At 32.8% G+C, this 116,872-nt stretch overlaps 2 protein-coding genes across 2 annotated transcripts; both read right to left on the bottom strand.

The window, feature by feature from the left end:
* Window positions 1–11,273: 11,273 nt before the first annotated feature.
* Window positions 11,274–19,360, bottom strand: LOC144858912 (neuromedin-B receptor-like). The gene is made up of 2 exons (XM_078715059.1): window positions 19,241–19,360; window positions 11,274–13,330 (listed from the first exon to the last, which is right to left on the bottom strand). Exons 1-2 carry the CDS (start codon window positions 19,270–19,272, stop codon window positions 12,295–12,297), a joined length of 1,068 nt encoding a protein of 355 aa, XP_078571185.1. The 5' UTR covers window positions 19,273–19,360; the 3' UTR covers window positions 11,274–12,294.
* A 12,139-nt stretch (window positions 19,361–31,499) lies between these two features.
* Window positions 31,500–98,523, bottom strand: LOC144858900 (nitric oxide synthase-like protein). The gene is made up of 24 exons (XM_078715040.1): window positions 96,740–98,523; window positions 84,101–84,243; window positions 83,650–83,812; window positions 76,875–76,966; window positions 72,806–72,947; window positions 61,944–62,083; window positions 57,905–58,079; window positions 57,176–57,277; window positions 53,385–53,579; window positions 49,314–49,399; window positions 48,538–48,682; window positions 47,942–48,046; window positions 47,432–47,481; window positions 46,729–46,842; window positions 43,007–43,181; window positions 42,527–42,750; window positions 41,916–42,109; window positions 41,543–41,712; window positions 40,818–41,028; window positions 40,187–40,265; window positions 39,362–39,641; window positions 38,159–38,350; window positions 35,532–35,681; window positions 31,500–34,955 (listed from the first exon to the last, which is right to left on the bottom strand). Exons 1-24 carry the CDS (start codon window positions 98,183–98,185, stop codon window positions 34,923–34,925), a joined length of 4,806 nt encoding a protein of 1,601 aa, XP_078571166.1. The 5' UTR covers window positions 98,186–98,523; the 3' UTR covers window positions 31,500–34,922.
* Window positions 98,524–116,872: the final 18,349 nt, after the last annotated feature.

Genomic DNA, 116,872 nt, shown 5'->3' with positions numbered 1-116,872 from the left:
TCAAATTGTAGTCGGTACAAAATCTTCAACTTCGTCGTTAACAGACGTCGTGCAATAGCCTTTATATCTTATAAGCTGAAAGGTCTATATAAACTTTCCATCTGCTCCGGGAATCGAATATCCGACCTATCGCGTCGATGCGTAAGAGCGTTATGATCGCATCTTCTGCTTTCGAGTCATATGTGAGCACATGGATTTTATTTTCATTTATACAAATACTTCCTGCCGGTAGATGGCATTCTCGCCGATAGATGGCATCATTGTATCAAACCGCTTCATTTTCAAATGAAAGGTGCAGTGAATAGAAACAAAAATACATGCAAGAGACGTGCATGCATATGCCATTAGACGTTGTTGTTGAAAACTTTAAGTACCCTCATGTCTACAGCTAATCACATTGCAAAGATAATGGTTTACTTTTCCTTCGATTATTTACCTGATGAACAAAGCAATGCTGGCAAATCATACCACATAAGTGGTTTACTTATTATATTGTTTGTTTTAAATGTATGTCATCACATACACCCAGCAGCAGCAGTGACCCATGACCATGCAGTATATCATGAAACAATTTGTATTCATAATTCATATTTCGTTTACTTAAAAGAATTATCAATATGGAAAGTATACAATATGGTTTAGCATTGATTGATACGATACGATAAATATGCATTTTCCCTACATATGACAAAAGAAATCCAAACAGTTTTCTAGAACTATCAGGATAATCAAGAAATTACATTTGCAATTTCACTCTTTCCTGAGATAACCATTTATGCTGCTCTTGCCCAATCAAATGATGCCATGATTAAAGCGCGCGAAATGTTAGTATCTGCGCTTGTACATGATATTATGCATAACACAGATTTTACATACAAACCAGTGTCGATTTTGCTTAATTCAACCAAGCTACATAACCAACTACATCAGAAAAATTAAGCATGCATCCTCGTGACATAATAGTTGGTTTCATTGGAGAGTTAGTACGTGACGACTACTGGAAAAAAATATTATATATTGGCCTACCACATCCGACATTGAACTAAAGACACCGACACGGATAGGGGCGTCAACTGAACTACGGTTTCATCGTGATGGCGCTTGCAACGTCATGTTAAGCATGATTAATTAAAGCTTGGTTCCCACTAGATACGCAACGCAAAGACGTCGGACGAAGCGCAAGCGAGTGACCAATATAACGAACGACAGTCCGAATAAAATCCATCGAGCGGGTCAATCACGTACAGTACTGGGTTGCGTCTTTTTTTTTTTATCTTTTGTGGTTAACTACCACCTTTATTCATTCAATGTTACATAAACAACAATTACAGAATCTCATATATATATTTACATTATTTTCTGCATATTTTTTGTTATGTTATCTATTACAAAATATATTGCATGTTTAATGAAAAAAGTTGTTTAGTTATGAAACGTTTGTTAACTGGGTTGCGTCTTTATGATAACATGGGCCTAGAAAAATTCAGTGAGTATTCGGTATATTTTTACTACTTTAATTCCCTTCTCAACAATCAGCTTTACAGAATTAACAATCATTACTAGGATAATCACCTACTAGTCTACTTATCACGAATATGAATATATTTACATATTTTTTATAATCCTCAACTCATACATCGACGGAATGTAATCATGATGACAAAAACAAATATGATTTTTTTTTATTGGATGTTTGTTATTCGTTGTGTGTGATATGGAAGGATTTTAGTACATGCAATATATTTCTAATGAATTCACTTGAATGCAATATTATGTCGTAAAATATTTTATCACTTTTTCAGGTATAGTATTTTCTATGATTCAAGTTTGGTTGGGACCTATAAAACACAAATCGATAAGCATCGTTTAATTATATATACTTCCCGTCCAATAATAATAATATAATTATTCATTTCTCAATAAGTAAAAAAAACATAATAATTATTTGACAACAAAATAAAATAGAAGAAAGAAGGGCAGACAACTGAATACTTGAACAAGTTTCTATTAGATTTTAGGCCTAAACGTTTTGGCTGTCCATGGTGATGTATTATATAGCCTAATTGTAATATTATTTTGTAATATATTACAAACAACGTTCTCACAATACCATAATAAATGAATAGATAATTGCAAAATGATGAAGTAAAACAGCCAGACAAATTTGTATTTTATATGTGTACTTTTATTTTATCTTATGTGGGTTCATCCCACTTTTATTTCCATACATATGTTCCTATCTCTTTACATATATTTTTCTCTAAACACATTTTCATTTCAATACACTTTACATATTATTATATTAACAATGTTTGTTTTCATCAAAATATATGTAAAGAGATCGGAACATATGTATGGAAATAAAAGTGGGATGAACCCACATAAGATAAAAAAAAAAAACAACGTTCTCACAATATCCAAAATCAAATAAGCACCCGATTCTCTGTTAGGCCTACTGTGTATCCACATGGTATTATCTGTCCAGTATTATAGCCAAAATTCTGTAATATAGTGCCAAATAGCCCAATTAATTACAAACCTAATAAATGCGTATAAATAGGTATAGATAATTCTTCTTTCGCAAACTTTCTCATAAATTCTTTCAAGAAGAAGTAGAATCGTCTGCCCTTCTTGAATGCGACGTTCTGTCGCCACAAAGGTGTAGGTCTGCCAAGCATGAACGCTCGACTATGAAAGATGTCAATTAAACAGCATAACGCTTGGCCAAGATGGATGTCTTTCTTAATTAAAAATGACTCTCCTATTTAAAATTCCAGAAAGACCCCCATTGACCATTATATTTGTATTATCCGTTTGTTTTACACGCTACTACAACTGTACTAATAATATTAAAGAGCTTTTGTATACTGTATGACCTCAACTCGGGCTAAATTTACTCAAATGACGTTTGGTATAATTAGGCCACGTAATTTCACTCGACGAAAACTAGGTAGGCAAAACAATTTAGGATAAATCAGCTACTATAACCATATCATTAGGAACTGTTCCCATCAACGTGGATAATTGGATTGTTTAATTGGTGTTCGTGCATTTACATAATTAGGTATTAATTAACATTCCGTGAAAATTCTGGCGATGAAAGCGTAATAGACAGTGCGTATGATGCGCTTACCGACAATGGGATCTGATTACCACACCGTAATATTTTGTAGTTTTTGCAGCGAAGAGCTTAGAATAAAAGGTGACGCGTTGGGAGTTCGAAATATTGCGTTGGGATTTCGAAATATTGCGTTGGGATTTAGAGATGACTTAATTTGAAAAACGGCAACTGTTTTTAATTGTGATTTAATTAAGCATGTACGTGTGTATCTGGTTACATCTGACTAGATATTTTATTTGAGTTTTCAAACTGCTCAAAGTTAACGAGACGTATTTAATTAGATAGATGAAACAATCCGCTTTTCATATAAATGCCTAGCCTAAAACTATGTTATGTTTTCTGTATTTCGAATTCATGCTATTTATGAGGGTATACACATTTGATGTTGTACGTTAGTTATTACATATTGTACATATTATATATCAACACATCAGAATGATCTGAGTATTGGTATTAGTTATATTGCACAGTATTAGTTCTATTGCACGATGGCATATAATTTCTATAACATGGTACGTTTTTATTTATTTTTGTTTAATTGTGTGCAGCGCGAGAGTTCGACATTAAAGATTGAATCGGCTAATTGAGAGTAGTTTATAGAACAATACCCGAGGTGGGTTTAAGTCGAGTCGAGTGGCCAAGCAGTTAAGACAGAGCCGCCACAAACAGAACAGGTTCAAATCATTACTCGACCATTGTTCTCATAGTAAAGCAAGATAAGTACTTCAAACTGGAGGTTTGACACAGTTTATCTTTCGGTGGTTACTGGTCCATTCAGTCCATGTCGTTGTGGACAGACGAACGGGAGCCGTTTGGTGGCAGCACTAGACACGAAGGGACCCTCAGGGGAGAAGAAAGTTAGTGTATGTGCCGTCTACGCCTGTGCGGAATTCAGCTCAGTTAGTCGCAGGTTATTCCCTCGCAAACATAATCAATATTTTGTATTTGGTTCGTATTATTATTTATTCGTCCAACTGACGGCCATTTAACCCCAAACTCAAATCATATACGTTTATCATTGCATAATAATATAAATTATACCTTTTCGACTGCATTGTTTATTATAATGATCATAATAATCTTCTTAAATAATGGAATATACAATATTACCATACGTCGAATGACTACATTTTACCGAAATGTATAAATAATTTGATAAAGAGGTTAATTAAATACATATGAAGCTAAATTATGGAATACTATTGATTATAACATTAAAATTGCATCCTCAATCGGGTTACTAATATTAAGTCTTATTATGAATAACTAGATGATTCTTACTATCTTGATTTATCTTTGATCTTTCATTTAAGATACTGATGATCAAGGAACTACTGTAATTGAATTGATTGGTCAGATGTTCTCCCAACTTTGATGTAACCCGAACGCTCGGTGGTACATTATTTTAAAATTAATAAAACGTATAAACAATCCAGTGATAACTGATCAGTTTCGGTGTGGATCTGTGTTTCAATATCGGTTGTATAATTAATTATGTGTGATTTTACAAGCACGACCTACGTAACGTGTACTGTTACCTTGTAACTTAATATAACAAGCAAGTAAGGAGGTGTGTGAAATGAATACATATCGGTAAAATAATCGTGGCCCATATTGAAAATGCCAAAACAAAAACAATCTAAAGTGTCATTTTTCGACCCCATGGGGTGGGGAAGAAGAAGAGGATATAATGAGAGTGTAACATTCTTTGCCATTTGAATACAGACCTTAAAATAACACGTTTTGAAATCCTAAAATTGACGAATACAAGTGAGCCATCATACGCTTATACAAAATATCTCAAAAACTTAATAGAGGGCAGTGCAGCAGAGTAAATTAGCAGAAACTAAATTGACAAAATACAAGTGAGCCATCATACGCTTATACAAAATATCTCAAACACTTAATAGAGGGCAGTGCAGCAGAGTAAATTAGCAGAAACTAAATTGACGAATACAAGTGAGCCATCATACGCTTATACAAAATATCTCAAACACTTAATAGAGGGCAGTGCAGCAGAGTAAATTAGCAGAAACTAAATTGACGAATACAAGTGAGCCATCATACGCTCATACAAAATATATCCAAACGAAATAGAGGGCAGTGCAGCAGAGTAAATTAGCAGAAACTAAATTGACGAATACAAGTGAGCCATCATACGCTCATACAAAATATATCCAAACGAAATAGAGGGCAGTGCAACAGAGTAAATTAGCTGAAACTAAATTAACGAATACAAGTCATATCATACGCTCATATAAAATACCTCAAAATAGAGGGCAGTGCAGCATAGTAAATTATTGGCAATAATGAAGACACACAATACTAGTGTATTCGTATTGTGGACTACAACAAAGTTAAAGCGTGTATCTCACAAAATGAAAGCGTGTAAAGTTTAAAATAGATTGAACATGTAAATACATGGTATTCAGTATAAGTATAACAACATTTAAGTCGAATAGATACAGAAAAAACAAACACTAAAATGTATGCATGAGACGTATCCTATACTGAAAGCACAAGCATGATATAGGCCTACATTTATATTTAAAACCAAACTTCGGATAGACGACAACGTAGGCTTACTTTAAGTAGTAGGCTTATACAAACTGTAACCTGTAGCTATAGAAGGATGGGGTTGTTGTAAGAATAGAAATCTTATCACAAGATAGAATACTTTAGAAACAGTGGTATAGCGCCACCACTTTACACAATGTATTTTCAGGCGGATATTACATAAATGCGTTGATCAAGTTAATATACTTTGATATATAGTATGGATGATATATTTATATCTATTGGGTTAATGTAGGACACACTTTATGTCCACAAACTTATATTTCACATGACTTGATTACTAAGATCCCAGGTTGAAAACATGGCATGATGTGACTTACTGAAACTAGATTCTCCTAAATTACAAGATTACTTTTCTACTTTATATTCAAATTTTGTTCAATAGAAATTTACTTACCTTGTTCAAGACATCCGGAATTGCTGTAATATATCCTTTTGAACACTTCATTGTTAAACTAACTATGCTGCGATAAAAGACTGTTTCAAACGATTGATTGCAAAGAAGCATGGGCCTAAAAATACACGTCGTTGAGAGGCCTGGTAAAATAGGCTTGGCTTCCACCAATAAACATCGTTATGCTGTAGTTTATTATACATTTATTTGTATAAGATCTACCTTTTTAAGATACTCCAACGATTTATGTTAGCACATCAATATGGCGTCCAGATTTAACAACGGTATGCAACCGTATAACGAGTAGTCCCTCCTTCATTAACGTAACTTCGATCGACGGAAGCCTAAAAATCGAGTCTTGAAAAACACATTTTAGCACAAAATAAAGTAGATTCTTGTTTATTTCTTTCAAATGTAATATATGGATTACAATATAAATCACATTAGCATTGCAAATCATTTAAAATGGTTCACATTTAGTATAACTTTCACTCATCTTCGAACATTACGTTTACCATTTTTGTAAAAGGTATTCAAGCACACCTGGTATCGTAATTCGTAACGTAACGCCCTCATCGAACAAGCTATTGGTACGTACATGAGCATTCTTAAGCTCTGTTTACACTATCAAACTAGCTGGAGTGTGATTTTCACAAATATGGTAGTGATATGATATCATTGCGTTCACATTATGGGCACATTACATTTTTTTGTCACATAGAGTTTGATAGTCTAGACAGAGCTTAAGGTATCATTTCAACATCTCAATTGTTTCTATCGGTTGTACAACCATGCACTGTTTGTCTTAGATTATTTACATTTGCGCAAGATGAGCATGGGGGACATTTTCACATCAATAATGTATACATCTAGATCGTGCACTATGTTAACATCTTACATAACTCAATCAATTATTAAATCAATGGTTAATTTAATATGTACATTTATCATAATCTATTTCTCGTTTACAACTTAATTGAGATATATTGTTATCAGTTCCACGAACGGTGAAACACACCGCGTTGTCCGCCTTATCATCAACATTGCTAGCTATATCACTTTAATCACCATCTCGTTTACATCGTCATCGTAAACTTTCCTAATCAGTAAATCATTACCTCTAGTCACCTAAACGTCTTAATAACAATCTCCATTTCCACTACATCATCGTCGTCGTCGTTTTTGCTATCGCCTTCGACGTAATTTGGTCATAAACCATTGGCCACCCAAAGAAATGCATGGCCTCTTCACTATAGCATTCGTGTTAAAGAGCAGATGATTCCGGGTTGGCACTCCGATTTGCCCTCCACGTAAATTTTGAAATATACAATGCAACTGATAAAACACGAGTTTAAGTTGAGCACTTCTTTTTACAATTTTCAGGCCATGGCCACGAGTTAAAAAAAAAATTGATACGTCACTGAACGAAAAAGAAACATTTCGACATGTTAAAACATAATTATGCCACCGGTAGAAATAATTCACGTTCCCGTAATGAATAATTCAACATTAAACTCTACAGGCAATTAATGACATTTAGTGCATTAATTACATTCAACATATTTAATATTTCCTGTGATTTTAATTCAGACCTAAAGTTAATTCGAATCATCTGTCCCCATCTGACACGGCTTCATAAAAAGTTGTTAACGGGTAGATGGTAATGGTTCTACTGCTTAGGCTTAATTCGGATAACATCGAATTTTGTCCGTATCTTCCACCAAAGATAATTCGTGTATTGTATTGTTACCCTTTAGCCATCAGCTGTGAGTACAGTTTGTTTATATGTGTATACATATACCTATTCTCATCTGACTCCCCAATAACATGTTTGATTTATGTTGATATAAAGTTTGCGGTACACCACGTATGACTATATTTACTTCTGAAAAGAACTGTTGAGTTTCTAGACGTCCTCATAAGTGAGAATGTTTGATGTACCCTAAATGTTTTGATATATAGGCCTATTGCACTTTTACGCCCCATATGACTGACATTGGCATCTTCTTCAATACATATCATGAAAATAAGATATACCGTTATTCTTTGTACCTTAATCGCTATATCTCATTGACTTACGTTCAGTTTCATAGGAAAATTATGTAATAAGTGTCATATTATTACAGTATGTACCACATATGTCTGCATTATGTGCTTATGGTTACGATACAGGCTTAGTGTGATACATGTGACATTGTATTATACAGTTTTCCGGCTATTCATTGAAAATTCATTGAATAATATAAACAAATAGGCCCATTGTGTAGCTCTGCCCCGTCATGAAAGAACGACTCAACTGCATAAACCAAAGTTTTGAGATAATCAACAAAACGTGTTATTGTTTTAGCCCTTCTTATGTGTAGATAATACTATTTTGATTTTCACACCTTTTAGTAGTACATATAAGTACTCTTTATTGTGTAGAAAGTTTTATTAAATTTACTGACTCTAATTTTAGATATGTCAGTTTTACTGTTTTTTCATAACATTCTTGGTCAATCATACACAAGAAAATCACGAAAGACTGACTCAACTGCATTTGTCATGAAAGAATCAACTCAACTACAAAATGTATTTTCAAGAAAGTACTAATTTAACGTAAAAATATATTAAAAACATTTTATATTATTTAATAATTTGATAATAAGACTTTAGTTCATATAATACTTAGTTATATAGTGATTTTTTAAATGATTTATGTTCCTAGGCCAATTTTGTCTACGTCATATAAGGCACCCAAAGCCCATTGTCTGCCTGTGCGTTTTTTGGCTTGTTATAAGCTAAGCCTAAGACTAATTGGGGTTTTTGCTTATAAAGAATGAATTTATATGTGATATTATTTCATTAGAGGAAAATGAACAAGAATATATGTTATTCAAAATAATGACACCTTTTAAGGCATGATATTTAATTCATTCATTTTTAAAATTATTTTTGTCTGGACACTACCGTCGTTATATTGCTAGCAATAAAATTTCCCACTTTTCTGTATATATAATAGTGTGTACATATATTTGTATCTAAAAATAAGTTTCAAATATTGTTTTTTATGTTTCTTGTATTTTTAATTTTTAGTTTTAAGTAATAATTTAAGAGGGAGAATATTCGCATAATGGTGTTCACATACAGTAGTCTCTCCGGGGTATTTAATTCTGAATATTCGAAAAATATAATTAATACTCTAATAGTAACTAAACAAGTTTAAGTAAGTATTGAATAAAATAAATATTGACAATTATTAGTAGGGCAGTACAAAATTATTTAATGTTTAAAACAACAACATTTGAGTACACAGCTTGCTGTGCAGTAAACACCATTGTTGTGCACTTGAATGGGTTTCCTATGACATAATAGGTGTTAATATGTCAATTGAGTGAGTCTTTCATGACATTTGCAGTTGAGTTAGTCTTTGATGACAATAGTAACACACACTTGCAATTGAGTGGTATTTTGAATTTTATATTTTATATTTCTAGTCAAAATTTTAAATATCTAAATATAGCACAAGGTGTATTATTCCCTAAATAGCCCAAAAAGCTAAAAAAGTGATTTTTGAAAAATGTGTCAGTTGAGTCGTTCTTTCATGACAGGGCAGAGCTAGTCTGGCATCTAACAGCCATTGACTCAAGCTGCATAGTGGTAAAATCTGGCATATGCTGTCTGGCATAATTTTGAACCATCTGGCATCTAGCATTTATGCTAGGCATAATTTTAGAAAATCTAGCATAATCTGGCATAATTTGAAAAACCCAATGATACAGCATATGGCAGACGATTCAACATATCTTGCATATTTTCTAAAAAAACTAGCATAGTTTTTAGCGAATGTAGCATAATTTGGCCGAAAACCTTTTTTTTTTTACTTTGTTGGTTAAAAAAAACATACACTTCCCTCTAATACATTGTTTTTGTGCTATTTTGGCCGTAAATGTGTCTGGCATAATCTGGCATAATTTTGTGCTGCCACCTAGCATGATTTCATTCCCATCGCTGGCCACACTCAACAGCTGTATTATACATACAATTTGCCGGCTATTCATTGAAACTAGTTTAGCTATATAATATCTTATTGCCCGTACGTCACCCGAACCCAATCAAGAATAAAATTATTGTAGGCCTACTGTAGGCCTATATAGATTACCCTTCTTATGGGGCACTACTATACAGATATTGCCTGCTTAGAGGTGAAATATAAGATTTGACATCCCCAAGGGAATGATATTATGTTCGAGGGAATATATATTTCCCTCAGCTGCGCTTCGGGAAATATATAATTCCCCGAGAACATAATATCATTCCGAGGGGATGTTAAATCTTATATTTCACCGATATAAAAGGCGATATCTGTTATATTACATAGCCAACAACAAGTAGAATATCTGCTGGGTTGGGTAGCTAGGCTAGGTCTCCTTTTTGTATTGTATGTAAACAAGCTGCCTAGACACCTTACCTTGCGAAGAATAATATACAGATAATTACTAATTAATGATTCCTTGGCAATAAATTATTCACTAGCCTAGTTCGTTTAAATAATAACAGAAGAATTTCCATCAATAAGCCCAAATTAATAATAATAATATTATCAGGTAGGCCGAATAAATAATAATTCGTCTTCTTTCGAGCCGAATCACCGGATGTTCAGTGCGTCGCGCGCGTAACGGTTACTACTGTGAGTATTAACCAATCACAAATGGTCTTTCATCACATCTAGGGAGGACTAATAACAAATAAGGGCGCTATATATGCATAGTTTAAATACTTAGATCATTAATTTCTTCAAGCAAGTTCCGTGGCGCAGCGTATGAAGCGTTGGAGTGACAATTTCATCGCAAGTTCAAGACCCAGTAGATGACTTTTGTTTATTTATCGGCAAACGCGAGTGTTGCCACACGAAAATTACACAGTCAATATCATCGTTCTCGAGAATTTGCTGGATTTTATATGTTTAATGACAGGGGACACGATAATTACGCGAAAATTACTCAGTCAATATCATCATTCTCGACGATATATACGATTTACGATCCTCGCTGCGGTAGTGATGCACTTTCAACCAATCACGTTCACGTATTTACATAGGCTATCTAATATAAACAAATAATGATTTACACCATAACATAATACTATTCAGTCAAGAGTCAAACAAGGCACATATATCAACTATGTGACTGTATGTAAGTAAAACAGATCGATAAAACATTTATTACGAATGTTGGACAACTTATGAACTACTTTCCTTATGGAATATTTCTGGTTCAAATCGCTATTCTCTTCTTTATTCTGTATATTTGATTTTTATTTGATTTTAGGTCGATGTTGTTGTTTTTATAGGTCTTCCTATCAATAATTAAACTCTTCTCTGGTCTCGCCTCTCACCATCGAATTTTTTTTTATAAAACTTCGCAAAACCTCACCTTTCAGTTGAAAGACAAGGAGTTAAATCATTTATATTCAATTTGAGTTTTAGAAAGATCCAAAAATATCACTCATAAGTCATCATGGTACCTATGTTGTAACAATACGGAATCTGAATCTGAATATTAGAAGACATGCAAAACAGTTGCTCTGTCGTATTAGAATGCTTGAAAAACAAGACTGCGGGAAACAGTTGTTTCTTTGCACATCAAAGACGTTTTAAAAGTTATTTTGTATGCAACAATTGTGATGCTACTCGAACATAACACTATCTTATAAAGATATATAGATGTTACGACATTTGCTGCGTAGATCTATTCATATTCTGCACAGCAATTTGACCTGCCGGCACGCTTCATTGCTTGTCAGATCCGAAAGTTCGTCGTTTGTCTACAAAACATTGGCCTAGGATGACATAGACAAATTTACGGCTTTCGCTTTCTGCGGGTGAAATAAATTATTACAGGCGACGATTGTACACTGCATGGCCTCACATGGAAGATCGAAAGATACACGTTTCAGTAAAGTAGGCCTATGCTGTGTAGGTCTGGAATCTAACAGCCGTTGACTCAAGTTGAATGAACAGCTCTAGCAAGACGACAACTACTCATGCGAGACGACAGCAGCTCTAGTTGGAAAATAACAGCTCTGGACCACAATAGTTCTAGACAACATTACAGCAGCGGGTCATGATATTACTTCACCATAACAGTCTAAATATATACTTCTCGTTAGTAGTCTACAGTTATAAGTTTCCTTTTTTTTACATTACAACGCTCGTTTCGTATTATTTTGACATTGTTTCTTTTATTGTCAAGAGTGCATATGATCTGTCTTGCCTGCTTACATAGTCAGTTGAAAAGTTAGTTTGGCTCGTGATTCGAAGATCTGGTGATGCTTTGACGAAGAAGCATGGTAAATGCATGAGTTCGTTTCGTACTGCCCTGTTGATAACAAGTACTACAACCGGGTGAGTACACGCGTTTATGTAGACTAAGGGCCGTCCGAAATCACAAAGACGTTTACCTAGCTCATGGTAGAAAAATTGTTCTTGCAAATACATGCCAAGATTTATAGGGAAATGGCAAACAGCAAACACGATAGTGATGAGTAGAACGGACAATGCAAGACGATTCCGCTGTCCTGTTCGCTCTTTACGATTTGTCGAGTTTTGTGATGCGGAGCTGCGTCGACTGCGGAATAAAATCACTGCCATCTCCACGTAGAATGTCGATATCACGCACAGTGGGATTACGTACATAACAATTCCGCGCGTGATCTCATATACTTTGGCTCCCTTTGAAAATCGCGGAATATATTCACATACATCGTGCATGTTTAGTTTCCCACAAACAAGTATAGGCACGCTGGATAATATTGATAACACAAGGATAAATAGTAGAATTATATAACGAAATCTAATAACAAGAGTTCTACCACGTCTTGGGTTCCGCACGACCATAGATCGATCAAGGCTCAGCGCTACTAAAGTAAAAATGGCGAACCCTTGTACAGTGACTTCAAACGCGCTGTACAGTTTACATTCTAGATCGGTAGAAATCTTAACTTGTTTGTGAAAAAACTGCCGAAACAAACTACGATACGCTAGAAAAACGAAGTTACACATACAGAGCCACATGATAAAGAAATAAGCGTTACCGCACACGAAACCACGAGTAGTTCCACACATGCATATTTTGATGCATACTGCAACTAATATGAGGTTGAGGATTATACCAATACAGCACACGGTCATATTTACATACACTAGCGACTTACTATCCAACCAGCTCGAGTACGTTGTCTCCGTTGTAAAATTATCACTGAAAAAACAAAAACATTATAAATCTATAGTAATATTTTATATGAATAATATTTACAAACTTTGGGCTCTAAATTACCTTAAACGTAAAGTTATATAAGCGTTATGTACATGTAAACATTCCAAATTGATATTAAATTAAAACTTGATGATGAGGCTGGTTTTATTCTTAAAGATAACCCTGTTCACACGACAAAATTGCGGTGGAGTTGTTTCGTCTTAACCACCAAAACATAATGGAATGGACTGTCAGATGGCCCAGTAAAAACTAGTTTTAAATTTGACTATAACACATGCATTCATGTTTTAGTTAAGCGTGGTTCACACTAGAACGCAACACAGAGACGTATTGACGCAAAGTGCTGTATTGCGTAATCACAAGTGAGAACCGACGACGCAACAGTACTGCAAACATCGCAGGTTTGATTTCACGCCGGCGGGAGAAAATAGAATTATTGGAAGGGCATTTTCTAACGTTTCGTTACGTTGTGTATCTAGTGGGAACCAAGCTTTAGATATGACGAAAACTGTGGCGACGTATAAACGGTACATTATGTAACAGTGTGTCGTAAAGCATAACTTAATAAATGTCATATGTCAAATACTATCATCTCTTTTGTTTTGATAGTTTATACTTAGTCTACTGAAAATGTTCTACAACGTTAAAGCTAGAATTGCATTTATTAGCAATACTTTATACCTTAACATCTATTTAAATTACGTGACATCTCTGTCAAAGGATAGAAACACTTAATAGTAGAATCACAAGAGATTGATTTAATGATGGTTTACGATGACTAAATAAACATTTTAATCCGTGTATTATGATTACAGAACGATACATATAGTGTAAAGATTATGGATTGAAGACACGATTCCATAACATCATTTATTTCACCATTGTTTTCTGCCTCGGGTTAAGTGATCTGATCGTCCAAGGAAATGTGTTTGTCTTCGCAATAATAATTATTTTGATTTACATGACCATAGCTAGTATAGATAGCATCCAATTGTGAAAGTGTTTATGGACGTGTATATATTATATATGTCATTCTTTTGAAAAAAAATCATCACAATAGTGTATAGAATATGACATTTTCTGTAATGTTACACATGTATTAATTTACACGTCACGTGGCGCAGTGTGTTAGACGTTGGGCTTCTGCGTATGGGTACTTAAGCGTGGTTCCCACTAGAACGCAACGCAGCGACGCAAAGTGATGTATTGTGTAATCACAATTGGGAACCGACGACGCAATAGTGCTGCAAACATCGCAGGTTTGATTTCACGCAGGCGAGGACAAACACAATTATTAGGAGGGCGTTTGCTTACGTTGCGTAGATTGCGTTGCGTACGCTTTAGTAAGGTGTAAACATACCTGAACTGATTACTCTCAACATTGCGGAAGTATGTTTCTATACGTGCTTGATCCAAAATTACCGGGGTAATAATGTGAAGCGCTTAGAGGCTTTGAGCATTATTGAAGTATAAATAATACAGGTAAATGATAGATTTTTTTGAACACATGGCGTTTCATACGTATAATACTCAATAAGCTAAAAAACACAGTTTCCAAAAAAAATCGAAATCCAACTGGTGGACTAACATAAAAAAGACATAACTAGACTGGGCGTTGTATCAGGTTTCTTTACTGGTGTTGGAACTATCGTTTGCCTTCTAATTGGATCCAAGATTTTAATTATAATATCATTATTCAACTTCACATACCATATTCAAAAGTTGCAATATTGTGTACATTATTAAATTATCCTGTACGTGTTTCGCATGGGAACACTTATCACTTATAGGTATATTGTTAAAAGCACTGTAGAGAATAAATCACGTGTTGTGTAACGCAATAATTCACCACAAACGTTCAGTTATCAGCTTGTACACGAATGTGGAACGCGTGCGTATTAAATCCATGGATTATTCAAGTAAAAATCCGTTTCTAAATAATTCCTTGTGCCAAAGTTAGTTTCATAATGATGTAAATACCTTAAGGGAAAAAATATCTTAATGGTTCGTGCTTTGTAGTATAATAATGCAATTCACTTGAATACTGCAGTATTTCCAATGAATAATAGAATTCTTGTACAATACTAATGGAATTATTATGTAGCAAATGCAGTCATGCCTAACAACTGAATTGTTTATCTTTTTGTCCTTACGAATTGGACAGGATTAGACTGTATTTTTTTGATACATGATACATCAATGATAATTAACCCCGAAGACGATTTTACATTGTGTCATTTTAGTGATGAACTTGTCAAATGATAAATTAATCCATATCAATAAACCTAATTCGAGGGCATTTGTATGCTATAAAAGGCAGGGACATAACTATAGGCCAAAATCATAACGAGGCACGCATAAACACAGTATGATCTATCTATCTATCTTGGTTCCCACTAGCGACGCAACGTAAGCAAATGCCCTTCTAATAATTGTGTTTGCCCCCTCCTGCGTGAAATCAAACCTGCGATGTTTGCAGCACTATTGCGTCGTCGGTTCCCACTTGTGATTACGCAATACAACACTTTGCGTCGGTGCGTTGCGTTCTAGTGGGAACCACGCTTTAAAGCGTGGTTCCCACTAGCGACGCAACGCAAGGACGTAACGCAACGCAAGTGAATTGACCAATCACAAGCGATGGCTTAATCGCTTGTGATTGCTAAAGCTTGGTTCCCACTAGAACGTAACGCAAGGACGTAAACGCAACGCAAGCGTTTTAACCAATGACAAGCGAAGTTATAGACAGTTAGCAATCACAAGCGAATAAGCCATCGCTTGTGATTGGTCAATTCACTTGCGTTGCGTTACGTCCTTGCGTTGCGTCGCTAGTGGGAACCACGCTTAACTGTCTATAACTTCGCTTGTCATTGGTTAAAACGCTTGCGTTGCGTTTACGTCCTTGCGTTACGTTCTAGTGGGAACCAAGCTTAAGCGTTGTTCCCACTAGCGACGCAACGTAACGCAAATTACGCAACGTTAGAAAATGCCCTTCCAATAATTGTGTTTGCCCCCGCCTGCGTGAAATCAAACCTGCGATTTTTGCAGCAATGTTGCATCGTCGGTTCCCACTTGTGATTACGCAATACATAACTTTGCGTCGACACGTCGCTGCGTTACGTTGCGTTCTAGTGGGAATCAAGCATTTGGGAGTAGCCTAATCGAGTAACCGTGACGAAGGATATTTTCCGAATTTTACGTGTTTTTTTTCAATTTCAATTTTCATTGCGCATCTCAATTCTGACACCATCCATCATTGTTATCGACTTCATTATATTGTTTTTCTAGAGTACAGAAGCAAGCCGTATTTAATGTTGGCTTCATTCGTTAAAAGTAGATTTTAAAATGATGTTAAATATGGGAGTAAGGAAGCAAAGAAGGGGTTTGTGCTGACGATTTACGCGCCAAATCTGTATGTGCTAAAGTATGGGAAGATAAATAAACGTAATAGCACTAAAGTATAGTTCGGCTTACTGTTTTCTCCTCTCCTGTCCGTCGCATTTCAACTTATTTATCTCATAACAGTTCACCCGATTCTACAGCTGTCATTAGGTAGATATCAACTGTATTGAAATTCATTTAGATCATGAGCCTATGTGTAAAACAACCTTTTATACACGTCGGTTTCTTTCACAGAACTTATTAATGTATAATGGTAACGAGACCCCTATTAAGGGGACACCTACGGAACCCAACAAAGTGTCCCCATTATAGGGTTTGGCCGTAGTGTTAACTTATTCCCCTCGTTCGATTCACGGAAAAGTGTCTCCTTATGCTTGGTTCCCACTAGAACGCAACGCAACGTAACGCAGCGACGTATCGACGCAAAGTTATGTATTGCGTAATCACAAGTGGGAACCGACGATGCAACATTGCTGCAAAAATCGCTCGTTTGATTTCACGCAGGCGGGGCCAAACACAATTATTGGAAGGGCATTCTAACGTTGTGTAGGTTGCGTTACGTTGCGTCGCTAGTGGGAACCACGCTTAACGCAGCGACGTATCGACGCAAAGTTATGTATTGCGTAATCACAAGTGGGAACCGACGATGCAACATTGCTGCAAAAATCGCAGGTTTGATTTCACGCAGGCGGGGGCAAACACAATTATTGGAAGGGCATTTTCTAACGTTGCGTAGGTTGCGTTACGTTGCGTCGCTAGTGGGAACCACGCTTAAATAGGGGTTGGTCGTAGTGTTGAAGGCTATTCTTCCTCGATCGATTCACGGAGAAAGTGATTATGGGTTACAATATAGGATGCTCAAACAATTTTTAGTCGCGTGGACGCGACTCTATAGTTCACTATGTCGGTCGATCGGTCTGTCGGTATGTCGGTCTGTCTGTCGGTCCGGTATCACTATGCGTTTTAGCACGCGACTTATGGCTGTTGGCCTTGTTGTACTTTTATCCGCTTAATGTATATTCTTCGGGCTATATTATCGGATTAAAATGTTACCATTCCGTAAATATTCACTAATTATACAGTAACTTGCATTATGGCGTTTCCCTGATCGCCATTACTTATGTACATAGAAAAACAAAATGTGTTAAATATGTTCGCGTATTCAAGGCATACAATTTCAAAAAGCCATAAAAATGAAAGGTAGTTTAAATAAAAGACGAGAACATGTTTGTCTCAGGTGAAAAATAAACTTAAAAAAAAAAAAACATTGACGAGGCAAATCAGTATTGTTTGCCGTCTGCATTTTAAATTTGAATTAATACGATGCACGTTATTTTGTGTACGTACATTCTTAATTATTAGCAACTAATTAAAACAATTCCAGCTGTTCAAATCAAGTCACAGATAGATGGCATATAACGTGATAAAATTCAACATTACAATAATATAGCATGTGAAATAATAGGTAATAATAGAAGAGGGAATTACTTTTGCTGTACACAATGGCATGAGATATGCTTAATAACGGCAGTAAAAGTCTAGGCCGTATGATACTATACATATTTGTATAAATTGTATCAGTGAATAGGACGAACGGTTTGTTTTGATTTGAATTTGTTTAAGATCAGCATATGTGTATAGTAAGTGGCTTTTTATGTATTCCTATTTTTGTATTGCCAATACTCATAATAAACATCACAGAAACATGAATAAAAAAACACTAAGATGACATTTTATGACAAATTAATGTTATCTAGGCCTAAACGTATGTCTAAGTAAAAAATCTAGAGAAAATGCAATTGTAATGGCTATTAGGCATATTATATAAGATAAACATTGTAATAATCTATGTTACTTTGATGCGGAATTCAGGTTACGTTATGTAGTATAAAATTGCCTTAGCACAGCTTTCGATTGAATTTGTTTAATTTTTCATTATGAGTGTATTTATGCATGTTTTTATTATGAGTGTATAAATGGGTGTTTTAAAAATATTACACCATAAAATGTGGGCAAGGTCGTTAATGAATGAACAAGTGAAACTTAAATAATTACATTATAATATCTTGGTGGTAAGGACAAGCATGTTGTATTGAACAGTACATTTTCTAATGAATATTTCATGACCCAATATATTTGCCTGATTTGTTTATATATATATATATATATATATATATAATACTGTATTAGCACCATGTATGTACCTGACTGACTAGGCTATTTGATTCTATTCTTCTAAAACATGCTGTTCTTAACGGGGGTGCATTTTACAGTCCTTTCCATAGCAATGCACTGTACATTAGCCATAGTCTGGTTCTAGACGACAATTCGACATAACATTAGCAAAAATAACATTTTGCCACACACGGTGTTTAGACAGATAATAAGGAAATCGTGGATGGAGAGTCCCACTTGAGACTTTTCAAAGTTCTTCTGAACGTATTCTCAACATACTAATCGTTTAGGCCTTCAATTACATCACAGTAAACTTACCTACTAACACTATAAGATGAATAATAGTCCATCTTGATTTTCAAAGTATTCAATTACTCTCACATTGACAAAAATTTCAAACAAAATTTCATCAGATGATGCAGAGAGATGATACAACAGACTCCCTTCTTGCTACCGTTCGACACAATGCGTTGTTCGTTAATAAACGACTTGTGCCGAAAAGTCCAGTTATGAAGCTTATTTGTCACGTGACTCTTCAGGAGACGGCAGTTATGAAACTACGGCAATTATTTAAATAACACATTCAAGAACCAAAATGAATAATTGATAACAAGGAAGTGAATTTGATAATTAAAAAAAAAATCAATCTATATTTAGCTACAATAATTTGATAAATGTAGAATACCATTACAAATTTGTAAACCAAACCTTATTTATTTCAATATCAAATCTTTAGAACATGAAGTCGTCAAGCATAGTGCAGTAACCTATCTAAGCCTGTTGATTAAAACGTTCAATACATATTATTGATTTATTTTGTGCTATTATTTTACTGTCCAAAATATAAATTTTTTAATAATTTTGGCAATATTTATAAGTACTAAAACATAATGCGTCAAAGATGCGCTAGAATCTATTATTATACGCAGGTTCCAAACTAAAATCATTTTAAACGTATGCTATTAAAGCGTGGTGCCCACTAGAGACGCAACGCAAGGACGTACGCGCAACGCAAGGAGTTGACCAATCACAAGCCACTGTTCGAATAATCATCGCCTGTGATTGGTTAAATCGCTTACTTTGCGTTACGTCCCTGCGTTGCTTCGCTAGTGGGAACCAAGCTTTAAGCGTGGTTCCCACTAGAACGCAACGCAGCGACGTATCGACGCAAAGTGCTGTATTGCGTAATCACAAGTGGGAACCGACGACGCAACAGTACTGCAAACGTCGTAGGTTTGATTTCACGCAGGCGGGGGCAAACACAATTATTGGAAGGGCATTTTCTTACGTTGCGTCGGTTGCGTTACGTTGCGTCGCCAGTGGGAACCACACTTTAGGAACAGGGGAAACTAACGTGCAGCAACGTATGGTCCATGTTTTTTCTATTTTCCAACTTCTGGACCTAAATATTATGTTTGTGTTATAGTCACACAATTTTGTTACCGGATAACCAGGTGTCATGCATGACTGTGGAATATAAGATATCTTGTTTAATGACTTGCTCTGTTTCAACAAATTCAATAATATAACCCAGATTTTTCTCATGACGACATTAGGCTATAGAATGTATAGTTTCACAGTTATACTTTAATTCACTTTAATTCAATACATTTTTTGTTCATAATTTCAGCCAGAAGACGTTAGAATTAATGCAAATATTAATCAATTGAAGCTAAAAGCATGCTTTTAATATTCTGCGTATCTAATCTTGTTTAAAATCTTAAGCTCTGTTTACACTATCAAACAGTATGTGACAACAAAACAAGGCCACCATACATGGCTGCAGTCGCGTGCTCAAATTTGAATTATTGTTTTTACCGACCGACCGACCAACCAACCAACCAACCGACCGACCAACCGACATAGTGAGCTGTAGAATCGCGTTTGTACGCGACTAAAAATCTGAAGTGCCCAAATACGGTAGTGATATTCCCAAATACGGTAGTGATATGCTTAAATATGATAGTGATATGATATCATCATATCCATATATGGGCACATCACATTTGTTGTCGCATACAGTTTGATAGTGTAGACAGAGCTTTAAATCTTTCAAATAGGCTAAATACATTAAAAAAAATAGGAATCAAGTAATGGGATATTCTTGTATTACCTTATTCTATTTTGTATGTTTGTTGCTTACAGTTTCAATGTGTTTATATCATTGAGATTTATCCCAAATTAAATCAATTCCCATAAGAAGATCAGTTGCCATTATTTTTTAAACCATTAGCCTATTTAGATGAGTTATTATCATAGACGGGAAAGTGCGTGTTAATTCTTACAATACCCTTTTTCCAACGGAGTAACTCTTAGCTTCTCCTGAGTATTTCAGGTTTTAATTCGTATCAGCAGAGTTATGATAAGTCAAATAATAAGCTCATTAAGTGCCAATTGAAAAGAGTATCACGCTATCTGATGAGACAGATGTGTCAAACCCTTCTATAATCAATGCTCTTTTATCATACTAAAGGCCAATTTACACAGACGAGCGGCAACGGTAAGCGGGAAAACTGCGTACTGTCGCTTGTCCCACGCAGAATCTGTATCTATCCTGAGCGGAAACCACTTTGCGTTGTGCGTAAATGGTCATAATAAATAACATAGATTCTATATTTTTATTACCGTTACCGCACTAGGTTTATTAAACAGTTGTGCTCAATAACTTGCCGGTGGTTGATGAAATGTATATTGTGTTTTCATATGCCGCCATCTTGGCGAGACAATAAAGCACGACTAAATTAATAGTACAGAAACCAATTTCATCCAATCATAAGTAGTGCATTCAGTATATCTAATGCCCCGTTGATACTTGCATATTGGTCCTCAGTGTTCCGCATTCAATGCGGGGCCAATGTGGAAAGTTTTGTCGCACAGGTTCAAGTTATAATATATTTTATTTCTGTATCTGTATAAGAATTATGTGACAATAATTTGGTTATACGCCTGCTATTCAGTGACTATTTGTTATATAAGTCGTTGAATAGAATGAATATTTCCATTCGTTGAATGTCCGATTGACCTAGTCTAATCGGCTCTCATGCCACGTACAACGTTTAACGCATTAACATATTCTCTTGTGAAAATACAATCGGAACTACTCAAAACTCGAAAACATTCACTATTTCTATAGGATTTAGGAAAATAATTATTATATTAAAAATGTAAATGACTTTTAATGATTACCGCGAATAAAAGAACATTGAATTTATAAAGAATAATTAATTAAATGTTGTATTCAAAGAAAGGGTTAAGGATTTATGGTTTTTACCAACCAATTTATTATTATTCATTAAAGAAGAAAATTAGATCAAATGCAATTAAATGGGATATTAAACGTTAATATAGATTAGTTTTAAGGTTTAATGATAATACCCTGCTAATCATTTAAAACAAATTAATGAATACTGTATTGCAGTAGTGTGCCGTACAAAGTGCCTATTATATCCGAACAAATGTTCTCAAGCTGTACAGGTATGGCACTTGTGCATTATTATGATGGATGGCTAATAACATAATAGATGCCGCGCCACGAGAACCGGCAACATTTTGATAGAAAAACACCTTTTATTATTGTAATAAATGCCCAATCTGAAAATGTCTGAAGCTCGGTTTTTGCAAGCCCGTAGCCATGATTTTTTAAAGTGGGGTTCTCTTTTCCACAACAAATTACAAGTGTTGGAGACTGAAAAAAAGATGGATTTAGGCCTACAGTACCTAGAAGATGAAAATAATATGCCTGCTGGCTATGTAGCATTTGCCATAACATTATCATAAGTTAGTCTGGTCTCTAATTTGCATTTTCACGTCAGATTAGGTAAATTTAATACCACACGGTTGGACAAAATATCTACCGAGGCCTACAAACAAACGCTACGGTACCACAAGGCAACCACATCCTACCACGCACGACCTGTAGAGGGTGACTGGGGTGGTTCTAAAAATGGTGGATTGAAGTGCTGAGTGCTCTTTTGGATTATAAATTTGAATATTTAGGGTTTTTGGTTGAATATAACCATTTATTTTGTCTTTTTATATTAAAACATTATTTTTTATTTTTCTATTCAACGTGATTCAACTTCAACAAAATGACCTATTATGGAATAATGGCAAGGCGCTTCAAAGTCAATCAAATTAGCATTTAGGCCTAAATACACGAGTAAAGAACACAGTCTTGCAAATGTTGATTAAAAATATGGGCCTAATTACATTATCTATATTATTGAGTGGTTATGTCTCATTTCTAGAATAGAAGATAACATTGTATCATTGTTTTATTATCGGCTAAAACGAAAGGTATCTAAAACAAATAAACCTTTGAACATACCAAGTAACAATGCTATTGCGGTAAGAATTCACGGTACACACATACCTATAGTTGCCGTACAAAATGGAGAATATAGGATTGATGTTGGTATTTCTTGCTTTATGTGGTAAATATTGTTACATTTCGTTTGTAGTTTTAGATTGTTTGGCCTATTTAATAAGTATGGTTGTTTAAACGGCTAATGGTCGAGGTATAGGGCTATAAATAGGCTCAATTGCTATAGAAAAAAATGGGTGAAAATAACCCTTTTTGCCTCTTTCAAAAAGATAGTTACAAGTATAATACTGAGCCCCTGTGATGGTCTCTTTTGTTAGGCCTATACTACACAAAAACAAAGCCTGTGTTGCCAACACATTGTCAGGCTTATTTGTCCACTTCAGCTCCCAACTTTACTTAAATTTAGTCACTAAACAATAGGGTTGAATACATACATATATACATACCATATACATATATATACATACATAAGTATACATACATACATACATATACGTTTTTCCAGCCTGCAAAAAAAAAAAAAAATAAAAAATTCAACATAAAATGAGGAAATGCTAAAACAGTAACAATTACCCAATCAGAGGTCAGATGAATGCATGTTAATTAGCACGTTTAAACTGTTTATAGTATTACATAATGTGAAGATATTGTGTGAATCAAACCTTTGTTTAACAAGGCCAAATATACATGGCTGCAGTCGCGTGCTAAAATTTGAGTTAGCGTTTACCGACCGACCGACCAACATAGTGAGGTGTAGAGTTGCGTTTGCACGCGACTAAAAGCAATGGTATTTATTAGTCTTTTGAATACATGTTGTTATTGAATGATAATTTGGTTTTGATATATTTCCCTGGTTGCAATATAAATCTAAATAAAAAATGGCATGGCACTCATATATCATTACAGATATAATTTTTTTCGACAAGAAATAATTTCTTCTTATAATTCATTCTCATTCTTTTAATTTTCATTATTATTTCTATAATATTATTATATTACTTTTCTTATTAAACAATAAATATAGTGTATAGTATACTATCCTATAAACAACAAAATGAATTTTTGAGTTTATAAAGAACAATAATTAATATGTTGGTGTATGTTTTGTACTGGTACATTCTATATGTAAATAGAGATAATGTCTTTTGTTAATCATCCATTGTTATTAGTTGGTATGATCAATTTACGAGAAGGGACTATCTCAACGTTAATCCCTTAAAAAATTAAATTCTGTAATTTCTATATACTTATAATTATAGCCTAAAAACATATAACTGTCTTTATTTTTTTTAAAGGATAAACTCAAACACGTTTTGCTCATTTACTCAAAATGAGATAATGCCTTTTTGTAAATCAGGGCAGTGTTGTACTGTATCCGACTTTTGCTATTATCAATGTGTACTGTAGTACAGTTAGTTCAATTGTTTGCTTGCTGATACAACAACTTAAATTGTTGTCTAAATTTAATTTCCAAATGACTTCACGTCATGTGCTATTTATATAAACTATGGATATTTTTATACTAAGATATCGTACTTATTCGAATAAACGCCTCGCTTTGAATAAACGCCTCCTTCGAATAAACTTCCCCTATAGAACATAATTTTGAATAAACTCCCCCTCCTCCCCTCCTCACTCTCCCCATCGAATAAACTCCCCCTCCTCACTCTCCCCATCGAATAAACTCCCCCTCCTCACTCTCCACATGAATAAACGCCCTCTCCTCACTCTCCACATGAATAAACGCCCTCTCCTCACTCTCCACATGAATAAACGCCCTCTCCTCACTCTCCACATGAATAAATTGTAGATCAATAAATTGTACTACTATTTGTAGTACAATTTATTGATCTACAATTTACCAAGCAATTTGATACCATTTTTACTGTATGTTATCACTTCTCAATATCATTTGTCGTATTTTTTTAATCTATAGGGTATTTATTTGATGTTACCATATTACACTAAAAAGATAAACGCCGAATAAATTGAGGTGTTTATTAGAATAAATACGATATATAAAAAACATCTTTCAAACGGAATTGCATCTAAAACATTTTCTGAAACATTACCATGACATTTTCTGTTAAACTGAGTTAAAAAAGCAAGGTGTAGACCTATAATGATTTTCTTTCTTTGCAGGAAGTTGTTTTGATGGAATCTCAGCTACAAACCTAACAACTACAGAACCGACAACCGCAGAACCGACAACTACAAACCTAACAACTACAGAACCGACAACCACAGAACCGATAACTACAAACCTAACAACTACAGAACCGACAACCACAGAACCGATAACTACAAACACAACTACAGAACCGACAACCACAGAACCGATAACTACACACCTAAAAACTACAGAACCGACAACCACAAAACCGATAACTACAAACGCGCCAACTACAGAACCGACAACCACAAAACCGATAACTACAAACATAACTACAGAACCGACAACCACAGAACCGATAACTACACACCTAAAAACTACAGAACCGACAACCACAAAACCGATAACTACAAACGCACCAACTACAGAACCGACAACCACAAAACCGATAACTACAAACACAACTACAGAACCGACAACTACAGAACCGACAACTACAGAACCGACAACTACAAAAAATACCATAAAACTTACTGATACTACAAATAGTGAGAAAACGGTTTCTCAAAGCACTACTAAGGCGAACCGTACGTCAGTGACATATACGACAACTGAAAAACCGAAAACTACAGATCAGAAAGCCACAAAACCGATAACTATAAAACGGACAACACAACTGACAAGTACAAAACCAACAATTACAAACCCGAAAACTACAAAAAATACCATAAAAGCTACTGCTACTACAAATAGTGGGAAAACGGTATATCAGAGCACTACTAAGGCGAACCATACGTCAGTGTCTACAAACACATCAGAAGATACTGGAAAACCAACACAATTTTCACCAGTAACTAAAATTAATGGACAACCTGCCAACGGAAGACGAAGTATTATTTTTATCAACGTTTTAATACTTTAAAACACCAAATTGAATAGGCCTACTGCAGATTTACCAATATTAATGAAGTCTAAATACTTTGAATTGACGGCAAATCTATTTTAAAATTCATTAATGTGTGAACCTATTTGTCTTTTAGGGCATGGCAAAATAATAATAGTTCTATAACATTAAGCTCTGTCTACACTATCAAACATTATGTGACAAAAAAATGTGATGTGCCCATAATATGGACATGATGAAATCATATCACTACCATATTTAGGAATATCACTACCATATTTGGATACATCACTAGTTTGATAGTATAGACAAGGCTTAACAGGTTGTCAAAGTTTACTTGTTAAGAACTGAGAGGAAAACTATCAAAGTTTTTTTATTTATTATTATTTAACACATTTATGCTTGTGTTGCATTTGAAAACTAAGCGATGGTATCTAATACCAATTTGATATACTGTAGCACAATAGCATGTTTCATAAGCAAATTCAATATGTGTCGTTTTCATGGATTTTATACTCGATAACATTGATGCCAAGATGGTTACCGTGCTGTATTTCTTATAGTTTGTATACTATTTCTTTTAGAGCTTGGAATTGCATTGGGATGTATTTCCGTGGCTACTCTGGTAATAGCGTGTGCTGTCTTTTGTATGACCGTTTGTCAAAGACAAAGAGGGTAAGTAATTTGTAATATACATGAATTCAATCTGTTGAAATGAAAATTATAAAATCTTAAAGTAAGCAATCAGCTGTGTTAGCAATTTTTATCAATGGTTAAAGATAAGACATTTTACAAACAAAACATTTTCTAGAATGGTAGAACGATTGAGAGCTCAATACATTGCGATACTATTGGTGGCACGGTACCAAACCTAGATCGGGAAAAGTAGATCTTTTTATGTACAAATGAATATTTTGTGATCAATATAACAAGACTTATCTAACCTATAACACATATATTAATTTGCAATTAGTTATCTATAATCCTGTCCATTCTAATTCTTAAAATACGATCTTGTATACAGTTGGTGTTTTTGAGCCCCAAAAAATTGGGTTTTGTTTATGCTGATTATCTAATTCCATATCCACAAAACAACAATACATAAAATTACCAAGAAACATAACAAATTTACACAAATAAAATTACAGCAATGATATAATTTCAAGTTATTTCGATAGTGGCCCTCAATCACTTTAATTATTATCCAATAGACCCATTTTATTAATTCTTTCTCAAATAAATGCATTTTACAATGTGTAATTATTAGGCCTAGGTCTTACGATCTATAGACAGTAACATAGAAAAACTTTCAAGTTTGAGTGCCTATTGTGCATATTCGTTGAGAATGTCATCTATATGTCATAATATGGATTTAATTACTATTTCTTACTCTACTGTTTACATTATTCTTTAATAGTTTATCTTTATTTAAATCCATAATTAAGAAATATCTTAAATTTGTTGTGCTTTATTTTGTTCTTGTCGATGTCTTTTCTTGTTTTCCCGTGTTGTTATATATTCCATAGTGTAAATGGCGGGTTCCCAGCTGTTGAGTGTGAATTGAAATAAAAATAATATCTATATCGCTTCATAGTAGTTTACATAACATTATGCATTAGCTAGTAAGACTTAAAATTAGGAAATGAAAATTGGTACAAACACGCTTAGTCCATTAAATCCACTATAACTGCATCCAATTTGTAAAATTACTATCCTAGTTTAAACCTTATAAGGCTTCTGAATTATCAATTTTAATAATAGATTTGGACATATTATGGTAGGCCTAATTAATAATAATAAAAAAAAGCTTTTTAAAAATTATTAAAATTAGATATTTGAATCATTAAAAATATTTTATAACAAGATCAGAAAAAAATCAGAATTAGTTAAACCAATACGATAACGGTACTTATTTATCCATTGGTTAACTATCTTCATTTTAAGCTCCGTCTTACACTATCAATCTTTATGTGACAAAACAAATGTGATGTTCCCAAGATGATGTCATATCACTACTGTTTGGGCATATCACTACCATATTTGGGCACATCATACCTTTTTTGTCAAACAAGTTTGATAGCGCAGACAGCGACAGATCGAGCTTAACGGTATAAAGTTAGAAGAAACAGTAAAATAACACCTGAATTTCATTTTCTTCCAACAGAGGACAATGGCAGAGACTGTCTGAATATCCAGATGCGTCTGCTAACTTCGACATAGGAAATACAGCGAAATCCACCTACTGGGACTTGTAGGAAACACCACGCAACCAAGTATATTCACCAATTGAAGTGTAAACGAAGATAAAATAATACAATCCATACTAAACTGTACAAATGAATATACAGTATACACTATGTACTCATTTTTTGGTTACAACATTCAAATTGCATCTGCTGCTCAACGGCTCTAGATAAATATTTTATGTTTTATTTATAATCGCTTTATTTAAGGATGTTATGCTATTTTATATGTGACTGTATTCGATAAGTATATCATATATTTTTTCCTCAACTTTATACTTTTCCGAAAAAAGACAGGAAAGGCGTCTAAGGTAATAAAAAAGTAGGATTTCGAATTTAATTTATAAACAATTCTCTACAAACACAACCAAAATGAATTATATATTATGCTACTTTACAATTATATTGCTTATGTTTTATTTATGTTTTATTTAAGGACGTTATGCTATATGATAATTTTGACTGTATTTAGAGTTGTACATCATGAATCAATTATACTTTTCCCAATAAAACAGGAAGGGTTAGCGTCTAGAGTATTCAAAAGAAGGATTGCGAATTTAAGTTATAAATAATTTCCTCCTACAAACAAAGTATCGACGAATGTTCACTGGTACTCATTACTCCAAAATAAAGCTCTGTCTACATTATCAAAGTTTAAAATGTGATGTGCCCATATATGGACATGATGATGTCATATTACTACTACAGTAGGCCTATATTTGGGCATATCACTATACCATGTTTGGGCACATCACTTTTTGTCAAACTAGTTTTAATAGGCCTAACTGTGTTTGCTAATATTTTATAGTTTTCTGCTTTTGATGAAGTTGTATTATATCATTTAAACTCCTATTACTATATATTGCTTGTAATCTTGTTCTTATATTTTTTCTGGCATATTATTATTGAAATTAATTTTGACCAAATAAATGAATAAACTCAATTGGGACAGAGTTGTATGTAAATAAGATTGTCAATGCACTTTTATAAAATCCATTACCGTTGCTTGGTTTACAACATTATTAGATGCAATGCCTCTCAAGAAATGTGACCAATCACAAGCGACAGTTCGGATGATGGTAAAGAGATTGTTTTATTATGGAGTGCATGTATACCTAGATTGATAATGTTGATTAATCTGTATCCGGAATAACTACTGTTGTTTAAGAAACAGGTTGACCGAGTTTATATCTTGAATTAATAATAATATTGGCTAGTAATCACGTGTGCTATATTCATTATTTTAAGCAGTTATTGGAAAAAATATATCATACTGTAGGCATGTCTGTAGATGGATGCATCATATATTTTTGGTTTGTTTAATTATTGTTTGAAAGACCGCGAGATTGATTGAAATCTTCTACTTTGCATCGTAGAAAAAAAAGTTTGTCCTCAGACTGTAGATGGTATATATGCGTCGACCTCGTTTGTATTTAGCAATGAAACATACTACACAATCAAACGAAGATCTCGGAATTGTATTTTAAAAATGTCAACTTTTTTGATATTATTAATTTGTTGTATGTTTGTTTGTTTTAAAAGCACGAATGATTGGTCTCGTTTGTCGCCATTGTAACATTATGGTAATTTCTTGTTTGTTTGCTGAAATAAATCTAGAATACTACATAGAACATCGATATACGGCCAAAGATATATGGACTTGATTATGTCATATCACTACCATATTTGAGCATATCACCACCATACTGTGGCACATCACATTTTGTTGTCAAAATAGTTTGACAGTGCATGTAGACAGAGCTTAAAAAGCCCATCTCGAAAAGAAGCCCTTCTTTGTGATTTGCAAATAATCTCGAAAGAAGCCCATTTCGAAAATCATATTTCCAAATAATATGAAAGAACAATTGCATACTGCACTGTTAAGCGTTGTTCCCACTTGAAAGAAACGCAATTACTTAAAAGCGGCACTGCAAAATTTGTCCAATCACGACGCGATGTCCGAACTGTCGTTTGTGAATGGTCAACTCACTTGCGTATGTCCAAGTGGGAACAACGCTTAGTGGTTACAGTTACTCCTGTAGGCCTACATGAAGCGTATCGCACAACATCCTCGTATAGAAAAGTATAATGAATATGAATTGTAAGTAAGCTGCTGCATATACAACCGAAGCAAATATTTATATACTTGGAACGGATTCTAACATTAAAGGTCATGCTTTAACAAAAAGACTGATACAGATGCATAACCAGTACGTTACTCGACTATGGTGTGCGTTTAATGTCCACTACTCAAAACGTAATCTTCTTTAATAACAGTGCATAAAATGTGTCTTAAAAATACATACATAAGTAATACTAGATATTTTCTGAAACATTCTTATCTAGTTAATTTCTAATTTGGTGTCAGAGATGACTGAACTTGACATTTCATGTATTAGACGTAATAAAAGAACTGCTAGTTGCTATAAGACATCTAAACAGACTAGTTTCAATAGACCTGGTGCACACCAAACAATCAGGCGGCCTAATATCAACATAGTTTAAACAGAATAAGAGTATTAAAATGTGTATAACAAAAAAACCTCTTTTTTTGGTCTTCATGACTGAAATGCAATTAAAACTCCTTACAATTAATCACTCAGTTTAAACGTAATTACTTAGGCCTACTACACTCGTGGCTGACTTATTTCCTACATGCTACAATCATCAACTTTTCAAAGAGTAACTTTGCCTGTATGGTCCAGTCATGCGCAGTAACATCAAGGTGTACTATCGTCTTGACTAAGCACCTCGTGTTGTTGCGCATGACTGGATTGTAGGCCTATACGTAAGCTCTCTGGTGTTATTCCTTTTCAAATGGAGTGATTATTTAACCAAAATATTTCAATCTTACAGACTTACATCACAATTCCTAACATACTGTGTAAACAAAATTGTCAAATTACATTCTCGTCATACACCATATTTTATTGTCATAGAATTCACATATGTATTATTTAGATATATTCTTTAGAATTTAAATAAGCTAACTGAAACAAAGAGACTTACCAACCGGAAGAAATAACGTTTTCATAACAACAAATGACGCGAAATGCATGATGGGTTAAACAGAAGAGCGCCGCATACGGTCTCGATTGCATAACTGAATCAACAGATTAGCATTACATACTATCTAATATCATAGATTACTGAACTTTCTTAAGAAGAACCTATTATTGACCTATATTGATACAATTCACTAATAATAATTATTTAATTGAAATTAAATATTTGATCAGCATCTTAAAGGATGTAACTGGTACTAATTATATGTTAATAAGTTGTAGGCCGGAGTGCATAACATTGCGCAAAACTGACACGACGGCCGGAATGAATGGTGGCCGGAGTGATCGGCTACCGTAGACCCAGGGATATTAGGCCTTACCTCAAATTTGATTTCTAAAACGTTTATTATTGTATTTTAAAGCATTCATTCGAAGTGAATAATCATTAAACCTTATTTATATAATTAATATGAGTTACTTAACTTAAGCCTTAATTCAACAATTATTCGTAATACAACTTTGAACACATTATATAAAAATCTTAACGTTACACTATGTATTATTTCTTTGTAAAATAGTTAAAACTGTGTTATAAAAAAACAATAACCAACTGAAAACAACATTATGAATTAAACGTAAAAAGTGCCTATTTATATATATATATATATTAATGTTGACGTTTATTAACAACACATTACTTATATTAAAAATTATAAAAGTGGGTACATTGTATCTATTCTTTTTTGTTATGTGTATTCATTTTAATAGGCCATATTACCGAAATGCTGCTTTCGTTATTGTACATTTCCAGTATTATAATACCTTACATTAAATACATTAAATGAATATATTTATGTAGAAGATTTTACATTATCATTTAATATGTATCTTACATTTTGACTTTAGCAGTTTTAATTTGTTATATGACCAGGGTAGGCTAGAGTGACATGTGCACAGCGTTTATGACGAAGATACATCTATAACTCGCAATACAGTTTCTCCCTCCCCTAAATTGTTGCTATAAGCTATAAGGGTGTGGGGGAACACAGGTCAACGTGGCTGAGAATTTACACTACATCAGCCCCTTTTGACAGACATGGATAATAGAGCTCTCCCACCACATCTTTTCAAGAATGCTACAATAACGGCTCTTTTATTTACTTAAAATTGGTTTAAAATACGAAAGTTTGTTTTCGTTTTAGTTTAAGAGACTAAACAGACTAGAATCTCCGATTTATATAATTCCTTGAACTACACGGAGAGTTTATAATGCACAGGTAGGTGTTACTAAATGTGTATTTTCGAGTAATTCACACTGTTTTTGATCGTTAACTAAAAACCGAAACGTACATAAATGAGAGATTTTGTAATAAATATGCACAAATGAGAATGTAGTTAGATTATGATAATGACTCTTCAATCTCACACTACCATTTAGTATTCATTAAATACAAGAGTTTTAAGACAAGATTACTACACTGCATTTTGTATTATTGTCATTCACAACGAGCTAATATTATTATGCTTAATTGTCCTACAGTATTTAACTAGGTCAACATACGCAATATAAAAACATAGCAATGATACATTTATGTTATAATTGTTAACTTTACATTGTATAAACAAATAAACACTATTATACTGTTGCTAATAATGAAATCTTACCTCTCTCATAATATATTTTACCTTATTCTATATTATTTTAATACATTCTGAATCACTTACATACAATTATAAAGATTTTTCATTAGCCTATATATTTAAATTTGGTATAATAAGTATTTTAAGGCAATTAATTACATTCATTCATAAAAAAAAAATCAAACTGATGCGACAACAAAATATGGAAAAATATACGCATTTTCTTAAATTGAAAATATAATGAAATATCGGCTGACCTAGAATATTATAATTTACTGCGTATGGAAAAAAAACACAACCTCTTTAACAGATATCTCCAACGTGTTTCTGAAGATAACGTAGGACATCATTTGTGTCTCTCTCAAGTTGGATGGTACCTCAACAAGTGGTAGGCCTATGAGGCGCGATTTTGGACAATGTGTATTTTGTTCGTAGTAATAAGATATAGTTTGTCTCGCCAAAAAAAAAAACGGTCGATAAAATTAACTTAGAGGCAACACGGTAGCAATATCCTATAAATGATAGGCATGGAAGCCAAGAAATGAAAACAACTTTTAAACAAAATGTATAAATAACCGGTCAACGTTCAATTTCAATCAATATTACCTTTGACTTCAACATTATTAGAACCGTCGTCGTCATCGTCGTTTCAAAGGAAAAACAAAAACAAAACATAATAACACAATAACTTAACTTTGACTACCTACTTTGAAAAGATCTTGAAATATATAAAAGCAAATTATATTTTTAACTTAGTGTTATAAAATATTGTTCACTACATATAGATGTTTCATTATTTATTAATCAACAGACTACTTACTAGTTTGAAAAATAAATGAAGCATAATGAACAGACATTATTCTTAATTTATTTTGATTATTCCCTCGTCAATTTCGAGTCTATAGAATTTTATTACGTGATTTTGTAATGTCCATTTTTTCTCTTACGACATTTTTTCACCACACGAGTATAATCGTGTTCATATACATACTTGTACATAAACGTAAATTTCAAGATTACTCTATATAATGAAACCTCACAAGATTGTATAGCAGAAACTATACGCTATAATTCACATCCCATTGGATGGAAATCAATGACGTCACAAAGCCACTCGTATAGGAATATAAAGCGAAAAAATTAATTAAAAGTTTAACTTTATAATATAACTTATAGTACATTGAGCTTAAAATATTCCGAAAACAACTTTGTTATGCATTAAACCAGGGAAGAGTGAATTTCATTCTTGCCTGGTAAACATTTTTCTATTATTAGAAAATCTCGTCTCCAGAAAAGATTACAATATACAATATTATATTGTTCAATCAATAAAAACAACACTGTGTTACTATATTGCATTTATCTTTATATAAACACTTAATTTTTTAGTCGATGATAAAGAAACTGTACGCAAGTGTATAATTCCAGATATATTTTTAGTATTCAAAAGATTATATAATATTGCAATTACTGTACAGTGTCGAGTGAATCTGGTTACCTAAATTGCTGATGCAGGCCTATTATCTAATGGTTGCAACTTTTAACACCAGATATTTAATGTAATAACCATTATAAAGTCTTAAACATTTTATTCACAGAAACCTTAAATATATTATTTTCCTCAAATGAAAGCTTAAGATATAAAATATAATGAAAATGAGTTTGGTACACCTTCTTTATTGAACCTTTGACCTTTCAGTGACGTCTGCTCTCATATTACACAACCCTTTCGATCACTTAATGCAAATCAACTGATGATAACGGCGTTCTTCAAGATTTCTCCGGAATCTTGCTGAGTTGTGTCTAGATAATAATAACAAAACAAAAATATAATTTATTAGTTTAAAAGACGACATGGTTATCTTCCATAGATCATGTCAATAACTCCTCACTTATCTTACCATTATCGAAAATCGTTTTGTCATCTTTTGGCTGTATTACAAGTTCAGATTATACACCATGCATGATTGGTAACTAACATGTTTTGTATTATTCCAGTTGTACAAACTCAGATTATACCCCCATGCATGATTAGTCACCGCTCTGTTGTGTTTTTTAAACAAAACTAGTTGTAACTAGTTTGAACTGGCTGGGATTACCACATGTGTTGTATTATTCCAGTCGTACAAACTCAGATTATACCCCCATGTATGATTGGCCACCGCTCTGTTGTAAGTGTTTTTTAAACAAAACTACTTGTAACTAGTTCGAACTGGTTGGGATTAGTGTGCCCCATCATCATGCATGACTAGTCACCCCTCTATCGTAGTATTTGTTTATTTATACCAAACTAGTTGTAACTGGTATCAACAGGCTGGTTAGTACATGTGTTGAATTATTCATTATTTTTCATGTGTATCCTCAGCTTGATTTACTCACCATTTTATTGCCAATTAATGAATTTTTAGCAACATTGATGAGTTTACTCGCAGATAGCAACGCCTTCCTTGTTGCTTTCCTGGTATCTTCTGTCACTTTGCGTGTGTTTAAAGTAACTCCAAATATGTCCTCATGGTATCGAACTTGGTCCTGTTAAGATATTAAATAGTTGATAAAAACCAATCTCTATGAAAGTTACACATCATATCGTTTATGTTCGTTTTTAAATACGAAAAATTATAACTGGTAATTAAAAATCCTTGTTTTTTGTATTACTTACGAATAATAATAATAATAATATATAGGTCAATCAAAATATGTGGTTGGAAGTAGTTATGATACTTCATAAAATTAGTAAACTCTAATAATGAATACTTAAAATAATAATTACAAAAAAAAACATAAAACAACACTGCCAGTTTGAGATCATGCAATTCGAAAATGAACAGTTGTTTTTTTATTAGGAAAATTTATATAAAATAATTTACACATTGATTAGATTTTTTCCAAGAAGTTGTTTTAAATGACACGTGACCAAACGTTTGTTTCATTTTAACAATGTTAGTGATTAGACTTAACATTGACAAGGGAATATATTTTTTGTTATATTATATCATAATTTATGGTATGTTTTTACGTAATAAGATACAATGTTATAATCATTTGGGATTTTCTATACTTTGTAAAGGTTTATATTTTTACTTTGTCATAAAATGAATAAATTGAATTGAAATTGGAAAAGCAATATGCAACTTAATGGACAGGAATTTTGACAACCAATTTAGTTAAAGTTAAGTCTGTAGAGAACTGGCTGACAATTGCAGATATTATTTGTATCGTTTTCAGCAAAAGAACATATTGAAATAATAACATTGGCACTCGGAAGAATAAAAACAAGTTGATGATAAATTAATGAATTTTATGTAAGATGAAGTCTTAATAGTATAGAATATTCTACGAAATTCAGTGTTAAGCTCTATCTGTGCATGCTTTATCCCGCAGCCCTAATTGCATGAGAGTTGGATGCCTTGATGATCTCTATAGAGTACCGATTTTTGATTAATTTACTATTTGCTGGTTTAATCACATTATTTCACAGACAAAAATTGAAATAATCTATTACATAAACTCATTTAGTTTCTAATCTCTATTATGCGCATGCTTTGTCCCACAGCTACAATTGTCATAATTGCAGGACACGACGAATTGATAATCTATATAAAGTCTTTTGATTAATTTGTTCTCTTTTTATGTCGTGAACACCAGATCTATTCACACATTAATGTCATGTAACTTACGTATCTATTTCTATTAATATCATCCCCGTACCCGATTCTTAGTGCTAAGGTATCTTCACATACGACAATATTTGATCAGTATCATGGGAAAATTCGATAATACAGCATTCCTGTGTACCAAATGGGGTACCTGTGTTATGTTAGGTTAGATGAAAGGTTAGGTTACGGTACTATGCGATAAATGAAAAACACGTATATGATGCTGAACCGAATTCTCCTATGATACTGTAGAAATTTATATACAGTACGGAGAATTGGGTGCTCGAGAACCATCGGCACACCGGGGACGATCTCCTACTTTATCGAATAACCTAGTAAACCATTTGCACATCTTTACATCAACATTACAAGGCAACGTGATAGTAAGGATATCAGCAACAATATGATATAGACAGGTTTCGAACCCATTCTTTTCATATGCGATCTACATAACGATAGAGTAATTGATATTGGTTATAATAGAGATTGGACATGATGTCTTATCTGTAAGTAGTGTACTTTCTATCCGAAGACTATAGTTACAAATTCTGTATATAATAAAACATTAACGTTAAACAGAGTTCCAATTCATTACACAGTAACTAATCGACTAGCACTCAATTCTTCAGAAAACTAATTAAGACCCTGTAATACTAGACTATTCATTGGTGTTTTGGATTATTTATTGCTTGGAGTTTCAAAACATGCTGCGAGTATCAGCTTAGCTGTAGTTAATTAATTAAACCTAGAATAATGATGTTTAATGTATGAAACGATGATCCCCATATAATACCAATTTGATTAAAATTGAATTAATCAAACTTATTTGAAACTTATAATTATTGCTGCTAATGTGTGTATATACTGCATGTCACTGACATATATATTATATGATAAACACATGTTGAATACAAAATGATTAAGGCTCCTCTTGTAAAGGTAAAGGTTAGTCCGATCTAAGTGAATGGACTCTTAGAAATTGTGCTAGTCTAGTTCATTTTCACGCCGCCATGTTCCTCCCTAGTAACCAACGCTTATTTATACAGTTGGGTGGACTGGGAGACATTCTTATCGGAAGTTAAACCCATGACTTTCTCAGCTACCGCAACTCTTTTTTTAGTTGAGTGACTTTTTTACACACACAAAATTGTTAAACGTAGGGAGAGGGCGAGGTAAAGTTTTACGAGGAGGTTGGTTGAGTTGTACGGGGGATGTGTTAAGTGGAACGGATGAGATGGGGGTTAGGTGGCACAGAGGAGGCGGTGGATGTGTTGGAGAGGTTGTTTTATAATGTAAATTTAATTAGAGTATTTACGGTATTTAGAGAAATAAATACAATTTATATAGTACCTTCATCCGACTGACGTATTCCTTAGCTTGTTCACTTGTCATTTTGCCTTGACGTTGAACGATACTTTCCAGTGACTTGCATACATCCTCGGCCATGGAAACATCTCCACAAACGTAAATGTGCCCTTTGTGTTTATTAACTAAATCAAATACATCGCGTTCTCTATCTTTTAATACATGTTGAACATATTTCTATGGGATAAAATAGAAAAATACGCATTATTTTATATAAATTTCTTTTATCTATTTAAGTTCAACGCTGAGCAAAACAACAATATAAAATGACAATAGAGGACATGCAACATATAGCAACAAAAAATAGCAAAACCTAAAATCAAGATTCTTATGCTTATCGAAAAAAAACAAACAAATTTACTAACGAAACTTCCCGAAACAGAATAATGGGGAAAACGAGAGTCAAGTTAAACTAAAGTTTTGTTTTTTAGATAAAACGAGACAGGGGCGCTATGTGCAACGCTGGTTGTTTTTGTCATTGATGGATATATCAAACACCAATTATCAGTAATAACGACCAATCAATTTAAAGCAAACATGATTATTATAAACATTATCAAACATGCAAATCTGCCTCTGTATGACGCAACATCAAAGAGTCGAATCGATGAATAAATAAATCATTTTGTATCTATTTTGTAAACATTTATTTTTTTTTTAAAGTACCAAAAGCTTTGGCGTCGCTTTGACTAGGATCGGATGAATCGAAGAAAATGAACCTAACATGAGGTAAAGAGTTCGAAATCGGCATGAGTTACATATGCCACGAGTAACGGGTGGTAACTAATTAAGTCATTCTGAGAAATAAATGTTTACAAGTATGTAAAATAAATGTTTACAAGTATGTAAAAGAAATGTTTACAATAAGTAAAAGAAATGTTTACATTCAGTAAGAAAATGTTCACATTAAGTAAAAGAAATGTTTACATAAAATAAAGAGATGTTCACATTAAGAAAAGAAATGTTCACATTAAGTTAAAGAGATGTTTACATTAAGTAAAGAAATGTTCACATTAAGTAAAAGAAATGTTCACATTAAGTAAAGAAATGTTCACATTAAGTAAAGGAGATGTTCGCATTAAGTAAAAGAAAACAAATTATACTTAGATGATTATTGAAAAAAAAAAGAAATAATTTTAAGATGGATTAGGAAAATTTAATCATTTAAGATAGAATGAATCCGGGTACCTTATCTTGTCCTGGCTCACGTGATAATGCGGTTAAAACCTCCTTAAGTACGCCGTCTTTGAGAGCTTCAGCTTTCTCCTCTTTGTATATGTTATCTGTAGTTGAATGGCGACATCCAAACACCAAGTAGATATCACCAAATTTCACAGATTCCTTTCCTTTAAACTTCATCTCGAAGTACCTTTGCTGCCAAAAGCTTCTGAACGGTGCGATTCCTGTTCCAGGTCCAACCATGATGATCGGTACGGACTTATCCTCTGGCAAATGGAACGCTGGAGCACTATCAAAACGAATAGAATTTTAGTAGTTATAGGCCTACACTATTTATGTTTACTGGAACCGTGCTCTAAAACCCACATTCACACAAAGAACCTTAAGCTCTGTCTACACTATCAAATTAGTTTGAAAAAAAAGTGGGATGTGTCCAAATATAGTAGTTATATGACGTTGTCGTGTCCATATGGGCACATCACATTTTTTTCACATAAATGTTTTTAGTGTAGATAGAGCTTTAGTATACATTTAGTATCATTTTAGCCTCACCGCATTTAAACCATGGATTTCAGGCTTAAAACAATTATTCACGAGATAAACATGACTGCCCGAAATACATATATAGGCCTACGGATATTCTTTTATTTTCCGACAAAAATCATCGACGGACAATTATAAGAGTATGTTGTTATCTTACCCACCGAATATAGTTTAAACACTTAAATAATTGTGTCTACGTGCTATACAAAAACTGGTTAAACATTATTTTTAGTAGAGAATCTACTACATTAGATTGCCTTTTTTTAAACGTTCAAATTCTGTATTACTTACGAACGGATAAAATTAGGAATTACATCGCCTTCCTTTAAGCTATTCAACCACGTGGAGCAGACACCATTGTGATGATTACCTGTGAATAGAGTGATTATGTCATCAAGTCAACAAAATGTTGTCAATGTTTGCTTTGGGACATGATTTACTAACGCACAAAGTTAAATAATGTTGGCATCCCACACTTAGTTAGCAGATGATCGTAGCGTAATGTAATCAATGATGCGAAACGCGTAGGCGCATATCACAATCGTAACGCCCAATCAATGCAGCATGGTAATACGCTAATTGTTAATTAGATTCCATACGACGTTGATTTATTTTAACAATGGTTTACGCTCATTTGTAATGCAATTAGATGTAATTAATTTCTAATCATGTAAAAAAAAACATTCGCAGGTAAGGTGAGTTTGATTTCAAGATTTGGAAACACCGAACGTTGGCACACCGGCACTACGTGAATAAAGAAACTTCTTTTGCACTTTAAGAAGATCGGCGCATAAACTTTGAGATTTACCATGACTTATAAACCGGGAGTTTGGCGTAGCTAAGCGTATGCATATTAGAGCGAGCCAATCTATCTTTTGCGATCTTCTGAAATTATCACATACTGCAGTAGGCCTATACGTACCCTTGATGACATATGATACCACCGCTACCGTAGCGTGTATCTGCCCCTGGTGTAAACCAAGACTGGAGCTTATTGAGTAGTATCTAGGCTTCAAAACTGGTAGTTGAGTTAACAAGAAACTAGCGGGGAGTTTTATTGATGAAAACTGTTCCAATATCTCGGCCAAGTTGGGCATGTTATTGAATTTCCAATCATCGTACTCCTGTGCGCCCTATTGGTACACGAACAAATATTATATCATACTTACGAATACAATGTAATAATAGTCAATTTAGGCCCTAATGTTATAGTGAATAGTGTGTATAGAATTTAGATTACTTTTCTTTTTACAAACATATTTTCTAATCACTCTTATTTATCTTCTCTATACAGTATACTGTAATAAACACTGAAGATAGTGATATTGCTTGAGCATGAAAAACGGAAGGAGAAGAAGAAGAAAAATGAAGAACAAGAAGGAAAAGAAGAAAAAATAAGAAAAAGGAGAAGAACAAGAAGAAGAAGAACAAGGAAAAGAAGAAAAAGAAGAAGAAAAAGGAGAAGAACAAGAAGGAAAAGAAGAAGAAAAAGAGGGAGGAAACAAAAAAAAACACAAAAAAAAACACAAATCCTTCCTCCCCCATAGAGGAAATGGCATAAAATAGTGGAAAGCGTCATGTGGCAAGATGAGGTGCATAACTGATGAATGATGATGTTGAGGATAAAAAACAAGTTGATTTTTTTACCTTCCCAAGTGTGCTCAATATGTCTTTCTCTTTTTCATCTGTTGCTATTGTACTAAGAAGTCGCAGGAAAGCAGGAGAGGGCGGTGTTGTAATATCAAAGAAGTGTTTCAGAGCTCGAACTAATGAGCACGGTGGGATTTTGCTTATTGGACTCCAATTTTTAATTTTACCTAAATTGAATAATAAAATACGATAAGATTACCATATTAAACGAAAAATATTCAGCATGTAAAAAGTTGTCTTTAAAGAAATAAATGTATTAATCTAACAAAAAGTTGGTTTGGATTATATAGGCCTACAGATTTTTATAAATTATCTCGCAAGTTTAATATTGAAATAATGTAGGCCTAAGTACAACTTTTACAACAATTACCTAAAGCTGTCTGTCTTTCCTCTAGGAATTCGGCAACGACAATATCGTCGTGGGATGTGGTATCGTCCACTTTGGCTAGAATGCGATTTACTAACTGGTCTTCATTGGCAGGGAAAATAGCCGCATGATCTCCTGGCTCGTAAAGCAATTCTGAAGCCCCTTGGGTATCCATTTTAACCAGGATAGTAGAACGGCTGAAAATAACCAAATTATTTATTGAATAAATACAACAAGTTAGAAATAAAAAGTCTTCACGAAGAAAAATGAATAAACAAAAATGTAATTAAGAAAATGGACACATTTCTCAAAGAGATTAATTGTTTGAATGAATGGAGTGCTTTAGTATAGGCTAGCGAATGGGATTGTTCTTTGATCTTATGGTTGTTGCAAGTCCTTTATGTTTAAAGTATCAGTATAATTTTGAGTATTCTCTACAACAATGACACGTGTGTACTATCGGTTCTAAACGTGACGCGAGGATCAGCTGATATACCGTACATTATAATGATAAGCAGCAGAAGCGCACTCGAAAAATTTTAAACTAAACTAAGAGTAGTAAACCATGATGTAGGCCTACCATTGGTTCTTGAAAGGTAATATATTTCACACACCTGGAGTCTTTTGCTTGTAAGTTTTTCCTGGAGATAAGTTTACACGGTGATATCTGTCGACTGTGAACCTTGGAGAGTTCTTCACATAATTCTCCGGCTGTTTTGGTTTCACTGGCAACGACTCGATAACGAGCGGGAGACCAGGATCCATCGTTGGCATTTAACACAGACGCAGCCTCACTTATGTTGACTCCCTCACCAGTACCAAATGTATCGCAGGCACTCTGTAAAGAAGGCACAGGTAGTGTTGAAGAAAGCAAATCCAACAGAGCGATTCGAATCAAGTAACCTATAAATTGTTTTCTTTGCTCTTCTAAAAAAATTTGATGCAATTTTAATTGTTTTGTTGTTGCCAGGAATCGTTTTTGCATTACAGCAAGATCCTGTTTATAAACATATGAAATATTGCCGCCAACGGTTTATTATGATTTTATATCCGAAACAAGACATATGTTTCCCATTTCTCTCTATTACTTGTACCTTAAAAACTTCTCCTGCCCACTTTTTAAAACTCTGTTCTTGTCCACAAAGCTCGTCACCTTCTCCTATCTCACAAATACGCTCTCCTCCAACTTCTCCGAGTAGACTGTCCAGTGCCCGTGCAAAGGCACAAAAGTTAGGATAGGCAGTAGAGCCCAGTCCGAACACAGAATATCTGAAATTCAACAAAACATTAAATATTTTATGAACAAAATAGATAGTTGTCCTTTTTTGTGAATTACTTAAGTTACGACGCGAAACAAACATTATGACAGATTAGGCCTATAGAATATAATTTATTTATTTATATTTATTGTGTATAATGTTTATAATATAATAATAATATTTCTTGTTTTGAAAGATTGACAGTGCTGTAATTTAACAAGGTGGCAGTTTACATATAGCAGTCTATATTTCAACGAATGAAATTGCAGTATTGTTTTATCTTGCTTTGTATGCCGGCCAAATCCAAGCAAAATAACAGGCGGCGCTATTGGATTTCACGCGGAGATCATACTGTAGTATGTCTTGAGATTTTATTTCTTTTGTCTTCTGTAGAAATTATGCATGCATCTATCGTTGTTCGTTAGTGTCCTAGTATAAACGGACCTTAAGCCACTCAAACAAAGAAGAACACAATATAAAAAAAAAACAATAAGCTTGAGTTAGATATATTAAAGATAAAATGCAATAATTTATTCTATATAATAATATCTATCAAACGTTTTTGAAAACCAATAATGTTAAAAAATGTCATCACAGTTCTTCAGAAGGTAAACTTATTGCATACAGAAAATAATTATCTGCAGTTGTTTAATGATTCCGAGGAAATCATGTTATAGCAATTGATCTACCGACATTAAACAGCATTTTATCAATACTTTATGATTAATGAACGCAATGGTGTCAGGTCAAATCCATTGATTGTTTTATTGTAAAAACTGTCTAGGATTTTAATCCAGCAGAAAAAGATTAGCTGAGTATAGTCAAAGAACGACAGCGAAGCGTCGCGTGTAATGTCATTTTAACATCTAAAGTCCGAGCCGAACACCATTAATCAATGTTACCATTCGTTGACAGATAACATTAGAAAACACAGAAGTGCGTTGTGTCGGCTGATTTGTTCCTTCTTAAAGTTATTCCCAGACGTCCCCAACAAATAAAATATGCAATTTTCTGTCTAAAGATTTTAAGCATTTTGTATAAATAATTTTATAAAACATTAAGGTCAACTATTTTAAAATAAAATGTTTAATGCGCAGAGTGACAATGTAAAAAAAAACACAAACTGAAATATATGTCAGGTATAATGTGATGTGTAGTATTCTGTTTAAATTACAGCACGGTATGCTTCGAAACTGTAAATAGATCATTATTTTAACAGTAAGTTATACATTTTACTGTACTTCTTTGGATACTCCGCGCTATTCAGGGGACATCCCTATTACGAATACATTTTTCCCCGAAATGAAAAAAGGGGCAATATAGGCCAACACCTCAGGGGATAACTCTACTAAGCGGACGACATTGCTTGGGCTTCGAAGGTACCGTATCTTCTTAGAAATGGTTCTACAAAATAGGACTTTCCATTGTACTGTACTTCATAGTAGACCCCGTCTTTAGATACTCCTCGCTATTCAAGGGGATATCCCTAATACGAATACAAGTTGTCATGAAAGGAAAGAGGGGCAATATAAGCCAACACCTGAGGAGATAACTCTACTAAGCGGACGACACTGTTTGGGCTACGGAAGTATCCTCTTAGAAATGGTTCTACAAAATAGGACTTTCCATTGTTCTGTTCAATGTTTAGCCGTAAATACATTTACAAGTATTCAATCAATATATAATAACCAGTTAACAAAAACAAAGTTGTTTAGCCAGGTAATTAAGATTTTTGTTATCGAAAATGGTTACATAACTAATTATGCGTCTGTCGCGTCAACAGAGAATTAAGAACTAAAAGAAAGAGTGCATTGCTTTATATTTTTGTAAAACGTGTTTAAATAACGGTTGTTGGCACTTACAAAATAGATATTAGGAAAGTTGACACATGCGCGATTAAAAAGCTAAGCAATAATCTAAAGGTAATGGACTTTCTGTTCAAATCCACCGAGGTGATTGATACAAATTTGAAGATTTATCACGCACATGGATGTAATGACTATGCATTTAATTGGCAAAATAAGATGATACTGAATCAGAAAAGGACAACTGAAACGCTTAGGAAACATAACGTGAAGAATATTGACTATAAAGATAACATTGTGGAAGGCAGTGTTATTTGTGTAAAGCTCTGTCTACACTATCAAACTAGTTTGACAACAAAAGTGTGATGTGCCCAATGGGTAGTTATATGCCCAAAATGGACCGTGATTTTACATCATCAATTTTCAATTTTTTTTTCTCACAAATTTGATAGTGTAGAAGGATCTTAAAGAATACATGATAGTTGATGCAGAAGTATTAAGAGGGAAGGTTAGGCGGAAAATAGAAAAAGGAAATTATGGACATATTTTATAAGGCGCCACATTGAGGACAACTGATTTTAACGTTAAACCTGTCTTTCGAATATAAACAAATAGTGGCATGTTGGCCCATAGAGAATCATAGACAACAGAGATTAAACATAACTCTAATACATGTATATACAGGTTATCCTTGAGTTTTGCCGTAAGACGTATATGAAAATACAACTTCCATACCCTAGAAAAACGACCTATAAAAATAACAATATCTGTAATTGTGGCGTTAGTGCAGTCGCACAACCTAAGTAATTAATATTCCTCTTCATTTTAAGGTAGAACCGTTATTTTACTACACGCCCCACACCGACTACTGATTCTAATAATAAAAAAGAAGCAATACTCTTAGTATAATTGATTTCTTTCTTCAGAATTCTTAGAACCACTTAGCCTAGTTCTAAGTAAACGATCAAGGTAAATAATAATGTTCCTTCTTAAAAATATTATACTTCCTCTTTCGGTAATGAAAATGACATAATCAATAAAGGAAATCAATTGTTGTAAGTACAATGTAATGTTATTGATTATGTGACTAACTGTAGGACATTGGTTTAGATAGAGTTGAGGACTGTGGGGAGTAGAAAAATTGAGTATAGTATGAGTATAGTTGAGTCGATTTAGAAGAGGCCGCACAGAAAACAATACAAATGGAGAGGGGTGCTGGCACATGTAACAGAAACACTACTGGTCTTTGTTTAAACATGTAAGAGTACAGGATGCTACAAGGATTTTACTGAAAATGACAAGGTTCTATATTATTAAAAAGTAGATATATTAGAAGAAGAAGATAAAATTAAAGTATTGTTGAATATGCCATTTTAATATCACATAATATGTATCCACTTTGAACAAAAATTGGATCTAAAAAAATTGGTCTACTTTAAAAAAAAACTGTAATTTAAAGTAAAAATGGTCAAATGGACTGCCAGCCAATGGATTTTTGGCTGATTAAACCATTTATTATGTTATTTTAGAAGTTTTTTCGTTTTTTTTTTACTGTGGAAGTGATTATTAAAACTAAAAAATAACCTATTTACAGTCTGATTTAATTAATCTTCATTTTTCATGTGCAGTATAATTAAATTGTACAAAACAGTGTACAAAATTATAAATTACAATTAAACATAATTGTAAAATACAAATGTTAAATGGGATATATACTTTAGAAAACATTAAAATAATTGAAATGATTCTTACCGAACATTCGCCAAAACACCAGAAGCTTCGTTTAAACTAGCAACCGATGACATTCGACTCAGTACTTTTGGCTTTGGCCTTCCAGAAAACTTATCCCATCTAAATGATGCCTTTCTGAAAGTAAATGTTATATTTACAAATTAAAACAAAAGGGTATGTGTACTATAATGGATTATTGATGTATTTCTACATGGCCACGGGGATGTATTTAATTTAGCTATAATGGAAATACTTTGTTATTGTTGATTATCATGGTTATTGTAATCAATTATCTTTAAAAACAAAATACATAGTACAGTATATTAAATATTGGTTGAAAACAACATTGGTTACAGTAGTACAAATTATCATAATAATAATAACCAATCTTTATCTGTTTCGTCGTAATTTAAGTGTTTCTGAGTTGTTGTAATTGTCTTTGTATCTGTTAAACCTAGCTGTAAGTGGCGGATTTGTTTCTGCTGTTGTTTCTGGTTTTAAAAAATAAAATAAAATAAAATAAAACATTTTCATCAACTTGTACCTATTTTGATCAGCACAGAGCATTTAATGAGAACTACTTATTATATTAATGTATGTACTGTACAGTTTGTCACAGCAACAGGAGCGTCTAATCCGAAGTCAATATTAAACTAAATTAAACATGGGATTATAGAGGCTCATGGGCACTACACTATGTATTAATAACAAGTAGGTATCTTACCCATTACCTTCTTCTGACCGTCCAAGCTCAACGAGATAACGACCAAAACTCTAATTTGAAAAAGAGACCGATTAGTAAATTAAAAATATTTTTCAGTGCACAACAATTACACAACTGTAACACATTAAAATTATAATTGTGGTCCGCAGGTACAATATTGTGTGTATTATCTCAAAATAAAAGATAAATGACTTGGTCAGACTCAAATTTAAACATCATTTGCAATTCACATTTATTTAAATACTGTGTTTCTTCCAATATCCAAAAAGAGTATAGCACACTTTTCAACCTTTAAAATGAAACTTAGAAATCACTTCAGAAACTCTATCCCATGATGGTCACAAAGTTATGCTTGGCTTTTCGACAATGTTTTCCTTTTTTTTCTTGTTATTTAATTTTTTTTATCAACTGCAAAGATGAATTAGGTCGTTCCAAATTTATTGTTTTTTTTTATTGCATTGTTTCCACGTGATGATTTTAATTTAGTTTAGTTTTGGATTTGTATCGTACCTCTCCATTTTCAGGTGCATCACCGTTACCAAATGTGCTTGTTACAACGATTAATAAAGTTTCGTGTTCAAGATGTGCTACATCGTATTCCTCCATACACATGGCCTAAAATGTTAAAAAAGAAATCAAATTAAATCACTTTAATAAGAAACATTTTAAATTAACTTGTATCGTATAATCTGGTCTATAAGACATATATCATACATTTTTTGGAACATTTTCGTCTCAGAGATATGTTCAGAGAAATCATAGATGATTGCTGAAAAGCAATGTCAGGAAGTAGAGGAATGTGAACACAAATATTGTACTAAAATATGGATAAATTGAATATTCATATATAAAATTTAACGCAAATCAGATGACCAAAAAGACAGGTGACCAAAAAGACATGTGGCCAAAAAGACTGGTGACTAAAAAGACAGGTTTTCAAAAAGCCAGATGACCAAAAACCAGGTGGTCAAAAAGCGAGCACTATCCTTATTAAGTGGTCATTATCTTAGTATAATGTATTATTGTTATAGTATTATTATGGTGTTTAAACTTTAGATGAGGGCGCCAAATAAAAAATAACTGAATAAAACAGAAAGTGTACTTACTCGTGCGTCGAACGCATGATTGAAAATGTCCTTAAGGCTTTTAGCATAGCTTTCTGATTTGCCTGTTTCAGTCGCAAAGAGTATAGTAGCTTTAAATCGTTTTGCCATTGCTTTTCCCATTAAGCTGGCAGAGAATTTGACAGCTCTAAGAAACAAACAGATAACAGCAAAATAAAATTATTATATTCATGATGATACTTTCACATGTATTAGAAAACAGGATAGTTAAAACCGGGATAGCGCCCTCTTAAAATTGAATTTGAAAAAAAATCTGTATAAAATCTTTATATCGAAATTATAGAAGATAATTTTATTTTAGTGACACCATCATGTTGCCAAGAAAAAAAAACATGGGGGAAAAATAATTGGCCGCGTTTCAGCAGCCATAACAAAATTCGGGTCAAAGGATACAAATTATCGCATTTATCCGATAATTATCTGAATTGAATGAGATAAGTATTGGTTAATTTTGTTTGAGTGGAATCGGTTAAACCCCGTTTCCACACAGGAACTTTATCGGTTAATTTCTATCGGTTAATTTTTATCGGTTAATTTTTATCGGTTAATAATCTGTTTTAAATCTGTATTAAATATTCTGTGTTAAATTTTTGGACACGGTGAACGCTTACAGAAGTTGTGTCTGTGTGTGATGTTACTACTGCTGACGAATCATGTAATCGAATTAAACACTTTTATGGTGACGTTTCCACTTAGTTTTCTATATATTTAAGTACAAAATCACATGACGATAAATAAAATTATCATAATTGGCTTACTTGGCAACCTCTTTAAACGTTCTCTTCTTCCGCGGTTTTGTCTCCGCACTTTTGTTTTTCCAAACATGACTGACCCAAGCGGGTTCCTGAAACGAGAACAACGAGGAAGTTTGTTATCAACACACGCCATAATGTCATGTTTTACAAATTATAATAGCATCGTAAAAAAGATTTGTCAAAATTGCAACGACATCATTCTCATAAAAGTGTTTGTTAATGGATAGTCGAATAATGACAAAAAGGTAGAAACGAAGGAATCTGCGATGACGTCATCATTTATTGTGTTCCTGGTTTTCTGACTAAACAAAACTGCAAATTGAACAAAAAACATTTAATTTAAACACGTGTTTCCATAATCAATTGTAAAACTACCGCAAAGGTAATTATATTAATTATATTGCTCGTTACTGTAAGTGCATAGATAGGCCTACATAGTGCATTGTAACGGTTTCAGAAGAATTGGAAACCATTATTACATTGTAGTCGAAACACATAGGCTGTACTCAACAATAAAGAAAAAGTATTAATTAAGGTTGTAATGTATTGAGGTGGACATTTTTACTAATTAAGTATAATTGATGTAGGCCCCAAGGCGCGTTCTATTTCAATTGTCAACAATATACATTAGCTAGATAAGTATCATAACACCACATTTAAGTGTTTTCTATTCTGTTTCTAAAGAATTTACATTATTTCCAACATTTCCACGAAAATCTAAAAAAATTCTTAAATTTATTTAAAAATGTTAATATCGTGGGTGCTATCATCTATACATTGAGCATTTAAAAGTAAAAATTACTTCATTCATACTAATGTTATGTATACACTGAAAATTGTAATTCCAAAATAAATAAGTTTAAAAATAATGTAGTTTTAAATAAGTCAGATGTTTTATTAAGCAATAAAAATGTCAAAAGATGAGCTAGCGTAGAATTAATACATTAGACAGCAACGTAAATGTCAGAATAAATTGAGAAATGAGGTTACCTTAATTTGATCAGGTAAAATAAAAATGTTACCGTGTTTGAGATGGATTGATATATTTTCACTAACGAAAGACCATTTAATAATGTAGGCCTATTTGATAAAAAGATAATGTGTTGGTATTCGTTTGTTGACCTCTTTCGTCTTTTTTTTATATAAAAAAAACACATATCATTGCTGCTATGCAATAATGTACATGCGTTTAATTATAAACAGATATCGAACTGAGAAACATTACCATATACTTTATCATTAGCCATGATTGGCGGACATATACACACATTTGAGTAGAAACTAAGAACTAGCGAATGTACCGAACCCCTCCCCTACTAAAAAGGTATGTGATTTGTGTGATTTTAATCAATATTCAAATATCAATCCACCATTGATAAAAAGAAGGGAAACAAATCCAGTGTCATAAACTAAATAAAGTATTCACAAGAAAGGTGCTCTACTGTAAGGCCAAACAGATCAGATCAATTTTTTACGAACAAAACCTCGGAGAAATGTATTATGTTAAAGAATACGCATAGCAATGTGTTAAAAATGGAGGTGTACAAATATCGCGAGCTGTAGTATAATGTGAAGCATAATCTAGATGTGTAATATGTGCTACCTACCTTAATAGCCTGATCGTTATACATAGTATTACAATTACATAAATGTACAAATAATGATATGGGAATACAGAATACTAGAAATACAGATTTTGTAAAAAGAAACATTGAACACAATTTAATTGTAAACAATGTTAATATATGTTTTGGTATCAGACAATGTCATAGTTTCGATGCATTAAATACACTAATTTTGATTGCTAAACGATGTATATCTAACTGTAACATTTCAGAAGACCCACTGTATTTTAACAAATTTAATGTCATTCTTAAAAGAAATATTGAAATAGAAAAATATATTTCTTTTGAAAATAATAACATGCATCCATCCATATAACCTAAAATGGAAACATTTAGCAGTAGGCCTATAGTCTGCCATTTAACTACTCATGATGTGTATAAATTGTTGCTTGAATGGTTTTTTTTTTTGGTTTCTTGTTGAGAATAATTTCTTTTTATCTTGTTGCCACAGCTGGTGGCGCGTTTTTTTTGGAAATGAAATAACAATAAAAAAAAAGGAATACAGTCTGTTCGATTCTATTCTATTATCAGAGTGCCTCCTTTCAGAAATCCCGCTGTATATAAGGATTTATAATACTATATATGAATCTAAATCATTTTATTTTAGAAGAAAAAAAAATTAATTTAATTCTATGCCTAATGTCATGTAGTTCTATAATTGTTTACTTTTAAAGTAACTAGTAACTTTTGTAAATTTTGTTTAAAATGTTTTAAATATTAAAATGAAACACAATTGTGCGTTTGTATTAGGCCTTAATTAAAAATAAATATCAATCAGCTTAAAGAGCTAACAACAATATAATGTATTTTTAATAGTTTTAAATAGCTATTTGCTGTTTTTAAAAATAAGGTAATTTTAAATAAAGTTTTGTTCTAATAATCAAACACGGCATTAAACTATAAATTGAAAGAATAATGAGCCCCCGGAGCTTCACTTAATATGTTGCAATTATACCGTAACGTAAATAGAACAGAAATGCAATAAAAATAACACAACCCAACAATTGTACTACGAGAGAGATAAATACATTACTGTAGTAACCTAACGTTTTATTGTGAAAGTGTTAAGATGGAGCTTAATCCTGAAATGTATCTAACTGTATCAAACTGCACAGACCATGTATATATCGTAATACAGTAGCACGTGTGTTTCTGATGTATCACCCGTATCATAGACCATAATCTAAGCCTTAACCTAATCTTCACACGATACAGGTACCATGTGATACACATGCTATGTTGTGTTGCGGAATTCGCCATGATACTGGACAAATGTCATATTACGTGGAAATAAAGCCATCCCAAGTCTGTAAATTACAAACACGAAGAAGCAACTATGTATGTATGTATGTAAAGCACTGCAAATCGAGTGAAATGATAATAATAATTTGATAAACTTTCTATACGACACCATTTCAAACAGTACATACTACTAAACTATAGTGGAACATAAACTAATACGATACGCAATTAATTATATAGTTTTCAGTTAGTAACGAGAACGAATACAGCATGGAAGTAATGCATTTCAATAACAGAGTGATTTTTTTACAACACATGCTAAAACATTACGATCAGACGCAAACGATTTAGTCTAGCACAGAAGATGAACGAGGATTGTCAATAAAGAAATGAATGATAAAATTTAGCTAAAATAACTACAAGCTCGTATTCTCTATAGATAAGTCGAAGAGTCACGTTGTACTACTCTGTGTCATATACTGTAACCGGTAAAACCATTTTATTGAACGGAAAACATTTAACTCTATCATTTTCCTACTTAGTGGTTGACAAAAACTTGACATTATTCATTTGCTATAATAATTTGCTATATGGCAAAAAACACATTATGATGCCGGATGAATCTAGAGTAAAGACTGCCATAGAAGATTTGATTAACCAAACCCATATATAAATAAAAAGACTTGGTTCGTGCAGCACTCGTCATAGTTACAAACAATGTCTCGTGAAAGTAGATTTTCTATTTACATTTCTTAATAATTATTTTTCTTCAAGAAACTGGTCTAAACATCTGAGTGTCTTTCATAATTTTCAAAACATAGAACAATGAATACTTAAGCTTTGTCTACACTATCAAACTAGTTTGAAAAAAAAGTGTGCCAAATTTTGGTAGTGATATACCCAAATTTGGTAGTGATATATCAAAATATGGTGGTAATGTTACATCATCATGTCCATATATGGACACATAACATGTCAGTTTGACAGAGCTTAATAACAGTACGCGACATAGTATTATTTCCATTAAGAATATGCACACCAAATATTATAGTGTGTGTGTGTGAGTCACCATTTTGATACAATATACAACAATATGTATGATATTGAAAATGCAAAGAAACATTCCTTTCTACAAAATAAAACAAAGCCCAAAAGAAGCAAATTCGTAGGCAAAGAGGAAAAACAGAAGAGGACAACAAATTCCTACCTGGTATTCATAAGATGGTTTCAGAATATAACTGAGCATTTCTTGGTGAAACACTGGTGTGATGCTTCCTGACATTGGCGGTACAACCCATACCCAGTCTGCCGGACATCCTCCTCGCAGACGTTGCTCATTGTCAAGGTGTTTCATAAATGACTCGGACGCTGTGTGGTGGTCAGTTATTGTAACATTCTTTTTCTGAAATAATAAGAAGTCTTTGGCACTAGCATACTTGATAATTATAAGATAAGATAATAAAGATAAGATAAATCTTGCTATGACCACAACAAGGCGAACATGAAATTTGTTTTCCTTGATGCTTACAAGATTACCATCATTGTCTGATCATACAATTTGCTGAAAATGGTCAAATCCCATTTTAATAATTCATACCTGGAATTGTATATAATTTCAATTGTTCTGCCACGGAAGAATAATTGTCCATGTAAAATATATGAACAAAATGAAGATATACTTGATTTGATCATTACATTTTGATTTGAACAGCCATGGATAACCTATCCCTAATCATTATCATCGTTGTATTTAATAATAATTACTCTATTTAATAAATAGTCATTCTCAATTATTATCAACGTAATTTTGATATATTGCCATCTGCATCATCATCAATATCATCGTAATCACCAATAACGTCATGTTCTTAATCTTCGTCTTCTTCATAATCCAAATCATGTGTCAATGACTTTGCAAGAAAGTGCTCTTTGAATTATTGCATTACTGCTTTTTAATACTACCTTCTGTATTTGAATTATGTAACCCAACGCTGAAATTATTGAACTCTGGACAACCGCCTCTTTCGATTAGGTTAACCGATATCCAGTTATTATTAAAGGTAAATGGACAAAACGTGTGGGTAATTTAATACGGTATCAATGTTTAGTAATGTATATTATTTTCAAGGCATTGCTTTGATTCAATTAAAATGTGATTCCAACGATACGTATCATTATAACACAAATAATAAATGCTTTTATTGATGTTTTGATTCTTTTAATTATCGATATTTAAGCAGTGCTTTTGAATGAAAGTAATAAAGCTGACTTTACAATATGTATTATTAGTTGCCTTGGTTACCGTATTTAACTTTCATCTTTCTGTGTGATTATTAATCTATTTTCAATGATAAGGCAATCATATGGACAAAATACAATACAATAGGCTGTGGAAGAAGATGATGACCTATGGTCGAAAGTACTCGTATAATAAATATTTTATTTTGAGGCAGAAACAAGAAATTTGTCTGTTTTATTAAAATACGGATAGTTATAGCAGAGGTTCGTTTCCTACATATTGCCTAATTTCCAGAAAAAAAAGCCCGTGCTATTGATACCAGGCGATTCTCGTACGGTAGCAGCAGAGCTGTTTCTACAAACGATGGTACAGGTCCATTTATAGCACATTATTGTCCAACAGTATTAACTTACACTTGGAACTCTCTGAATAATTTTATCGTTACCGTTTTTAAACAAACTACCTCGACGTGGTTTGATTTGGAAGCGTTGACATAATGTATTAGAACAAGTAGCAATGTATAGTGTCAGAAGACATCATACCATTGTAGGATAAAGGTTGTAGCTAGCAGACAAGAAACTGAAGGTGCTGTTTATTGTCTGTAGATACAACACCGTAAGAGAATAGGGTGACAATGTAACGGGGATTTTCAAACCATTGGAATTGGTTGTATATCATCGATGAACAAACATTATAGGTTAACGAAACCGGATCTAAAATAATAAGGATGACGAATACAATATTTAATTAATAAAGGTGTTTCATTAAATGATCAATGTAAACGATAGTGTATTCCATAACTATACGTATCAGATGAACTTAGCTTTTATGAATGTTCTAACGAACCCCATAAATTGTTATTAAGTGAACGATTTTAAAATGCCTTCTTACATTGAGTTTTAAATCTTTGTTTTTATACATACGGTGCTAAAACATCATCTTTTTATTTAAAATATTTAACATATATTGGGTTTACTTGTGATTAAGGGGTAATCAACCGTGCTCAGAAACAGCATTCAAGTTAATGATTTAAACTAGTTTTCAAATAACTTATCATGTGTATTGTGTTATATATTATATGTACTGTTTTATTGTATCGAATAATAGTTATTTCATCATAGAATTGGGTAGTTTAACATTTATGTTGAATATCCAATAAAATATTTATTATGGTAAATGCCCAAGGACAGAATTGAAATGCCACGTGTTATTTTACACTGAATGTGATGTTATGTTGTTTTAGCTCATGTATGTGAAGATAATGACATTAAATGTGTCGGACCGTAAACATGTCCATCAAGACTTTTAGTCTTACCTGGCACAATGCCAGGGATTGCCTGCGTTGCTTTGTACTTGTTTGCATTTTCAGGTTATCCTGATTTTTGTTTGTATTTAATAGTTACTATAATACCAACAAACTATTGGTGTTAAAGGAAATGTATATATTGATGACGTCACAAAATGTTATTGGAATCTCTTTGTTTTAATATGGGCCGTCTATTGTCTCTACAGTTTACGTATTCCAGTCATTTCTAATAATTATGGTTTGTTTATTCTGAATTTCTTTAAAACTTTGTTAATTCGAATATTTCTATAAAAACATATTCCATTCCTGTAATGTGTAAATACAACACACACATGTTAATTAGACTTGTAAATAGAGAGAAGACCATGGACTGTGGAGCAGCAATATAGACTTATTCCCTTGAGAATAAAATGTGAATAATGTTAATTATACTTATAACAATAGAAGTTTTTTAGAAGGCTAGCTAAAGTACACTATTATTCCTATGAGGCGAATAATCATTATAATCTTTTTTCGACGTGAGATAGCTATAACTTGTTCAGTCTGTTGATGAGACTTGTTTTCATTGGACAATGCTCTTCTTCACATTATATCATTTTGTTATGTTTCATTAGGAAATAATTCAGCTAATTTCATCGTATCTAAGGAATTAAAGAGCTATTTTGAATATGCTTTCTTTTGATATATTGTAAACTTATTGTGTTACAATGCTCGCATTTCATAGCAAATAAAATCTTAAACTATTTGATGTACGACAATAATAACTAGTGGCAGCAACTTTAATAAAAGATATTCCTAATAACCCGAGGCATTATTCATGTTGAACGTAAATAAAATATATTTGAAGATGATCCTTTTTAAACTGTTGTCAAATTGGTAGGCTAAATGTGTGTATTTTAAGATAATTCTTTTATTACTGTTGTTTAATTGGTAGGCTAAATGTATTTTTATTAAACTACAGGAAAGAAATAGGTGCTGCATAGGCAGGATCATCTATAAAAATAAAACAGAAAAATTTCTTGTTTCTGCCTCAAAATAAAATATTATTAAACTACAGTATATTTGAATATTAACCTGTTTTTGCGATATAAAAATGAGTGTTGAATTTAACTTGATATGAATAAGTCTTTACTGAATATATTTGAAACTGATTCGTTCTAAAAGGTTGATTCCATTAATTATATAAAAAAGAAAAGTTTTACCTTTAGTTTTATTATCATGTGCATAAATCCCGCATGGGATCTGAATTTTTTGTAGATGTCAAAATAACTTGGCTTTTCAGATTTATTCCACAGAGCTAATATATTCATTGGTAACACATTTGCTTAATGTGTTGTCAGAACATTTACATTATGTTTTGATGTAACAGTTATCGTAACTAGACCAAATGTCATGGGCTGTGGATAAATCGTTAAGATGGGTTTTTGTTGTAGAATTGTCACCAGCATCTCACCTGAAAGCTGTAAAGCACAGCGTAGTTAACTTCTACAAGGACACGATCTTTCCAGAGTGACGCATTCGCATTTGTATCCAATCCCATCTTCTTTCCAATGGTCTGTAATGATATATTATAAATATTAGCGGATTTAAACAAGTAATCAAACAGTGGCTGATGTTACTCCCTCCAAAATTAGGATAGATATTTCCAAATCGTGAATTATTAGATAATCCTAAACTAGATTAAGAGATTGACTTTTACTCAATGACCTTGTAACGTCATGTGATGACACTAACACATTCAACATCTTTATACTAAAAGTAAGAAGCAATAATGTTCCAACTTTTTCTATCTTGCATTTTAAAATAAAATTTAGCTCCCAGAAGGATATATGTATATATACTAATAGTTCTGTTTAATCCATCCATCGTGTTTAGCAAATAGCCTTTTGACAAACACATTCTTTCAGAGCCATGGACAAGAATCAATAGTTAAGCCAAGTAATTCATTGAAGACAATGTCGAAAGTAATCCACTGCTATTGATTTATAGTACGTTTTTTATAATACTCAAATTTCTCAAGTTTTAAAATGTGGTATATTTGCTAAACTTCATTATTTTAAAAACCTACATTACATTCATTACACCCAATAATTTGTTGTTGTCGTTACATAACTTCCTCTACGTACTGTACTGCAGTAAAAGTTATTTTACTGCGGTAGCATACATTATTATTATTACTAACCTCCATCATGTTTAATCTGTAACTGTCGCAGAAGTCACGTGATGCAATTTCTGTTCCCATGTACCATCCGTTGAAAGGACATCCAGTAAATTCCAGTCCACCGAGATCCAACATTAGGCTAGAAACAGCAGGCAAGACATACCAACGAAGACCTAACTCAGCAAACCAGGGATATCTATAAATAAATTTATGAAATTGCTACTTATTATTACTCATCAGCAGTATTAAAAGTACAAAACAGGTTAGTTGAGATAAAATGCTTAGTGGCTGGGGAAAAATGTGCATAAATAGGAAAGTTAGCCAGGACTTTTTCACATTTTAAAGAAATCCGGATTTTGAAAAATCTTGATTTTTTCCCAAGATTGAACAAAAAATTACTGTTTAAGTCAGATGTCACAAAAATATTGCATTTAATATTACACACAATAATAAAACTGTAAAATTCTGAATTTTTGTTGCCAGAAATTCTATATGAACGGTCACTTCGATTTTTCTTCCACAAAATATCGACAGTACAATTTGAAGCTTTATCTCTGAAAACGTTTATGTACAGACTATAAAGGTACAATACAAATTGGACAAGTTAGAAACAGCTTATCGCTAGCAAAATTGTTTCTAACAACAATGCAACGTATCCGTACTTATTTTAAACATTTTGTAAGAAGGGAAAAGCGAATTAAAAAATACTGAAAAAGAGATGCAATGTTATGACAGTATTCTTTGGGTATAAATAAATTCAAACATATCCTCAAACATAGTCTAATCTTAATGTTGAAGATTCATTAGCAGTACGATAAGTTACAATAATAATAGTAATACGTTATGTGTATTTCCTAACAAATATTGTCACAGATTTGCTATTTGTTCGGTCAAGTTTTGCACGTCATAGCAAATGATAGATGTCGTTAGTAAAAGCACAGAGGACATTGATTATGCTGAAAATTACAAACAGGTTTCTACTTTACGTCAATTGTGCTTACCATTTAACACATTTTGTATCTGTATTATTTACCACAAGGAAAACCACGAACTATTAAATTCGTTTTACAAGGAAGGCTTTACAGATGTCTATTTTTAAATTAGAACAATGATGATAACTTCCTTTTTTGAATAGATTAGTAGTTTAGTATTTGTTTTTTTACACAAAACACTATGGTTTTCCACTTTCAAAAGAGCAATTCAAGGTGACTTCAGACTCTATTAATAATATTATTTTTCAAAATAAATTTGTGAGGTTTACTGTGTAGGTTCTAGGGGCGATTCGACTTAATATTGGTAAAAAGATAAATATTTTGGCAAACATGGCGTTTAATACATATAGTACTTCTAGCTGAGACTAAAATCGAAACGCCACCGACTGGTGGAATAAGCAACACAAGACAATAACTGTAAAGCATAATAGGCCCAATGGTTCTCATAAACAGTGGAATAACTTTGGCACAGTTAGCCAAACTTATAAAACGAAGATTCGTGAAAATAACGACATATGACGTAGTATGCGTAGCAGCAACGTATCATATTCATTTCATGAAAATGTCAGTTGATAGTGAAATTGCAATAATTTTTAGTAAGTCTAGGTGACGATAGATTCTTCTATATACAATCTACCTTTAAGTGCATTTTGGAAGAATCATATTATCTTATGATACCACGTCTATAAAGTTGTCTGCTCTACTAATTGGTAAATAAGTATGATATATTTCACTTCAAATGAACTGTTACAAACAAGTGTAATGGTTTGGAAATTTAATCACTAAATTTCAAATTTACCAGAGTGCGGTGTTGGTCGACAGAGAGTACCTAGTACGATATTTATATTATTTTATAAACATGTCTGCTCTCCTAATGGGTAAATAAGTATGATCAACCAGAATAGTAATTAACTGTTACGAACAAGTGTGATTATTTGGAAACTTAATCTTTCTTTCAACATTTCCAGTGCGCATTGTTATCTATTGGTCAACTTACCTACGAGTAACTGTAGGCTTTATGAGATTGCCATACTTATTTTCAAATTAAATTGGTAATTTGAAATCTAAAATGGGAACATAAAGAAGCGTGTTCTACTGGTACTGTCACAAGTGCTGATTTCAATTTAATTTGTATTTTCTGAAATGTGAACTTTTGATAATATTAAGAACAATTTCGTTGGCGATAGGGTACCGTACTCCTAATTGTACATTTATGTAATATTTTACACCTTGATATACACGCTTACATTATCTATCTGTCAGGTATACTTCTACTTCTATACTTTCTTGGTGTTTTTCCGATAAATTGGTTTATCCCACATGGATCAATAATAAATCTGGTATGGATTCTTATTTCCTGTTCTGCTGAGCAGGAGAAACATTTTTAAAGAACGGCGGTATTTTCTTTTCTCTGGGACAATTAAATAAAGCTAAAAGGTTATACAACACAATTATCAAAATAGGTAGATACAAAGATGAAAAAGTTTTTCTGCTGAAATTACAAAAACAAATATCAAAGCTGACAGCTCTTTGCTTTATACTTTTCATAATAGATTATTTCTGGATACTGTTACGACGCACGTCTAAATTGCTTTATATTTATATTTTATGTAAAGTCGTACATTTAAAACACAGCCACGATTCTTATAATTAACGTAAATTGCGATATACTAGGAAAATTAAGTTTGTATAAACATTAACATTTTTGACAAATTAGCATAATAATAAATACTTTAAAAACACATGACCACACATGTGGCAAAAAGAGACAATTTTAAACCAATCGGGTGTAATTTACCAACACCGATCAGAGCAATCCAGACGCCGGTTAGTGACATTACCAGAGTAAGTACTGACGCCTGTCTTACAGTGAACACGATTTAGACGTATGAATTTATTATAAAACTATTCGCATTATTCTTATTTAAGATTACGTTTGACGACTCGTCAACATAGAATAGAACTTTGATGAATAGAATACTTCTTTCACTCGTTATATAACAATTTACTGAAATGTATTAATTATTGATCATGCATTTAACAGAACGTGTGTATAATTGTTACAATAATTTAGTACACGTCAAGAAGATCAACTGATATATTTGAGTTTGTTAATTTTACATTTTCTGTGAGTTGTAGACATTAACTAGTTTTTTCATTTCAGAATCGTTATATCATGTCGTAGCACTATGTCGCAATGCGAACGAAGTCTTATCGTATGGTAAACGATCAATATGTTCAAAGGATGGATTCTGTTTGATTTTAATTTTCAAAGAAAAAAATTAATGTAGAATTCATTTCAAAGTAAAATTGACTTCATCACCTGATGAAAGCCTACAATCCAATAATATCCTCCTCACTTATAATATGGTTAATTCATAATATGCATGGACCTATAACTAATATTGTAATGATATCTGTAAGTTAGAATAATACTGATTTGTAAAACACTAATCACAGTTGACCTTTGACATTTGAGCTTCTTATTTCCTACTTAAAACGTACTTTTCCCTATGTCATTAAATAAAACATGTTGTTCCGTGGTATAATAAACTGAAACGCTTATTTGTTTTGTTATGAAACTTCAATACTCAATATATATTTTAATCCAAATGTATCGAACGCACAGAGTAGAACCCCTATTATGAGTGATATTTAGGAACCCATTAAAGTGTCTTCTTAACTTAACTGGGAAGTCATCTGAAAGGTGGTTTGTCATAGGGTTAAAACAACTGTATATTGCACCTTGTTCATTTGACAGGACATTGTCCCTTTGAAGGGGTTTTCTTAAAGGAGGGATGCTATTGCAAATATAAATTATATTCGCTACTTAATCTAATCAAGGCAATCAAACAAGAGGATGCTGACGTCCGGAGATCAAAGGGTTTATCTATGGATGCGACACGATCAGTGGCACACCCCTTAACAGACACCGCGGGCCGCGGAGAATATGTAGACAATACAGTAATGCATTTGTCGCAGCCAGACAAGATCAAAGCACTTTAATGAGTTCCTATCTTGACAGACGAGCTCAGTGTCCTGTTAATAAAAGATAAATGTTTCCTTACTTTGGATGTGTAATCTCCACCTCCATGATCAACTCAGGTGGTATATCGAAGAGTTCTGGGTCCTCACCACTAGCAGACAGCACTAATGGTAGGATATCCCATTTTCCATATCCGGCCTTCCATCCAAACTTAATGCAAAGCTGAAATAAATCAAGAACCAGCAGACGATAAATAAATGCGCCATGCTTTGATATTGATACATATCTTAAATATCATGTAAACGGTCATAGTTAAAATGTAAAAGGTCAAGGGTAATGGTATTTAATGTATACAGCTTAAGATGTGCAGTTGAATGGGTTCGAGCTAGGCCCATGTCCACAGGACCAGTCTTCAAGCAACTCGTTCCTAAGGAACATGATATTCTTCTGACCTATGTTACCGTTTGTGTGACGTTATCACGGAATATTAGGCCTACATGTTCCTATCCTTAGAATTCACATGAATCTACACACCCCATCATCTCACCTATTCATTCTTAACAATTCTGACAAAGGAATATAAGGCTGTATTGCAAAACGAAATATAATAAAAAGGTTAGCTGTAATGTATTCATTATATTGATAATTTAAATATCTAATATATATTTAATGAAAAGCTTTGAGTCGCAATCAGCACTAATAAGATAAGACAAGCAGAAGTATAAGGTATAACAATAATTATGATTACAGAAATTAAAGTATTCATCTAACTTAATGATTGTGTGAGTAACCTTTAAAAACATTAAGAGTAATACAGATGATGTATGATATAATTAATAATTAAACCAGCGTTTATATGTATATTCAACCTGCGCCCTAAACTGCTTTCTCAAACTTTAATACAGTGATTTGATGTGACGAAACTAAAGCTCTATCTACACTATCAAATGTTATGTAAACAAAAATGTGATGTGCCCATACAGTATATGGACAGGGTGACGTCATATTACTACCACATTTGGTCACATCACAACTAGTTTGATAGTGTAGACAGAGCTTAAGAAATACATTGGAGCACTGTGACGAATATCAATTTAACATGAGAAATGTCATGTTTAGCTGGTTGATAAGGTAATGTCGATTTATATCTACATGTGGATGATGTTAATGTAGTTAATTTGGTCATCATTGACTGTACATTTAACTGTCATACGTGATTAATATATAACTAATAATAAGTCTATACAAACTATTGAGATAGTAAACACTCTTGGCAATGTAATTGTTACCTGTCATAGTTTGTGAGTGTTTAATAGTTTTGAGAAGAGTATAAGTTTTAGTTCATTACAATACATCTATAGACATTAAAATACAACGTCATGTAATATACTATTGCAGTGCGTATCTTAATTACGTTTTGAACATTAGTTTCTGGCCTTTCATATCATCCGATTAAGAAAGTGTTACTGTTGATGTAACACAACCACCAAGATTCCTATTGTTATATCAACTAGTTGGCCTATTACACGCGTTAAGTTATTCATCAAGTATACTAATATTAATAATAACGGTAGTATTTTATAGCGCCTAATACGATGTTTCTTTAGACTGACTACACTATCTGACTACACTTTCAAACTAGTTCACTAATGTGATGTGCCCAAATATGGTAGTGATATTACCATATATGGTAGTAGAATGACATCATCACGTCTATATATGGGCACATCATTAAAAGTGTAGACAGAGCTTTAGTGCTTTATTAATAATAACAATAACAACTATAACAATGGTCACACCTTCAGCAAATTTAAAAAAAAGTTATTGACTGTCCACTTTTTCAGTATAGGGTGTTACTGTTTATGGGTAGACGTCTACCTAATGTAAATGTAGCACAGAAGTCATAAAATAATTAGTTAGCACGAAGTTATAACTTAAGTAATTAAAATTTAATACCAAAAGCTCATATTGGATAAGGTTTAACGTATGACAAATCATGTAAACTTATAAACAAATTATGTTTACTTATAAACAAATTATGTTAACTTATGACAAATTATGTTAACTTATAGCAAATTATGTTAACTTATAGCAAATTATGTTAACTTATAGCAAATTATGTTAACTTATAACAAATTATGTTAACTTATGACAAATTATGTTAACTTATGACAAATCATCAGAAGCAAACTGTTTTCCATAAGATGGTTGTTTTATTTGTTTTCTTGCATACTTATGAAAAAATATTCTAATTTTATTTTCTCAGCTAAAGAAAAAAAAATCCGAATACAATCGTTGAATAAATGTTATATCTTGAATCCTCAAATCATTTTATAATTACATTCACGTAATGTAATAAATCGCATGTCATTTTTAATTAGAACGTACACCAGATGTAACATAGCCATTGGGAATAAGATAGTTTTAGTTAATTTAACTACCATGGGTAATTTAAACAGTCAAAAACAAAAGATCGAGAACTGGGATAACGCAACATTGTGACGCATTGTTTTACGTTTTAATGTACTTATGTTCATCGTATAAACTCAATTTATTGTCAACTTCTATTTTCAGAATGTAACTGAATTTTTCTTCTGGCTAAACATCACCGTTTTAGTGAACTTATATTGTTTCAATGCTGACATTTATAAAAAAAAAAGGAATAAAAATCAACTATAAAACAATTTTTATATATACGATCGACTTAATTAAAGGGTTACGGATTTGCATGGTATAAGTCGTTCAATTCAAATGGTTAGCACCGCTAACAAAAAGCCTAATATCTTTTATTACGGTACTTGATGAAGTGTCCCATAATGGTTTAAGAGAAAATTGTTGTTAATTGTAAATACTGTAGCCGCCATTTTGAGTTTTAGCAAATTAGGTAACGGTATGTGATTACCGACAGATCAAACTTATTAATAATGTTTCATCATTAGAATAGAATGAACTTTTGATAACTTATTTGATAAAACTGTATACAAAATATTTGATTTATGCGGCCATTGTGCGAAGTTCTTGCCCTGTTGAAATTACTTCAGTTGCCTATTGGTCGCCTAGTTCCTATCAGCACGCGCTCAAATAGTTGATGGTACTGGCACGAATCAGCTAGGATGAGCGCGTCCACTGATGATGTTACTATATTAGATTACGGTAAAATCCGATATGAAAATAAGGACGCTCACCACGTTGCTGTAAGTACGAATGCTCAGGCCATTAAGCCAAAGGAATACTACTATAAATGACTCGGAAGAATAAAACTAAATTGACCAAACGTCAGACCATACAGCCATTATCAAATATAGCTCGATAGCTTGTGGACCGTTAGACTACAAATCAAATTGTTTCAGAATAAGATCTTTTAGATTTTTAGAACACAAGGTTGTTTGAAGAAGGCCTACAATCTAATGTATTAGATATGGTTTTATTTGGAAGCCAGGATGAGAGTTAGGAATGTCAAATGTGATGGCCAAAAAAACATTATAAGAGTGTAAACGCACGCTTAATATACTATACCTCGGTTTAATATATCTGATACAGATGGAAGAACAATATAAACAGTCACATGATTTCTAAAGCGCAGATTTTGTAAATATTATGAATTCGGCGGTAGGTTAGTCCATATCTGACCAAACAAAACAAAATTCATTTTTATAGAACAACCACAAACTCCAAATTTTAAAAGTTTAGGGTCGTGAAAATTTAGGGCGAGAAAGGTGCTTTCAGAAATACGATAAACACGGAATGGCATAATTATGTACCGTTATTTTAAAGAAGAAAAGAGTAGATAATTGCCTAATTACCTAAGGTAATTATTGTACATCTTGGGTCGTCTGAAATGCTAGTGAGTGTAAATTATCCACGCTTTGTCTCTAATGTTTGGTAATTATCAAAACATTAGTTTTAATCGAAAAACTCGTATGTACGTAAATAAAATGTATCATTCACACGCAAAACAACAATGTATTTGATGATATTTCTAAAAATGAAAATATACTAAGTGTATTATAATTGCTAGTGCGTGACTATGAACAACTAGATCGAACACAATAATATGGTATTAGATGTTCTAAGCTAGCAAACTTTCAATAAAAATGGGCTATTATAGATTTTAATATAAAATCAGGTTTAATTAAATACTGCGCCACCGTTGGCGAAGAGGTATGTCTTTTTCAACTTTTGTATACGCAAATGTTCTTGCTAACTTCCACAATAGAATGGAAATGGAAATCACATGAGATCGCATGGAGTGAGGTGCAAATGAAGAGATTGCGGCATGCGATAGCGAGAATTATTCCACGATGACCGATGGTTGGAAGAGGTAGAGCCAACAGCAAAAGAAAAATTAATACGAAATAAGTTCGACTTACTGTATGGTTTTTACCAAATTATCTATATTTTAATGATTAAAAAGTTATTTGTTGAACTATTACACTTTTCCTTTTACTAGAATGATTAAAGTTTTAATGTATGTCAATATTACTGTATCAAAACAATAAAAATGTTCATATTATTTGATTGCTTATATCGAGAGAGACTGTCAATTCGTTTATTGATATTAAAACAGACGAATAACGTGACGCGTTATACGTTTTACCTCATGAATCAAACCAGAGGGTATATGAGCACTTTCATTAAAATCCTCTTCTTATGGTAAGAAGAGCGGTAACGGTAATGGTAAGCGGAAAACGCCAAAATAGAATCTATGTTATTTCTTATGATCATTTACACAGAACGCGAAGCGGATGGGCGGTTGAGCGGTCGGGTGGTTGAGCGGAAATCCGCTCAGGATTGAAACAGATTCGATTTGGTGAAAATACCGCCCGGTAATTATGGATTCTGGCTATCAGACGCACAGAAACGTAAATAGGCTAGGTGTTACATGCATTTATTACCCGAAACTTTTCAGGGGCTTTACTCGCATGCGATAGTACCTGACCGCATATATTTTGGACACGCAGGGTTCTAAACAATTCAAACGGTGTACATAGATAACTCTTCAGGGCGTTCCTTTCTTGAATAGGTTTTGGCTGTCGTGTTTACAATATACTGTACATTCATGTGTTTTAGGAGGTGTCCCGTAAATAGGTGTTGGCCATAAGTGTTAACAATATACTGTATATTCATTTGTTTTAGGAGAAGGTGACCCACGAATAGAGAGGTGTCTCTTGAATAGGTGTTGGCCGTAGCGTAGGGGTGTCCCAACGAAGGGGTTCTACTGTATTTAAATAGGGACATATTGTATAGTGCTCAATGTATTTGAGGGACCATCATTGATCAAGTCGATTATTCGTCCGAGTACTACAAGTTTAGCATGGGAAATTACTTTATTATATATTCCTGTATGATAAGTACGATTAGCTACACTCTACACAAACGCGTTAAAATTGACATAGCGTGAACCAGCCCTGAATTTAGTATGACAATAGTTAGCTAAATAAAAAAAAACTCATAAAACAAATGACTTTCATTGGAACAAGGATTTAATAATAATTACCCCGAAGAGATATACTTTTATTGATATGTATATCGCAAATGCTTTTGGCGTTAAACGATGTGCTCATAAACGTACGATGGATCATTCATTGCTAAAATATAACGTTTAATTTCTACAAATATTTTTTATAGAATTTGATTCAAACGCATAAAAGACAAACGGTTGAAAAGTGATTGTAAATTTCTTTTTTTTGTTTGTTTTGTGTCTGTTGTTGTGTTGTAAAGGTGTGTTGATACTAAATATTATAAGTTTTTCAATTTAAACAGTAACTTTACTTATAATTATATTTTCATGTTATATAATTGAATTGATTAATAATCAAATTACATTAAAAATATAAAATTGAAAGATCGATATTCTTATTGCTTCATCAACTTGTCAACATAAAGATGATTACAAAATAATGTATTTACTCATATTTTTTTTTATAAAAGTTCAAAGTTCATTAACTTCGGATGCTGATTCGTACAGCGACGATCAATATTGAAGTTCTGATGATTGGTAATTAACTTAATTGAATGGAAATTTTAATGTCACATAATAGTTATTCCCTTTTATATAAACTGCACTAACAAAATCATTTACCTTATAAAACCGTAAACCAAAAAAAAAATAGAGTAGAATTTTATAATGGGATTTTTGTTAGATTTAACTGTTTATATTTGTCTCTTTTTATATCTTTTTTTATATATATATTTTATATATTTTTTGTGTAAACATTTTTAGATTTTTTTTTCTATGCTTTATTTGTTTTCTATGTGTCTAATACAGTACGGTGGAAGTCAATAAAAGAATTGAATTATAACCGAAATAAATTTGTTTTCATGTTTTGGGAGACAATAGATCTTTAACTAATCAAAATTATCATAATTGAACACTTTTTTATCCTCGTCTGTAATTTTAAAATCATCTTCTATGTTCTGACGTGATCATGTTATCGTCTATACGTAAACATTTATAAAGACGCCTCTACTAAAACATACATACACAACAAAAAATAACGGCATGGTCTAATGCTAACTGATCACGTGACTAAAAATAACAACGCGTAAAAATATTAAAGATCATTCGCAAATTCACACTTAATCCAAACAGAGTTCAGTACAAACTGTGTGTTTATGAATAAATTGGCGTTCATAAAACAGATTTAGATGATAAATATTCCACAAATAAAAGCAGAATATCAAAGTCACTGATCCAAGTTTATTCCAGTTTCTACAATATGAATACAATCTAGTCGTTCCATTTGTTTTAATGATTTTGAGGGATTTTCAAGATTACTTGTGTTGGTCAATGTAATGCAGACGACTGGATTTCAATTATGAGTTGATGAGACGATTAAGTCTATCCCCGTAGCAGTAGAGTTATTTAATCAATTAAGGCTGTCAAAATATCTGGGTTCTTACAGATGATGTTTGTAGATTTTTGTCATTAATGTTTTATGTTTTTTATATATAAGCCTATTTATCTGTCATTGGTTTTTATCAATGAAGGTGTATCGATCTGTTGATGGCGCTGTTGCAGCGCGTTGAAGGTAAAAAGGTAAAATCTTACTTGAAATTGAAACCAAAATGGTAATGGAAGGGCGTGTCTCTATAAATAGCGACATTTTGTTTTCACGTCGCGCACTCGACTACCTGCAGCTACCGCGTCTAAGAGTCATTCTCTCTTTTTAAAAAATATTTCCTCATCTTCACAGAATATACATGCAACTACACTGGGTAATAATGAAGGTACGTCGGTAATAGCTATAGAATGAATGTAATAATACTTAATAATTCTGATGGGCACAGACACAAGGTTTAGATGACATTGTCTTGAAAAGTATAAACATTAATTTCGTATCAATACAAGACAAAAATGATTAATAATTGATAAACTCATAAGTACAACAAAGCTTAAAGAATATTGATGTTCAATAATAATGATGTCTTAATTTTCACTGCCCTATCTATTAATATTGATCACTCTCAATTCCAACTGATTACCCTACTTCACAACTTGAGGTGTCATTTGACGCGAAAAATAACGATTTTTCTATTACCTGATATTCGTTTGTGGAATTCCCTAGGGCAATTAGTAAAGTAAGGGACGGAAACGGTTGCACATGCAAAAAGATAGCATAATCAATGTTGGAAATGGAGACCTTTACAACCGTCGTCTCTAATAACTATCTCCTATAACACTGCACATCTTGTGCATTCTTCACTTTATTCTATCGTAATCAAATAACGCTCAATACACTTTCGATTCTCACCTCGGAAAGGCAGTACAAATCTAAGCCTTGATCAATACTCTTTTTCGTTTTAATGCGCATTAAAAGCCAGAATTTACTCCCAAGGGACCATATCATCCTTCTCCAGAGGAAATCCTAAGTCCAATATAAATAGAATAAGAATAGACGTGACCAATAACTAAGTGGTAATAAGTGACCAAAACAAACGCATATTGACCGAAAAACAGGTGTCATCGTAAGTATAGGAAGAACCCATTAATACAAAGGATCATCTTTCAATTATCATTATCGTACAGGTTTACTAATACAGTGTAGTGATACCTTTTAGAAAGCATTCGATAATTCTAAAATTGAATATTAATTAATAGTTTGAATCTCAGAAAGTTGCCACAGACAAGGTATAGATAAATTCACACAATTCTCAACCCGATAAAACTACGGTATCATGTCTGTCGACAATAAACAACGCACAGTATCTGACAGCATGGTCATCCCATGGTTATCCTCCTGAGACGCAATACTGCATATCCTCTTAAAAAAAAATCGTGTTCTGCAAGCGAGATGTTCGACAGATTGTTAATAATATAGTAGTAATTAATACATTTTGTAGGTAAAAATAATAGTTTCTGCTAATATTGAGATTTGAAGTTTTAGACAAAAATGATAATAACTCCATAACTGAGATAAATCTCAAAGAGAAATAGTGGTACTATACTAGTATAATAGTACATGGGTGTCGATGAATACTGAGAGAAAGGGTGGGTAAAAACGTAAGTAAATAAAACTAAGGCATTGACCACGTGTTGAGGACAATGGAAGAACTTGAAGATATATCAGAAGAAGCTTAGCCAAATACATGTCATTATTGACCAAATGGCCATAATCTTCACCATACTACATAATATCACATCATGTTTATTGTAAATAAGGTGGAAAATGGGACATACTTATAAAATACAAAAGATATCAGAAGTGGATTGATAGAAGCTATTAATTAGTGTGCTTGGAAAGCTAACAAATTGAATAGAGAAATGTCAACGTTGAATTAATAATGAGTAAAAAGATATCAATTTTGAATTCAAATTCTTTTACAATAGACGATGGTTAGAAATGTAGACATAATAATGTGGATTACCATGTTAAAGTTTACAAATAAAAAGAGTCAGGCATTTGTCTCCAGATGGACTGATCATGCAAACCAGAACTTCTTCAGAAGAATTACATTTTGGCCTACATTGTATACATTTAAAATGTAATTTTAATCAAAGCATACATAGATGGTTATAGGATGGAAACTTGTTAGACTTCTTTTGTTTTATGCATGAAAAATGCATTATCTATTTATCGTCGAACGTTATCGTTCTAGTGTAAATGGGCCTTAACATTCCTAACAGGTATATTATATTTTTTAAAACAATAATTGACCTAGATGAACACTTCATTTAAGTTACATTTTGAGTTTATTTATAGATGAAAAATACTATTCTAATTGCTGAATTCACATTTCTACACAATGAACCTAGTAAGAAATGAACATCTATATTATGAATGGTTTAATAATGAGAATAATTATTGTTTTATGTTTTCATAAACATGCGTGGGTAGACTAAACAATCATATAGACTTGATGAGTTTTGACATTCTGAAATGAAGACAATTACGAATTTTCTTTTATTTGAGAATGTAGACACCAAATTTACACATTGTCAGTCTTTAATAAAAGCGTCATAGCTTGTGCATAATTTAGTGTTAGTTTTAAAAGGTTAGTTAGTTAGAATTAAGAGTAGAGTTATCTCTCATTTAGTCGTAGGTTTACTATTATAACATAGATGACATTAATATCAAGGAGGTAGGTTGGGTGTTCTATACCTTTTTAGCTTTTGGAAAAAGACATTTTGCCTAGTTTACGCGTTTCTGCAGCTGTCACTAGATACTATCTAACTGACTATTTCAAGTCAGTTATACAAGTCTAATTGACTATTGCAAGTCAGTTAGACAAGTCTAGATAGCTTCTAGTGACAGTTACATAATCGGGTGCCTAGCTAAACGGCACTGTGGTAAAGCTCTCTGGGTTGGCATGTGAAGATCCACGGATTCAATATGTAGAACAAAAACAAAAGGAAGCAACGAACATCTGCGCATGCTTAATCAATCCAATAGCTTTTCTATTTTACGAACATTATGAACATTTTGGAAATTCAGTTTTTAGCTTTTTGCGTCTAATAACAAGAAAACAATAAATGCACTAAAACAAGCACAGTAGTGTTTTGATCATATCTTTCTCTATATTTCTTCTCACATCATTATCTATCAATCTATCTATCTAACCTAATGTCACCTTCTGCACTCAATTTTATCTTTCTATTGTTGCATCAACAAAACGCACTTTACCGTGTTTTAATGCTATGTTTCATTATATACAATCAATCAAGGATCAAAGGAATTGCAATGTTTTTTAGAAACATTCAAAGCGGCGGCTTCAATTCCACGCGTTATTACAATGACTCTATGACCAAATAAATGGTACGGCATGTTTTCTTTTCAATTGCCATCTGATAAATGTGCTTTATATCTGCCGCTGTCTTTCTTCTAAAACTGATTAAAGATGACAAACGGAAGCGATATTTGAACAGATAGTTTATGTTTAACAAATATGATTGCTTGTCGCTCCAAGACATAAAAGTCCTAGTTGCCTGCAACATTTTTATACACAATTGTTTACAAATTGGAAACACAAAATCAATTTAACGAACAATTATTGATAGATAAAACAGGTGATAGGCCTACAAATATGTTTATATTTAGAGTGGAACATTGGTTTAACCTAGATCTAGATCTCTGTAGTCAGTGGTACCGTAATTTTTATAAACAATTTGGAGTAGGCCTATTATAAAATCCTGAAGTCGGTAAGCTCTAAAATGCAACATTCATGACTATAAAGTATACCAAAAATACCAATATACCAAATACTACACATTGTTATATTATACCCAATTAAAACCATTAAGACTAAATATTATGAAAAAAAACATCCAACAATTCATCTACAAACTATTATTAATAATTGTTATATATACACATTTCATTCATGCAACGTGAGGTAAGATAGATAAACAAGATCATAACAATAATAAGACGATAAAACAAATAAAACATAGATAAACTGAAGATAACACAAATGTGAACAAAAACAAATTATTATTTAACTTACTGCAGTGAACTCAACTGTTGATGGGTCACCGGTCACCGATCCATCCGGGTTCCTATAACCTGCGTAGCTAATGAGCTGGGGGTTCCAGACTCGGAAATCATGTTTACCATCTGTTCGATTTGGAAACACTGTAATTGCTGACCTATGAATGGATGATATCGGTTTAGTAATAACTCCATATATAATGCTAAATGATTATATTATGTGAAATAGGAATCAAATATGAATAAGAATTTGTCTATAACAAACAACACAATCGAGCACATGTATTTAGTGCCAATACTGCAGCGGTCCACTTTGAAAAATGGCATGATACCTTACTTTGTCATTGGTTAGGTCTTTGAAAAAAAACACTCTTGAGTAGGCCAAAAAAAGTTACAGACAGGTAACTTTTCTAGGCGTAAATTCAGAAAAATTCAAAAGAGAAAGTATTTAAAAAGACTTTCAGCTTACGTTATGACTTTTTATACCATAGTATCACAAATTATTTGTTATTAAAATAAATTTATAAATGCATAGGGCCTGTATCTAAGATAAGTAATTATTACAATTCGATCATAAATTACCTCATCATCACGTGATACAGACTTAACTTGTTTCCAATAAAGAGATACATTTGACCTATATTTGTTGTCAATATCATTAGAACTAACGGCGGCGTCGTAGCAGAGAAGTGAAAAAGTACATTGAGCGTGTATTATAAAAATAATGTTCATTTAATAACGAAAATAACGTTTGATTGAGATTTAATTATTTTAGCTGAATAGTTTCGTTTTAGATTGTTTCATTATTTCACAATGATTAATGAAATGCCTTTGTCCATACAGAATGGTGTAATACTATATCAGCTGATTCATAGTACATAACCGTTTGGTATTAGCTTGTTGAATCAGAATTCGGTTAGGAAACAGACAGGACAGAATCAAAGACTGGATGCCAATTATAACGCTTTTGAAACGTTGTTAACGGTTAATCGCACATACAGGGTCCACCCCAGTTTGGTGAACAACTGTGCTATGCCAAATCTATATTGATTAATTGTCCTGTTTCTTTATATATTATATAGGCCGATTCAACGACTTCTGGAAACATAAGTAAATAAATGATAAAATGCATCAGGTTTAGCCTTAGGGAGTCAGGTCGATGTTATATATTTAGACGAACATCCTACCTTCGATCAGATAATTATCCTTGTATCTCAATTTTGCTAAAGTGTTCAACGTCTCCTAGTATAGAAGTAATTTAGTCTACTTCAAGTTTTATTATGTGAATCTTAGTTAAAGTGCGTTCGTCTATTTTTTTTGGCCAAAACATTATTACCTACAAAACTCTTTACTCTTTACATCAGCAGTGGGTACATTATATTTCTAATTAATGGGTTAATTGTCATTATACTAATGCCCTTACGTAAATTTATATTTAGATTAGTCTTGCTATTATGGGTAAATGATGATTGGACTGGAAATACATCATTTTCAGTTAAATATAAAATAACAAAATAGAATGAAACATGGAAGTTAAACATTAGAAGAAAAAAAAAATTAATATTGGATGTCAGCTTTCGTACGCACGACAGGCAATATTAAAAGATAATTTTAAAGAGTTATATTTAATTGTACAAGTTTTTCTAATAATGTTTTCTATTCCCTAACTTCCAAACAAACAAATTTGGTATAGAAAACATATTGAAATATGGTACAGCATCTACCAAATTGAATTGTTGAATAGGCTAATTTACTGTTACATATTAAGTATTCATATTCATACCAAAAACTATTATTAGATCGAACATTACTTGACAAGACTGTATTAAAGAACAAATCAACTAACGGCTCTTTCTGGTTAAATTTAGCAACTTATATTTATTCACAAAGGTAGAATAACGTTATTACAGATACAAAATATTCAAAGTTCGATTTTTCTTTTTTTTATTTTCATGTTTCTTTTTGGGAGGAGAGGGAATGAGAGGGAATACATCTTGAGGAATTGGTAGTGTATTTTACATTAGGAGTTGTAGTTTTTTTCAAGCTATGTTTTGTGATAGAATATTTAAACCCACGAATCTAGAATTGATACGTAAGCCTGTTATCAACTAAGTTGCAATATAACTTCAACTGTTACTGATTTTAACCTTAATTGCCATCCCATATACTGTGTTCTAATTTCTAATTATTCTAACATCTAACAATGCTAAACTGCAAGGTATGTTGCTTAAAGCAACTTCGGCAATTCAACAATTGACAGAGGTAAAAAAGTACAAATCTATTCAAAAACCTTCTTATCTTCTATCGTATTTTTAATTTCAGTTCAATTGACATGTATAACTAAAGAGAAGATTTACAGCTATAGTAGCATGTTTCTAATGAACTAAAACTATGTCGCTTTCGTTTTTCTTCATTAAACGTATACTGGTAATTGGATAAGTGGAAATGGGATAATTAGGTACATACTGTAGAAAACATCTATATAGAGTACCGTACATCTGATTTTCTTTTCCACAGCATGGTTTTTCATGAAATTGTCATTCTTGTTTCATAATGAGGACCCGTTCGATACCATAACTTCTGCATATCATTTTCCACTCTTTCAGCTCCAAAATATGGCCTACTGGAAGTTTAGAGTATATTTCTTTGCTTATCAACAAGTCTATGCTTTGTGTCTATTTTTTTTTTAATTGGGTCTATACTGTACATCATTTGGTCCATGGTTTTCTTAATAACTTCTCTTAAACCTACCTTATAAGTAAGTGGAGTACATTTTGAAATAATTTCCAAGAAATGTAACAAATTGATTATAAATACGCCAGATGTAATCTTTATTACAACATACAAACTGTATTTAGAACATAAGGAAATTAGCGCCTCCAATGGTTTATTTTGATTCTATTATTTTTTTATTCTGTTGATCATTGTTTATCCATCTTTCATATTGACACATTTTGATTTATTGAAAAGATAACCTATTATAGTAAGCGTTTGGTTTGATTAATACGATGTAAAGCTGTTCCATTGTGTATTACACATTATTGGTTATATGATCCAAGGCGTATTATCATCATCATTCATTTATCGATTTTTATGTAGAGCTTATACAAAACAATTGGGTTAACAGTATATCATATGTACTAAAATAAATAGATTTCATGTTAATATCCACGAAACGCATTGGTTTTTTAAGGACATTGATAATTCACAAAGTAGAAGTCATGCCATTATTTAACACATTTAATAGTGTCACTGACGATTATCTAAAATACAATCCCCAAAATGTTACCGGTTCTCTATCGCATCAGTACTTAACAGGTTAAAGAATAGGATAACATATATTTTATTGAACGAAATGATATGTTATAAGTGTACGTTCAAACAATATACCTTATTCTTTAGACATAATTGTGGCCACATTTGTAGCTTTAAGGACAATTCACAACTGCTTGTATCACGAACGCAATTTTTTATAACCGTTGAATTAAATCACGAATATTCATTGCGCAAAAAGGAAAAGGTTTAATGCACATTGATGGCGAGAAGATTACTAATGGGTGTGACATACCGTACTTCACTAACCGGCAAAAAAAACCAATTAATATTACGAGATAAAAAACACAAAGTGTTAGTTTTCTGTAACATTACGGTATATCTAATACATTTTCAGTTTAATAAAGTTCAACTCAACCTAATTGGATAAACTAGCAAACATGACACACGTGACCTGCGTACATCACTTTACGTATATCAATCGAGTCGCAATTGCCATGTCATCAGTTGCAATTTTGCCAACGGTAAAACGAGTAATGTACGAGTAAGTTATGCCTCCCCCGTTTATATGAGTTCAAAGTATTTTTGCTCTTCAATTTTTTTGTATTTTAATGCAAAAATAAGTTTCCGTGCCATTACCACTCTTTTTGACCTGTGTTTGGTTGCACCGGTATGTACAAAAGTGGTTACTGTAAGAATGGTGTAAGAACTATCTAAAAATGCTGCAGAAAACAAACTTATTTACTAACATACCACAAGGGTCGAGACATTTAAGGACGTAAGGAGATGATTTAAAAAAATGTAATACATACCTGAGATTTCCTTTGTTAGTTCCGTAACTTATGTGATTACAAATTGCCTGAAACATTTCACGTGCTGTAAAGATGTTTCGTGCATCAAACACCTGGAATACAAAACAAATATGCAAATTACCCTGAATCTCACCTGTTATAGCATTAAATACCATTAACTCAGTACGAATACTTATAACAAAAAGTAACTAACAGTTTTTTATACGAACTATCATGTCATGAACTTTAGTTCTATTAAAGTATTATAGTCTTGAACAGCAAGTCTTTTAAATGCCTTCATTCTAATTAACCAGCATACATTGAAGGTGGTTTTATTTAGCTGAGACAAGTCGTACCTGCTTGGGACGATCTTTTAGAAACACCGACTTAAACTCACATCTGCACTATTTATAAGAAAGTGACGAAATTTGGATGCTGAGTTTAGACTAAAACCACACAACATAGACCTACATATTCAAATTAATTTATACATTTCGAAAGATTCCATAAGACTGTTTGTGGTTGTTCTTTTAAAAAATAGTTTACCTTTTGACTGAGTGAATAATACAAAAGAAAGGCAATGAGGATCTCATCTCAGTCCCCGTTAACCCCATACAAGAACCAACAAAAACAAACTATCTGTTTGAAACATATTTATTCTGGGCAGGTGCGGCCACACACGCCAACTACCATAACCGTTGCATTCGCGGTCAACACGTCACACTGTTAAGTTCTTTACACCAGTTCGCGTTTTCCTTCTCACTATCTAATTAATTTTGTAATTAATTAGATAGTGAGAAGGAAAACGCGAACTGGTGTAAAGAACTTAACAGTGTGACGTGTTGACCGCGAATGACTAAACATACTCCCTTTCCCACTACACCTGCACAAGCCCATTTGCATAACAACACACGGCATACCAAACCGTGTCGTACAACTACGATGAGATATAAATTCTCTTCTAAACACGTAACGAAGAGAATTACTAATTTTAATGATGAAAGAATAGTGAATTCGTCGCCTAATACTATTTGACGCCCTCTTTGATTTCACACATCATAATGTACAAGACATTGACACAAATAACGTACAATGATGTACTGATACTTTTGCTCAGTTATTGCCTCTAGGCAAAACATGATTAAGGTAACAGAATTTAGGGCATTAGTGTGTTACATTTTAAAAATCTAACAACAATCAGGTACACATGACGTCATTAGTACTATAATTATAGCAGAGAAGTTTATCTCCGTTTACAGAACTTGTATTTTAGGACTATTAACAAATTCATGAGTCGAAATTAATGTAACATTTACGATGCTTTTGAAAATATAGTAATTATCTCCTAACTTGTCTGGAATAATAACGATTTCGAATCATTTAACAAACAAGATAAATGACAGCATTTTCTTAAATGTTTGATTATTAAAAATATGGAAAGTGTTAAAATAATCTTTACTATTTAAATTATTAAATATTATTATTATTGTTTATAATAATTTTAAAACATTATTTACCGGTCAAATATATAATATATTTTTATCGTTTAGATAAAATGAAAATTGAATGTATTTTAAGAAACTACTTAGACCGAGTGATTCTAATGTTCCACAAAGAAAGTGGAGTAAAGACCATTAAAGACGCTTAAACATTGAGAATACTCAATGTGTATAAACAAATAGCGCCCCCAGCGGTGTATTATGATTCTATACGCAATGAAAATGGTATTTACCCGGGTTCATGAAACCAAATTATCCGGGTGAATTGCTAAACCTATATGATTATTGCTAAGATATTGATCAACTCTCATACCTACACAGAATTATTCGTGATTCTCAATGCTTCCTCTAACAACCAAAGTGCTTACCAAACGCAATATTGTTGTACATCCAACGTTATTTACAACTCTTTTATGAACAAAATTCTCAGGATTTATTTGGAAATGTGACATATTTTACATAATCTTCATAGATATCTCATATCAAACGTTTGTAATTTAAAATCATCTTTAGGATGGAATATCGCGAACAGACATGATTAAGGTTGAGTTTTAGTCGTTCCTTGAACCAATATTATGATCGTAAAATTCCTATCCCATTACTTAAAAATGATCTGTACGAGCCTCCTATTGGTCATATGAGCAATGTTATGAATACAGTTGGTTCAAGCCGTCAAACTAACAAAATACCATATTCGATGTCTGATAAAACGTTTTTTATTCCTCGTTTAATTTACTGTATCTAGAATAGAAGAATTATGATTACATGTTTTAGTCCGGTTTCGACTGATGTTGAAAACACGTAAAGTTAATCTTTCCTTTAAAGAATCGAACGAGATTTTTTGTTATGTTTTCCTGATTGAATAAGTATGCTTTCACAAAACTAATGCATTGTTGTATTGTATATATTATTATAAAGATCGAATGTTGCGTACGGTTTTGTTGTGTTTAAGAAAATAGAGTAAATTAAATTGTTACTTTAATAGTGTACATGTACTATGGACGAATGATTACCATTTCCCTTGCTATTATAAAAGAAAAACAAATCTAGAAACACATGATGATGTACTTTACCAAAATCACATCGCATACAAAATGACTGTACATGCAGAATTTTTCCCAAAACTATGAGAAAATATATTCATCGTATGATAAATTGGACGCTATATTTTATTAGGTGGTCTCTCCATCTGAACGAATGTGTCGCATAAGTAGGCACAGGAAAAGTTTACTTTTCCCTGGTAGGCCCTAAACAAATTGTTGCTTCTTACAGAATTTTACTGACTTGTGTGCTTCATGATAGACCTACAAGATATGTTATTGTCACTTTAAAAGTATTTTCCTAATGCTAAAGAGACCTACAAAGGTTTATAAAAAAAACAGCGAAAAAAAATTATTTTTGAAATGGCGCCACAAATTTTGACATTTTTCATCGCGAGGGTCTAAGTTGCTAAAATAGTGCATTAGCAAAAAAATGATTCATGTATTATTAACCAATAATGTTTTGACGAATTAATTAAAGTAGTATGCTTGGGAGTCCACTCCATAGAACGGATAAAGAATCATGCGAATTTGGAAGTTCCCTGTAATCCATTCAAGAGACAAGAAACTGAACCGTAATTACACTAACAGCGGCAATCTACTTGGAAACAAACCATTGTTATGCATTATTGTATCAATAATGCGTTGCAGAATTAATTACAATGATGTGTTTGTGTGTATGTTAGGCCTACTGTGTGATAAACTTTACATAACAGAAAAATGTTGCGACACTTTTAGTTCAACAAACCCTTTATAGGTATTAAGCAGTCATTGCCTTATGAGCCTATTATGCTAGAAAGTTACCATTCTGCAGATAATGTTAAATGATCTGCTATAAGCCCGGGTACATCCAAGACTTAACAAGTCTAGTCTAGAGTAATTAGTCTGAAGAATTACCAATACATTAACAATCGTATCAAATTTCTGACTCAATTATAATGACTTACACAGTTCAGAAGGAATGTTTAATTTGAATTTATTAGATCATTCATATCTGTAAGTTTATGCAATCATTGTAAGGATAATAAATAACAGTACCATAACAAACCAAAAATGTTGATCTTGTTGATTTTAATTGTATTATGTTTTCCGTTGTAATGTCTTATATGATGAAATAAAAACAAAAAAATGTTGATCTTGGGAGCCGAGCAGTAATATGGATGGCGCACGATTGGATTTCGATCGTGCATTATTTACCGCGTCGAACAGAATTTTCACAATTTTTACAAAAAGCCATAAGCGTTGATTTAGCTTCAATCGTTGGAGTGAAAGAAGATAATGCACGAAACAAGTTAATATCAACCGAAAATTAAAAAAAATCTCTTTGATTATCCGTTTGAATAAAGCGTGGTTCCCACTAGAGACGCAACGCAGGGACGTAGGCGCAACGCAAGCGAGTTGACCAATGACAAGCCACTGTTCGAATAATCCATCGCTTGTGATTGGTCAAATCACTTACGTTGCGTTACTTCCTTGCGTTGCGTCGCTAGTGGGAACTAAGCTTAAACTCGTAAAACGTACGTTTTTATGTCGCTGGTTCTTCGACTTATTCATCGTGAAAACAGTAATGTTTTGCACGCTCCCAGACTAGACTAATATAAGTAGATGTGCTTTTCTATAAAAAAAAAACACCCTAAAGAACTAAATCATAATTTGTATTATGAAATATTATGTTTTAATTTTTTTTTTCATTTATCGATTAGTGATAATATAGACAAGAACATTTAAATACAAGAAAAAGTAGGTCGCTTTATGTTTGATTAAAAATGATGTTTATATTTATAATTATAGTGCATATTACTCATCATTACTACCACTACTATATTAAAAACAGATGCACACACCTCATTGTACTTTACTTTTTCTTAGTGCACTAATAAATTAAGCCTATATATTATTTTTAGGTGTCATTTATTGAATGCAATATTGTATATAAACTGTCTTTATTATGACTTAAATCTTGAAACATAATTGAAACGTTCAGTTTCAAAGATATTAGGTTCAATTATTGGAATCGCCAGAAGGGACTGTGGTTAGGTTTTCCATTAAAAGTCTACGAAAACGACTACAAAGATGGCAGTTTACTGTCTCTATGTAGGTTAAAGACTTCGGTAGCTTATCTGCATAACGCAAATTGTATGAGAAAATGGGGTCTAGAAATAACAATTTAGCTTGTACTTAAAGACATCTAATTTCTGAATATAACTCTGATGTCTACAGAATATAATTGGTATATTAGGCCTTGACATACTTCATTCAATCCTGCTGTTGCTCACTTAATGTCAAAGGTTACATGTAATGTAAATATATTTTGTATTCGATAATTTATTTGTTTATTTCTTTCTCACACATTACCTCATCATCTACGCGCGCGTTTAACGTTTTTAGATAATTGTCTAAGCCTATAAAATGAAACTTTCTATAAAAAGCTTAAAGTGAAACAAAAGCAACGTTCTGTGAATACAGACACATCCGTTAAGAACGCGTTTAGCCTCTGATGAAACGCGTCAATTTGTGTGTAAGCGTTGTAGGCCTATCTTGCGATCTCTAATCGACATAATCTCCATATTATATTTATAAAAGTAAATAATTCCTAAGTCTAAGTGTTGTCAATCTTTTTTAAAAGCGATGTCCAACAATAGAAATTTATGTATGAAAAGCAATCATCGCAACAACGGTAAGTTGTGCCTTTTGCTTCATACATTTGCGTGTATGTTTTGTATTATCGGATGCTCTACTAGGCTGTTAAAAAGAAATCTGATTGTACTATGTACATATCGTGCAGAATCTATCGAGGCGGATGATTCCGATAAAACATATTAGACATTGATTGAAGTTTACTTTTATAGGTTTTGTTAATTCTTTATTCTAAGAATAAAAAAAGCCCGATAATTCACTTCAAAATTAAGATTAATTGCTAGCGATCAAAATATTATCGAAATAAGCTTTCATAATTAAAATTATCCTTTTGATATTTATTAGAGTGGCTTCAATCAACAAGATCTCTTTTCAAAAGAGAATCTTCTCTAATTATGATATAGTGGATCTGAATGGCTTGTCATCAATTCTACCTGCATTTAATTTGAGCCCCTTCGTTGCCAACTGTGTTGGCCCTTTGAGAGCATACAAATGTTCCTTTTTTATTTTCTGCTTTTACGTGCATGTTGCAACAATGACTTGCCATTCATATTAAATAACTTTATAACCAATACTAGTTTCTTTGTGTTTGTTTATCGGGCTCACATGTGTCAAAATAGTGATGTAGCCAGGTTTTAGAATGTTTTTAGAATGACTGGAGATCCTAGTTTAGTATATCTCGAAAATGGACGACAGTGTAATGGGTCACCAACCCGTTTGTGCGTAATAATGACACGTGTGCAACTAATTCAATTTTTAAAATGTCATCGTGCGCATTTTTGTTTGCGTAAACAATGTAGAGAAGTTTTATTTCCATTTTGTCAATAATATTATCCGTATTAGGATACACTTTCATTGTTTGTACGTATCCGGCTAGTCGCCACATGGTCTATTAACACACATCTATCCCCTATAAGATGTTAGAATTATCCTTCAGAAGCTTAAGCTATGGCATTATTATCTTTACGCAGATTCTATATTGCAATTGTTCAACACTCAACTAACTTGTAATCACGACCATGGTGAAAATCACGTTTTGCTATTATGTACTATCTTTGGCTGTAAGTACAGTACTACCATTAGTGCATATAGATATATAAGAAAACCGGCTTCGGCTATCCTATCTTTATGATCAATACGGATATCGATTTGCGATGACGTACAGTAGGACCATGAAATTAGTTACGTCATGTTAATTCATTGTGTGTCATGTGGGACATCATCCTATTCCTCGACATGTCCAGGCGACGGTCGACATAATTTAGTGCACAGCACCGAAGTTTTCGCAAATCGAAAGTAGTAGAAGTTTATCTCTATTATCATGAGTACAACAAGACCACACAATTAATTGACTTTCAATTGTCTGTAAGATAGTAACTAATGACCGGGTGGTTAAGCACGATTCATTCTTTTTTTGCAAATTACATTTTTTTTTTTTTTTTTATACAAATACCACGACAATTGCGTAGGTCGTCAAACTAATCTATATTGTTCAATTCTCTGTTTGTCTGAATAGATATAATGAATAAAATGGTTAAAATTCCTGATTCATGGATACTTAACAATGACCAATGAAGCCACTACACAACGGTAGGGCCTAGGCATTCACTTAATATTTACCTGCAGTTTTGTCCACTGAATTCTACCAATGCATCTAGGTGCATTTCTCCAGGCTGTCTTGGCTCCAAGCATAAGCTCTGTTTCGGTGAGATTGTAGGTTCCAGTTTTCTCAATACTTGTCTGCACTTCGGTTAATCGTTTCTTGTGAGCTGGCGTTCCATTCCTGTAAAACAAGCGTAATAAGGTACCAATATATTATATATATATCTAGAATAATCATTATTCAATATTAATTAATGTTTACTACTCTACTCTTTTAATCATCTGAAATCAATGTAGGCCTAAATACATGGTTAAAATAGTATTAGACCTAAATAATGTACACGATTCTCAGTGCTATATCTCCAATACTACAATATTTGTATCATAGTATCTTAAGTATCATAAGTGACATGTTGAATCTCAACTTCGTTTTTAATAACATGCTAACTTGATATTAAATAACCATTACCTTTTAATGTGTGTATAGTATTGGTTGATAAAATCGGTGGCGTGGCTGAGAACCTCCGATTGTGGTCGCAGAGTTCCAATTGGTCGCTTGGCAGGGGGAAACATCACAGATCCCCAGCATTGTTTTTCAGTACAATGAACCGTCTTAAAAAGAAAAAAATAACCGATATATTTAATCCAAACATCTCATATATTGTGTTCTTATTCTGAAAATCTAACTGATATAAACTTCTACAAGAGACTGCATTTATGTGACTGTTAAAAACTCCTAATAAAACAGCAAGTAAGTCATAGAACAACACGTATATTGAAAACTAAGTCACACTTTGTTGTATTTTGTTTTGCTTGGCGTTTCATATACGAGCACAATATATAACCAAACGTATAATTAGGACTTTATATGTCTATGTTTGATTACCAACAACATAGGTCGTAGTTGTAGGTTCACCTTTAATTTTATTTCTCACAATTTTTTATAAATTATTATACGTGATTTAATCGAAAGGAGAGTACAAAAATGATGTGTTATTATGACACAAATCATCTTTCTTAAATTAGAGATATAATCATAACGTGAATCCACATTTAAAAAAAAAACCTGATGTCCATCTTATTTACATTGCACACATATTCTTATTAAAAGTTACTGAAGAAAAGGGCTAAAATAGGATTTAGACACATTTGCATAAAACGTCCATAACTGTAGGTTATTAATTCAATATAAACTGTCTTTATTGTCCAAAAAATGGAAATTACAATGCACATGACTACTGAAAGAAAGATACTTTAAATACTCTCTCATCCCAGCTGAGCAGAATGAGTAATTGTAACGATCCGTGTGTGCATTTACTATCCTCATTCTACAACTTCCGACACTTTTTTTTCTGAAAAGCCTTTCTAAGTCGTTCAGCGACTGAACACATAAAGTACAGTACTAAACCTCGCCCTACCATTACTCTCTCAATGCTGCCTTATCCTCTTTCATATTTCCCGCTCACTCAAATACAAACTATCCTACCTCCCAAAAAAAAACCCGGAATGCGCCAAGTTGTTTTTATGGCTAGCAAACAACAACCATTTAAAATGTGTAGCAATAAACCAGGATATAAATACACACGGCTTTCGGTATGCCAAGAGGTTCTTTGATGTTACCCAGCAGACTATCTATGTTGTTGTTACATCCTTCAGTATTTGCAGGCAATATTAATTACCGCCAACATCGTATACTTCTAGTATGCAATATTGATTTAAGTACTATGGGCCTACGCGCAACTTGTAGATTTCACAGGATGTGGAAAGTGTTATTACTGTAGCCTATTTCGAGAAATGTGCGACGTCACAAACGTCAATTACTAGCGGTGACAAAGTCATGTTCTCAGACATGTTTATTAGATTTATACAGAACGTAACGATACAAATGTAATAAAGTACCTTAGTAGATGGTAACCAGGAGAATATGACTAAAAAACTACATAGATAATAAACGTTTTTGGTGGACAATACATCTTTAGTAAGTTTTTCTTCTCACTCCTGAGAGGATGATTATAGTATAAGCCTATACTGATCGAAACGTCGAGAAACTTAACAATTCTTTTCAGAACTATATGTACGTGGTGTACCGCGAATTATTGTTGAGCTACTTGAAAAATATACATATTATACGACTGTTGTTTGGATAAAATAATTTGAAATCTAAACAAATTTAAATCAACTATTAGAAACTTTTCGCAAGAGAGTTTATTTTAAAAAGAAACAATGGTTTTACACAATTAATGTTCTCCCGTAAGGAAAGAAATATTGTTAAAACACGTCATTGGTTAACTAACTCGAAGGTGAACATTACATGTTTCAGACTTAATCAAATTACTCAAATATACCACGCCACGAGTTTATATAGATTTATATTCTTTATCTCCTCCTGTAAATTATTATTGCCGAGATTAATTCACAAACGAAACAGTAAATCAAAATTCGCCAATCAAATGCCTGAGAAATCAAAGCTACGTGCAACATCAGTGGACATGACGTCCTCAGAGATACTCTCTGTCCACAGAGAATCTATATCTAGTATTTTGTATGTAAATGTTATGTATATATCCTAATACAAATGAATGCAAAAGACACCCTGGACTCTATGTATCGAAAGTAATTGAAACGTTGTATCCCTTAAAGTATAATTTACATCAAATCAATTAATGTAGTTATTATTGAGATAAATTCTGTCTTAGTAGTTTATCGTTAAACGTATGGACATCTACTTAATTTCATTTCTAAGATAAATAAATGCATAAACTGCAAGTTAGTAGATGAATAAAATAATTTAAACTTTGTGTCGGAAGAGCGCCGCCAACGATTTAAGAAGAGTTACAAAGATCTTGTATTTTTGAAAGACTTTTTTTTCTTATTCTTCTCTTTTATAATACATTTTAAATTGTATTTCAAATTCACAGAGCAAAAACATGTATCTTAGTATCTTACAGAGGAACATAGCGTTTATGTGCTTTGAGACCATTTACAAGTTGCACAAACATAATGAAACAAAATAAGAAATATAATTGTTTATAAAACCAAATTAATCAAATTATTTTCCCATAAATTTATTACACATATCATAAGCATGGAAAAAGTTTAAAAAGGTCCATTAAAGAATATCTTTTATTAAAGTATACCTCAGATGGTTACCTAATTAATTAAGATACTGTATTCTTTTTTTCTTTTTTTTTACTGATATAATGTACGTAACGGCTAATTAAGATTAGCCTAAGTGTTGTATTATTATTATTATTTGTATTTGTATGTTTACTTGTATAATGTAAAGAGGGACTACAGCGACAGGCCCATCGGGCCTTTTGTAGTCTCTCGACTATATATATTATATGCTAACCATTGTTAATGTTATGCTAAAATATGGTCAATAAATGTTTCTTGAATCTTGAATCTTGAAAGTTTTCATTTACATTAGAACCCTGCAGTAGAACCCCACCTTTTCTATAAAACGCAATGAGGGACAATAGTATTTTTACACTACGGCCAACCCCTATTCAGTGGAGTCTTTCGGTCTCTAAAAATGGTTTATGGAAATGAAATACCGACACAATACGTTAAATATTTAAAGTCATTGCTTTACTAGAGTTTTTTAATGTTTAACCAATAAGAAAATCAACCTTTCTGTTTTAATGATATTCACAAAATTATAGCATGGTAAAGAAGATTTTCTTTAAATTGCGTAAAACCCGAAAATTCGCTAGAAAATGAAGTAGTTTTGCGATCGTTTATGTTTATGAAAACTAAGCAGAGCGTTCGTGAAAATCAAGCCTTGTAATTATACGTTATTACCTAATAAGAGTAATTATAGTAATTTATATATCATTAACGTATTACAATAGTGACCCTTTCCACTCTTCTAATGTGCATATAATGTAACGAAAGCCTGAAACAACACGCGACGTAAATTAAATACATTGTGTTGTTTACTATAGTAAAATCAAGGGTAAGGATGTTGAACGTAAATCATGCGTTAAGATAAAAACAAGTTAAAGATCAATAATTGTATCAAGTATATATAACGAGTACGATAACATGTAGAAGCATTTAAAAAATAGAAACATTATACAATCAATGTCACATTTACTGTTGAAATCTGTTTATACATATCTTAATAAAAAGATCAATAATAACAATCGGTGTTTTGTTAACGATATACGTAAAATGAGTTCATTAGGAAAAGAGGGGGAAATTCAACAATCAAAAGTCATTTATTTGCGGCGCTCGCTGTTGTTCGCGACGGTTTTCGTTCCGAAATAAACTGTCTTAAACCGTTCATTACCGATCTATCTTCCGGTAGTTATTGTCTGGTAAAATTCAATAAGTAAAAAACATTACTCGCTCTACTACTTATAAATTGTAACAACGATAAAAGATGAAATGTATTAACGCTAAGTTAAAATCAAACGGTGCGACATTATGACCCCGTGGGGATTCAATGTTTGTGACGTCACATATACACCTGCGAACACGGAATCCACAATGGAACATTGAGGAGATAAATGGAACATAACGAATGCAAGTGTACGATACTAATGTATCGAGTGGTTTGGTATGGTAATGGAGATTGAACTTGCTCCTCGCAGATAAAATGCCATCATCAATTACGTAACGAGGCAAATAAGTCACTCATCCATTTCACTTAAATAAAATAAAGTTCAGGAATTATAGGCTATAGCTTCGACTGTGGTGGTGCGTGGTAAAAACAATACGACCATAAGACATAAACAGATAATGGTCGCGTCCGAGCTGAACATGTTTATACTGGCCATTTTAGATATTAGCCGATTCTAGTTCTACATATCTATAAATAACTTGTTCAGATGAAGCAATGACGTTTATCCCAATAAATATGTCACAGTGATGATGACTGTGATAATGATATTGACAATTATGACGTTGTGTATAATAATTTTAAATTTATTTGCTTATTAATCAATAAGTCCATATTTTCCATTTTTAAAAACACACACTAAGACACACATATTGAAAGAAATACACTTTATTTAACAGCATATTTATTCACTCTATTTATTCATGATTACACAATCAGGTAAAAGAAAAATCTGATTTACAATGTGTACCTGTCTTACACAAAATAAATTGGGAATATAAAAAGTTGAAATGAAAGCTTTAAATGAAGCAATTGTTAGAGAATATTTAATTTCAGTTGATTGGGTTATTCCATATTTTAGCGCCTGCAACTTTGAACGACGAGTTCATCTTACTAATGGTATAGAGGGTATTATATTCAGGCGTTTTACTCCCGTGTTAAGTGGGTATGAATATTGCCAACCAGCTCAAGTTAGTTGATTATCTCGTTTTATTTATTTGAATAAAAAAATAAAAATACCTCATAATATTATTATCTCATACTCTTTGTAACATAAAAGGTTTTTTATACATTTAATATAAAAATATAGACTCAATGTTGTATTTGACCGATTTTGATCTTTGGTATTTTATTGCATGTTGTGTATATTAAGTACTGTATTTGTTATACCTTTTATTTTTCAGAATGTCCAATTCTAATATTAGGCCTAATAGCGCGTGGTTGTCATGCTAAAATTGTTACTATATGATGAGCTAGTTCTAACGTGTGTATGGGTTTAGATGTTTCAAGTAATGTAATGATATTACAATCGTTTGTGATGTTTCACTCAAAGAACTATTTTTCGACGCGCCACTTGCCTACGCTGAAAGAAGTATGTGTATATAAAGCGTTTTTTTAAACAAACTTAAAGCACAAATTCTTAACTTATTCTTGTAAGTGTGTTTAAAACATTTTATATTTTATACCAGTACGTATGAACCTTCATTCGAATTATGCTTATTATGTTAATATGTTTCTGAGCATGCGCATAATGGCACAACGTACGCATGCTGGTGAGTTTTTTCAAACAGCCGATTTGTCAGAGAACTGGAGGCCGAACCGAATGCTATAATCTCCGTCATTAACTTACCGAAGAGACGTGGTCTAAGTGTCGGCTAATCAACTGTACTGTTTTGTCTAAATCGTCTAAATACTCCCTTTACATTGTAACGACCCAAAAGGCTTTGCTCAATTAAACGTTCTTGGAGCATAATACTTTTTAATGACTTGTGTCAGTTTGCGTAATAATCTTTGAGGAGGCTTCCCTGTGACGTATGACTTAGCGCTTTAAAAAAACAAAACATGGAAAATCACACTACAATAAAATAGGCCTAATCTCTCGTTTGTTTAATGTCTTGAATAGTTTGGACATATGGCCTTTTCAAACATTGTTCTATCGAAATAATGAATTAAAACATATTTCAGCGTATAACCTAGGTTGTTTTTTTCACGTCCTAACGTATGGTGTAAGACTGACTAGCGTAGCCAACACGAAATCGGTACTAAGGGGTGTATAGTTTTTTTTAATGATTTTTAGTTTATAGACTCTTCAGACGTTTTATGGACTTCATTCAGTCGTTAGAAATCGGATTGTAATTACTATGTCTAATGAAGCGCAACATACGTGATTTGACCAATCATAAACGATGGATTATTCAATCTGTCGCTTGCTATTGGTCAACTGGCTGGTCACGCCATTGCGTGGCAGCTCTAGTGGGAACCACGCGTTAGTCTTCATATATCGGTATAGTCTAATTGATTCCAATATTCCTTCTGTTTTTGTAGTTATCCCGGTATGCAGTACGGTTCATTCTCAAAATAAAATATAATGATAATTTAATTATAAACATAAAGTATGAAATACAACACACACACGCCTACCGTTGTTTATCAACAATATGCATATTTGTGACTCGAAATAATTAGGACGTGAAATGGGAGAAAAAATATTAGTACGTAGTATTCGAGTCGAGGGTTTAATATGTATTTGTTTCAAAATAATATCAAAGAGCAAACCAATACTTAAAGATGTATTGTCCCCCAAAATCATGAAAAATGAAGATTAATTAAATCAGACTTTGAATAGTCCAATTTGCAGCTTTAATAAAGTTAATCACTTTCGTAGAAAACAAAATGCAAGAAAATAATGTTTTCACTTATAAAAAGACAAAATAAACGGTTAAATGTAACAAAAAAAAAACAATTGGCTGGCAGCTGACTATTTTTTGCTTTAAATTTTAGTTTTTTAAGGTAAATATATTTTTTTTCGATCCAATTTTTGGTAAAATTCTATTATGTAGGCCTAACATTGAAACTGCATATTCAACAAAAAAATGTTTAAAAATTATTTTTTTTCAGAAGGACAATACATCTTTAACCTTATACACTTTCATGGTTTGTTGACTAAATTTATTTGACACTTAGGAGGACTAAACGAATATCATTGCTGTCTGTTCGATAGCAATACACATTATGACTTTTAGACCTCACATCGATTTCATCACCAAGAAAAGTAATCGCTTTTTAAATATTTAATAGTTTGTCTATAATATCCAAAATGAAGTCGCGTTTCAGTAGTTGACATTTGGGAACGTATAATAATAGTCAAAACAAACAGAACCTTGCTAATGATTAGAGGTGATGATTGGATGTGGTGATAGGTTGGTGCAAAATATATTGAGTTTAATTTCATGGTTAGGCCTACTCTTATTATATAGAAAGAGAAAACAACTTTAAGCCTTCAGTAATAAATAAAAGTCAACAAAATAGGCCTAAAGCTCTGTCTACACTATCAAACTTTATGTGACAATAAAAGTTGATGTGCCAATATGGACACGATGATGTCATATCACTTCACTACCATATTTAGGCATATCACTGCCATATTTGGGCACATCAAATTTGTTTTGTCAAACTAGTTTGATAGTGTAGACAGAGCTTTAGGTCTATATGGTGAGACTGAACAAGTTGTGGCATTAATGTAATTGTATGATAATATAATGTCATATTCAAGTAAGGATTTATAACGTTAGCAGCCCTTGATTCAAGTTGTAATACGGTATCCATTTCGTTTCATTTCATACTAATTTTAAATGAGCATGAATGAGTATGAAATAAATATAACTTATTCGTGTGACAACATTGCCATTCTATGCATTACTATTTCAATAGAACCATGCACTAACTCCTTCGGTAGGCTACACCCCTATCCATTATTATGATAATTTTCAAATACGAACTTTGGCCAATGATTTGTTTTTAGTCGCGTGGACGCGACTCTATAGTTCACTATGTCGGTCGGTCGGTCTGTCTGTCGGTCCGGTATCACTATGCGTTTTAGCACGCGACTTATGGCTGTTAGCCTTGTTAACATTAGGGCCAAACCATATTAATGGCGAAACCCCAAAGAAGACACGTTGTTGGGTCCCAAAGCTGCCGCTTGGGTTCCACAGTATTATCAGTAAAAATAAAAAAACAACCCGATGTATTCTAGATTCAATGTACTTAGGTGTAATCGTTTAATACATTTCAACTGATAGACCAATCAGTCTACGATGAGGTATCACATGACTTTTATTTTCTCGTTTTCAAGAATTCCAAGAGAGTGTTGAATAAGATATTCGTAATCAACTTTTGTCCCTTTTAGATCTTCTTAAGTAAGTGTCTAAGTCTATACTCGACCCTAATCAGATTACACCGACAAATGACAGTAATATTAATGAAGCCGCAAACAAAATCATATAGTAATTTTAAACTCAGACGATATGTTATATACTATAGCGACTTCGAACAGATACAGCGCACGATACGTATACACTTTTAATGCGTTAATGCTGAGTCTCAAAGCGTCAACCGTCAGTCTTTAAGCGTCAACATGTACAATAAGCATTTTATGTATAATATACTGAAAATCTAATTAAACACACAAAAGCTTTATATATTTCACTGCGATGCTCTTTTGATCCGACGCCTATTATTTATAATTTACAACATCTTTATTTAAAAGGCTTAATACCCTTGTCTTTGAATCTAATTCGCAAACATGCCACGGATTAAAAAAGACATTACAAAAAGAAAGGTATTGTAAAGACGAATATTCTGCAAATGCACATTGGTCAACAGATGATACGGTAAAAAATGTTTCGCGCAGGTACTGTCGATGGCCAAAATGGTATAATTTAGTAATGTTTAAAATATTTTTTTTAATCAGACCACTACTATCCACGTATATAAGGAATTATCTAATATTACCAGAACGACATACTAACTGATGGTTCCAGACCATTAATATTAGTTAATTGATAATTATCAATAATGATATCATTCGAAAGCACAATTTTGAAACAAAAACATCGTGCGATGCTTAAAAACGATTTCGGCAATTCCTGCAAAGTGTTAAAAACAGAAATGTGCAGTAATGTAAGTAGTCGCATGTTGACACAACTTGGAAGAAACGGCTTACCGAGTAAAACAAACGCATCAAGAGATAGTTGAAAATGACTTATCGCCATACAATTCATTAGTGACGTCATGTTATGCTACATAATGTAAATTGACAAAATTACATAATTATAGGTCACCCGTTTCTGCATTCAAAGTGTGAAGTTTTAGCAGCCATAAAAAAAAAATATATTTTTTTTATTGTGACATTTATACTCATGATTTAAACAATACGACTGTATGCGAAATAAAAAAAAAAAAAAATGAACAGTTAAGCTTAAGCTGTTAAACTTGAGCTATTAAGGGTACACCAACATAGTGTTCCTTGGGTGTCTCTTGAATAGAGGTTAGCCATACTTTTAAAACAGCCCCACGTTCGTTTCACGGGAAAGTGTCCATTTCGGTGTCTCTGAATATGGGTTAGCCGTGTGATAAGACATATTTCTCTCAGTCATTTCATGGGAAAGTGTCCAGATGTACAGTATAGCCCTGAATAGCGGTGTGGTGTCCCAAAGGAGGGGTTCAACTGTAGGCCTATATGAACATTGTAAACTGGTAGTGATAAATCTCATTCATTTGCTTATTAATGAATTAAATGTGGAAAAACATAGTATTGTTGCTTAGAAGTATTTTAATCTGAAATTTAATTTGAATACAATGCAATGATTCTCCTTTTATATAAATTCCATGACATTTAGCGTATCGATTACTTCATCAAGTATACAATTACGAATTACAAATGTATTAGTGTTTTGTTTAACGATATACTGTCATTGTTTACTACACAACACAGTAGAAACTCTACCTTAGGACACCGTACCATTATTCAGGGGACACTTTTATTAAGGGGACACGTCCCCGATTAAGGGACATTTCCATAAAAAACAGGATGCAATACATGTTTTAAAATTATACTGCAACCCCTTACTCAGAGGACACTTTTATTTAAGAGGATAATTGTGATTGTTAAGGTGTCCCCTTAATAGGGGTTCTATTGTATATATAAATTAAGCTATGCCCAAGATAGTCCTATCACTCAACTGAAAATCAGTTTAAAATAACATTATATATAATAATACAATGTACATGATTATATGAATAATATTTTGCTGATTTAAGAGGAGAGAGTTTTAAAAAAACCGAAAAGAACAATTTGCAACATCAAAAGATCAATTTGGAGGCACAAAAGAAGAAGAAAAGCAAGATGACATTAATTATAGAAAGAAAATCTATGTTCGTAAACGATCTTAAAGCATTAGTATACATGTTGTGAGTGTGAAATATCTGTAATGCTTTTAGTCTGTAAACTCGAGTATAGTAGTAATGTTGTTGTTTGGCGTATTTAAGGTTTAACATGATAATGCCAAAAGTTCAAGTTTGACAACAAATGTTGCTCGTCTTCACAGGTAACGCAATGTAGGTCTATTTGTATTGTTATTGCATTTATTTCCATATATCGTGTATGTTACACTCCTCCCCGCCCCAAATCCCCACAAGGATAACTACGTAGAGCCTGAATTGGATATTTTAACCTTAACATGGTATCAACGGCTACACATCCACATCTGAGAGAGGACGCGGGTCATGCTACCATACAGCACACACAACTAGGGCAGGGAAATTGAACACAGCCGAAAATAAGCCAAAATAATGACCTTGTCTGTTGAATTTTTCTTTTCAATGATAACGCATAACATTGATGTTATTTCAATAAATCCAAAACAAAACAAATTGCGTAAACGGAATACTATACATTTTGATTTGGTTTATGCCATTTTTCCATATATGTAAAATAACCTTTAGTTTATTTACATTAGGGGCCTAAGTAAAAGTGAATTTCTTCTTGTATTTTTGTTACCATTTATTATAGTTGTAGTTTAAATGAACAACATAAATATTTGTACGAAAACAAAAAATGGAAACATTGTTTAAGCTATTAAACAAGAAAAATATATTGCAGAAGAATTGACTAATATCATAATTAAGTAATACTCAGGATTTCTAGCATAACAATTCAGAAATCTTGCATTTAGTGAAAGATTTTTGTTCTTTTTGAATAGAACTTACATTTCTTTAAATTGGATTAGCGATAAATTACAAGTTAATTCAATACAACTGGTAATTTACATTCAGTCAAGAAATGATACCGTTTTAATGCTAAGTTGTGCATTAAAAGCCAATGGTATCAAAATGTCTTTTTAAAGATTCTAGGAAAAATCTAAATAATCTTAAAAGATAGATCGAAGTAATAAATAAATCAATCACTATAAATATTTAGTTTTATAAACATTGCAAAACATAGGTTTTAAAATATGCATTCTGGATCAGACTAAAATAAACCATCAGAGTGAACTATAATTGTCAGAAAATAATTGATTGTTAAAAAAATGTCTCGCTGTAAAACTTAAAGGAAGAAAATGCACCTGCCTTAATGGTTGATTTAACTTTTAAAACAAACATTTTCTTTACATTTAGACTGAACATAATTCAATAGATTAGTTTCAAATTTTTTAAACTGAAACCTTATATTCGAATAGTAATCTTTTGATTGACAGATATTGAAATTGGCGGGACACCACAAAAGAATGAAAAATCAGACGACAGCAAATGTAACATTAGCTCACATGAAATCAATATCACTATTTGGTACAATCGCGTTGGTTTTAGAATGATACTTTACTGGATATATACAAGAACAATGGTAAATGCACCCATGATGATTTATAGGAATTCAAAGTCCGGACCTATTACGAGGATTAAAACAGCTCTAACTGAACGTCAAATTCACTCTTTTATATGGACTCTTAATGTTGCTAATTTGCATTAAATAGTGCTAACTAATAGACATGGGATATAGTAGTTCATAATTAAGTATAATGGACACTCAGGCATCAAATGGCTTCTATGTACATGGTGATTTTTGATACATGTTTAATGGTAATTAGAGCTTAAATTATAGTTTTTCAAGAAACCCTGTTTACGAATAATAAGGGTAATTAGACTCAACGCAGCATCTTTTAAATGAACACGTCAGTGGAGTAAATATTTTAATTAAGTTAATTACGCTTCTAAATAAGTTCAGCAAATGTGTTACGGGTTCTATTTTTCATTCACCTCTAATTAGGCTGTATAACATCATTTGATGGCTCTATAAATAGGATCATAAGAATGATAAATTATTGTATAAAATTAGCTAATAATGTTGCAAAATAACATAATTTATAAATAGAATATTTTAGTAGCAGTTATGTAAACAAAAATGTCACATTAGTTATGGTGGGGGATTGAGAAAATGATTTGTTTAAAAGAATTTTATTTCATGATATTTCAACCACATTCACAGGATTATCATGAACTACGCGCGATTCCATAAATACAAGTTTGCAAATACCGTTTATGAATCTTTTTTTTTGGGACATTCAAGCGAATTATTTCACTTATCCACATCAATGTTGGCAATCATGTTTGCACGACAAACTTATTGAAAGATGCTGTACATAAACACATTTTTTGAGTTGAAGTGTTATTTTTTGGTCACGATTAACATTTTATTTAAACCATTCACATTTAGGTTAGGTAGAAACCCTTAGCATTTTAAAATTCTCTTATCTAAGCTAATACCACATACGGGACTTATTTATTGAATAACATATTGGATATTGAATTAAATGGTATTTTAGGGAAACATTTAGCTTAAGTGTTATTAGTGAATACGGCGACTTATACAAGATTTGAACCCAGTACCATGGAATCAAACAAAGTATACAATATTCGGTTACTTACCACATAACTTTTCTGATGTAGAGTATCATTAAATTGTTTGCCGTCTGTATAATTTTGAAGTTTCACAAATCTTCGACCAGGACTACTATGCGGTGTTGCCTTTTGGGTGGATTCGGTTACTGCTGCACTTGAATTCATAACCGTCAGTGGGACAGTTTGAGCAGAACTATCCGCCTTTAGAATTTCGGCAACAGGACACTTTGGTTTGTTTTCAACGGCGTCATTTTCTGCACGTATACTTTCTTTTTCTGCTATTGTCAAGCTGTTATTATCATCTCCAGTTATGTTTGCGCTGGTTGTTGTATTATAAATTGCTCTCTCGGTTTTGAAATCTTCCGTGTCAGTAATCCGTCCGTTTTCGAAACTTTCTAATTCAACTCTTTTTTCTGAAACTTGTAGATCCTTAGGACGACAGCAGAGCAATCCGTTCATCTGTGGTTGTTCAGGGTGTTTGGTATTTTCAATCTGGGTGGTTTGACATCCTCCACTTTCTCTGTTACACATTTCTGTTCCTTGACATCTAGTGATGGTTTCGTCGTCAAATTGGTTAGAACTGTCATTTGGAACAATAACCTGTTCTGGCCACTGTAGTCCTTTAGAGTTTTCAATGACATTAGAAACACGTTCAGACGATGGAGATAACACCATTTCATCTTCGTCTGGATACAACATATTGCCATAGATGTCTTCATGAACTGGTACTTCGTAGATTTCACGTGGAACAACACCATTCCAAGCAAGTACAGTTTCCGTATCTCGATCGGCATAACCATCGTAAAATTCGTCTGCACGAGGTCTCCATCGGACAGGGCTTGATATTCGTCTTCGAACTGGTGACTGACTGGAAAATCGACGACGTGGGTTCCGCAAAGGACTAGCATGTGGGGATGATGTGGTTCGATAGTGCAATCCAACAGGAGAATTAGCAGATCGATTTGTTGGAGAGTTACCATTCTCTATTCCTGTAGGATAATTTCTCGACCATGTATTTATTTTGATACCTTTGTCATCTAATGTTCCATTTTGATGATTTTTTGAAGACTGTACCGATATATCACTAATCTTTCTGGTTGGTGTAGTACCGGATTCAATTGAATCAGTGTAACGAATAACTCGAATCGCACCATCAGCACCAACGACATTCTCAATACGAGTCATGTACCCATCTGGTCCTCGCAAAACAAGAACACACGGAGATCCATAAGGAACGCTTCTAAGAACCTCCAAAGCGGTATTATATGGAATATCGACTAAATGAACACCATTTACTGCAATTAAAATATCACCAATGATCATTAATCCAGACTGCTCTGCAGCACCTCCTCTTACAAGATCAGAGACGACAAGCGGTGGGTTGGTTTTCCGTTTACGCACTAGAAATCCAAGACCGAAAGGATGCCGTTTAACAAGCCGAACAGAAAACGTATTCTTTTCGTTTTCACTCATGGTAGCAGTTCAATTTAAAGCTTCAAATTGAGAATTAAAAAACTCGTTGCTTATCTACCAGTTCTTTCCCGTTCACAATCAACTATCATCGCGATAAGCAGTTACTAATAATCTTTTCTCCTAACTTTCTCAACTGTCTTAGAACTCAACAACTTGCACACTCGACAGTTGTTGTGTAAATGAAGAAGAAATTTCAGAGTGCGCTCTCACAGATGAAAATTAGAAGCGTGGTAACTTACACGACGTCAATATTCGTGGGGAAATGTCTCCGACCATCAGATATCGATCGTTCTTGCAACATTCTACTGAAAACTTATCCGAGTGATGCATGACAAGCTGAATCATCTACTCATATGAAATAATATGAGCTTAATTACTCTCCAAAGAGATCTGAAAATGTGAATAGACAGGATTATGAGTACAGAAAAATAAAATCAATGAATAACTATTGGTGGCGCTATTTGTTAATAAAGGTACTGTAAATAATTACACACAAAGTGGATTGTGAACAAACAGTACAGGCGGGTTAATACTGATGTTTTAATTATTAGGATATCAACATTTTTAAAAAGGTTTACTGCTTCAAGGGATGTGATTGTGATCTCACTTTCACATCGTAATTCTTAATAGTAGTGTGCAGTGTCTCCCCTTTGTAAGAGGTGTTCCGTATTTTCATTTCATTTGCTTTATATATCGACACGACACAGGAGTAGAATGTGTTACTAACGACTACAGGTCTATCAACTCGCTGATTACTGCTTTCAATATTATCGGAAGACGCCTATAAACGCTATATATTTTTACAAATGTAAATGATATCACAAAACTATTTAAACTTAGTAGTAAAATATCAAAAAAGAATATAAACGCCCTCCCTTGATATTACCTTTGGTGAAATTGATTGAAATGTTAAATATGTAGGCGTTATTGATCATCCAACAGACAACATAAAGCTGAATTGTGACGTTGTTTAACGAGAATTTAATGCCAATGGTAGGGATATGGTATTGATTGTGATTAAGAAAGATAAACATAGGCTTGATAGATAAAATACTTAACGGATGGACATGGGTCAAAGTTCAAGATTTAACATATTGAAGTAAAAAAATTAGCGAGGCTTCGTTTGGTACATTATCACAAAACAATAGGGGATATTGTAATTGTTTCTTTCAATAATTAAAGTTATCATATCAGAATAAACATTTTAGCATGTTCATCATAAGAATTGCACCTGTCTATGAATTAAAAAAAAAACAATTTAAGCAGAACAGAAAGTTACCGAGATAACTCCACCAAAAAAAGTATCGCACTAGATTTACAGAACTGTTTTACATTATATTTCAGACTACTTTCTTTACACTTCTTTAATGTGAACCTTTCTTATTTAGACGGAAACATGCCAGAGTAAAGCATGAACACCAATGTACAATGAAGAGTGAAAACAAATCATAGTTCACAGCTCATTATTGGTTATTTTCAACTCGTTTTTTTAAGGTTTACAACAAATCAAATTGCTACATGTCAAATGTATTTGTCTAACGGTTAGACTCTTACAATCTCTTAAATACACTTCATTTTATGAATGCATGTCATACATCAATGTGTAAACTAAATCATTAACACTATTCAAATACCATTTAAAAGTGGAAACCCGAAACGAACCGGAGGTGAGCGTTCCGTTGCCGGGATACCGGTGTGTGTTGTGATTTCAGGAATTAACCAAACGCATAATATACACTCTTTAATGATCGTTTGAGGTCAGAACAAACACCATATGTAATATCAAGACTAATATTATAAGTCACGATGAAGAATCATTTAATTAATATGTCTTAAACTTGACATAATTGTTTCTCCATAGAGATTGGAATACCGTAATAACGGTCATTGAACATAGAGTGCACACTAAACGTGTATAGCGGCCTTTACCCATATTACCCATAACTTGTAATAATTGTAAAAATAAATAATTAGTGATGTTCCACAATACAAGCAGACATCAGAAAGACCAAAGAACAATTATGTTATTGCTAATCAAGAATGTCTGATTTCCATTACTAAACTTATATAAGAATTGTCAACGATAGGTCTATATTTAGGTGGATTTCAGAACCTTAAGACAATTAGGGTAGACAAATATGAGCAGAATATTCGAAATATAAACCAGATTATCTTGTATATCTTTTAGTCATTTTATCCTTCATACCAAGAAAGTTAGATTTTCATCAATTAACTCAAAAAGCAATAGAGCCTTTTTGGGTATAAAACTGTTAATATATGGTCCTGTTGTTTAGAGCCTAGTCTATTATTGACTTGTTCAGAGACTTCCTCCATTGACAGATGATTATCTAGTCAGATTATCTCACTTGTTAATGGCTATATTAGTCCTAATTAGATTTATTCATGGAGTAGTCCATGAATTAGTTAACCTGTTCACTAATCCACTAGGAGTTGGTAGTTCTGACGTAGTATATAATAGAGCGAGTGAGGGGAACTACAGTAATCGAATACAACCGGGGAAGAGTTAGAATTTAACTCTTCCCTGATACAACTTAGTTCACATTTTTTGCAAAACATTTTCTCAGTACATAGAATGACGTCATTTATATTTTATAAATTATAATTACCTCAGCGTGAACGTAGTTTTGAAATACCATCCATATCCGACAACGAAATAATTACCAACAATAATAAATAGGCCTATTGTAATAATTGTTATTTTTGGTACGTAAATACTTTCAACTTTCCGACTTCTTCCAACGATACAAGTTGTACGCGGCATTAGGTAAACATTCCATTTCTTCATTACACAAATGACGTTATTCGAACCATTTGATTGGTTAATGTTGTATTATGTGCTGTTCAAAATTAGTTCTATTGCACTGTAAACTTCTATTGTTTATGTACAGATGCTGGTGAATGTGAATGTTTTAAAACCCGTAGTTTGCGCCGTCTATAACGTTTACTCCGCGGACTAAATCAGAGAGATCTTGGCCTATCTCTCACCAAGCCCATTAAATCGATTAAATATGGAAGCAATGGATTAATATTGAATAACAGTATATGTGTGCTATAACAAAACAATCGCAATAGTTGAAAGCGTGATTGTCCTATTCAACTATGCTCCGATTCGTTAAATAGAACAATCAATTCAATTCATGAAAATATTCTCTACATCTCATAAACATTCATTATTTGTATAAGATTCAAGCTAGAAATTACCTGTGATATTAATCATGTACTGACAAATCCAACATGAAGATTAGGCTTGTGTTTTCTAAGACGCATCGATATGAATTCGTCGAAATGATTTCTAAATGCTACTGAAGAGCTATTATAGTTCGTTGTTTAAAACATCTTATTTTAGGCCTACTTTAGTATCAGACAAGCTGACAAGGGCACTGGATGAAATGAATAAGTGGAGCAAGACGTGTTATGTCCGTTTTTATTATTATAATAACAAAGACATTATTGAATTTTATCTTTTCCACGCTTTAAAACTAGCTACACGTACTTCTTTGAAATGAAATAGAACGAAAATCATACACAAACACACGATATCAGCTGATGGAATTTCTGTAGTTCACTCAAAATGTCTTACTTTAAACATTTTAAAACTAGAAGAGAATCAATTACAGAAAAAAGGGCGTGACAGATTATTGTCGGGACGAGGCCGCGACCGAAATTGGTCAAGAGAACAATATGAACAAGATCCCGATATGTTTTAAAAATAAATTTCTTCTTAACAATAATTGTCCTCATTCCAATCTTTGAAGAAATTGGTATATATGTCTATTGACTAAAATTACGATACTTGTACTTTGGACGTAACACTGCTAATTGCACAAGGAAAGGAGGAGCACAATTGTTCTTTTCTCCTTTTTTTTCATAGGCCTAGGTCGTATTTGCTCGTAGTCAAGGATGTGGGTTTGGCCGCGAAGACATGTCATTATCTCCTTCATCAACTCACTACAATATTAATAACTCTAATCATTCACCATAATCGGTGTGTTTACAACAAAAGCCGTGGAAGCGTAGACGTGTTTACACAGCTTTTTATTATGCTAACATATGAAACTCTATATCGAATACTTTATCGATAATGAAATGTATTGATCGCAGAAGGTTTGATGCTGATTAAATTAAGACGATGCTTACTAGTGGTAAGTAGGTTCGAGTAAGCAGACGTGTGACTGTAAGTCACCTCGATAATTATTGGCGGGTTTCCGGTATAATTTACGACGTCATTCCACAATTAATTATCAATCTCAAGAAATAGTCGAACATCATTTGAAATAAGCGAGTAATGTGTGTCGTGGGTAAATCATGGAGAAATTAACTCATCAATAATGACAAGAAGAAAGCATTCACAAGTTATAGGCCAACAAACATCTGAATTGGAATTGAGTTTCTTGGAGCGCTTTGAAATTTGGTAAAAATTCGGTTCGATACCAGAAGGCCTAGGCCTACTAGATAAGTTTGAAACAAAGCCAGAATAAGCGTTGTACCACAGAGCGGCCCGCTGGCTGCTACGGAGTCAATTCCCAATTGTTAAGCGCAAGCTTGCTGACAGATATTTTTACCACAAAAAGAAAAAGAAAAAAAAACCCAGTAACCATTAGTCGGGTTGGGAAGTATTTCAAAAGAAGCAAGTGAACATAAACTCAGAGTCCTGATTAGGCATTTTCACATTATGAGTAGTCAATTAAACCTACTTTAACTAAAGTAGGCCTATGTATATATTTCTAAAACTTCTAAAAGAAGTATGAATCATAACTAAATCTTAGGCCTAATACTTCGTCCAATTATTATTTTTCATAGTATGACGTCAATTTGATAATGAGAACTTTGTAAAGTATTTTGAACCTGGTAACTTGTTTTCTTACGTTGGAGGTTAAATCTACTCTAATCAACAACACATTAACGGAACACCTATTAACTAACCGTTAAAGAGGAACGAAGCGATTTTCCAATCTCGGTGGTTTACATCTATAAATAATTCAATTAGTTTCGCCAAACGTGTCTCATTTGCCACTATTCGTTCACAGTGCTTCCAATGAGAGCTATTTAACCCGAAATGACATTAATAGTAGACTGTAGAGATTGGGAGAGGAATTAAGTATCTGGCTTTGTAGAGCTGATATTTAGTATATCCTTCGACAGAATTTCATAATTTTAAATAAAATGATTGCCAAGCTTATTGACAAAATTCAAACATTATAGAAATATATCATTACATAACCGAAGTCAAAGTTTGTCGCGTTACGTTTCATAAGCGTTCAAATGTTGATAAAAGCGTAACGGTTTCTGTACGCGAATTAAGTGGCTTTCTGTACACGTGCGCATCATGTAGATTTCAGTATCGCGCTCATCACGCGTGTTTTTAAGCGCATACAGTACACGCGAAATGAAGGGGATTTCTGTACGAGCACATCAAGTGTGTATTTCAATGTAGCACGGAACAGCGTCGAAAATGATTTCGGATGTTTTTGTATTTTTTTTCAATAAGGCTATCACTCATTAGATTACACTTATTTAATGGGCTCTCATCCTTAGATATCACCATAACTTAACTAAAGCAAGTAGGAGTGATTGATTGTTTCTGACGGGCCTTCTTATTTTCGGTGCTTAAAGCAGTCATTCTACCAGGTTTCATACATATTATATTATAATCAATCACAAGGTGTACGTGCATCACCATAGCACTTGTCTATTAATTATACACAAACTGATTGGCTCCGAATGGTGGAGTTTAATAATCTAGCTTTTATTCGCCCATACCGTACTATGTTATGGGTCAAATTGTTTATTTAGCAAATACATTCATACATATTTAATTGCATTTGTTTAATCTCTACACAATTTACATGAACAACAAACATTTTCAACAATCTCGTTCTTTTATTTTTCTGCTCAGCAAAAATCGAGACAATTTTGTTAGTTGCTAGTCTACACAAAACAATTACTTTAGAACAACTGATTAAATCAACTGGTAATTGTCTTCTATAATATTGACACTTCTAAGGAGAAACATGCTTTTTCAAACAGTTTTCAGTTGAAGATAGTAAAACAATAATAAAATAATCTAACAAATTATATTTTGAATTACCGTATTTGGTAAATTCATAATATGAATTTAACATTATATTTATATTATATATTATATACCTTGGCAGAGATCCATTGGCCTCAAACTACCGGCATGCGTGAAATAAAGACACTTGGTTCCTGACTCGTGAATGAAGACTCAGACTTTTAAATCGTTTTAGACATTAAACATAGACCTACATTAGTGAGTGATTGCAAACGAAAATGTGGTTCGTATCGTACTAAGATGAAAGTCACACAGAGTGACAAATGTCATTTACTGTTACAAAAGAGGACAAAATAAAGAAGATTAATTGAAGTTAACATTTTGTGGAAATTAAAAAGAAAAGAGGCAGAATATGCCAATTATGTGTCTTTACATAAATAAAGAGCATAAATGATGACGTTATTTTAATGGAAATATGTCAATTGGTTTTAAAGTTAAACGAACAATTGCTTGTCTTTGATTAAAACAGTATCGTGCAGCACAAAACAAGTCCAAAAATGTAATACGTCTGTAACTCTCCTCAAAATACAATAGAACACACCATTAAAAGAAGAAACCTTCGTGATCCCAACGAAAGGGCTTGTTGACATGTTCACTTTTTGTCCTCCTTTCATCATTCATGTTTTTACGGACAGGTACAAATGGAAAACAAGGTTAAGACAAATAATAATTTGTTGATCATATTATTTACGATCTGTTGCGTCATCCTTAAGAAGATGGTGCTAAATATAATTTATTACATGCCTAAAGAGTAGATTAGGATAAGACAGTCACCGAAGATAATTCAACGAATTACGAATGAACGCAGTCAGAGGAAAATAATGTATGTAAGTATCATGACTACTGGTTCACATCGATAGTTGCATATTTTTATTGTTCCACACTTACTGGCACATTTCTATCGTACCACACTTACTGGCACATTTCTATCGTACCACACTTACTGTCACATTTCTATCGTACCACACTTACTGGCACATTTCTATCGTACCACACTTACTGGCACATTTCTATCGTACCACACTTACTGGCACATTTCTATCGTTCCACACTTACTGTCACATTTCTATCGTACCACACTTACTGGCACATTTCTATCGTACCACACTTACTGGCACATTTCTATCGTACCACACTTACTGGCACAGTTCTATCGTTCCACACTTACTGGCACATTTCTATCGTACCACACTTACTGGCACATTTCTATCGTACCACACTTACTGGCACATTTCTATCGTACCACACTTACTGGCACATTTCTATCGTACCACACTTACTGGTACAGTTCTATCGTTCCACACTTACTGGCACATTTCTATCGTTCCACACTTACTGGCACATTTCTATCGTTCCACACTTACTGGCACATTTCTATCGTACTACACTTACTGGCACAGTTCTATCGTTCCACACTTACTGGCACATTTCTATCGTACCACACTTACTGGCACATTTCTATCGTACCACACTTACTGGCACATTTCTATCGTACCACACTTACTGGCACATTTCTATCGTACCACACTTACTGGTACAGTTCTATCGTACCACACTTACTGGTACAGTTCTATCGTACCACACTTACTGGTACAGTTCTATCGTTCCACACTTACTGGCACATTTCTATCGTACCACACTTACTGGTACAGTTCTATCGTTCCACACTTACTGGCACATTTCTATCGTTTCACACTTACTGGCACATTTCTATCGTTCCACACTTACTGGCACATTTCTATCGTTCCACACTTACTGGTATATTTCTATCATTCCACACATACTGGCACATTTCTATCGTACCACATTTACTGGCACAGTTCTATCGTTCCATACTTTCTGGCACATTTCTATCGTTCCACACTTATTGACACATTTCTATCGTTCCACACTTACTGGTATATTTCTATCGTACCACACTTACTGGCACATTTCTATCGTTTCACCCTTACTGGCACATTTCTATCGTACCACACTTACTGGCACATTTCTATCGTTCCACACTTACTGGCACATTTCTATCGTTCCACACTTACTGGCACAGTTCTATCGTTCCACACTTACTGGCACAGTTCTATCGTTCCACACTTACTGGTGACGCTATCATTCCAGAGTTAGTGACACACTGATATCGTTCCACACTTAGTGGCATATACAGTTCTAACGTTCCACAACTAGTGGCACAGTTTTGTCATTTCAGAGCTAGTAGCAGTTTTATCTTTTCACGCTCATGTGGCATGTATACAGTAGCTCTAACTTTCCAAACATAGTGGCACAGTTTAGTGTCATGTTCTATCGTTACAAGTTTAGTGGCACAGTTCTAATAGTTCCACACTTAGTGGAACAGTTCTGTCGTTCCACATGTGATATGTAAAATGGTAATACTGAATTTGCCTATGAACTGGACAAAATATCGATACAGTACCGATAATCGGCTATACAAACCGTATGGCGGATTGGAGAACAAAGATTTAGTGTAAGTGAATTAACGACTAGCGTTGTCTATAAATTCATATTACAATTGTATGCTGTCTATAATTTATAGCTTTATTTATGATAATTGATCACGACAAGTATAATGTGATGTAGGGCAAATGGACAAATGCTAGACAATGCAAATTTAATTTAATTGTATTACTGTGTGTAACGGTGTTAATACTATAGTCTCTAAAATTAATTCAACCTATTATAGCAATTTAATAACTACATATACAGATAAAATTGATATGGTTATTTACTCAAGGCATTGATTTGATGGTCTGCCTATTGATACAATCATTGTTAGGAAAAAATTGCTTTATATGGCAGAAATTATACGGTACGATAACATATGTTAATATCAATTAACAACAATGTTTTGTTTTAATATATCTTTACAAACGGTATAGCCGTATGGTGGCTGTACTAAAATGTGGCGTCCTTTTCTGCTAATTGACTTGGAAGCAGTTTTAAGTTTTTTTTATATCGAGTCCAAGTACAGTAAAAAATGATAACTAGATTTAATTCGTCACTATGACGAATTATAGGTTATATGCATTGATTAAAATAAAGATAATTGATTTGTAAAAGATATATTGATTGATTGATTTTCTCAGAATCTTTAATTATTTATAATATATGCTAGGATCTTACTAACGCAAATACAATAGCCGGTATCGCAATCCGATCAAAGATCCCTCTGCGTATAATGTCATAAACCACATTTGTTACATAATAATAAAGACATAAGTTTTTTAATCTGTTATAATACTGCACGTTTTAAATTGTTTGCAATATTGTTGTTTTAATCTACCAAGCAAAGTGAATTTCCATTTTTATGGACAAATAAAATTTCTTGAATCTTGAATCTTGACATAAGTTTCTTTTTATCTAGATTTCATTATAAATCATGTGTATAATCTATACACTAAGAAATAAAATTGAACAAACAATACAAATAATAAAAAAAAATCTTATTTCGTTTCGTTACCCAAAGTGAGGCTCGATCTCGGTACCTTGAATGCTATAGACACAAGCACAGACCACCGAGCCATACGCAACTTACTAAAACATGTAGAATGATTCCTCCGTGTATTTACTATTCAGTAGCCACTTTGGTGCAGATAGATTATTACATACCGCAATGAATTATAATTTATTACTATGATGACATCTTTAAAAATTTAAAAAAATGATGCACTGTCAAACTATATACTTTTAACTTTAATATATGAAATTCTTAAGAAAGAAAGTTAATGTTAAGTTTGTTATTTCGGCCTAAGAAAATGTCAAAATTTGTTTGATTGTCGAAATTAATTTTTTTTAATTCAATATGCAATTAATGATGACTTAATCAACTTTTGTTCTCTTAATTTGATAATAAATCATACATATGATACATACACTTCAAGAAAATGAAATAAAAAATAGGTGTTCCCCAGCATTCTGACGATATATATTAATTTTAAAATTTAGCATATTTTCACTATTTTGTTAACTTATACGTGCGTAGCCTGTCACTTTTGACGTGCTTGTATAACGCAATTTCGAGTTGAAAAGTGAATCAAATATGATGATATTATTAAAGAAAGATTGTAAAACAGAAATCGGGCAAAAAGAGTGCGCATTAACGTTTAACGCGCAGTGCGCGTGCAAAATTCTGCGCACTCGTGGCAATTTTTTAAACGCTTAAAATTGCCTACGTACTCTAATTTCATCGAAAATAGATTTTGACAATTTTAAAACTTTTAAGCGCGCGTACGCATGCGTTATATGCGCTACGCACGTAATTATATTGCCATATGATGAAATATGACCTGAAATTTATGAGTACCAAATTTTGTTTAAAAGTGATTCATGCTTGTGAAGATATGATTACAAACGTGATTTCATTAAATCGCGCGTAGACCGCGTAATTTATGATTGCGCACCGTGAAAACATGACCACATCGATTCCTGGCCATAAGGAATATACTCTGAAAAATTGACTTAGCTAGATGAAACTGATGCCAAGATAATTCACGGACAAAATAGTGCTAAGGAAAGAATAAATAAATAAATAAATAAAGATCCTGACAGAATCAAGAGGTTATATGCATATCATGCATATAACCTAATAATGGTAGTCTTATAGTATAGAGCCTAATACAATGTTTCTAAGCGCTTCACACACACAAATGTTCCTTTAAATATCCTAAGATAACCCTGCAATAATTAAGAGGAACCATTTACACCACTCCGTTCATCAGCACTTTGAAGCTCCCATAATGAAAGCTCGCCGGAACAGAATTCAAAGGAGCTCGAGTGAAAAAGGCATCTGTCTATCCTATCCTACCAAAATAAGAAGATAGGAAATATGCAAATCAGAAGTAGGCCTAGGCCTAAACACAATGGGATGCACGCCAATCGTTGGATGTACTTTTTGGAGAGTTGGTTTTATACAAATTAGTCAGAATATGTTTAGTTAGGCCTATAATCCTTCTAAAGATGAAACTTTTTGTCAAAAAAAAAGACCGAATCAGTTGTATTTAATCTCATCTACATTTAAATATTAAGGTATATGCATATTGCTCAAAACCAAGTATTCATTTGCATATAGGCCTAGTGTTAACAACGAAGACTTAGACCCCATTTACACTTACGATTTAGGCCGGCCCTGGGTCGGCCCTGGGTCGGCAATTGATAAGTGTAAATACTCCAAAAAGTTAGGCCGGCCCTGGGCCGGACGCAGATCTGGGCCACCTCTCCAGGTAGGTTCAGGAGCGGCTTTTACGTTTTGGGCCGGCTTACGCAGTGAACCGTGAACAACGTTTGACCTTTTTATGAGGTGGTTGTTATGACGATCCGACATTCTCGGTACATACCTTCTTTTTCGCGCGACAATTTGTTTTCTTCATCATTTATATTCCGTAGTTAAATTTATTTGTACCAATTTTTATAAGATGTCTGAAAATCGTGGTTCCAATTGGACATACGAGGAGGTACTTGGGTTGCTCGGGATTTGGGCCGAGGAAAAAATACAGGCTCAAATGGACGGTAGAACCTCCTCTTCATTATCCTCATCTGTGACTTCTTTCAATAAAGTATTCCTCCGCTTGTTTCGCATATACATAAAATACAGCCATATATATAAAACAGTGGGGTTCATTTTGTTTTTTAACGGGACGGGACAAAAAACAACAACAGTATAAATATAAAATGGTCGGTTCGCGCGGAAAGTTGAATTGACGATCGAGCGAGAAAAATGTAAACAAACTGTACTTCGTATCCCAGCATGCAATGGTACTTCCGATAAAATTATTTACGACCAGTAATCTGCGTCGGTAGTGTAAACGCTCTGGGCCGGCCTAAAAAGTAAATATTTGCAACCGGCCCAGGACCGGCCCTGGACCCAAACGAAAGTGTAAATGGGGTCATATTTCAATTTAATACAATAATCGTCTTTTCTTATTTATATTCTTTGAACTAAGCGACGTACTGCGGTGGCACATAGTATTATGCTCTTTTCTAACATATTCCATTTACAAGTGAGAAATTTAACTTAACCTCACAATTAATAGAAGAGGAAATAAAACAATTGTGTGCTTCACGAGAATGCCTTTATACATTGTGATATAATATATGGGAGCAATTATTAATGTGTCTGTTAACAACTGACTAACATCCTAGTAAGCGTGAAGCTTATCACCATTAACACATTTTCCGTTTATATGATTGATGAGAATGCATCGAGCACTAGGCAGCTCAATAATAGAAACTTAATTAAATAAACCCATAGTGTGTGATAGGTGTTGGCGTATCGTGGTCTGTATGGGCAGAAGTTCTTCGCTGCTGTATGCCTATGCACTGAGCCTAGCAGGTGTTTGGAACCTTTGCCGGTTGTTTTTAATCAAGCTTTCTGAGAAACTTGTTTTTCTATGTAGATGGGCTATGCTAAATGCGAGCAACTATTCACGGTTGATTAGGTGAATACACGTCGTATTGTACCAATTGAAAACGTTGAACGAGTCATTGCGTATTTCGACATCAAATAACTAATAAAACAGATCTTAAAAGATTGAACTATACAAAAAAACATCCATTAAAAACAAGACAATTAAACAAAAATGGCAGGCCTACAACTTACCGTCTAAGCTATGTTCCAGTTCCATACATGATTTCCGCAAACTGACGTATAACAAAATTATATGCAAATTTGGTTCCACCTGTGATTCGTCGTGTCTTAATTTACAGAAATAGAGCTTTCTCTACGAAAAAAGTAGTACAAAACTGACGATATCGTGTGCTATCCTGTGTGCTGGTGTTAACTGTTATTTTCATCATCATTGTCCTTACTGTACTAAAAATCTTGCTACACCTACTAATAATTTAGACAATTAATTATCTACACATATGATAATCTATCATATGTTTCTAAGAAAAAAACTGTGATGCAAAAGACTACTTTGCTAGCGTTTGACTACAAAGTCTCAAGTTAGAGGAATAATTTGCTTCGAAAATATATAGGGACACACATAGGCCCTAAATAAACCGGATTTTTTATTGGTCTTGAAAACAACAAAATGGCATCCCATTGATGAGCGGCGGCGCTCGGTTTCTATGCTTTAACTAAGTGAATGTTGCTAATTATTTTCCTTTAATTTCCACACATAGTAACTCAATCAATCAATCAAGACATTTATTTGTACAACTTACTATTGCTCTTATCAGAAACAATTTCCACTCTATTGATAAATTAGTGTAATAACAAAATGCAAAAATACTAATAATAGTAATAATAAAAAAAAAAAAAAAACGATACCGAGTGAATTTTATTTTAAAAAAAAACCCACTCAAAGTCAAAAGACATAACACGTCTAATTTACATCACTCGTGGACGCAATCTGCTGTTGTGTCTATGCGTACGTACGTGCTTTCGTAAACCTTAGTAATCGTTGAATAGAAATTCCAATACTAATAATCTTGTGAAAGGAAATTATTATTGGTATGTATACTTAATTAAACTACAATGACTATATGTCTATTATAAAGAAAATTGAACAATGATGATGTATGGATGTGTAAACTACACTCATCTGTTAGTTCAGTGATCGGAAAAGATCTCAAGTAATATCTGTCGTTCAACAAAAGTGGTTTGTGAACTATATCGATCCAGTCATTTCCTATTAACACGTCAGTTTGACACGTTGCTATATATACAAAACTAAATGGAAATCCTGCCAATGGAATTAATTAGTATATTCTACGTTCATTTCAACATGCTCATTCATAGTGAAATTCCTATACTATCCACTAATAATGCTAACAACAAAATGCAACAGAACGTAACACGTTTGTCCATTGTTTAATATCAACTAGTAATTAAGTATAGTTCGAATTCAAACTTTCTTGATATTTTTCTGAATGAAAGAAAATAAAGCCTACAAAGAATTTCTAATTGGTTGAACAGCGATTGAATTCAATCTTGTTGTACGTTAATGATACGACCTACTTGGCATTTCATACTAAATTCGGACTAAAATTGATAGTGAATGTGTTCGGTCGAAGTATATATAACTCGCGTCATTATGTTTCTGTCAATCACTCGATGTTTAATTTTGCCGTGTGTGTATATCTATGACTGCTTCATCCATACTTTTAAATTTTCCTCTGTCGTCTATCCTTTGTTTCCACTTTTTTTCGTGTCTTGTTATTATAACTTGAAGAATATAAATGAACTAAAATTATTATATTTAACCTAGTTTGGTTATAGTACTGATACAGTAGTTAACGTTCTTAATAGTAGTAACTTGGTTAATAATAGTTAACCTCGTGGTTACAGTCACTGTCAATTCAGAATTCTGTCATTTAAAAAATATTTTCGTCTATTTATCAGTTAATACTGAAGAACATAAGTGTATTATTGAATTTAACTTGGTTATAGTCATAGTTAAAGTTATAGTAGTAACATTACAGTACAATACACTGTTAACTTGGTTGTAGTAAAGTGCTAACCAAAACATGTACTGCCATTAACACACGCGTACAAACGTTTGCTTGTTAATTTTTGCTCATATGGTTATTAAGAGTCTGTTAGAGCACTCGTTCAGAATAATGCTCTAACAGTATTACAAGTTATTGCTAACTATAGTCTATCTATTCTTTTTTCCTTAATAGTTATTTAAGGCAAGCCAAAATATGAGCACTGTAATTTCCATTATATTGGATAATAAAAGGAATCTGTATCTGTATCTGTATAACAGTATTGTTCTTCGACAGATAAAATACCAGTACATTTAAAGGTTTGTTGGAAAATTGTAATTCATATGGGAAAATGTATATAATGCATATACAATGTGTGAACACAGAATCAATCAATAAGAAACAGATAAAAACAACATCAGTTAACAACAATGATGACACACACAGTGTAACTAAAACGGATGAAGCATGGAGTATTTCTATCGAGCGACTTTTATAAAAAGTACACAAGGTTACGATAGCAGGTGTGGGGAAGAAAAACCCAGGTGGATGTATCCAAGAAAATATAAAGAAACGATTATGCCTTTTGTTAATTCTAAAACGACCTACAGTTAATTAGGAGAAAGGACTAGTTTGTATGTAAACCCTTTAGGCCTAATATAGAAAGTTCAAGTTAGAGACTAATATATTAGTAAGTAAGCATGTGATTACGGTAACTTGACGGGTAGCCCACAAGTTTGCACAGAATATGTATAAATAATATTAACAAACGTTTAATTATATTTTGAAGATAAAAATAATTGCACCCTTAGGTACGGTCTACGATAATTATTTATACTTAACATTCAAATACCTTATAAAAAAGGATTTGTTAATCACTATAGGCCTATATTCATATATTTATACAATTATAATTATATAATAAAATTATAATTATATAATTCTTCACAAGGGTTAAAATAATTGAGCTATAATGTCCACTACATTAATATACATTGTGCCAAACAGCGCATGCGCGAAGGAATAACTTCTCTTTAGGTAGTGTGAATGCTCTGACAGACTATCAGCATGAATTGCAGAAAACAAGCTATTTGACAATACTTTTCTGGAAAGGAGATTGCGCATTAAGATCTATGTCATTAATTATGACCATTTACACACAACAGGGAGCGGACGGGCGGTTTCCGCGCTTAGGATAGATACATATTCTAAATGGGACAAGCTACGCGGTTTTTCCATTTACCGTTACCGCTCGTCTGTGTAAATTGGCATTTAAAATAAATAAAAGTATAGAACTATCACATGCGTTTGAATTATTTGCAATGTTCTATTAAGTTTTTCTAGAATCATGACACAAAATGTCAAACTCGTTAAATGGATACAAAATGTCGCCACATAGTTGCAACGCGTTTACTAAATTTACTCAAGAAGCGTTGAGATTATCACAAAAGACAGGATATTGATAAAAGTCTTTCCTGAAAGTTGCACTACTCCAAAACTATAATTGTAATACATTTATGTTAAACAGTAATGGAACTTAAGTGTACAGGTATATGATTAGTTACTGATTAATCTATTTAACTAAAGTAGACAGAAATAAAGCACTTCTAAATATATGTTTGATTTCATCAAGAACCTAGAACTTAAATCAATTTTCCAGAGGAAATCACTAAACTATCTATAAGTAAATAAATACAAAGTGAACAACAGAACATGTTAAAATAATTATATATAACTATGTCTAAAATAAAAAAATAAATAAAATAAAGCTTACCTTAACCGTATTCAAATTCAGCCAGATAAAAGATCTAAAATTTCAACGGAAGGAATTTCTCAATACAGTACTGCAAAACCATCTATAATTAAAATAAAATATTAGATATAAATAAAGACACATTAAAGTTCTCCATAAAATAACCTATTAGTTAATTTTAAATCGAGATTTTTTAGATGAATTTCTCCATTCTACTGTATAAACTACATAAATAAAAAATGATTTTCAAGAAGGAATTTCTCGATACTATAGCCAAATAAATATAAAATAAGATTCCTCAAAAAAGTGTGCATATTAATTCAAAATAGAAATTAAGATAAGATTTTGCGTATTCAAATTCATCAAGATATTACCTAATTTTTACTGATGATTTCTTCATAAGACATTATTAGTATTTATATTATTAAAACAAATAATAAATGTTAACTACAATTAAAATAAATCAAATAAAGATACCTACAGACGTGTGTAAATTCATCTAGAATCAAGAACTTCAAGTCTGAATCAGGTATAATGTAGGTAAGTGTATCAATACAAAAGCTCTTTGAATTTATTACACGGTATTTGTAAACGAGACGATTTGTGTGAATTTACAGATTCGCCTTTTATAAGGTGAAATACAAGCGTTTGCAAATAAAAATAAGTTCAAACAAATAACCTCTTTAGTGATAAAACGTCAGAGTATACCGTGAGTATAGTAGGTTTGTTTTTAAGTATTATTTCCATCTGATATTACATCTACAGAGCTACTTAATGTGCGGCTATACGATTAAAATGTGATGTAATGGGTAACAGTAAGCAAGAATAGTAACAAAAATATGTGTCTACGTGGAAAATATGCAAAGGCAGATTGTCAAATAGATGCCGATGATGATAATGATAACGAGATGAGTAGACCGCTGATGATTATGAGTAGACAATTATGATGACGTCAGATGAGTAGACCACGACTGATGATTACGAGTAGACAATTATGATGACAAGAATGACGTCAGATAAGCAAATTATGATAATTGTGATAATGACAAATGATGGAGAATGTTAAATGTAAAATGTTACAAACAAAATGAAAAAACTTTGCTAATGTTTAACAGAAGGTGTGAGCCGAAGTTGATGACACAAATAGGAGCAGACGATACTATGAATAACAACAATGACGTCAGAGATCAGAAAATTATGGTAATTATGTTGTCAAACGATGGATAATGGTAAAAATGTAAAATTTTACAAACAAAATTATGGTAATTATGATGTCAAACGATAGATAATGGTAAAAATATAAAATTTTACAAACAAAATTACGAAACTCTCCTGCGCAGGCCGATGTTGATGGTACAAAGGGGAGAAGACAATATTAAGCCTTGTCTACACTATCAAACTTTATGTGAAAAAAATTTGATGTGCCCTTATATGGACATGATGTCATATCACTACCATTTAAACATAGCACTACCATATATGGGCACATCAAACTTGTTGACACATAAAGTTTGATAGTGCAGACAAGGCTTTAATGAAGATGATGTACGATATGCAAAATATGGTCAATATAATAACAACGAATCAGTATGATGAAAACAAAAAAAACTATTATTGAATCGCCATTGATTCTAGTTTTAGTATTTAATATTAGGTTAAATCATAGAGATATTATAGTGAACTCTATGGTTAAATTGACACAAAAACACTTATTTACAATTATGTTAAATGACATTTTTATTCTCAAAGCAAACGTGGTTAGTGCAGTGTAGTGATTAAAAGTATATTCAACATATCAGTTTTCCTTGTAAAGTCGATATTGAAACAATACATTGGGATCCTATTAAACTCGTTTTCATAATTATTATATAGTAGGTGGTATAACGAGCCTTCGTGCTTTTATGAAGCATTATGTCATTATGAACTACTTGTTTTTTATGAAACCTGCAATAACAATCGTTTGTATCGTAAACATGTTTCATATCGTATCATATTGACCGAATAAATGTTTTAAAAATCTCGTGTGTAGCTATTATTATATTGTTATACACCGAATCCAAAGCGTTGATTTGTCCATTACGGTAAAATATCGATTTTACTGGCTATTTCTCTATGCGCAATCAAAAAATATATGGTAAAAATAAATCAATTTTATTGATTTTTGTTATGTTGTTTTGTTGACCAATATATTATTTTGAACGTCACCGCCAATATAACCTAATTTTCTACGTAATGAGTGACGTAAACGGATCCATTTTTGTTTTGTTTGAGATGTGTTTTGAGATGATTTTTAGATTAACGATTTTAGAAAATTCGATTTAACTAATCCATAATCAATTATCTGTTCTTTGAAATATGTAAGAAATTTACATTTAGAAAATGGTTCCGGCAGACGCTCAGG

The sequence above is a fragment of the Antedon bifida genome, chromosome 2, assembly GCF_963402885.1.
Source record: "Antedon bifida chromosome 2, ecAntBifi1.1, whole genome shotgun sequence".
NCBI lineage: Eukaryota > Metazoa > Echinodermata > Crinoidea > Comatulida > Antedonidae > Antedon > Antedon bifida.
The sequence above is the reverse complement of the archived record's forward strand: the minus strand, read 5'-3'. Positions and strand labels throughout refer to the sequence as shown.

What these genes read in the sequence shown, in the direction of transcription:
- LOC144858912 (XM_078715059.1), bottom strand. Translation starts at nt 19,272, where the DNA reads ATGGACTATTATTCATCTTATAGTGTTAGTAG. An exon ending in TCATCTTATAGTGTTAGTAG is followed by an intron (nt 13,331 to 19,240) that starts GTAAGTTTACTG and finishes TTGTTTTTTCAG; the next exon opens with TGATAATTTTACAACGGAGA.
- LOC144858900 (XM_078715040.1), bottom strand. Translation starts at nt 98,185, where the DNA reads ATGAGTGAAAACGAAAAGAATACGTTTTCTGTTCGGCTTGTTAAACGG. An exon ending in TACATCAGAAAAGTTATGTG is followed by an intron (nt 84,244 to 96,739) that starts GTAAGTAACCGA and finishes TTTCTTTTTAAG; the next exon opens with ACGGTTCATTGTACTGAAAA. An exon ending in CAACAGTTGAGTTCACTGCA is followed by an intron (nt 62,084 to 72,805) that starts GTAAGTTAAATA and finishes GATTTATTTCAG; the next exon opens with CTTTGCATTAAGTTTGGATG.